Raw genomic sequence first — 116,723 nt, 5'->3', positions numbered from 1 at the left:
GAGAGAAAGGGGGGAGAAGCAGGAAGCATCAACTCCCATACGTGCCTTGACCAGGATTTTGAACAGGCGACCTCAGTGTTCCAGGTCAATGCTTTATCCACTGCACCATAACAGGTAAGGCTTCCAAGATTTTATTTGATTTTTAGAGAGATGAGAAAAAAAAGGAAGGAAGGAGGATCAGTAAGCATCAACTCATAGTTGCTTCTTGTATGTGCCTTGACTGTGCAAGTCTGGGGTCCCAAACTGGGACTTCAGCATTCCAAGTTGACACTTGATCCACTGCGCCACACAGGTCAGACAACGTTCTATTAAAACATTTTGAGGGCAAATGGGAGCTCATTTTATAATTATTTTTAAATGATACATACACATTTATACACTTTTGCATTTATGATTTAAAACAAAAAATAACTTAAAACTCTCAATCTGATTTATTAAATATGTATCTGCACTTGTAGATGTAGAATTTATAGATTCATGGCTGTCTCCTATGTTGAATCACAACATACTCTGATTTGACTGGCAACTGATTCGATGGATTCTCATAATTTGAAAAAAATAGTTGGATATAGGAAAATTTTTATTTCATTGGAAGTGGACCTCAGAAAGCAAATTTCTGATGTAAAATGAAATGAGATGTAATTAACTTCGAGAACAGTAACTGTTATATGCCAGGCTGTACCTGAAATTGTAAATAAGTCTAACCATACTCGGTCTATGCCTTGACTTTTATAAGCTAACTGGGTACACTGTTATACCATCTTTTCAATTCTTTCAACACGATAAGGAAATTTACTATATCCTGTAAGGAGTGGGCAGGACCACATTCAGAAACCTGAGACAGGTTTTTTATGTAATGTACGGCTGTTATTTATGTTTACTCAAAAGCCAACAAGAAACCCATATTGAACATGTCACTCAGAAATATGGACAATTAGTCTCTTTTACTCTATTTCCTGAAAAGTATGCTAATCTTTATTATATGTGGCTTAAGTGTCTGTTTGTCGCCTATAGCTTATTGGTTGCTTGCGTAACTGTACTAGCCAATGGGGTGAAGTTGCCACGGCATTCAAATAGTCCCGCCTTCTGGCATGCCACCTCACAAATTGAGGTTAAAGATTGGAGCAATTATTATGCCATTAAGAAATCTTAACACCAGAAGGGGTCTTTGCAATGGTACAAGACTAGAGGTTCTCCAATTGAAAAATAATGTCATAATAGCTAAGTCTTTGACTGGTTCCTCTAAAGGTGAAATATATGTCATTCCAAGAATTGATTTGGCTCCATCTCAAACAGGGTTGCCATTTCAATTGAGACGTAGACAATTTCCTGTAAAACTTGCCTTTGCTATGACCATCAATAAGTCTCAGGGCCAAACGCTTAAGCGTGTTGGCATTTTTTGACCTGAGCCTGCATTTGGACACGGTCAACTTTATGTTGCCTGTTCAAGAGTTCGTGAAAGAACGGACGTAAAATTAAAAATAATTGATGGTCTTCTGCAAGGCAAGCTTAAAAATGATGGAAAGATCTACACAAGAAATGTTGTGTACAAAGAGATCTTTGACATGTGAATTAACATTTTATTATTTAAATCATCTTTATTTATTGAGCTAGTGGTGGCTCTTAAGAAATGTACCGCCACTGGTTTCCTTCATTGCACTCTACTTTAAGCAATTAAGCAAGTAGAAGGGGGAAACCCCGTGGGGCAGTAAGCAAAGGGGCGTCCTCACTGCCTGCCCTGGGTAATTCAGTTTGAATTAGCATACACCTTTGCACAAATCATTTTAATTACAATTTATAATATCTAGAACAGCGGTCATTTCGTATGACCGCCGGGCTTTCTAGTTTCATATATGCAGAGTAATTAAACTGGTTGATTGCAAAGACATTAAAAAAACAGCATATGTAATACAGTTTAGTTATTACAGGAAGTACTAATACTATTTAAGCATTATTTGTAAGTATTAGGGCTGAGTCAAAAAAGGGAAAGTCATATAAACTTTCTATAAATTTCATGAATATATTTGCCTATATTTAAACATTTCTTATAAATATATACCACCATTCATTTAAAAACTTTCCCGAACATCAATGAACACATTTAATAGATGCTTATAGTTAAAAGATCATGAATTTATCCCTTCCCTCCTTTCCTGGTGGGGTAGAGAGGATTCAGTTAGATGATCAGGGCCTAGGATTCAATGGCATGGTCAGGACTGACACCACTGGGGTCAAGGATTCAGCAGGCCTCGTCCTTGTTGATAGGGTTTCAACTGGCACATCAGTAATCAGTGTGGTGAGGTCCAGTATAACAATAGTTAAGGAGTTACTTGGCATAATTGAGGCTAGGTGAGCCAGCACAGCAGCTGGTACTGTTGGGAAGTTGAAACATCAAGGAAGAGTAAGTAAATAATATACTTGGTATAATGGGAGCCAGGTTTCTCACTGTGAGAGAAAAGTTACAAATAGGTACAGTCTAGATTAAACCCTGAAGTACTGAACTAGAATTGAATGTATCAGTGTGAACTCAAGGTTTTCATATATAGGTAGATGCACTGGTGGGATTCAGTCAGTTCGCGCCTGTCCAGCAAAACCGATACCTAATTTTTTGAATTCGGCAAACTGGTTGTTAAAAATGGTACTTGTAATCACGGTTCTTTCTAAGGTGGGCACCTGGGCAGCTGTCCAATGTAGAAATCACAAATTTACCTTCCTTACTCTTTTTTTTTTTTTTTTTTTTTTTTTTTACAGAGTCAGAGAGAGAGTCAGACAGACAGGAACGGAGAGATGAGAAGCATCAATCATTAGTTTTTCATTGCGCGTTGCAACACTTTAATTGTTCATTGATTGCTTTCTCATATGTGCCTTGACCGTGGGCCTTCAGCAGACCAAGTAACCCCTTGCTCGAGTCAGCGACCTTGGGTCCAAGCTGGTGAGCCTTGCTCAAACCAGATGAGCCCGCGCTCAAGCTGGCGACCTCAGGGTCTCGAACCTGGGTCTTCCACATCCCAGTCCGACTCTCTATCCACTGCGCCACCACCCAGTCAGGCTCCTTCCTCTTTTTTAATGTTCATCTGTGCAACAGCGTACTCTAAGTGCTGTAGTCATGTTCATTCTGTCAACAGGTGAAAAAAAATGTGATGGAATTATGCTTAAAATATTTATTCATTTCATAACACTCATTATACCTTTTTATGAAATATTAATTTTGATCCCTTTGTATTTGTTATTTCAGTAAACAAACATATAACATAGAACAAAAATGCTAACAAACCAGGGGGTGACAGGCTTTCATTGGAAATATTTTAAATGATTATTGGTTTTTGTCAGATATTATTTAATATATTTTCATTAATATTTTAAAAGTTTCTTACAATATAGTTTTGTGTACCTCTTTTATTGTTATTTCAGTATTAAGTGCATGAAATAATAAACTACCTTTCAGTATATCTTTTTTATATACTTAAAACAGTCATTAGGGCAGAGAACTGTTTAAATTATTTGAATCCCACCACTGGATATATACCAAAATATATATGTATGCCAGTGTGTGTATACACACATGCATTTCTTTGATCTGTCCACCAACAGGGCTTAAAACCAATGACTTCCAGTAGCAACGAGCAGCCCTTGTTTTCCATATACTATTTTCCTTTTAAAGGAGACAGGACTCCTTGGAAAAATGGCTGGGGCAGGAAAAAGATAAACTTGGAATACCTTCATGTGTCAGAAAAGAAGAAGCTCAAAAAGTTAAACGGACACAGATGTGAGCTTGAAGAGATACCCATGGACCTGGCAATGGTTCAGTATCAAAATAAATGACAGTAATATAGTGTAACTTACTGAATAAAGTAGAAATCTATTGAGTCCATAGTCATATAAATGAATAAACAAAAGAACAAATGGAGGAAGGACTGCTCTTACAGTAGTATATCAATCAAAGCATTAGGAAACATTTGGCAACCAGAATAGTAATAATTGATTCAAACAAGAAGTGCTAATGGGCTCAAACTAACTGGTGAAAATTTGATAATAAACATGATAGATACTATCCTAACCAAATGATCAAAGTTAGCATTACCAGGAATGGGACAATTTGATGTGTGTGTGCTTCATGGTAGGATACAGTGAGAATACATCATTTCTATGGTATTTTTGATAAAAATGTATATTCTGAATCTAATCAAGAGGAAACATTAGATAAGCCTAAACCGAGGAATATTTTATAAAAGACCTGGCCCATACCCTTTAAAAGTGTCAAGATCATGAAAGACTATAAAGCTGTTCCAGATTGAAGGAGACAAGAGGACATCTAAATTCACTGTATGACTCTAGACTAGGATGCTGGTGCAAAGACAAACATTATCAGGATAATTAGCAAATTTGAATGCAGTTTTTGGGTTAGATGTCATATGCCAAAATTAAGCTCCTGTACTTTAATGGTCATACTATGATATGGTTATGTAGGAGTATTCTTATCTTAAAATTTCACTAAAGTATTTAAGGGTAATGGAGCAACATGCCTGCAACTTACTTTCAAATGGTTCAAAAATTATATTTGATGGGATTACATTGAAATAAATAAATATAAGGTAAATGAACATCTTTACTATTATGTGAATCTTCCAATCCATGTACATAGATCTTAAGTGCTTGTTGATATAGATTTGGGTTTTTTTAGAGACAGAGAGAGGGATAGATAGGGACAGAGAGGAATGGAGATGAGAAGCATCAATCATCAGTTTTTCGTTGCGACACCTTAGTTGTTCATTGATTGCTTTCTCATATGTGCCTTGACCGTGGGGCTACAGCAGACTGAGTAACCCCTTGCTCAAGCCAGCGACCTTGGGTCCAAGCTGGTGAGCTTTGCTCAAACCAGATGAGCCCATGCTAAAGCTTGCGACCTCAGGGTCTAGAATCTGGGTCCTCCGCATCCCAGTCTGATGCTCTATTTACTGTGCCACCGCCTGGTCAGGCTGTTGATATAGTCTAAACATTTCTCCATGAAGATTTTTATATATTTTGTCAGATTTAGTCTTATATCAAATGTTTATGCTATTGTTTAAGAGATTCAAAAACTTTCATGTTGTTAGTTGGTGATATACAGAAATACAACCAACTTTCCCGTATTTATCGTGAATGTAGCAGCTTTGCTAAATTATAGATTACTGTAACTGTAGTTACTGATTTGTCTACATTTATAATCATACCTACACATCAAAACAATTTCCTACCTCTAGGGAAAGAAAAACTCTAAAGAATTATGTTGACTATAACTCATCATAAAAATAAACTCTTGCCATTTAAAGAAATTTTTATACTTGTACAAATACTGTTAGTAAAACATTGGCCCTGGCCAGTTGGCTCAGTGGTAGAGCGCCTACCTGGCATGTGGACGTCCCAGGTTTGATTCCCCACCAGGGCACACAGGAGAAGCACCCATCTGCTTCTCTACCCATCCTCCTCTCGCTTTTTTCTCTCTCCTTCTCTCCTCCTGCAGCCATGGCTTGATTGGAGCACGTTGGCCCTGGGCGCTGAGCATGGCTCCATGGCCTCTGCCTCACACACTAAAAAATGGCCCTGGCTGCAATGGAGCAAGGGCCCCAGATGGGCAGAGCATCACCCCCTTGTGGGCTTGCCAGGTGGGTTGCGGTTGGGGTACATGTGGGAGCCTGTCTCTGTTTCCCCTCCTCTCACTAAATAAATTTTAAAAAGAAAAAAGAAAAAAACGTTACTTGGGGTAGTGTAACCACAGTACCGTCTTTATATTAAATCACTCAAGGAAGTGAGGTATGATTTGCTTCTGAGATCTCTAGGCAACAAGTCTCTTACAGGGATAGCTTCATCTCTGTATTAAAAGAAATACATTTTCTGAGGTGCACTCTAAGTAACTATAAATACTCATAAATTTTAATTAAGTTCTCAGCATGTGAAACAAGTCTATCTAGGAGTTACTATCAACCCTTCACAAACGACTTCTTGGAAACTGAACAATACACTTTCCATAAAGCTTGCTGGTGGTCTGGCAACTCTAAAGGGACTCCTGGTTGCCCTTTCCTCTGGCTCACATTTTCCCCTGTGCCATAAACAACTTCCTGATGAATGTGCCATGCTGCTATCAGGGCACCGTGTACACTGAGGGTACTCTGGAAATAGCAACATCTCAGGAGACACTTGTTTAATGCCCCAGGAAACTAAAAAGAATCTAGAGACTAACAGCTTAAGCGGGACAAGATGCAAACAGCTCTAAAGGCAAAAAAACAAACAAACCCAAAATGGAACTCTTGCTTATAAGGTTTAACAGTGTGACGGGAAAACAAAGAGGCAAGCTGATTATATATTCTTTCACTGGGTTTCCTTAATATAGTAAAAAAAACAACTGGAGTTTTAAAAGTACATTTTCTAAGCCCTGGCCAAGTAGCTTGTTGGTTGGAGCATCATCCCGATGTACCAAGGTTGTGAGTTCAATCCTTGGTCAGGGCACATATAGGAGTCAACCAATGAGTGCATGAATGAATGGGTAGAACAAATCCATGCTTCTCTCTCTAAATATTAAAAAAGTAAAAGTAGCCTGACCAGGTGATGGCACAGTGGATAAAGCATCAACCTGGGATGCTGAGGACCCAAGTTCGGAACCCCAAGGTTGTCCGCTTGAGTGTGGGCTCATAGACACAATCCCATGGTCACTGTCTTGAGCCCAAAGGTCACTGTCTTAAGCAAGGGGTCACTGACTTGGCTTGAGCCTTCCAGTCAAGGCAGGCATAAGAAGCAATCAATGAACAACTGAAGTGATGCAACTATGAGCTGATGCTTCTCATTTCTCTCCCTTCCTGTCTCTCTCTCAAAAAAGGGGAGGGGAGGAGTACATTTTTTAGAATGGTATAAGAATATTCTAGAGATTGAAGGTGGCCATGATTATAGAACAATGTGACTGTACTTAATGCCACCAAAAGGTGAATTTTCTGTTGTTAAACTTACTTGATACTGTTCCTTAGTAATTCCACAGCCATAAGAACACTAACCATCCAAATTTGACAGACCTGTGTTTGAGACTTGACCCCAACTGTTACACCTGTGGCACCTAGAGCACATCATTTAACTAAGCCTTAGTTTCCTTATCTACAACACAGAAATAATCAAATACTTTCCTACCCAGTATAAGCCACTGTAAACTTGAAATAATCTATGTAGAAATTTAAAAGTTCATTGCACAGTAACTATTGGATCTTATTTTCTTTTTAGGTTTTTGCAGGAATACAATTCTTTTATATTTTGTACAACGAGGACAAAAAAGCAAGGTCCAGCACAAAAGGGTTTGTTATATAAGGTCTACCGGAAAGTTCTGTCCGTTTCTATCACAAGTTTCGACACGTAAGCACATTTATTTGGCGCATGTGTGCCTATTTTTATCACTTAATGTATACATACTGACGTAGCAAATTAACTAAAACAAAGTTGATTCACGTTAGTCTTATGTGTGAAGCGATAGTGTACCCATGGCTACTGATAAAGTTCATTTACGCCACTGTAATTTTTACAAATTTCAACAAGGAAGAAATGCTAAAGAAGCATGTCTGTCGCATCCACCATATTCCCTGGACTTAGCACCCTCCGACTATCACTTGTTTTTGTCCTTAAAAAATTTTTTGAAGGGCAAAAAATTCAAAAATGAAGAAGATATCAAACAAGCACTGGTTCAATTTTTCGCATCAAAAGATAAAAACATTTTTCAAAAATGGGATATACAAATTGCCCTCACGCTGGCAAGAAATCATTAATAATAATGGCAATTATATTATTTAATAAAGTTTATTGACGGTAAAAAAAATTTGTATTTTGTTTTATTCCAAAAACGGACAGAACTTTCCGGTAGACCTTATATAAAACTATATAATGACTTCCTATAAAATGGATTCCACATTGTAATAAGTGAAGGAATATATGAACCCAAGTGTTGACCATTAAGCCAATGGTTAATAAACCTTAAAGTTTCACCACTTAAGAGGCAACAGTTTCAAAGAAGCCATAACAACTTGAAATAATTTAACAGGTTAATATATATTAACCTGTTACTTACACACACACACACACTCTCTCTCTCTCTCTCTCTCTCATACACACACATACACTTTATAAAGTATAATATGGTTATACAAAAGTATTTACTACAAATAGGATTCACACATACAAAAAGAGGCAATTTTATTTTCTTGTCCCTTTTATATCCTATTTTAGGCAAAATGACGAAACCCAGAAAATATCAGAACTGCACTAGTTCTAAAAATTGGGAATTGTATACATAAAATATATCCAATTATCTATACCTCTTCTCAAATTCCAAACAGTGAAGCTTATTAAACTATACGTAGAATCAACTTCAATAAATCTTTGTACGATTCAGATGAAACATACATTGTCAATGGTTAAAAGTCCAGGTAGAAGAAGTACATAAAATTATTCATAAGTAAAAACATTTCACAAAAAAGAAATGTTTTTTTTTAAACCCAGACAATATCAAGAGGAAATGCATTAAATTTTAAAACATTTTTTGGACCATTATATAAAATACCAAAAGGTTCAGAACTGTTGAACAACAAAAGTTTATGCAGAACAAAGCCAAAAGGTAAAAAACTATTAAATGTATTAAAATCTAAAGCCAAATAAGACATAACTGCACTGTATAATTTAGAAACGGGTTTAAGTGCATTTTCTTTGTACAATTCAACCGACTTCCATTTGCAAATCTCACAATTAATTGAAATGCAATTAAATACAGATTTACAAGCCTTCTGGCTATTACCTAAATATTTAAAAGTTAATTGCCAATTGAAAAATAAAAGGTTATATACACACCGTAAAAGCACAATGGTCAAAGATGCACTATAAAATTGTGTTAAAAAAACAATCATACTAAACAAAGATCTTTCAGGCACTTGCATTCAGAAACATTCCTTTTATAAATAAGCACATAGTTTCATTTAAAAAAAAATAAAGCTGATTTTTCCAATTGCAGCTATTAGTTGAGAACTATATCATATATTAGGGATGCATTTAAATGGACCATTTTATGGGGAAAATAAACTAAACTTTAAAAATATGAGTCTACCTACTTATTCACAACTTCAAAAATACAGATAAGTCCAGTGAGACACAGATGTGGCCTTATCAAAACACATTCAACACAACCAACACAGGTAATACAATACAGTGACAAAAAAGGAAAATCAACAATTTGGCAATCCTATACAAAAGGGGCCCTGTCAAAAACCTTTTCACAAAACAAACAACTAAAAAAGAAAAGCTGAATTTTGACAACCCTACACGAACTGTGGGGTTTCATCTTCAAGGTCTTCAAATTGTTGCATTCGTTTAAGCCTTGGTCTCTGACACGCTAAATGCACTTCGGGCAAGTTGTGCTCCTCAGAGTTCTCTTTAGACTTACTGGTTGGCTGCACGGGACAAGCTGGTGCGTTTTCTGAGTCTGGAACTGATTTCAGCACGTGCCCCCCAGAAGTATGAGTGGTGCCAGGGGGCGTCGCTGGGGAGGATGCTGCCGGTCTCTCCTCACCCCCTCTCACACCACCAGCGGGAGCACGTGGTTTATAAAATGTTGTCCAGTGCTGGGGCTGCAGGGTCCTGGGCGCTCGGGCAGAAGCAGGAGGGCATGAGTCAGAGGACCGTCTCTCTGACACCTGTCTTGCTGACCTGACTGAGTCTGCGTATGGCTTGCTGGGCTGGGTGGCACTGTCTGCATGGTCCCCACCAGTCCTGATGCTCGTCACCACTCCTCCTTCCTGGAGTGCAATGGGCACAATCATTGCAGTCTTTGCATGAAGGTCATTTTGATCATACTGTTTCTCCCTGGTTTTCTGTAGAGTTTGCTGGTCAAAGCCATCAAATTTGCAACGAAGAGTAGGGGTGTCTTTTCTACTAACTCCTTCAAAGGTAGGATTCTTGCAAAACTTGTCTGAATTTACATTTCCCAAAATTCTGCCATTTCTCTCATGAGGAGGAGTTGCAAGAAGCAGTCTATCGACAGGCAAACTTAGAGGTCTAATCTTGGTCCTTGGAGTATACCTCTCAACAACACTGTTTGCTTCCCTGTCGGGTTTCAGAGGGACCAGCCTGGAGGTCCTGCAAACATCTTCCATCTTTTGTGATGCTGATTCAAGCTCTGGGTCAACAAGCAAACGCACTTTGTTGTCTGAAAAAGGAACAGATTTATTTAAAAGTCAAACTTCCTGGCACCTGGTTAACAAGAGAGTCTGAATGAGTTATAGTGGAACATGCTCTCAAAATAAGGGCCTTAGATATTCTTCCCAAGTTATTTTCGGTTTTTTATGCAGAGGAATTTAAAGGTGGATTCTGAATAAAAATGTGAGAATTTCATGTTTGCTTAAATCAATATAATAAATAGCTACAAAATTCACTGCTGGTTAAAAAATCCCAACATTTGCTGAAGTACTTTTTTTTATGTGCTATGCATGAACAAACAAGTAACTGCTGGGTCAAAGGAGTGTCATAATTTGAACAGGCAGACATGGGTAAATTCACCTCTGAAAAGCTACATCAATTTATAGGCCAGACAAATATGGGTGTGCCCTTGAACGCCAATGCTTTTGCCAACTCTCAAATCTGTTTCTCAGTTATACTCAATCCCCCAGTGTGAGCATATTATATGAAATGCCTTTCAGTCTGATCAATTAATCAAGGGACTGTAACAGTCACCCTATTTAATTAATGTTCAACAGTTTTACTTGAAGAAAAAATGTCCTTCACTCCATTTACTGTTTACCCCCAGCCTTGCTTTCTTCTCTTTCCTATCGTTTGGACCCATTGTCCATGTGTTCTTAAGCCTTTTTTGCTGCATCTCCCCTAAAGTATTTCAATTTCTGGAAAATTTAAGCCCCCTGCTCAGGCTCCTCTTTTGGGCAGTGGTCTGCTGACAGGAGCTCATCGAAATCACTGACCTTCCTTCTTACCTGAGGCTGCTGCCCTCTCTTCCCCGGGCTTCCAAAGCAACATTGCTGTTTCCCATCAGCACCCTTACAGATCACTCTGAGGGACTTGAGCCACTGTTGTCGGGCTGTAGAAACCCACCAAAGTATCTGAAATTCTAGGGAAAAACTCATAGCCTAATGGATAGGAATGCAGACTCTGAAGCCAGACGCTCAGCTCTACTGCTTACGTACTAGGCAAGGCAATCTCACTGTCCCTCAGTGTCTTCACCTGTCAGAGAGAATCATAACTGTATCTATGGTGACATGTGGCCTAATGACCTAATTACAAAATGCTTAGAATGATCCAGTACACAATAAAAATTCACAAGTTACATTTATTATAACTATTTTAATTGGGTGTCCTAGATCATGGAATAGTCAAATAAGCACATAGGTTCAAATACAAGCTGGACAATTTTTGAGGGGCAGGACCTTTGGCACGGTTTCACCTCTCTCACACTATTAGGCTGTGGTTGAATGGGGTTCATACTTTCTACTTTATAGCACTGTTATGAAGATCACATCAGATAACTGGACTCAAACAATAAGCACAGCACATAGCACAGAGTAGGCAGGTACTTAATGAATGTTACCTCCCCTACACTTCAGACCCAGTCAGGCTTCTCACTACTGTTTGATCAGACATAAAATTTAACACATATGGCTGAACTTTTAAAAATTGGGATTTATAGTAATGTATCAAATATAGTAATAAATGGAGACATTTCCACTAGCTTGATAGTTATCAATCACTGCAACTAAAATTATCATAAAATGAATAAAATAGCTGCAATCAAGGAAATAAAATATATCCACATATATGTGCTTAATGTGTTAAAGGCCAGGTGACAGGTAAAGCATTTGAAAAAAAATTAGGAATTTTAGGCATCTAAATTTTAAAAATGGAGTCTAGTTGACTTCTTATGAGCAGTTAGACCAATACACAACATAACAGAGATGCTGATGAACTATGATACGATTCAGCACATTTCTATCATGACTATAATTGATGGCAAAAAATTAAAAAAATAGAAAGTTCAGAAAGAGCACAAAACATCATGAAATCCAAGATAGTTTTTTAAAGAAAGACTATTATGAAGAATGATATACATTTAAATGTGAGGTACACTAAAAGACAATAACAGCTAAGCAAGATCCACTGACTTAAAGCAACTTTTTTCTCTGACTGACCTCTCAACCCCACTCACCTTGGCTTTTAATCATGGCTTACTGACATAGTTTTAAGGCAGCCAATACGTATTTTACATAGCCACTCACCAATGAGACATGCATCACATTTTTCTAATGTATTCTGTCTTTGTTCTGATTCCTCAAATGATACAGTTGGTTCAAGAATCTTGCTTTCACTGTCTGCAGTACGGATATCCTGTTGATGGGAGAAAAATTTTAAACTTGAAGAAGCAAAACACATCTCACAATAAACAGTTCAAAGATTTTTGACTTAACATAAACATTACAAATTTCCCACACAATTCTATAAAGGTCAAAACTCACTTCCTTTGAGGAGAAAAACAGTGACTTCATGTAATGTTCTGGGTCTCTCTCTTCTGGTGATAACAGAGGCTTCAGGAGACAGCCTTGATCTGCCTGAGGTGCAACACCACCTGTACTACAGACAACTATATCTTGTGGCTGAAGGGACCCGTCAAAGATCTTCTGGGAATAGGTAATGAGGAATTCTACCAACCGCGCCTGATTTGAGTATTCAGCGAGAGAGGAGATGGTTATTGGAGCAGTTGTGGGCCTTGGCCTGATGAGACTTGGTCCAAATATCACCCCCAAGTTTTTGGAGTTCATCTTGTTTTCTTCAGCGTGATCGACAACCCTGCAGAGTAGAACACATAAAGCAGTATGAGATCTGCCTGTTAAATTTCCTGGATAGTAGTAAACTACGGATAGGGAAGGGTGTAGGAAAAACGGGCTGCAGCTGGTTCCACTTTCTACAGACCTCTCTGCTTTACAGTCACTCTCATCACCTTTTATTTCTATAACTATGCAAGAAAATCTAAAGTGCAATAAAGGCCTCCCCTCCAAACCATGTTCCATATTGCTGCCAGAAAGACCTAACAGGCAAATCTGAGCATGCCAAATTCCTCGTTCAAAGTACTTCAGGGGTACAGAGGAAGACATTTGACTCATCTTCCAGGTATGGAAGATTCTCCTTACCAGGCTCTGCCTAGCTCACTGCTGCCACTGCTTATTTTATCCTAGCTAGCCTAATCAAACACTTCCCAAATGCAGAATGATCTCTTATCTCTGTGTCTGTTACCCTCTTCCAGGAATGCTCCTCTGCACATTCTCTGCCACCAAACCACTTCCAGTCTGGCTCATGGCTGCTTTCTCTGGTTCAGGACTCCCATGCCCGGGCCCCTTCCTCCCCATACTGTGTGCAGCTCCAGTACAACATGAAGGATGCTGCACTGCACTTTTCTGCCTCCCAAGATGACAAGCACAACAGATGACAGCAGCCTTATGTTTTCATTCTTGTGTCCCCAGCAGAGCCTGGCACATAGGTGGCATCTGAGGGAAAGACAGCTGCATACGTGAATACATTCATTATCTCCCTTTCCCTGACATGTATTAGAAATGAAGTGTTCATTTAAATAAAAAATAGTACAATATAAATGCACTTAATAGTATTGAACTGTACACTTAAAAATGATTAAGATGCGCCTGACCAGGCGGTGGCGCAGTGGATAGAGCATTGGGCTGGGATGTGGAGGACCCAGGTTCAAGACCCCGAGGTCGCCAGCTTGATTGCGGGCTCATCTGGTTTGAGCAAAAGCTCACCAGCTTGAGCCCAAGGTCACTGGCTCAAGCAAGGGGTTACTCGGTCTGCTGAAGGCCCACGGTCAAGGCACATATGAGAAAGCAATCAATGAACAACTAACATGTTGCAACGAAAAACTAATGATTGATGCTTCTCATCTCTCTCCGTTCCTGTCTGTCTATCCCTGTCTATCCCTCACTCTGACTCTCTGTCGCTGTAAAAAAAAAAAATAAATGATTAAGATGGTACATGTGCATTATGTGCATTTTACCACAATTAAAAAAAAACACTAATTAATTATCCATCCATTAATGGACACTTTTCTTATGCAAAGTTCTTACCGCTTAAGATGTACTATAAGGTAATGAAGACTGTTAAAATTTGATGGTGGCAATTGTCTTAGAAGGTCCTTGCTTTTTAGAAGAATTCTGTTTATTTCTATACATGTAGTTGACCATTTTTTGTCCTCAAGATTGTCCTTTTTTGTCTCTTGTTCTTCATTTACATGTTGGATCTCTTTTGCAAGGTCTATAAATTCCTTGTACAATCGGAATAAAATAAATGGTTCTGGGAGCTAAAGAAATAAAATTACATTAGAATGTCATTCAGTGCTTTCCCCCACTGTTAATAATCTACTGAACAGCTACTGAATGTTTTAACATGTCCCTTTAGATGAACAAGACTTCAGGTCAATATGTACATTTAGAAATTCACATATAATTGCTACAGATGTAATCTATAAAGTAAATCTGACACAATCACCATAAATCATATCTTTATTAAAAATGAGTTAACTAATAATCAGTAAAACTCTAAATTACTGCCTCAAAGCATTATCTTCAACTGTTTTATTGAAACAAACCCAGGATGATACACAAAATAAGTCAAGTTAATTAGAAAAAGCTTATACTCTGAGTTTTACTGTTATGCGGAAACAGAGAAAATGCCATAGGGTCTTTGTGTTTTACTTAAATCAGACTGAGGATCAGTTTAAGATAGTATGACTTACAAGAAAGAAACTGTCAACACATTATTTAATTTTTAAATACAAATTGAATTGCCATAAGTAGGTCAACAGAAGTAGTTCCTCTCTCAAACTATCAAAGGGGATATGCCACCTTGATCTGTCTACTGACATAACATTTCAATATTTCTACTGCTCAGTGATGAAAAATGCTCCATGTATTTCTGCTTAGCTGATGTCCTATACTATCTGTGGTGAGGAAGGGCTTTGAGATTCATTTCTAATTCCACCACTGTGGGATCTGAAGACTAGGTAACTTTACCTCTTGGAGTTTCAGGTTTCCCACAGGGTATATGAATAAAATGAAGGCTACTCTCTAATACTGTAATTTGAGTATGGCTTCCCACACTAAAGTCTTGGTCCCATAGTATTCCTAAGACAGAATGAAGGCTGATAGTATTGGACCCCATTCATTCTCTTTCCCTGATTGGCTGGAAGAAATAAAGTATGATTGAGAGTTATAGTCATTCAAAAGTAACATGCTTCCATTTCTCTGAGAATCCTGTAAAATGTGATTACACAGATATCAATAGTTTCCTGGGCTAACATGGCAGATATCAATAGTTTCCTGGGCCAACATTTGTACCTAGTTTCTTTTCCTCTACAACCTCACTGAAATACAGTTGAGCCCACAGAACTGAGTGAGAGAACAGTAATGAATGGAGCCAAAAGCAACATTTCACAAGCTGAAGAGCCAATGAACAAGTGCTGACTTAGCAGGCCTGAGAAAACTGCAATCCCAAACTGATCCACCATGGTCCACCATGGTTTACCGGAGACTCAGGGACTGTCAGCATGAGACTTTCTAATTCTGAAGGAGCATTAGATCTCTAGATCCTTATGTCCACAAAACTCTGGAGGGTTCTCTGGATAGGTAATGCCAAATATAAGAAACAGGTGAGCAACTATCTAAAATTAGGATTTGGTGACTGCATGCACGCTAAATGCAGAGATCCTGAGCCTTCTTACCCTAATGGGCTCCCAAAGTCTGGCACCACACCTCTAGGCAGTAAACGACCCTTCTCTGGGGGTTCAGACCAGCCCAAGAATAAAGACCTAGAGATGCACCAAGTGTTTCCCAGACAGCCCACCTAGATCACACACTGCAGTAAAGCTCAAAATCTTCAAAGCCTTCATGTATTCAAGAGCTTTCAAAGACATTTCAATTTAAGCTTAAACAGACAACCATGAAAACAAAATAGGTTTAAAAAAAAACAATTTGAAGGTCTAAAACTATACTGTCTAAATCAGGGGTCCCCAAACTTTTTACACAGGGGGCCAGTTCACTGTCCCTCAGACCGTTGGAGGGCCGGACTATAAAAAAACTATGAACACGTCAGCCTAGCGTGCGGAGGACCCGGGTTCGATTCCCGGCCAGGGCACACAGGAGAAGCGCCTATTTGTTTCTCCACCCCTCCGCCGCACTTTCCTCTCTGTCTCTCTCTTCCCCTCCCGCAGCCAAGGCTCCATTGGAGCAAAGATGGCCCGGGCGCTGGGGATGGCTCTGTGGCCTCTGCCCCAGGCGCTAGAGTGGCTCTGGTCGCAACATGGCGACGCCCAGGATGGGCAGAGCATCGCCCCCTGGTGGGCAGAGCGTCGCCCCTGGTGGGCGTGCCGGGTGGATCCTGGTCGGGCGCATGCGGGAGTCTGTCTGACTGTCTCTCCCTGTTTCCAGCTTCAGAAAAAAAAAAAAAAAAAAAAAAAAACTATGAACAAATCCCTATGCACACTGCACATATCTTATTTTAAAGTAGAAAAACAAAATGGGAACAAATACAATATTTAAAATAAAGTACAAGTAAATTTAAATAAACAAACTGACCAGTATTTCAATGGGAACTATGCTCCTCTCACTGACCACCAATGAAAGAGGTGCCCCTTCCAGAAGTGCGGCGGGGGCCAGATAAATGGCCTCAGGGGGCCGCATGCGGCCCGCGGGCCGTAGTTTGGGGACCTCTGGTCTAAATGGTGGCCACTAGCCACATAGGGCTACTGAGCACTGGAAATATGGCTGGTCCAAATTGACATGTGTTTTAAATAAAAAATACACACCAGATTTTAAAGACCCTGTAATATAACAAAATAAAATATTTCATTAATAATTTTTAAATATTGATTAGATGCATAGATATTTTATTTTCAATGTTAAATAAAATCTTAAAATTAACTTCATCCATTTTTTCTTTGTATGTGACTACAACAAAATTTAATAATTTAATATTATATATGGGGCCCACATTATATTTCTATTGGATAGGGCCAAAGGCTGAACAGAGAAAAGAACCCTTCTTTTTAAAAGCTATGACTATTCTCAGGAGGGTAAGTAACTATACTGCATTAATTAAATAAGACTGTTGTAAAAAGAAACAGATAACCAGAGCTCTTAGAAATTAAAACATGACCTTCGAAATGAAACAGTTTGCAATAAGGGTAAAAGAAAAGCTTAGGAACAGCCCTGGCAGAGTAGCTCAGTTGGTAAGAGTTTGATATGCCAAAGTTGCGGGTTTGATCCCTGGTCACATCACATAAAAGAATCAGCCAATAAATGCATAAATAAGTGGAATAACAAATTGACATTTCTCTCTCTAAAATCAACAAATTAAAATATTAAAAATAAATAAATAAAAGTTCCATGAACTAAAGGACAAGTAACCAGAATGACAAAGCTCATGGAATACCTAATATAGCATATCATCGTAAAATTTTCAGAGAGGAAAAGATTTGAAAAGCTTTCAGAAAGAAAAAATAGGCCAAATACAAAGAATCAGGAATGAGAATGATCTGAGGCTTCAAAGAGAACAAGAAAAATGCTTTCAAAATTCTGAAGAAAAATAACTTCCAGCCTAGAATACTACATTCTTCTACACCATCCACCCTCTTCCATTCCCATCAAGAAAATAGATTCGGGTTTGATTCTCAGTCAGAACATACAAGGGAAGTGACCATCTGCTTCTCTCCCAGGCTCTCTCCTCCTTCTCTCCATCTTCCCCTCCTATAGCTAGTGGCTCAACTGGTTCCAGCATTGGCCCTGGAACTGAGGATAGCTCTGTTGGTCTGAGTGTCAGTCTCAGGCACTAAAAATAAGTCAGTTGATTTAAGCATTGGCCCAAGACAGGGTTGCCAGGTGGATCCCAGTCAGGATGCATGCAGGAGTCTGTCTCACTATCTCCCTTCCTCTCACTTAAAAAATAACAAATAAAAAACAAACAAAAAATCACTTTACCTGTCGAAGATATAATTTCAAGACGTCACAGATGTCATGAGAACTAAATTCTGAAATGTCTACCAAGTGCATTCCATTTTCCAAAGCTTGACACAACTTGTCAGTTTTTATTTTGTTTCCACATACACGATAAATTCCCTTAAGGGAAAAATATTGCAAAATTCTTCTTTAGTACAAATGGCTAAATGTGGACATCTAAATATAGTTAATATGTTTACCTAAATTTTTACTAATATTTTAGGGGAAAACTTGGGTCAAGTAAGATAATATTTTCCAAATAAATCTGAAAATCAATTACCTATTAAAAATTGAGAGCACTGTTTTCCTTTAAAGCCTCCTTATCATTATAACAAATCACATAGGCATTTATGTTTAAAAACTTTAGTTGTAAGAGCTATTACATACTTGTAGACACAAGGCTCGACTTTCAATTTCTGAGGCACATATTTTGAGTATAAAAGGGATGCCATCTGGTTCCTTTTTTGCAACTTGTGTGAATTCTGCTCCAAATAAGTGTATTTTCCCCAGAAGTTTTTGATGACCACAAATAATGACTAAATTCTCCAAACACTTTCGGTGACAAACAAGGAGACACTAAGAAAATGAAAATTTGAAACTGGTTAACTCATCTTAAAACTCTTCACAACTGGACAAACTATAGGCACAGTGGCTACACAACAAGATGAATTTAAAAGATGTTACTTATATTGATTTGAAATACACTTAATAGCAAAATGAAATATAAAATCCTAGACGGTACAATGTGGTTCAATTATTTGCAAAGGATTCTAATCAGTAAAATTAATAACAAAAAAGTATAAAACAAAAAGTGTTAAGGGGCTAATGTAATTTCAGAATCTTACCTCTTCACATTCAACACCTTGGAATACTATAATGCTTTCACAATCCCTACATTTCGTGGGGGATCTCAGTTTGCGAAACTTGTGAGTAAGAGCGGCCTTTGACATCAATGTTTTCTTGCATGTTCCAAGTGTATTGGGTCCTTGCAGTAGAAAGAGTATACAAGAATTGTAAGATAACAGAAAATTTTCCCCAAAGAATAGTATATTTTGAAAAATCTTTAGACTATACAAACATTCATACATTACAAAAAGCTATTATTTTGAGTCTGTAACATCAAAATAAGGATATAATTTAGAAATCTCTTATAAGGCACAGATTTATCCAATATTTTAGCAATGAGTAAAAATCACTACTAAACCAGTAAGATACTGTATTTCCCCATGTATAAGACACATCTTAATTTTGGGCTCGAAATTCAAAAAAAAAAATTACATAAAGTTATTGAACTCAAGCTTTATTCATCATAAAATTCATACAATTCCTCATCACTGTCAAAACTCCCATCCATTAGCTTGTCCTCATCGGTGTCTGATGATGAATCACTGTCTTCAACAATGAGCACAAAAATAAGCGGAAAATGCAAGTAAGAAAAAAAATCTACAACCACTGTAAAAGATGCACCTAGTTTTTAGACTCCAAATTTCTTGAAAAAGGGTGCGTCTACATACATGGAAATATGGTACTTCAAAACTAGCACACCATAATGTTTTTAGAATTAAAAAGTTTACACTGATATGCCTTTTATTGAGCAGGGATAGGGGTTACATAGGTGGCATTACCTTCTTAGAAAATGCCCCTTTTTGAAAGCTTCAAAGAAAACTAGCTATATGAGGTTACTGTATCAGCATTATCCACATTAAGGATAAAGCTATTCTTAAATTATTATAGATATTACTAGCTAGTAATATATGAATATTATTATACTCATATTTTTATATGAATTATGTGATATATTGAGGTCATAGATATTATATTATATAGAGGTCAAATGTTCTATGTTATTTTATGAAATGATGTCAAAACAGGTATCTGGAGGTTTCCAATATAAACTAATTTATATAAGTCTAATTCAAGTAATGAAGGTAACAGATTTCTCTTTTATATCCTCCAACATCCACAGCTTTCCTTGTCCTCAAGAAGTATACTTCCTTTTCTTGCCTAGCTTCTTGCTCTGTTTCTTTTGAAAAAGCTTTTTCAGAATTTCTCATGAATGGGAACCCTTTTAACAGCTAAGTCACTATATTAGGCTTATAAAAAAAATCAAAGTATCTAGCTTATTTTAGCACCCTGCTAATACATTTTAGATCTAGTAGTTTTGCTGCTTGTATTTGTAAACATTTGATTAACATATTATCAACCCATAATTGTACATAATTTGCCAGGATATATGTATTTGATACATTTAAGTCATTATAACGCCTTTTAATACATAGCAAAGTAATTCTTTAAATTACTGCCTACTATTTTCCTAATATCATACAGTGCTATTAATTCAGCTGGTTTAGTGAGAGCTTGATTTAGTGACATGCAGAGAGTGCACTACCAGCTTCTGAAGGAGAAGGTGGCTCTCTCTCGTCTAGATCATCTGCAGAAGACATGGTCCCACTGGACGGAGTTCGTGGAAGTTTTCGATGAAAGTCTCCTATAAGGATATTATGAATACAATTACTTGACTGTGATCTACAGAATTTTATAAATGCGTAATGCCAATATCTTTTGAATAACACAGTCATCCTATTTTATTACCTACAATGTAAAAAAACTGCTTCATTCTCAAACTTTGGATACAGAGAATTCTGACACATTCCTGGGAACATAGGAAAACTAAACCAAAATTGACTTTTCCAGATAAATGTAAAATTAAGGATCATATATCCCAATGACACCTCAACTGTCAGTTTCTGATAGTTTGTGTTAGAGACTTTAAGTTCTACAAGATGGAGTATTTTCTATTCATGTCTTGTATCTAATACCTGACAGTGGCTGACACAAGAGCAAAGTTGTCGTTAAATGCCTGTTGAGTTAAGCTACAAATAAATGTATACAATACAACCTAAAGCTTTGTAAAATACACAAAAATCTTTACGTTTAGCAATATAATAGTAACATCACATTTATGTTACCAGTAAGATAAGAGACTGGGAACCAGAACAATGATTCCTGAGAGGGAGCCAAGAGCATAAAATACAAGCTATGTCATCAAAGGACACAGCAATGTATACAGTATCAAAGCATGCTCACAAGCAGCCCAACTAGGCAGTGAGGTTTATTTGCTCCCACTAATATTAGAAAGAGGGTAATAGTTAAGAATTCACTTAACTCATTGCATTAACTATCTATGGTTGAGTTAGAAAGGGCTTTAAAAATCATTTAGACAACAACCTCTCTTCCAAAAGACTCCTCTGAACAATATGCTTAAAAGGTAGTCACCTAGTTTTTTCTTTGTGTGTCCAATGACTGAGAAATCATCAGGTCTCATGTCCCATATTTAGAACTATTCTAATTGTAAAACAGCTTCCTTATATTATTGAGCAGAAACCTGTCTCTCTATAAATCCTAGTCTTAGGTCATCCTTCTCCTTAAAGGAGCAAGCAAAAGTGCTCTGCCTTTACACCTCCAATATTTAAGGTCAACTGTCATGTCCCTCAATTTCTTCTTTCCCAGGCTAGGTATCCTCAGGTCTTTATACATTTAGCATATGATCAGTTTCCACATTTTTGTCTAATTTACATGAAGTTTTATAAGATCCCAAGTAATTTTAGGTTTTCTCTAGAACAGGTCTTAACTTCTAGGGATTGCTAAAACCATACTGTTTTTATAAAGCTAATTACAAATACTTAGTTAAATATTTAAGACACTCTCCAGAGTGCCCCTTAAACAGAGTTAGTTTTAAAGGAGGACCCAAAGTAAACCTACAAATACCAGTGCTGCATGGAAATTATTTCTAACTTAAATTCAAGAGATTCACTTACATGAATAAAATGTCTATAGTATGTAGAACACTAAAAAATAATGCCTTGGACCTCATGGTTAAATCCTATACCATTTTCTTTCCCAGTGCTTAGATCCTAGGAGGAAGATATGTTGCCAGGAAGAAAAAAACTGGAGAGTCTTTGGTAGAGAAGTGGAGAAGAAAAAATGTCAAAGTGAAAATCTCCTGGGTTCAAGTGCCACTTTCTACTAGTTGTATTATCTATGACATGTTATCCTCTTTGGAGCCACGATGGGAGCATTCAAAATACCTCTTCTGCCTTCTAAGGAACATGAGATTATCAAAGTACCTTAAAGTAGTACAGTTGTAAAAAAAAATAGTAACAATAGCTAACCACAGACACAAGATTTAGTGTTAACTATAGAGTTCTCATCATAGCCATTAACTATGAAATAATCCAAAAGATAGCTATGTTCATGGAATAAAATACTATGCAAAGTATAAAATAAAGATGGCTATTTGCATCAATATGAACCTCAAAATTTAAAAAAAGCATGAAAGTGGTCACAAAAAGATAACATGACTTCATCTGTATTATCATTCTGAAGAGGCAAGCTCAACTACATGGAGGTACTAAAACTCAAAATAGCTATAGAATGATTAATGAACTTCAGGATAATCGCTTATTCTGGTGGAATATGGCAATGTTATCAAGGAGGTGTACACAGGGACCTAATATACTGATAATGTTCTATTTCTTAAGCTGGGTGGTGACTATAGGATGGTTTATTACTTTTAACTATACACATATATGTACATATTGCTCTCTATAACTCATTATAAAAATAAGGTAGTTATAAAATATTCCCCAAAGGAATATTTTAATCTTTCATTGAAATTTCACTGCTAGACTTAAATACTTACATACCTGGACTTATAGACTCTGAATCCAGAGATCTAGACTCACTGCTTCCCCCTGTGCTCTCAGAGTCACTGAACATCCCAGTAGTCCATGACCTTATAAAAGAAGGACCTTTTAAGAAAAGAATAGTTAAACTTTGCTGCAGATGGACCATAGGGCAAAATACTGACATTATATAAAATGAGACAAATTAGGTTTTCTTTAGCCGTAATCAATAATTAATTTCAAAACAATCACAGTGCTTAAAACTGAATAAGACTTCATAAAGTTACACGTAAAGGTTTGCTTTTTAAATTCTAGGGCTGCAAACTCACTTAATCACATTTAAACAATTTGATCTCTCATAAAATTTGTGCCATTTTTAACTTGGAAAACTACCTGTTATATCTGCGCTGTTAGAGCACCTGTCCTCTTCAATCTTGTTAGAACTGTCAGGAAGACGCACAACGTCCTCCAAAGAGTCTGCAGGTCCATATTCAGCAGTGTGAGAACTATTGGTTAATTGTTTAGTAACATTCCTAAAAAAACCCAAATAAAATTCATCACTGAGAAGAATGACTAAAAAGCCTATTTTATTCTATTTTCATAAAAATGTTAAATTAATGAATGTAATTTAACTAAATATTAGAAACAAACCATATTATATGGTTCAACTTCCTAAGAAGTATGAATAAAACTTAATCATCTGTAATCATTACAGCTGAAATTATATAAAAAAAGAGTAGCAAAAGTAATTCATGTCATGGTTAAACCTTTCCAATATAATCTTTAGGAAGATGTAGGTTAAATCTGTGTACTAGACATTCAAAATATGTATGACCATGATCTGCCATTCTCAAAAAGTTTCTAACCCTAAAAGAACCAAGCTTTGGGTCAGATGGAAAGCTTTTTTACTCTTAAGTGAGTTACATCTTTAATAATATTTAAAAATTCAGAAAAAAATTAGTTAACTCTGTCAATGTTAAAAAAGACACCACTTTATATAACAGACAGGAACTTAGCAATAAATATTTTATCTCTTGAAAAAATTTCAACTATACATTAATTCTCACCCATCAACTTTTTCTTCTTCAGTTGAATTTGTGGCCTTGACAAACTCACTATACTCTTGGCCTGGGTCATAGAGTTTGGCACTATCACAGAGAGACTGTAAAGTGTTTGCGAGGGAGGCAAGCTGTAGTTGTTGCATCTGGAAGAGGTTAACTGTTACCTATGATCAGAGAGAGACAAAAAGCAAAACAATTTATGATATACAGAATGCTATATAAATATACATTTATTTCAAGTAACAGCACCAGAAAAAGGCAATATAATGAAGCATACAATAGCGAATATCATCAGCAAACATACTATGTTGCCTGACTTTTGCAAGGTTTATATCAGAAAGAAGTTTTAATCAAACATCTAGGAGCAATTGTTTCTAGCAAAACTGGCTTTAAACTGAAAAGTTCAAAATTACAACTCCAGCCTGACCTGTGGTGGTGCAGTGGATAAAGTGTCAACCTGGAAACACTGAGGTTGCCGGTTCAAAACCCTGGGTTTGCCTGGTTAAGGCACATATGGGAGTTGATGCTTTCTGCTCCTCCCCCCTTCTCTCTTTCTTTCTCTCACTCTCTCCCCCCTCTCTATAATGAATAAATAAAATCTTAAAAAAAAATTACAACTTCATGTACTTACTGGTTCAAGGTTGTGGGAAATGCACGTATTTTTGAGGATCCCTAGCTCTGTATATTAATGGTCTGGCCTCAATCGTTTAAGCACTTATGTGAAAAATGTGGGGGGAAAATCCCAAAGCACTATTATTTTGATTTTCATTTTTCAATCCTATAAAAGTAGAAATGCTTTTATGTATAATGTAGCCTCAATTTTTATAATTAGGTATTATCTTGAACCTATTCTATTCAAAATACATTGTTCTACTGAGTTTCTACAAATGTCTAAATACATGGTACTATCACTACTTATATGTAGTAACAACAATACACGGGAGAAGCGCCCATTTGCTTCTCCTCCCCTCCGCCGTGCTTTCCTCTCTGTCTCTCTCTTCCCCTCCCGCAGCCAAGGCTCCATTGGAGCAAAGATGGCCCGGGCGCTGGGAATGGCTCTGTGGCCTCTGCCTCAAGCGCTAGGGTGGCTCTGGTCGCAACATGGCGACGCCCAGGATGGGCAGAGCATCGCCCCCTGGTGGGCGTGCCGGGTGGATCCCGGTCGGGTGCATGCGGGAGTCTGTCTGACTGTCTCTCCCTGTTTCCAGCTTCAGAAAAATGAAAAAAAACAACAAAAACAAAAAACAAAAAAACAACAATAATATATAGTAGCTGACACGAGCTTATCGTATGCCAGATCCATTCTGAGAACTTTACGTGTATTAACCAACTTAATGGTCATAAAAACCTAAGCACTGGATATAACACACAGATGAAATCCCAGTCTTAACAGAGTGTAAGTTCTCAGACTAGCATCAAAGAGAGAGCAAATTAAGTAAATAAGATCACTTCAGGTACTGAAAACTGCTAATATATTAAGATTGTCAAGTTATGGAATATGACCAGATATGTGTTTATGGAAGGGTACTTTTGGCATGGTAGGTTAGTTAGTGCAGGCCTTTCTGGGGAAAGAGCATTTGAGACCTGATACAAGAAAGAAGAAACGCAAAATGTCAAGGAGTGGACCAATCCAGACAAAAGACCCTTGGGCAAAATAAGTTGGAAGGAAAGAGCTTGCCACAATTGAGAAACAGAGGAAAGATCAATATGACTGAAGCTCACGAAAGAGGTAGAACCAGAAAGGGAAGCAGTCATAAACCACACTAAAGAACATGGATTTAAATACAATGGAAAGGCAGTGGAGGGTTTTAAAGTGTTAAGAACTAGAACATGATCTGACATATTTTTTTAAAATAAGTTTATTCAATATATTCCTAAATATAAGAACATAAAAGAATGTATTTTCTGTTCATCTTACTGAGAATGCTTAATGCTATATACTTTCAACAGTCTTTCTTGATGTCATTTGTAGCTTATACTGTAGAAGGAGCTTCATGTAGTCTATAGTTTTTTGGGGTTTTTTTACAGAGACAGAGAAAGCGAGTCAAAGAGAGGGATAGACAGGGACAGACAGACAGGAATGGAGAGATGAGAAGCATCAATCATTAGTTTTTCGTTGTGCATTGCAACACCTTAGTTGTTCATTGATTGCTTTCTCATATGTGCCTTGACCGCGGGCCTTCGGCAGACAGAGTGACCCCTTACTCGAGCCAGCAACCTTGGGTCCAAGCTGGTGAGCTTTGCTCAATCCAGATGAGCCCGCGCTCAAGCTGGTGACCTTGGAGTCTCAAACCTGGGTCCTCGGCATCCCAGTCCGACTCTCTATCTACTGCGCCACCGCTTGGTCAGGCAGTCTATACTTTTTAAATGCACTCTGTCTCCTGTGTGGGGAATGTGAATGAATGCCAAATTCCAGTGGCTTAATGCTATTCAAAGACTGTCATGTTTCTTCATTGCTCTGGATATACCAAATAATATGTTGAACTTATGACTAGCCTCTATGTCTTTTCCAATGTAGACAGGCATTCATCAAGGATGACTAAGGCCCATCACAAATAGTATTTGAAAAGTTTACCTAACAGAATAGCTTAATTATGCCCTTTTTCAAGGAACAAAGGAAACTCAAACTGCAGATGGTAAAACTTAGTTCAGCAACTAGCTATTACCAGGTAACCCTCCAGTTATTGGTAAACTGAACTTACCTCTTGATCCTAAAGGTAACCGTACATTTCTAACACTTTTCAAATAAATTTTAAATCTACTTAAGAACTCCAATAATTTAAAAAGCCAAATGAATAGACTGGTATAACCAATCCATCTGCTGAATGTCTCTGGGTGTTTATTAATAAAAGACAATAATATATAGAGGTAGTCCAATCTTAAATCTCTTCCCCTAAATTATCAGCCTTTGCCACATGTAACAGAAATGCTAGGCACCCATGGGGTAGAGGTCCTGCAGGACTTATTGGGCATCTTAACTGTGGTGGCTCACAGGTACCTAAAAAATCATCATGCCTCTAGACCTTATTGTCCCTCAATGTGATGAGTGACAAATTTAGTACTTTTTTCCTATGTCTCCAATGTGTAGCAGCGTCCTATATAAAGGGGAAATGACCAAATAAACAGTAGTAGAAAGTGTTATTAGTCAAGGTTATACTGTAATTCTGCATGTTTACTGGTATTGCTCACTCAGGCACACAGGACTTCTAATTCTATGCCAGATTTTGCCGTCTACATCTAATTTTTGGTTACTCCATGGGCACATGGATTAGTGCAAATTTTTCTGAAAGATGGTGAAATATAATTTTCCGTCATTTCAAATCAATGGGAAAAGTGTCCCCCATATAAATGAGCAATAACCTAAATATTAATTTTTGTCCAATATAATTTTATATCCTGTACTTTTTTAAAAAAGATAAAAATTTTTTGAACACTTTAAAAAAATAAAACATTCTTGTTCTAATTTTTCTCATTCTTCAAAGACATTGATTTAATTCTCTAGTGACTGACTTCATCATTTCTCCCTTCTCTCACTTAGAAATGCAATTATGATCTATTTCCCACATACTTCAATACTTCACAATTTAAGTCAATTTTGAATATTCAAACATAATCCTTAACACTCATGATATAACTATTTTGCTGGTATGTGAATCTGATCTGTGTATATTCCTTAAGATAGTGAAGAACCTGATTGTCTATCATGTTTATATCTCAATTTTGTTTTCTCTGCGATATATATGCAATAATATATCCTAGAGTGAAAATACGTATTTTTAAAAACAATTTGGGGGGTGGTATTGAAAAGTAACACAACAAAAATCCCAAATTCTTTGATGGAGAAGAAAACATAAATCTGAGAAAGTCAAGGTTCTTACCTAGAAAATATCTCTAGTCAAGAACTGATGTTGGATTTGCTATCTGCTTGGATCTGAATGTGAATAATGCTATTCAGAGCAAGTAAAACTGATTGATTAAATTGGTTTAAAAGAACTCTAGCATGTAAGAAATTTTACTCACAGATATACATATAGAACCTCTATATAAACTGTCCCTCTACATTACATATAGTAGTGTTTTTCATGAGTTTCGGAACTGGTTCAAGTTTGGGGAACTTTAAGGTCTACTTCATACACTGATATATGCGTTCCAATTTCTCAGATATGTTAGTTCTCTACATTTCTTTTATATAACTAGTAGGCATTAATAAACACAGGTGTGTTATATATTTATAAAATTAGGCATCCTTGTTTATACAATATCAAATTAATGGAAATCATAATTGTTGGATCACCAAGTAACATCAGTTTTTAAGAGGAATGTAGACAAACAAGATTGCAGCTCATGAGAGAACGTAAAACCATGTTATATAAGAAAACTAATCAAACTGGAGAATGTTTAATCTGGAAAAAATCCAGAGAAGGAAGATAATTTTTAAGTATTTAAAGTGTTGTCTTGTGGAAGAGAGATTATATTATTAATATATTGGTACAGTTTGACTTGAAAGGTCCACAAAGAAACAGATTTTTAAAAATGTTTTGTTTTTTATTTATTCATTTTAGAGAGAGAGACAGAGAGAGAGAGAGAGAAAGGGGAGAGGAGCAGGAAGTATCAATTCCCACATGTGCCTTAACCAGACAAGTGCAGGGTTTCAAACCGGCAATCTCAGCGTTCCAGGTCAACGCTTTATCCACTGCACCACCACAGGTCAGGCAAGAAACAGATTTTTTAAAACTCAATATAAACATCATATTAATTCTGGAGTTCTTCAAACCCAGATTAAATAATCATTTAGCAAGACAGCATAATATTTAAGAGCACAGGCTCTAAAGGCATTCAACCAGGTTCTTAGAGCCTTACCATTTATACGTTGGGTGACCTTGATTAAGTACTTATAACTTCCCCAAACAAGTGCTTTAAAAAGTTAATATGTAAATGAATAATATGGGAATCTTGTTCAAAAGACAGATTCTGATTCCATAAGGGATATGTACTATATCCTAATACAACCATTAAAAAAAGCTATATAAACAAATATAGTAAAAAATTCAACAGATAAATTAAAATGTAGATAGGCTTTCACCAGGGAATACCACTAAACATTTGAAGAAATAACATCAATTGTACACAATCTCTTCCAGAAAATAGGATGGGAGAAAATGCTTTCCAACTCAAATTATGAAGCCAGGATTACCCTGATACCAATATATAAAGGAGCAATGCATCCTGAGAGGCTGATGTCAAGAATGCAAGGCTAAATAAACATTAACACATCAATATAATCCATCATATTAACAGACGAAAGAAGAAAAACTACAATATCACATCAATCAAATGATACAAAAAAAAAATCACTTGACAAAATCCAACAACTTCATGATAAAACTCTCAGCAAGCCAGAAAAGGAGGAAATTCCTTAACCTGATAAAAGATATATTCAAAACACCTACAGCCACCATTATATATTATATTTAATAATGATCCTCCTAAGATCAAAAATAAGGCAAGGCTGTCTTTTCTCACCACTCTTATTCAAAAATAAACTGGACGTCATAGTCAGTGCAAACAGAGAAAGAAAAGGAATACAGGTTGGAAAAGAAGAAATAAAACTGTCTCTATTTGCAGATAACATAATTTTCTATGTAGAAAACCCCAATGACTGTATAAACAGCTCCTAGAACTAGTAAGTGAGTTTAACAAGACTGTAAGATATAAGATCGGCATACAAAATTAATTGCATTTACAAATACTATTAAACTGGAATGTGTAAATTATGTGTCTATATATTTCTATCTCTATGAGTCAATCACATTTACAATAACCCCCCAAAATAAACATATAACTTACACAGATTTGAATCTAACAAAACATGTAAAAGACTTACATGTTGAAAACTACAAAGTACTAATTTAAGAAAATCAAGTATCTAAATATATAGGGAGACATACTATGCTCACGAATTAGATCTAAGATTTAATACAATCCCAATCAAAATATTAGCAAGATTTTTTTTGTAGATACAAACAAGCTGATTCTAACATTTTTATGTGAAGTCAAAGGATCTTAATTACTCAAAACAACTCAGAAACAGAATAAAGGTTGAAGACTCACACTACCTGATTTTAATACTTGGTAGAAAACAACATTAATCAACACAGGATTTTGGCAAAAGGAGAGACGCACACTTTCATGAAACCAAAATAGAGACTACAGATATAAGACCTGAAAAATGTGGTCAACTGATTTTTGAAAAGATGCAAAGATAATTCAATGAAGATAACACCATGTTTTTAATAAATGGTATTAGAATAAGCAGACACCTGTGTTAATCATTTTCTTAATTTTTTGTATTTTATGTTTTGACATTTTAAAAAGCTTACAGATTAGGGAGAAACTGTTCCTCCCAGGGCTAGCAAATTTTTAGCTGGGGAGCATGTCTTTCACATGCAATTCTAACCACCTCGTTATCTAACTCGCATTCACCAAGCCAATATTTTCCCCTGCCATATAGCATCCCAGGGCTTGATACCAAACAACTAGAGACCATCCATATACCCTAAACCCCACTGGAATTATTAAAAATAGCCTATCCTATATTGCTTATCCCTGCGCTACCTAGCCTTTTCCTTGGAATACCCAATGAAGGCTCTATACTTGGTTCTCCTCACTCCTATTCTGCTTGACCAACCTGGTATTTTTCCTATGGACCTGTGTGGCATAGCATGTCCTTATTTTTTGGGAAATGTAAATAAGTAACTCTTCAAGTCAGCATTTAGTCCTCTTCATAAATTAAAACCTGGTGGGTATCATCTTAATACAACATTCATATGCAAAAAAACAAACTTCAACTTAAACTTCATGCCTTATACAAAAATTAAGTCAAAATGGATCATACAGCAATGTCAGACTATAAAGCTTTTGGTAGAAAACATTGAAGTCTTTGTGACATTGGATTAGGTTAAATCCTTTTGGATTAATACCAAAGCATGACCCATAAAAGAAGAAATTGATGTTGTAGTCCATCAAAATTAAAACCTTTTGCTCTAGGACAGTAGTAGTCAACCTGATTCCTACCGCCCACTAGTGGGCGTTCCAGCTTTCATGGTGGGCGGTAGCGGAGCAACCAAAGTATAAATAAAAAGACAGATTTAACTATAGTAAGTTGTTTTATACAGATTTATTCTGCCAAATTTAGCGAAAATCCGACATAAAGTACTTGGTAAGTAATTATTATTATATGCTTTAACTTGCTGTGACTCTGCTTTATAAATTTTATAAAGTAAAGTTACTCCCATACTTTATAAATCACTATTACTGTGGAACTGATGGGTGGTTAGAAAATTTTACTACTAACAGAGATACAAAAATGGGCGGTAGGTATAAAAAGGTCGACTACCCCTGCTCTAGGATGAGAGGATGGGATCAGAGAAGGAAAAGAGATGAGTGAAATTATATATACATAACACAGCGTTATAGAGAGGACAGCAAATCCTGAAGGGAAGGGGGGAGGACATTGGGGAGAGTGGGGCAAGGGGGATGTTGAGGGGAACACGGGGGTGGGGAGGATGTATTCAATGGGACACTTGAATCTATGTAAACACAATAAATTAAAATCAATTAAAAAAAACCCTTTTGCTCTATAAAAGATACTGCCAAAGGAATAAAGAGAAGCTTCAGACTATAAGACAATATATTTAAGTTCAACAATAAGAAAACAACTCAATTTTTTAAAACAGGTAGAATACAAATTGCATATAAGCCCTTGAAAAGATCATTAGTCATAAGGGAAACACAAGTTACAACCACTACACACTTATTAGAATGCTAAAATATAAAAACAACTGACAAGCATTGAAATGGATACAGAAAAATCAGAACTCTTCTATGTTGCTAGTTTGAATGAAAAATATTATGGCCACCCTGGAAACCAGTTTGGTAATTTCTTATAAAGTTAAACAGATATTTACTCCTAGGTATTTATCCTAGAAATATGAAAACTTATGTTCACACAAAAACCTGTAAGCAAATACTCATAGTGGCTCTATTCATAATCACTAAAAACTGGCAACAATGCAAATGTCCACCTGGTGAATGGATAAACATTCATGTAATGGAATACTACTCAGCAATAAAGAAAAATGAACTTTTGATACATGCATAACATTGATGAATCTCAAAGGCATTATGCTGAGTAGAAGCCAATCTCCAAAGGTTACACACTAATGATTCCATTTATATGAAACTCTGGAAAAGACCGAACTACAAAGATGGAGAACACATGGGGTGGGTGGAGAGTAAGACTACAAGGGGCAGCATGCGGAAAGTTTTTAAAGTAATGCAACTATTCTGAATCCTGATTGTTATGGTGGTGGTAGTTACACAAATTCATACATATGTTAATAACAAGTTCAAAGAGGCAAATGAAAACACTTGAGGTCAGGATTGTTTTGTCTTCAAATAAATCACTGGGCTCAATTTTAATATTTAATTTACTCAAATTTTGAAGAATAATTCTCATAGTGCTGACAGCGGTGAAATCCATTTTGTCAAGCAAGCCAAACAGAGAGTGACACAGGCAATTTCAAAGCCTCAGACATCCATTTTAATCAAACAAATCATCTATTCATGGGGTGGGGGTGAGGGGAACCAGATTAAAAAAATGTAACTCAAACCATATACCACTATTAAGAACTGAAAGTCAACTTTCAAGCTCTAAATGTTTTATTAACCACAGAAATTAAATCCCATTAGAATCATGGGATTTAATTTAATGACACATTAAGTATCTCTCCCTTCTACAGATAAATACATTTTCCCTGTTGACTTCAAAGTACTGAAGAAATTACTTACAGCTTTAAGGGTAAGATCACACTGGAAAACAAGTTTCCGGAGTTGTGCTAAAATTTCTCTTTTGGTATTTTCTAGATCATTTCGTCTTTCTTCAACATTTGTCACACAAACTTTGTAGAATTCGTTTGCTTCTTCTACCTTCAGGAATAACACAGAAAATTACACTAATCCTTAGAAAATATATATATATATATTTTTTTTTTTTTTCCCCCCTGAAGCTGGAAACGGGGAGGCAGTCAGACAGACTCCCGCATGCACCCGACCGGGATCCACCTGGCACGCCCACCAGGGGGCGATGCTCTGCCCACCAGGGGGCAATGCTCTGCCCCTCTGGGGCATCGCTCTGTCGAGACCAGAGCCACTCTAGCGCCTGGGGCAGAGGCCAAGGAGCCATCCCCAGCGCCCGGGGCCATCTTTTTGCTCCAATGGAGCCTTGGCTGCAGGACGGGAAGAGAGAGACAGAGAGGAAGGGGGGGGGGTGGAGAAGCAGATGGGCGCTTCTCCTGTGTGCCCTGGCCGGGAATCGAACCCGGGACTCCTGCACGCCAGGCCGACGCTCTACCACTGAGTCAACCAGCCAGGGCCTAGAATCTATATTTTAAAACAAATAGTATTTAAGTAAAGCTCAATTTAAATAACTGAAAAGCCTTTATGTATAAAAATTCTGACATATTTCATGTTTCAAATGGAGTATTTCTAAAAATAAATAACATGTTCTGCTCAGTGATTCAAAGGCATTTAACTTTTAATAAATATCAAGTACAATTTACAATTAGTATATTGTTTGCCTATAAATGTCCACTTCTATTTAATAGCATTTTCTATTTACATTTACCATTTTCTATATGATCTTACAGAATTTATCAAATTATAGTTCATTAATAGAAAGCTTCATCCTGGCCTTAGTTATAGGAATTAGTATACATAAACACTCAGTTGCCTAATCAAGTCAAAATATTAAACTACTACTTTATCTAAGATATTTCTTTTACAAACCCCAAAATTCAAAAGATAAGCAGAAGTCTCTTAGCATCATGGTTCTCAAAGTGTGAGTCCCCACTGCAGCAGCAGCACCTGGAAACTCATTATAGATGCAAGTTGTCTGGGGCTAACCCTACATCTTTTGTAACAAGACTTCTAGGTGATCCTAATGCATGCTGAAGTTTAAATACCAAAGCTTTAGCAGATTATTGCTAATTCAACTTGCAAATAACAAAAAAAATCATTACCTTTTGAAGAGCCTCCTCTTCCAGTCTTCTCTTTTTTTCTAGCTGCTTGTTGAGATTTTTCACTCCACCACTTGAGCACTGATGTTCCTCTTCTGCACGGAACATGGAAGACTTTGCTTTTTCATAGTCATCTTGACGTTGTGTGCATAACAATTTTGCCTTTTTAAGAGCAGTCTCTGTTTCGAGCTACACAGAAAAAAAAGGAGTATTAAATACAGAATAAGAAAGAAACCCTAAGTTACAGGTTTCTTTAGCATATTCAGCAAAACAGTTGTTGATACAGCATTTTAGAAAAACTGTAATACTAACCATTTTATTTTGTTCCTGTTTCCAAAGTTCTTTCATTTCTTTCCTTTGTTTTTCCATTTCATTTTTCCTCCCAAGAAGAGGCTGTCAAGGGTATTTTTTAAAAAGAAAGAAAGCAAACTGTTTTCTAAAGGTATGCTGTTATTTTTTAAAATGTGTATTATACATATAAGTTTTTACCTGCACAAATTTGTTGGCTTGGAGAGCTGCAATTGTCTGCTGTAAAAGGTGACTGCTCTCTATATCATTAAGAAGAGCACTGGTAAATAGAGACTGCAGTGGCATAAACTCCTAGAATTTAAAATTAAAAAGTAAATCTTCCAATAGAAATAGCACTAGACAGAATTCCAGACCTACCTCCCCTACAATTACTCTTCTTCAAAAAGAGAAATTTTAAATTTAGCCCCTCCCTTTTTTAAAGAAAAACATCTAGTCATAAATATGACTATGGGAAAAATATTGAAAAAATAATTATTAGAATTATAGGTAACAAGATGAACATTTGTATGAAATTGTGAATTTCTTAGTTTCTTTTTTCATAATGGGTATCCAGGACAATTTAAAAGGATTTTATATCTGTTAATAAAAAGTTTAGCATTTAAGTTCTTTCCTATATTAACTATAGCATTTTATGATTTTGCAGGGCACTACCAGGAGCTCATCTGAATACTCCATTGGTATACAACCCTAATAGTTCACTGAACACCTACCTGTAGTCCAAAGTTAGTTCTAGTTGCCTCTGCCAACTTGACAATATTTCTAGTAGACTCCAATTCTGAAAAGGTCAGAGAGTGCCCAAAGATTTAAAAACTTACTTATCCCCTCACATTACAAAATTATTTATAATTCCTTAATTAAAAAGTGATCACAAATACTAGTCCACATCATGATATGATGCTGTGCTTCTTCCTCAGAAGTATTTGTCAAAATCAACTGGGAAACTTTTAAAACACTTGCTTAGACCTCACACCTCTCTATGAAATGGGACTTAGGCCTGTGTACTGCCCTTTCATAGGACTATTCAGGTGATTCTGAAGGGAGTTCTCTATTAAAAATAAATAATGTAGTAGAAAGAGCATAGGCTTTGGGTAAATTCTATATTCTTCCCATTACAGCTATGTGACCTTAGGCAAATCTGTGATTTAACCTTAAGCAAATCACCGATCTTGTTTGTCTCATTTGTAAAACAGGGGTAAATAATATTCTTGCTTACTTTCCAGGGATTTGGGAAGGTTAAATGAGGTGATGGGTGTAAAAGCATTTTGTCAACTACAAACACTAGGAAAATATTAGCTATTAAGATGTTCCTTATAGGTCTTCATTACCTCTGTTCATACATTTATGGTTGTTTTTATCTCCTTTTACCATATTATCTGATAGCATTTCTTTTTTACCCACTAAAATATGACTTCTTTAAAGGCAAACACAGAATTTGTCCTTGTGTCCCCAGATGTAATGGTTTCTCTACAGTAATTTTCAATCAGTGCATTTATTGTAAGAAGAGTCTTTCTTATTTCAAGAAGAGAGAATGGACAATGGTGTTTTTCACTACAATAAAACAGTAATTTTGGAATCATTATTACTTATAGTCAGTAGCACATGAATTGCAAACAATTTAGTTATTATAATCCAAAGTTAATCAGATGCCCCTAAGGGCTACTTACCCAAGTTAAGCTTTTTTTCAACCCATGACACTATGTTCTTGGTATATTTTGACCATGTTTTAGCGTATGACAAAGCCAGTTCTACAGAGTCCGAGTTCTTTAAGAGCATGCTATCTAGTTCTATAGGAGAAAAATTTCCTGAAAATAAAAATATCAAGGTAAATATATATTAAATATGACCATGTAACTCTAAACAATGAAACACTCAAATCCTAAGATGCTCTTCAATAAAAACCAGTTTAAAAACACAAGTAACAAATTTAAATTAAAGGGTCACAGTTTAAACTTAAAATGGTTTCAAATTAAAATGTATTTTTGAGCTTAACATGTATTTCTATTATTCACCAAGTTACAACCCCAATATAATTCTTTTATTTATTTATTTATTTATTTATTCATTTTTTTTAGAGAGGAGACAGAGAGACAGAGAGAGAGAGGAGAGAGAGGAGAGACAGAGAGAGAGAAGGGGGGGAGGAGCTGGAAGCATCAACTCCCATATGTGCCTTGACCAGGCAAGCCCAGGGTTTTGAACTGGCGACCTCAGCATTTCCAGGTCGACGCTTTATCCACTGCGCCACCACAGGTCAGGCCCCAATATAATTCTTGATCAGTTGCTCTCATCACATTACCTACTCTAGCAGATTTTTTCCCTTAAGTATTCTATGTAAAATTTTACATGTTTATGTTAAAATAAATATATTAGGTTACAAAGCAAGAAGAGATCAAAACATTTATTCAAAATAACTGCAAAAAGTTCAACAAAGGTGTAAAGTACCTTAAGCATTACCTTTTTCATGGGATGAGTCCACTGATTCCATAGAAACATTTTCAAAAGACTTACAACATGGAAGAAAACAAATTTAAAATTAGAGCAGAAGGTAACAGATCTTTGCTTCAGAATTTTTTCACTCTAATTTGTTACTGTGACATAATTCCTGTTAAAGAATTTCAAGTATTTAGAACTCAAAAGGGCCTGAGAACTCTGTTTGAGTGCCAGAATATTTTATAAGAATTATATAGCTTTTGACCACAGCAGTTCTCAAGGTCCAAGAATGAATAACCTCATTGTTTACTAGTAACAGTATTAGTTAACATTAATGAATCCATTCAAAAATTTAAATTATGCAGACCTTACAAATATTAGTCAAGAAGTTACAGAAGCAATCTAAATAGATTACTATCTAAATATAAGGCAAAGTCCTATCTTTTCCAGACACCTTTACCATTTTATTATTTGTTAAGCACTCTCTCTGAATGTCTACTGGAAAGTGAAGTGCAGAACTTTCTCTGGTGATGGAAATGTTCTACATTTGCACTGTTCAATAAGGTAGCTGCTACAGCTACATGTAGCTATTTGAGCATTTGAAAATAAGTACATTTTTTATTTTATTTCTTTAAAGAGCTACATGCGGCAAGAGGCTACCTTATTGGACAGTGCAGGAAAACATTATCTATCAAAATAATGAGGTCACAAACAAATTTGATCTACTGTATTTACTTGGCCAATATAGAGTATGCAGGGATTAAATGCAAAAGGGATCAGAGTCCATACACTTATTACCTGTATGACACTGGACTATGTATTTAATTTAAGCTCACTTAACTTTGGTTTGCCTGTCTGTGCAATGGAGATAAAAACACTACTTTCACAAGGCTATTTTAAGGACTGAGATGATAAAGGCTTTGCACAGCTGATAGTACATAATAAGCACTATTAAATAAATGGCAAATATTGTTTTAAGATATTATTGATTGATTTAGAGAGAGAGGAAAGAGAGAAAGAAAGGGATGGCGAGGAGGGGAAGAGAAAGAAGCATCAACTCGTAGTAGTTGCTCCTTTTATGTGCCTTGACAGGCAAGCCTGGGATGTCAAACGGGCGACTTCAGCATTCCAGGTCACCACTTTATCCACTGTGCTACCACAGTACAGGCTAAATAGCAACTATTATTTTTAAAGATATTTTTCAAAATTCTTCATAAAACAAAGTAATTTTATTTTATTATTATATCATCATGGATTTTATGTCAACTTCTAGGGTAAATTAAAAACATCAGAAAGGAAAACAAGGTACACACACACAGAAAAAAGAAAAAAGTATTTCCCTATTAAGAATTAGTATAATATAAACACAGTATAATATAACACAATAGAGACACAGGAACAGGATATGATTCATAACAAAAAGGTAAAATGTCCAGTGCTTTGTCATACAGACATAATTTTATCACATTTCTGAACTTATAACACATTTAAAAAAGATAACATTGAAGAAAAATCATGAATGATAGCAAAATATTCAAAGATCTTAAAATTCTTTATCATTCTGATATGGTTTATTACTACCCTCGTGGTTTCATCAATGGGTGACTTCAGAAATAGTCAAATTGTTTTTCTCAATACTGTAGTACTCACAACGTAAATGCATACAACATAATGCTCAATATTGTAGTACATACAACATAAATGCTCTAAGTAGTCACTTGTATTTGTATCATTTTAAGAATGACCTGAAACTTTTATATGTATTATTTTGAAATAATACAAGTTCGTGGCACATTTCCAAATATTTGTTGAAATCCTTTATGAATTTGATCATCCTTAACTGCAAAACAATCAACATATATTCCTAATGCATATGTTTAAATATCTTGCATTAGGTGAAAAAAATTTATTGAAATGAAAATACTACTACTATAAATCTTTAAAGCAATATTCTACATACATTTTTTTATGTTCTATAATTTCACAGCACCTTTTGCTCCAATTTGCAATCAAAAGGCCAATCTTCTGACACACTTATAGGGATGCTCTTAGGGAGACTTAAGACCTATAGGACTATTAATAAATGTTTCTTGATAACAAACTGTAGAATTTGTGAGATTAACACTTCTTTACTTCTTATGTTATTTTTCTAAGTTTCCCCCAGACTTTAAGATATGTAACAATATCAAGAAGAAAAAATGATTAAGAATTACTTACTAAAATTTTGGACCATATGACCTAGATTCATTACATTAGACACTAGAATGATCAGATATGTTCTTTTAAATGAGTTATATTCAAGAAATACAATTACATTTTTGCTCTAGAAATTGACCATAAATTATATTTAATATAAATTAATGTTTTTCTAGATAAACTAAAAAATTATAAAAGAGTAATGATGAAACTAAGATTAGAAAATTAGTGAAATATTAAGTTAAAAATACTAAAGTCTTTGCTTTCACACAAATTTGGCCTACCTTACTTTCCTGAGAAACAGGCAGTCGAAATAGTGAATCACTGTCTCCATCTCCCATGAAGAAGCGTGTCAGGCTACCCAATGAGGTTAAAAAAAAAAAAAAGAAATAAAAAGACAAGTCATTAACATTGCTCCGCCACAAAATTTACATCCAACTTGTCTTCCAGAATAAATATTTTCAGTAAGACCCTTAGAAATATGTAAATTATTAGGACTCTATTCACATAAACCATGCAATCACTTGCAAATAAATGCTGCTTTTAAACAGCTCTAAAGACACCTTTAAATACTGTATTAAAACAAGACAGTATATAGCTTTTCCAATGTGGTAGTATTTTATATTGGTTAATATTTTACTTAACATAGATTTTCTGAGTTATGTTGCATAACTCTCACTGAGATACCTAGGCCCAAGATTCATTAAATGACAGTCCTCTACTCACATATTTCCAAAGGTTAAGGCCAAGGTTTCAATGGAGGAAATCACTTCTCTGAAGAGGTCATTTTTGTTTTCTTCATTAACGTCTGTGAAGTTCACAGCTATAGGGAAAAGTTGGTTAAAATCAATGAGAAAGAAAATACTTTAAACTAGATTTATATAAAATCATTTAATCCCTTAAAACCCACAATTCTTGCCCTGGCCGGTTGGCTCAGCGGTAGAGCGTCGGCCTAGCGTGCGGAGGACCCGGGTTCGATTCCCGGCCAGGGCAAATAGGAGAAGCGCCCATTTGCTTCTCCACCCCTCCGCCGCGCTTTCCTCTCTGTCTCTCTCTTCCCCTCCCGCAGCCAAGGCTCCATTGGAGCAAAGATGGCCCGGGTGCTGGGGATGGCTCTGTGGCCTCTGCCTCAGGCGCTAGAGTGGCTCTGGTCGCAATATGGCGACACCCAGGATGGGCAGAGCATCGCCCCCTGGTGGGCAGAGCGTCGCCCCATGGTGGGCGTGCCGGGTGGATCCCGGTCGGGCGCATGCGGGAGTCTGTCTGACTGTCTCTCCCTGTTTCCAGCTTCAGAAAAATGAAAAAAAAAACCAAAAAACCCCACAATTCTTATAGAAATGAACAGTTTAATACACAAAACAAACATGATGTTCAAGTTCTTAATTTAAAAATTCATTTAAAAGAATCAGCTTACACAAAAGTAGCTGGCATTCCAAACTGCCACTCCATGCATTGTATAATTTGACAAATCTAAGAAATGACTCAATGTGAAATCAATCAGTCTTGGAGTCGCAGAGTCCATGTTACACCAGACCTGTCTCATTAAGAGTGCTCTGAGCTATTTTCTCTTGCATTATTGCTTCATGGCATTTTTTTTTCTGTGTGTGTGTGTGATGGAGATAGAGAGACAGTGAAAGGGACAGATGGGCAGACAGGAAGGGAGAGAGATGAGAAGCATCAATTCTTCATTGCAGCTCCTTAGTTGTTTATTGACTGCTTTCTCATATGTGCCTTGATGGGGGGGGGGCCTACAACAGAGCGAGTGACCCCTTGCTCAAGCCAGCAGCCCTAGGCTCCAGCCAGCAACCTTGAGTTTCAAGCCAGCGACCTTTGGGCTCAAGCCTCCGACCATGGGGTCATGTCCATGATCCCATGCTCAAGCCAGTGACCCCACACTTAAGCTGGTGAGCCCGTGCTCAAGCCAGATGAGCCCATACACAAGACTGCAAGCTCAGGGTTCTGAATCTGGGTCCTCTGCATCCCAGTCTGATACTGTATTCACTGTGCCACTGCCTGGTCAGGCGCTTTATGGCATTTTTTAAAAACAGCTAACCACACTGTGGCCTACTTAAGTCAACATGCAGTACCAATAATTGAAGTTATATATACACTTGACATAGTATAAAGCCTATATATATATACACATAGCATATCACATAAAAATACCTAATGTTTTAGAAATTTTAAATTTCATGCCTTATTTTCTACATGTCCTTGTGCTCTAAGGTCCATGTTAATTGATATACAGCTGTCTTTTGTTTATAACAGGGATTCTAACATTTTGCATTCTGTTAAAGCAAATTGTGAAACACAACTGAGAAAGTTTTCTTATAACTTCTGTGTGTTCCTTTGTTTAAAACCTAGATGGACTTTATCAGGTCAAAAATCTAAAGGTAGAATTAGCAATTTAAAAGAAGTAACCCATTCTAGTCAGCTTGAATTTAAAAAGCAAGTGGCTTCCCATATCCTACCTTCCCTAGGATCCTTGCCACCAAAGGGAAGGTGGAGTACCAAGTGGAAAGAAGGCCATCCTTTGCTTTATGAACAGAGTTGTTCTGAAGCCTGGCTGCACATTAGAATTATCTACGGAGTTTTAAAACCAAAGTCTGGGTCTCACCACCAAAGGTTCAGAATTCATAGGTCTGGGTGAAGCACATTTACTAAAAAGTTTCCCAGATGATTCTAATGTGTAACTAGGGTTGAAAAGGCTTGCTGGAAAGCAAAGATCCCTAAGCAGGGATGAATTAAACCATAAGCCTGCAAACCTCATAAAATTACAACGAAGATTTTATAGGTATAAGCCTTTGCAGATATGAAGGGTAAAGTCCATACCTTTCATCAGACTCTTCTAAGTATCTCTGATACAAGCAACAAGAAAAAACTTAAAAACCGCTATAACTAATTTTAAAAATACTTTTGGACTTATGGTCTGGCCAAGATGGAAAAACAGGCTAATACTTCTACCTGAAATGATTAAAAGAAACCTGTAACAAAATAAAAGAGACAACAGTTTCCAAGACACTGGCTATCAGGCAACAAAGAACAAGAACATGAAGGACAAAAGAAACAAATATGCTAAGCTCCACAACTGCCCAACTTATTGTCTAGTATCACACCAAGTAGATTTCTGAGCAATGGAAACTATCAGAGATAAAGAAGGTCATTTTATAACAATGAAGTCAATTTATCAAAAGAACACAATCTTACACATTTATGTACCTAAATATAAACTTCATAATGCCTGAAGCAAAAACTTATGGACAAATTCAGAGTAATAGCCAGAGATTTCAATAACTCTCCCAATAACTGATAGAAAACACAGATGGAAAATCAGTATGACTATGGAAGACTTTAACAATATTATCAGCCACCCTGACCAGATAGATAATTATAGAGCAGCCCACCCAATAACAACAACATACTTTCTTTTCAAGCGCACAGTGAATATTTACCATATTATTGGCCATAAAACACATCTAATGTGTTTAAAAGGATTCAATTCAGGCAAAATATCTATATGTTCTATGACTGGATGGAATTAGATTAGAAATAACAGAGTCCAACCTGACTGGTTATGGCACAGTGGATAGTGTTGACCTGGGACACTGAGGTCCCAGGTTCGAAACCCCAAGATTACTGGCTTTAGCAATGGTTCATTGCCTTGGCCGGAGCATCCCCTCCCCCAGTCAAAGCATGTATGAGAAGCACTAAAGCACAACTACAAGTTGATACTTCTCATCCCTCCTGTCTGTCTCTCTCTTGAAAAAAAAAAAAAAAGAGAAAAAGAAAAAAGAAATAGCAGAGTCCTGACCAGGTTGCTCAGTTGGTTGGAGCATCATCCTCATTAAGTCAAGGTTGCTGGTTCAATCCCCCATTAGGGCACATATAAGAATCAGCCAATGAATGCATGAATGAACAAACAACAAATCAAAGTTTCTCTCTCTCTAAAATCAATTAATAAATAAAAAATAAAAGAGGGCTTGGCCAGGTGTCTCAGTAGATAAAGCATTGTCCTGGCACACCAGGGTTGTGGGTTTAATCCCTAGTCAGGGCATATATGAGAAGCAATTAATGAGTGTACAACTAAATGGAACAACTGAATGGAACAGTGAGTTGATGCTTTTCTTTCTCCCTCTCTCTTCCTCCCCCCCCCCCAAATCAATGGAAAAATATTTAAAAAGAAAAAGAAAAAAAACTAGGAATAACAGAAAGATCTCTAGGAAATCCCCAAATACTAGAAAACTAAATAACACACTTCTAAATAACTCATGGATCAAGAAAAAGGGAAATTATAAAGTATTTTGCACAAAAAGAAAATGAAACAAAATTTACAAACTGGTGAAAGGAAGGCTACAGGGAGACACAGAGAGGAGATTATCAAGGGACAGGTGTTATCCGGATTGTGATGGGTTCACAAAAATATGCGTGTCAAAATTGATCAAACTGTACCCTTTAAATATGTGCAGTTTATTGTATGTCAATTTAACTTTAATAAAGCTGTTTCTAAAAATCTCACTGGAGACTTTATATGCCTTAACGGGGTGGGGGGCTCAAGCCGAGCCACTGACCACTCCCTCAAGCCAGTGACCATGGGATCATTTTGATGATGCCATGCTCAAGCCAGTGATGCCCTGCTCTAGCCAGCGACCCCTTGCTCAAGCCAGATGAGCCTGTGCTCAAGCCAGTGACTTCAGGGTTTTGAACCTGGGACCTCAGCATCTCAGGTCAACACATTATCCACTAAGCAAGCACCAGTCAGGACTATTAGACTTTAAAGGAAAAAAAATACTTTTTAACACTATCCAAAATTCTATAATTATTCTTTCTTTCCTATAAATAAACTTTTTTCATGGCATTAAACATGATTGAGAGATTAAAAAATAATTTTGAGTAGTGAAAAGACAATTATTTGAGCTACCTTCCTATTTTATCTTCATCCCCACCTGAATGAGGTTACAGCTACCTAACAAAAATTCCAATTACTGCCCTTGCCTCCACTTCAAAAATAGCCATGTATTTCTAATATTCTTTCTCTTTTTTGCTCCTCCTCAGTGTTCCAAAGAAGTCTTTGGCTCCTTCCAATAATAAACTTCCCCTTCTTGCCTGCATTCTCCAAAACCCTTTACCACTCATCACCCCTCAGAGCTCCACTTGATGTTTTTTTCCCTTATGCTACCAACATTCTCAAATCTTTCCAACATGAAAAAAATTCATTTTACTGTATTTCTTCTCAAAACTACTACCCAATCTAACATAATACTTCTTTACACGAAACCACTATAAATAGGTCATGGCTGAATTCACCAGGATTTGGCTTTTCATCAAGTTTAAAACTTGATGAAAACTTTTTCGGTAAAGGGTTAGATAACTATTTTAGATTTTCCTGACCATATGGTTTGTTGCAACTGTTCAACTCTGACTAAAAAGAACCAAACTTAAACAAATGAGATATGCAAACAAATAAGGGTGGCTGTGCTCTATCTAGTAAAGCAATTCACAGAAATGGCAGCAGGCCAGGGTTAGCCCACTGGTAGTATTTTGCTGCCTGGGTATGGGACAGGTTCTGAAGCCAGTCTGCCTAGATTAAATTCTAAATCTGTCTCTTACTTGGTTAAGTAATGTAACAGTTCTATGCCTCAGTTTTCTCATTTATAAAGTGGGAATAATAGTATTTTGAGAACTGTTGAGCAGATTGAATGAACTTTGAACAAATCCTGTTACACAAAAAAGCTCAATATCAGTTAATATTTTCACGTAATACCATTGAATAACACTGTCAACGATAACCCACTAGTCAAACTTGGAGGCCTTTTTTCCCCTAAATTTTCATCCTACTTGACTATTCTGCAACGCTCAATAATTCTACCATTTAATATGTATACAACCTTGGAAAAACCTGTTTCAGCTTCATTATCTGTGAAACGGAAGCTGATATAACAATAGTGTTGACCTTAAAAATTTGCTGTGAGGATTAATGGGATGACCCATGAAAAGAGTTTAACAGTTTCTGGCATACAATATGTACATCCTCAATAATGTCCACTATTATTACTACAAATTTAAAAAACTTCCTTCCATCGTGAAGTCTTCTGTGCTCTTAGAAGCAATGTGTTACAGTAATTTGAAGGAAGGCTTCAGACTTTCAGACTTAAGTTCAAAATTGACCTCTACCACATAGGAATGTCACTTTGGATACATTATATAATTTTAATTTCTTCATAAGCAAATGGCATATCATTAAATGGAACTGAAAAAATAACTGTAAAGCACCTGGATTACAATTATTGGTAATCAGTAAACTCAGTGTCCTCATGTTCTTTATCTATCTATAGACAATTAGTATTTCAGACAGTCATTCCCATTCAGCCTGCAACATTTCTATCCTGGCTTTCATCTCTATATATTATCCCCGCAGAAACTTGCTCACCCTCATACCTCTAAGGGAATGAATTCTTAAACTAACTGTCTAGTTTTAACCTCTGAGCTTCAGACCTATCTTTCCAATGGTCTGTTTGATATATTCCTTCCCCTACTTCCCAGTCTTTACCTACAGGTACTGCAATCCCAACATGTATTAGTAGTCAACCTGGTCCCTACCGCCCACTAGTGGGCGTTCCAGCTTTCATGGTGGGTGGTAGTGGAGCAACCAAAGTATAAATAAAAAGATAGATTTAACTATAGTAAGTTGTTTTATAAAGATTTATTCTGCCAAACTTAGTGAAAATCCGACATAAAGTACTTGGTAAGTAATTATTATTATATGCTTTAACTTGCTGTAACTCTGCTTTATAAATTTTATAAAGTAAAGTTACTTCCCTACTTTATAAATCACCATTACTGTGGAACCGGTGGGCAGTTAGAAAATTTTACTACTAACAGAGATACAAAAGTGGGCGGTAGGTATAAAAAGGTTGACTACCCCTGTATTTAAACTCTATCTTCCTTTCTACTCTGCACCTCAAACATACTCTTTTTCATACATTCTTTAGTTCATTAGCTTGAATTTCAAAATGCCTCAAATTGTTTATCCTCATTTCCATTCCCACTGCCACTGACTCAGTTCAAATGGCCATACTGTACCCCTAGCCTGGACTATTTAACAACCTGTTCATTGGTATCTCTGTTTCTACTCTCACCCTGATATCAGCCCTTCTTCCAAAATCTCATCAAAATTTTGCTCCACATTCAAATAATTTTCTCCCTTGGGTTAACTATTAAGTCTCAACAAGAAGCACTAAGAAACACTTAGTATGTCTTTAAGAAATCACATAAATAGCTTTCATACATACAACCCACTAGAATAGCAACTTTCAAACATTTTTGACCCCAATCTTCGGTAAGAAAAAATTTTACATTATGACTGAGTATACCATACACACATAATGGTTATCAGCTATAAAACAGCTAGAAAGCTTCTGAAAGATCAAGTCTTATTCAGTTAGTGTTGCATTCTGATTTTTCTTTTTCTATTCTCTTTCATATTTTAAAAATGCTGGTGACAGTCCTCTAACTTGATGTCATAAAACAGGTTTGAAGTTTGAAAGCCACTGAATTAAACAATATAATGGAGGAAAAATTTCAACACTTGCATATGAAAAAATGCTAAGGAGGGAAAAAGCTGTAAGATTTGCAAAACAAAAACTTTTGTTATTTCTGGAACAAAAAAGACAACTTGATTGACATGCATATTATATTCTCAAAAAGAAATGTTAAGTATATAAATTATCCTTAATTTAATTTATAAATTTAACTCAAATAACATTCAAAATGACAAGATACTTTCTGGGACTAGATAAGACAATTCAAGTACCTTTAAAAAAATTTTTTTGAACAATTCAAATATCTTGATGGAAAAATAAATCCTGAACAGAAATAGTAATGGAAAGAAGAGCCACCCTTACCAGATGCTAATACATATTATAAAACTACAATAAAGGCAGTGTGATATTGGCACATGACAAAACAAATCAATACGACACAAAAAGGAACAGAATTAGATATAAATATGTGACAATTTAGTATATTTATGATAAAGATGGCATAACAGATCAGTGGGAAGATGAATTATTTCATAAATTAGCTAGATATGTAGATATTTATCAAAGACTTATTTAATAAATGACACTGTAAAAACATTAGAAGAAAAAACACTGGAGAATGCTATTATAATCTCAGAGCAGAGAAGTTCTTCCTAATTCCTAAAACTGAAAAACTGTAGACGAGATTAATAAATTTAAATGTAAAAGTAAATAAAACAATACCCTACACAAATCAAAAGAGAAAAAACAAATTAAAGAAAATCTGAAACTTATATCAAAGATTAGGACTAATGTCATTTATACAGACTTTCTACAAATCAATACTAAAAAAAAAAAAGAATGGACAAAGGGTCAGTTCACATAAAAGGATGTACAAATGACTCTGAAACATAAATATACTTAACTGCATACAAAATGAGAAAAATGCAAATCAAATCTATACTGGGACACCAATTTTTACTATAATTGTATATACAAAGATTGGATAACAAAGCTTGATAATCAGCTCTACTGGTAAAGGTGCAGCCTTTTCAGTGCTGCTATCAGAAGAGCAAACCTCTACAGAGGGTATCTTGCAACACCCGAAATAGAAATGCACACACTCTCTGATCCAGTAACTACCCACTGAAGAATTTATATAGGTATTCATTGAAGCACTGTTTGTAACAGAAAAACACTGGGAACAACCCAAACATCTATCAGTAGAGAAGAGGTGAAATAATTATAGTACATTATATAATAAATTTCTATGCAACTTTGGAAAAATAAATAACAGCAAAAGAATAAGGAAACCCTTTATATACAGATAACTCAGAACAATGAACAAGGAGCAGAATGCTATCATTTGTGCAAAAAGGAGGAAAAAAAAGAACACATTGTATTTGTTTAGATATGGGTAATAAGATACACAAAAAACCAGTAACAGCTGTTGCTTTAGGGAAAGAAATGAGTGGCTAAGTGAGGAAGAAAACTTCACTGTTGAATACTTTACTATACCATTTCCATTATCAACTATGTAGATGAATTGCCTATTAGAAATTAATTTTTCAAAACAGAAAACATGAAACTTCTATAATTTTGGATGTTATTAAAGCTTACTTTTCTTTTTCATTTGCCAATTTTTAAATATAGGCCAAACGCAGATCATAAAAAACCTAAATGGCTTTAGGTTTATATTACAAATGAGATTTAATTTATATTACAAATGAGACCAAAATAATCATAGATACTAATGAAAATACAAATACATAGGTACATCATAAATTCTTGCACACTGAAGATGTCTTTATCTACTTCACAAATAGGCTGTATCTCTCTTGCCATATTCCAAATATTTTGTCGAGACTGAATTTCCTGCTTGGAAACAGGAGGAGACACAGGAAATACAGTGTGTCCATAAAGTCATGGTGCACTTTAGACCAGTCACAGGAAAGCAACAAAAGACATAGAAATGTGAAATCTGACCAAATAAAAGGAAAACCCTCCCAGTTTCTGTAGGATGATGTAGCAGCATGTGCGCACACGCAGATGATGATGTAACACCATGTATACAGCAGAGCAGCCCACAGCCATGCCAGTCGAGATGTGGATGGTACAGAGGAAAGTTCAGTGTGTTCAGTGGCTCGCTAAATTCGAATTCGTGACCAAAGTGCAACGTGAATATCGGCACCTTTATAATGAAGCGCCACCACGTAGGAATAACATTACTCGGTGGGATAAGCAGTTGAAGGAAACCGGCAGTTTGGTGGAGAAACCCCGTTCTGGTAGGCCATCAGTCAGTGACGAGTCTGTAGAGGCTATACGGGATAGCTACCTAAGGAGCCCTAAAGAATCTGTGCGTGAGCCCACATCAAACTTCACTGAATAGTATGAAACTGGGAGTTTTCCTTTTATTTGGTGCAGATTTCACATTTCTATCGTCTTTTGTTGCTTTCCTGTGACCGGTCAAAAGTGCACCATGATTTTATGGACACACTGTACAAATCACTACTAGAATGAATGAGGGAAAACTAAGGACTTTCTTTTATGGTTATTAAGAGGCAAATTTCACATTTAAAATAAAAAATAAGAGAAATCAAATTCTAATTCTCACTTATTCAAACCTGTAGTAGCACAAACAAGATTACACCTCTCTGATTCTAAGGTTATTCTTTATTTATATGTAATTTAAAAAAGGTTTTGTATATTTGCAAAATGCATTGACAGTTCAGACCTCCAAAGTAAGGTAAGTCAGTCATTTTCTAAATGTAATCAGGTGGTTAAGACAAGAATACTCTCCACATGGTTGAAACTTTGATATAACATACAATAATTTTTCTTTGTTTTCCTCATAAAATAGAAATAAAAATGTACCATATAGTTTTGAAAATATTAAAGTAGACACATTGCAAATATTATGCAAAACACATTGCTACATGTAAAGCCAGTAGCCATGGCCACAATCACAGCCGCCTGGCCCATGCAGGTTCACATTTGATTTGGACAGACAGTAATGAAACTACAGAGTCAAGAACTGGTGGGCCATTAGCTTTAATCCTAGCTTGCACCCAGAGGGCAAGAAATACACACAGTGGGAAAACACTTCCCTTTTCATTCTGGGCTCCCAAAGCCACTGACTTATCCGAGTTTCCTAGAATCAAAGGTTTCTACCTCACCAGCCTTATTCACCTCTGTTCCCCATCTCCCTCTCTCTGCACAAACTGGCTTCTCCTTCAGCACTTCACCATCTTGGCTGCTTCTCCTCTCCTCCATATGGCCTTTCTCTGCTCTCCTTTCTCTGCTCTCTCCTCTAATGCTAATCTCAGAAACCGAGAGAGAGCAAGCTCCCGGTCTGCCCCATTTTATAGTGTAGAAATTAAAATCTTTAATCCAATATACAAACAGGGAAGTCTCTGATACAAAGTCACTTAGGGTGGGAAAGGCTTAGTCTTAAAATTAAGCCTTAGGGTTTAACAAACCCTGCCTGCTTACAGCCTGTCCCCCACACCCAATGCAAACTATAAGTGAGCAAACCTATATATCATATTTACAAACTTATTTGACCAACACCACGGAATAGACACTCAAAAATGTTTTCTATCTCTCCCTTGTCTTTCCAGGGTTTGAAAACCAAATTATCATTAAATACAAAAATTAAATAAGCCCTGATTTGACCTTGATTTTTTTTAGGTCACTGAACAGTTTTCATTTGAGATATCGATATTTTTAGATGAGCTCAAGAATTAAGAGTGTATGTGCGCATATGTGTGTGTGGGGGGGAGAGTTGTTGGGGGTATATTTAAAAACAAACTTACACCAAAGAAAACATAATTTTTAATTTTATAGTTTCCAGTTTCATGGACTCCAACTGAACCAGAATAAGTTTCCCAACAAATGAATCTTTTAAATTTCACCTAGCACAAAAGTAAAATCCTAACAATCCCAAGGGTAAAGATAGACATAGCGGAAAATAATATTCAAATGATTGCTTTACCTCAAAAAAAAAAAAAAAAAGTTCAAGGCAGCAGAAAGGCCACTTTCTTCAAGTCTGTTTCTGGAAGGTGGACACCAACTATGCACAGGCACACTCCTTCCCCAGGACATCCTGACTGCACACAATAGCTACTGACAACAATTGAATGAACTGTGGTTGCTATTTCCAAGCATGGAAATTTTACTATCTATAGACACAAATTTCCCTATCTAAGTTAAGTTAAGGCATTTATAAACAATCTATTTAAAAACAAATTTGGTTACTAAGCAAAAATTTAAAAGTCAAAACAGAAGTTATCTACTTTTTCCATTTAAATCCATCTATTTTTCTTCAGTGTTTGAAAAACAGAAAAGAGAACCACATTAACATGATTAATCTGTGTCAAAAGTACAGGAGGCAGTTCTTAAGTATATGAACTATGTTTCATTGAAGATTTATTTTTGTTCTTCCTGTCTCATCCCTTGACACTTGCTTTTTGCTCTCTGTAGATATGAGTGTGTTCACCAATTTTATCATGTTCTTCAGCATCCAGAGTTCTTGTACAAGTGCCCTATATCAGTGGTCCCCAAACCCCAGGCTGCAGACCAGTACCGGTCCGTGGGCCATTTGGTACCAGTCCGCAGAGAAAGAATAAATAACTTACATTATTTCCATTTTATTTATATTTAAGTCTGAACGATGTTTAAAAATAAAACATGACCAGATTCCCTGTTACATCCGTCTAAGACTCACTCTTTGACGCTTGTCTCGGTCACGTGATACATTTATCCGTCCCACCCTAAAGGCCGGTTGGTGAAAATATTTTCTGACATTAAACCAGTCTGTGGCCCAAAAATGGTTGGGGACCACTGCCCTATATCACAGTCCCCAAGACAGCCCTCTAACCCAGTTAATGCCTGCTTGGCCTTTAGACGCAGGATAGGTAATTCTCCACAATGAAGCCTTCCTTGCTTTTCCTTTCCTTACTCAACCCATGGGAAGTCACTTTTTATAGTTACAGTACTTAAATCCATGTTACCTATCAGTGACATTTAACGCTGATGATCACTTCTTAGAACCTTACACTTTTAAATTTCATGACATCTTTCCCCAGATTATCTCCTACTTCTTAGGTGTTCCTCTATCTTCTCTCTGCCTCTGGGATCTCATACTCAGTCCCCTCTACCATCAATAAATCAACAAACAACAAGTGCTGGCGAGGGTGTGGAGAAAAGGGAATCCTTGTCCACTGTCGGTAGGAAGCAGATTGGTGCAGCCACTATGGAAAGTAGTATGGAATTATTTCAAAAAATTAAAAATGAAACGGCTTTTTGATCCAGTGATTCCTCTTGTAGGAAGATATCCTAAGAATCCTGAAACACAAATTTAAAAGAATATATGCACCCCTATGTTCACTGCAGTGTTATTGACAATAGCCAAGTTCTGGAAACAGCCCAAGTGCCCACCAGGAGATGAGTAAATAAAAACACTGTGGTACATTTACAAGATGGAATACTATGCAGCCATAAAAAGGGAAATCTTCCCTTTTGCAACAGCATGGATGAACCTGGAGAGCATTATGCTAAGTGAAATAAGCCAGTCAGAGAAAGATCAGAACCATATGATTTCACTCCTATGTAGAATCTAATGAATAAAATGAACTAACAAGCAAAATGGAAACAGACCTCTACACAGAAAGCACGCTGACAGCTGTTGGAGGGGGGGTAAGGGTGGTTGAGGAATAGAGCAAAAAAGGACAAAAAAGAAAATTCATGGACATGGACAACAGTCTAGTAATTTCCAGGGAAGCAGAATTAGAGCGTATAGGAAGGATGAATGGTGATGAACAAAGACCTGACTTGGGGGTAGGAGTGAACACACAATATGGTGTACCAGATGTGTAGAATAGGGAGGTGAAACCATAACATATAATTATGTTAACCAGTGTCATCCATCCTAATAAATTCAATTAAAAAAAAAAGAACATAGACTCTTTCAAAAAACTAAAACATTTTAAACATCAGTTGTTCAGTTATCAGTTAGTATTATTGGTGTTTTCTGCCAAATACAGTTTTAATTTTTAAAAGGAAGAGTTTTAGGTATAACAATGGGAATATTAAATATTAAAGTATGCATAGCCCCTATTATATATACATCATATGATACGAAATGGTCCTACAGTGATTATGAATAAAAACTTATCAGTGGGACCATTTTTGCCCTCACCCACCTACTTTTATTATGTTTTTCTTACCTTTCACTTTTGCAGTAAGCATTTCTGCAGCCTTTTGAAGATCAACAGAATTGAGGTTCTGATGTTTATTCATTATAGACTTTAAAACACGGAGAAGTTCATCCAGACGTATATGAATGACTTCTTTAAAACAGTCTTAAAAAGGAAAAAGGAAAATTTAAACATTTGATTCTTAAACCAAGTTTCAATATCTAAATTATGAAAAATCATTCTGAAGCACATTTCAGGTAAAAGCATTGGATCCACAATTTTTGCAACATATATGTTCACTTCTATTCTCACCACTGCAATTATATACAATTCAAATATACAGCCTTCAAAAACCTTTTAATTCATTAAGGATTTCAAGGCTTGTACAGTTATGGTCAATTTATCACTATTTTTCAGTTTTCTCTGTCTAAATATGCTCTACAGATTTCCTGTGAGGAAACTTTATAAGGTTAAGTTTTTCCTGTCTTAGTATTTTTATTCTAATATACATTTTAATACATATGGTAACAGAGTTGAAGCCCTACAATAACTGATATATTAACCACTAAGAGCATATAATTTATCATTCAAACCAGAATACTCTAGCCACTGAAAACAGGTGAACTACTTACTCATAATCATGACAGCACTTATAGGCATAGGCAAATAATCTTCAAAGTTTCAAAGACAACCACCTTAAATACAATACTCCGAGAGGTAATTTTCCTTTCTGTGATCTTACAGAACACTAGGTGTTTTATAACATTTATTAAGTGCTTATGTGCTAGGTACTTTTAAAAGTACTGTACTTAAGTATTATTATTTCAATTTAGCTTTCACATTGATCCTAATAGGCAGATAATTTAAAAATCTCTATTGCACAAATGAGAAATTTGAGGCACACCTAAGTTCACCATGTTACTAAACTGTGGAACCAGAATTTAAACCACAGAGCTCTTAATTACACCCTTTCCCTACTGAAATAACTTTAAAAACACTTTTAAATAATGTCATTTTAAAATTATACAGTTAATTTTTTCAGAAATGTTAAACGATAATCACTAGAAAGAAAAACTGAAATCCTACCATCCTCTCCATCAAACATTCCATTCATTAACAGCATTCTCAAAAAAGAGAAACATATAGGATGAGAAGAGTAGGCAAGGCTGGGAGCTGCGAACATCAGGGCAAAGATTATTCCAAGCAGTACAAAAAATAGTTCAGGTAGTGATAGAAGCAGAGAGAACAGAGTGCCTTTAGGAGAAAATCTGACTAATTCAACCAACAAATTCTGATAGAAAAAAAAATACAAGGGACCAGATGCTGGCCTAAGTAGCCTTGAAAATGAATAGAGTAAGTCTAGAGGCAAAGAAAGCGCACATAAAGCCTGACCTGTGGTGGTGCAGTGAATAAAGCGTCAACCTGGCATGCGGAGGTGGTTTGGAACCCCAGGTTTGCCCAGTCAAGGCACATATGACAAACAACTATAAGTTGATGCTTCCTACTCCTCCTTCCCCTCTTCTCTCTTTCTCTCTCTCTCTCCTCTCTAAAATAAATAATATCTTTTAAAAAGAAAAGAGAAGAAAATACACATACACACTGTAGTCTAGTTGATTAAGTTGTATTTTCAGTGAGGGTTCAGTTTAATAATTATGACACTGCCATATATGTACACTGGAGTGGAAATCTGCAATTAAGCAGGGGGAGGAGGCTATAACAACACATGTGGTGATGGATTAGTGAATACTCCAGTAGGAATTCATGTTTAGCCTAATACTGTACAGATGTAGAAGGCTACATAGAAATACTTATAGAATTGTGTTAGTATATAGGTTAGCATACACACATACATTTCTTTGCTATGTCAGCTGAGAGGGCCTAAAAGAAATGACAGTCCAGTAACAACAAATACACTTAGCATCCTCATCTTCATTTCTAATACAATTCTCCAATATAAAAACAAACAAATAATAATAAAAACCAAATGACAAAACCAGGCCTCCTTAGAGAAATGGTTTATTCTAGGACTGGGGCAGGAAATATATAAGGTAAGTGATGAGCATCTTGTAGTGCCAGAAAATAAGAGCTTAAAAGAAACAAACCCTTACACTGAAGAGGTATGCCAAGAGTACTCAGGGCTAACTGAAAGAGCTCCCAATGGCCAAAGGCAGAACAATTTGACCAACAAGTAAAGTAGTACTAGATTATAACCCAAAGTATAAAGGAAGTATTCCTGAGGCCATACTGATACAAATAAATGATTGAATAAAGAAATGAAATAGAAGAAACAATCCTTGCATAAAAATATTCCAAATAAATTACATATTTTGTCCTCAACAAGGTGAAGCATGTGCATAGCAACCTCTTTCCAAAGAGTACCATATGGAAAGGGGAACAAAAAGAGTAATTTTACATGGAGAAACTTAATTGCTACTATTTAAAACAAGTGATCAAGTAATTATGGTCATCATTAACAACGGCAAATCATGTTCATAGTTAAGTACTCCTGATAATGTGATAAAAATGGCACTGTACATCTGTTATCCTCCTCCCAAAATCCCATAACCTCAATCTAATTATGAGAAAAATATCAGGCATATTCTAATCAAGGTGCAGCCTGCGAAATAGTCCCAGCCAATACTCCTTAAACTGTTGAGGTCATCAAAAATTAGGAAAGTTTGGCCCTGGCCGGTTGGCTCAGTGGTAGAGCGTCGGCCTGGCGTGCAGAAGTCCCGGGTTCGATTCCTGACCAGGGCACACAGAAGAGGCGCCCATCTGCTTCTCCACCCCTCCCCTTCTCCTTCCTCTCTGTCTCTCTCTTCCCCTCTCACAGCCAAGGCTCCACTGGAGCAAAGATGGCCCGGGCGCTGGGGATGGCTCCATGGCCTCTGCCTCAGGCGCTAGAGTGGCTCTGGTCGCAACAGAGCGACGCCTCAGATGGGCAGAGCATCGCCCCCTGGTGGGCGTGCCGGGTGGATCCCGGTTGGGCGCATGTGGGAGTCTATCTGCCTCCCCGTTTCCAGCTTCAGGGGCAAAAAAAAAAATGAGGAAAGTTTGAGAAACTATCACAACCAAGGAGAGACTCAGGAGACATAACAAATAAATAATGATAGGGTCCTGGACGAGACATTAGGGACAATTTATAAAAGTCTGAGTAAACTATAAACTTTCATTAATGATGTATCATTATCATCAAATATTGGTTCATTAACAGATGTACCATACTAATGTAAGATGTTAATAAATAGGGGACACTGGGTGTAACAGTATATGGGAGCTCTCTGTACTGTCTTTTCAATTTTTCTATAAACTAAAATTATTCTAAAAATAGTCTATTCAAAAAAAACTAGGAATGGGCAAAAGATTTTAGGAATATTAAATAAAATTATTTTCAAAAATATATATATTACTTTCATAATTAAAAATTTATTTATAGATTTTTAATTCCTAGGGAAATGTGAGTATGCAACTAACTACATAATAAAATTATCAATTATCTTAAGTAATATCTATTTGGTCTGTTTTATAATTGTGCATGTTAGTTCAGTTGGTTTTCTTAGTTGAGAAAATATAGCTTGGTGGTTGGTTAAAAGCATAGACTCCAGAACCAGACTGCCTGAATTGGAACTCCAACCACATGGCTGAGAGATCGTGGGCGAGTTACTTAGCCTCTCTGTGCCTCAGTTTCCTCACCTGAAAGAAGATAATGGCTGCCATTTCTAGAGTTGACTAGACTAAATGAGTTCAAATCCATAAAGTAGTCAGAACAGTGAGTGGAACATAACCCTCCATAAATCCTTGCAGCTATTCTTATTAGTTATGCAGCACCACAAAGAGGTTAATGACACAGGTAGATCTGAAACTGAATATAGTAGCTCTGAAATAAAAGGAACTTCTAGAAAATAGTAAAATTTGACTAGTTCTTAAGAAATAACAATTATATTTTCCCCTTGTTTTGTACTACAAGATCTATTCTTTGTTTGGCCTATACCTAAATAAAGCTAGTTTATGGTAATACTTCTGCCTACTTATCAAAACCAAAGCTGAGTGATTATCTAGTATCATAAAGTTGACTGTACTCCTTCTGAAGCCTGTGTTAATCTTAAAAGAGAAAAAAAAAAAGCCAGTCATTTCTATCCCCTACTCTGATGTTTCAAAATAAAATCCACAAATGTTGATATACTTCAGAGAATATGTATTTTGAGGTCTCACGCCCAAGGAGCTTGCCTTTTGAATGTCAGTAACAATCATCAATATTCAAAATTAGTGTTGGGTATTAAGCAAGAACTACAAAATACTAATGGCAGTAAATGGCTAAATAAACTAAAGTAATAAATTCTGGTCTTCTCAGAGTCAAGGAAATTAAAGTGTGTTAAAGTGAATATATTTCAAGATTATTGAATGTTTTTCAATTTTCTTAATTTTAACTTCTAACACAGTAAAAAGTAAAAGCTACAGCCCACATAAACAAAAACTCTTTGGGATCCTCAATAACTTTTAGCATTGTAAGGTGTAAGGCCAGTGGCTATTGCTGTCTTGGCCATGCAGGTTCACATTGAATTCAGGCAGATGGCTAAGGAATAATGGAGCCAGAAAACAGTGGGCCATTTGGTTTATTAAAGTCTTATAAGGGTGGACAAGCAAACAGGCAGGGAAGACTGCTTATCTATCAGGGCTTCCAAAGCCCCAACTCCTTCTCCAGTTCCACAAGCTGGACTTCTTCTCTCTCTGTAAGCACTCTCCAGCCAAAACTGTTGGGGGAGGCAGGAGTGGGGGGTGGGGGGGGTGAAACCCCTTCCCCAGCAAATAAGAGCAAACAATGGGCCCTCCCTAGCAGGAAGGCAATATGCAATTTGCAATCTGCTGCCCTGAGGGCAAGCACCCACAGCCTTCCATAGACTATACACACCTGGTGCTGCCCCAATACAAGCAGAACAAACCTAAAAAAACCCAAAACACTTGTTTACCCAATTTAAGGAGTCCTCAGATTGCATGCAATGGGTTTTCTTAAAAAATCACTGCAAAACATTCCAATAACTATCAACATAAATGTTTTACCAACTTGAAGTCCTTTTTGCCTACAAGGAAGTCCTTATAAACACATATTGAAGTTGCTCCAAATCAAAATACAGAAAAGCAGTTATTTAGTAAGAAATTTCAGAAATTTAAGTTAACATCAAATTACCCTGTAAATAATTTCAATTTCCTGTGATTGGACGCACTTCTGAAGTTTATAAATCAATGAAAGTGAACATGACAACTGAGGAAAATGTTAATTACAAAGATTCATAAACTTTCCTATATTTTTTAGGATAACTGTCAACTACTAGCACATTACTATATCCTGATAATACTTCAGCTGGGACTTTATAAATTATAGCAAGCCCTTAATTTACATTTTATAAATGCTAAAAAAATGTTCAATTCTTACCAAATGTTCTTTTCCCTTATAAAATAATAAAGTTACCTCAAATTCTTTTTATAAGGCAAAAGGCCTATTAAACTGAATGTAACTTTTAAAAAAGTTTTAAGGAGTTTAAGTAGCTCCCTTACCAACACTAAATATTCTGTCTCCCCCACCCCCCAAACAGTAGCAGATGAGGCAGTAACTTCTTTCCCGGCACAGAAGAAAGGTTGTGGCTAATTGGTAGGGTTGAAAACAAACAGACTTCGGTCAAGACACCTGGGTGCCAATGCTTGATCTGCCACACTTTCTTGAAATGACCCTATACAAAACTCTTAGCTTCTCTGATCTCAGATTAATAATGATCAGTAAACAGAATTAATGAGAACATCTGTCCTACCTACCTCAAAAAATTGCTGTGAATATCAAATAAATTAGCAGAAACAAAATGGTTTATAGTCTTAATATAAAGTTACTATTAAATCTATAAACCATCCAAACTAAATACATTTGAAAACAGATTTGTCTCGCACAGAATTACATTCAATAACAAACATACTTATAGCACAGTCCTACAATAATCTGGCTAATGAAAATGAGACATTAAAGTTAAATTTCATTTTCATTTTGTATATAAAATCTAAATTAGTAAATTACTTGAAAATAAAATTATAATTAAAGATACACTTAATAAAAATATTTCTATACCTATACAGTTAAATTATAGTATGGTACTTAATGTAGTCATGGAAATATAATTTTTAAATTTTATAATGGCCACATTGTAAATGTAATGAAATTGAATTTATACTACACAGAGGTATTATATATGTAAATATCATAATGTTCAAACAAAATCTTAACACTAGCTATCAGAACAGTACAACTACTATACCCCAATATTTGATTATCTACCATCCCAGTAATATGGTATTCTAAAAACTAATTTGTTTCACTCATTTGTGCCATTTATTTTCTGCCTCATTCAGCTTATCAAGTGAAAACAGATTAGCCAGCTCCACTTTTTGGTTCTCATGCATTAACACAATACCGCAGTGTTTATATTGCAAACACTTCATGGAAATACTTAAGTAAATAAATGAAAAAAATCCCTGGTGTTTTCCTTAATTTAAAAAAAAAAACTGACAATTTTCAAAATCAGTCCTGTTAATTCAGCTGAACCTTGCTGGGAAAGCAATGAAAACAACAAGGAGGAAAAATGTTTCAGAAATTTTATCATTAGGAAACTCCCCCACCTTTTTTTCTTTCTTTCCTTATTTTTTTTTTTGTTTGTTTGTTTTGCTGTAATGATTTCTGAATTTAGAGGATAAAAATGAAGCCTGAACAACAGCTTTCTTTATCTAGACACTTGGGGATTGTTAAAATAATAGCTGACATTTAAAACGCTTATTTGAAGAGCTTTACATTTATTAAATCATTTAATCTTCACAACAACCCCATAATGTAGATACTATTAACTCCTTTGGCAGATGTAGAAATTGAAGCACAGAGAAGTAACTTGCCCAAGGGCAAAATGATGATTTCACGCAGGCAGTCTAGCTCTAGAATTTATGCTCTTAATCACTATATCATAGCAGTATGGTTAAATAAATATAGTTAACGACAGTATCTACAATCTGTGATTTAACAGGCTTTAACCTATTAATATGCCAGTTATTTTTTAAAGTGATGTTAAATTAGGTAAATCATTCTGGGCAAGTAGAGAAGAGGAAAGTAATCTCCTAAGAGCTGGCACATGTGTAATGAATGAGTTACCTGTATTTCATACTTCATTCCTCAAAGATTCAATCCATATTTTCTAGGCACTAAAGCAATGGGGTTCTCAAACTTTTTGAAGTCGGGGCACATTTAAAATCCTACAAATAATTGTAGGTGCACTATATACAAATTATAATAATTAAATCAAATATTAAAGAAAAAAAATACAAAGTCCAAGCATGCTTTTATGGTAATTAAATGAAATAAATACAACAAAATTAAATTTATTCTGACATTAAGACATTTTTATGTTACACTTTTTATTATGCTTTTTAGAATTCATAAAAAAGGGGGTTAAAAAATTTAAAAAATGACAAAAAGATTATTTTTTATATAGATACACATCCTTAGTAAGATTTAATAAATTCGGCAGGTCCCAGTGCAAATGTGTTAAGTTTTTTCATTCTTGTGTTTATGAGAAACATGAGCCTGATGTGTCCTAGCGATTTCTTCAATGTTTGGGCATGTATTTGAAAGGCAAAGTCTCATTTCCTTATCAATACATTGAAGAATTCCTCTCTTTTTACTCTTAATTGTGTTGAGTACAGAAAACCCCCACCATACATATCATCTTAACTTTATACCAAACAAAGGATAGAAGAAACTTGCCTCCAGTCTTTCCGGGGAACATGGGGGGTAGTGTAAACGATCCAGCACCACAGTTTAACAGCCTTTTGTAAACTAATCAGGCAAAAGAGGTGGGGGGGGGGCAGACTGTCAGCTTACAGCCAATTCCCCACACCTGTGTCCCCCAAAAATCTAAACTCCAAAAACTCTGTTGGTTTTTCGATCCCCAACAGGCACATATTTCTCTGGAATACCATAGGGCTCACCTGGAAATCTTCTAGGGTACATCTGGAAATCTAGGGTGCACCAGTGTGCCCTGGCACACACTTTGAGAACCACTGCACTAGTATAACCTATTAACATTCACATTAACCAATCCTAAGTGATATCCATTAGAATCACTTCTAGCCTGACTGTTGGTAGTGGCGCAGATGAGGCATCGACCTGGGACCCTGAGATCCCAAGTTCAAAACCCTGAAGCTGCCAGCTCGAGCACCAGCTCATTAAGTGTGGAATTATCAACAAGATCTCACGGTCGCTGGCTTTAGCTCAGTGGGGTCACTGGCTTGAGCCCAGGTTTGTTGGCTTGAGCAGGGCGTCACTAGCTCGGCTTGAGACCCCTGGTCAAGGCCGTATGAGAAACAATCAACAAACAACTAAAAAGTGACACAACTATGAGCTGAACTTCTCATCTCTCTCCTTTCCTGTTTGTCTCTCTCTCCCTTAAAAAAAATCACTTCTAGAGGGGTTTACTTCTAAAAGAACAAAAGCAGAAGGCACGCCTGAGACTAGCAATAATGTTTCTAATATTTCACAAAATCCCTGGCATACTATAGGGACTAAAAAATTAAGTAATAGTCATCAATAGTCAAATTAACACTGAAATCTGTCTGAAACAAATGTACACAGTCTCCTGCATATTCACCCAGAAAAGAAAGGGTCAGGCCCTGGCCGGTTGGCTCAGTGGTAGAGCGTCGGCCTGGCATGCGGAAGTCCCGGGTTTGATTCCCGGCAGGGCACACAGGAGAGGCGCCCATCTGCTTCTCCACCCCTCCCCCTCTTCTTCCTCTCTGTCTCTCTCTTCCCCTCCCGCAGCCGAGGCTCCACTGGAGCAAAAGATGGCCCGGGCGCTGGGGATGGCTCCTTGGCCTCTGCCCCAGGCGCTAGAGTGGCTCTGGTCGCAACAGAGCATCGCCCCCTGGTGGGTGTGCCGGGTGGATCCCGGTCCGGCGCATGCGAGAGTCTGTCTGACTGCCTCCCCGTTTCCAGCTTCAGAAAAATACAAAAAAAATAAATAAAGGGTCAATCTGTATTGATAAGACTTCAATTAAGTCTTGGAAAATTTATGCAGAACTTCCCTCTCACACAGAACATATTACTTAATGACATTAAACTTGTTATTTAAGTCCTTTTGTTCAATAAAGCTTTCCTTAGTAAGTTATCCCTCTCTTCTAACTATAGTTCTGTCAAATTTAGGACCTAGAATTCATTAGAAGCTGTCACTTATGAGAGGATCAGTTATGTTTTTACAAAATAAAAGCAATAATGCTCTTAAATTAGAAAGCACTTTTAAAAGTTAGAGAACTAGGCCCTGGCTGGTTGGCTCAGTGGTAGAGAGTAGGCCCAGTGTGTGGATGTCCCAGGTTTGATTCCTGGTCAGGGCACACAGGAGAAGTGTCCACCTGCTTTTCTACCCCTCCCCTCCCCCTCTTTTTGTTTCCCTCCCACAGCGGTGGCTCAACTGGTTTGAGCTCAGGGGCCCCAGGCACTGAGAATGGCTCCATGAAGCATCTGCCTCAGGTGCCAAGAATAGCTCAATTGAGCATGGCCCTAGGCGAGGATTGACAAGAGGATCCTGGTTAGGGAGCATGCAGGAGTCTGTCTCACTATCATCCCTACTCTCACTTGGAAAAGAAGGGAAAAAAAAAAAGAGAACTAGCCTGACCACTGGTAGCACAGTGTATAAAGTGTTGACCTGGGACACTGAGGTTCCAGGGTCAAAACCCCAAGGAACCCAGCTGGAGCACAGAGTCGCTGGCCCAAGCAAGGGGTCACTGGCTTGGCTGGAATCCCCACCAAGTTAAGGCACAAATCAGAAGCAATAAATGAACAACTAAAGTGATCCAACTACAAGTTGCTGCTTCTCATCTCTCTCCTTTCCTGTCTGTCTCTATCTCTCTCTAAAAATAAATAAATAGGCCCTGGCCGGTTGGCTCAGTGGTAGAGCGTCGGCCTGGCGTGCAGGAGTGCCCGGTTCGATTCCCAGCCAGGGCACACAGAAGAAGCACCCATCTGCTTCTCCACCCCTCCCCCTCTCCTTCCCCTCTCTCTCTCTCTCTCTCTCTCTTCCCCTCCCGCAGCCGAGGCTCCATTGGAGCAAAGTTGGCCTGGGCACTGAGGATGGCTCTGTGGCCTCTGCCTCAGGCGCTAGAAAGGCTCTGGTCGCAACAGAGCAACGCCCCAGATGGGCAGAGCATCGCCCCCTGGTAGGCATGCTGGGTGGATCCTGGTCAGGCGCATGCAGGAATCTGTCTGACTGCCTCCCTGTTTCCAACTTCATAAGAAAAAAAAAAAAAAAAATATATATATATATATAAATATATAAATAGTTTTAAAAAAGAGTAAAAGTTAGAAAACTACTTTATCTGAACCTGATGATAGACATCATTGTTGCACAGTAAACTTTTTTTAAAATACATTTTAAAAAATAGTGTCATATAATCAATATACAAGAAATATTAAAATAACTAACCTTTGAATATATTTTATAATTGGCAATGGAGACTTGAGTCTCCACTGAGTACTAGAAAAATTAAGTACTCTGTATTGTTCTTTCTAGCCCAATTAAAAAAACCTTGCACTTTTCAAATTACCAAATTTTGAGCTTCGAGCATGTTTCACTTGGGAATGGGCAATCTTGTCACAAAGACAGACTGTAAGATTACTGTATAAACTACAAGATTTGTAAATGAGTTGTTTGAAATTCAGAACACATTACTCCTCAGGGGGCAACCATAAACCTGAACTGGTACTTACACTGCAAATACATTAATCTGCAGTATTATATGTATTTAAACACAGAGAATGCGTGTATAATTCAGTGCCTTCAGCATTTTAATATAAGATGCAAAATCTGCCCCGTAATTATCCATAATGTGCCATTAGAACACTGGATAGAGATCAAAACTTCAAATTCCACATCTGCTACTTGCATGGAATTACAGGGTAACCTCCTCCTGAAAATAGGTACTGGACAGAGAGAATTAACAAACTCTAGTACTTATCCTATCAAAGCAAGTGTTTTCACAGGCCTCTGACCTCCCACATTAAGGTCTCCATTTTCATTTGTAAATAAAAACAGTCCAGACAAACTGCAGACATGCTCAACTCTTTCAAGGGACATAGGCTCTGGAAAAGACCTATTTTCTCTAACCATTTCCCAAACAACTACTGCAATATGAGCTTTACATTCTCAGAAAATTTTCATAAATATCACACTTAATATAGTAACCAGAAAACTAACATTCCAAAGATTCTACAGAATGGCAGGAGATGGATGTCCTCTAAAAGTATTATGTACTTTAAAAACAAATACTTAGCTGTCCTCCTCAGCTCTGAACTGTCAATAGTCACCACTGTAGAATCTCCAACTCCAACCAAATTTTGAATCACAGGATTATAAAAATGATAGCACCTGGTGCAAGTACCTCATTCTTAACAGATTAAATGACTTAAGTCATATTCTAGAATCAGTAGCAGACCTAGGCGTAGAACCTAAATATCATGTGATTCTCTTTCCAGAGCTCTTTCTATCATCTCTTATTTACCAATTTAACTAAACTGTATAACCTGGCTGGAAACTGATCTGCTTATTCAAATCAAAGGGCATGAAAGCTACAAACTAAAGGCAATTTAGGGAAGGGGAATCCAAATAGACCCCAAGAGTTCCTATTTTTATGTAAATTTTTTTCAAACTTGCTCCCATAACAATTTTCTAGGTTTCCATTTAAAGCTATAGAATTCAAAAATAACTTATAGTTCAAGAATTCATCTCAATTTCTCACAATTGATAAAGACCAAATGTCTGTACCAGCACTGTCCAAAAGAAATTTCTGCCAACAATGGAAATTTCTATAACTTTACTGTTCAAAATGCCACTAGCCACATGTGGCTAAAAAGCCCTTACAATGTGGCTATTGCAACTGAGAAGCTGAATTTCTCATTTTAATTAAATTTAGGCCCTGGCCTGTTGGTTCAGTGGTAGAGTATCAGCCTGTGGATGTCCTGGGTTCGATTACCAGTCAGGGCACACAAAAGAATCGATCATCTGCTTCTGACCCACCCCTTCTCTTTCTCTCTTTCCCTCCTGGGGCTCAACTGGTTCTAGTGCAGAGCTCCAGGCTCTGTGGAGCCTCTGACTCGAGTGCTAAAAATTGCTTGGTTGCGAGCACTGGCCCCAGACAGGGGTTGCTGGGTGGATTCCGGTCAGGGCGCATGTGGAAGTCTGTCTACCTCCCCTGCTCTCACTTGGGGAAAAAAAAAACAAAACCCAAAAATGTAAATAGCTGTATGTCCAGAGCCTACCATATTAGATAATGCAGATCTAGATAATCCCAGTGAAAAGAGAATTGGCTAATGAAATAATGAAAACTGAGCAGTGTTTTTACAGAGTACTGGCCCCATGAAGCATGTGAGACAGAGTGGAAAGAAAGAACACACCATATTGCATTCATGACCTTTGGGTTCCAAAGGAAACCACTGTTTACCAACACTAAGCAGTTGATGAAATCACACCATCTGTGTTATACATACAACTCATCTGTGAAATGGGGCTAAGAGTGCCTGCCTTTGTGGGGACTGTGTAACTTCATATTGTTTAAAATGTAAAAGTACTCTGTCTGAAGAACGTCAAGTCTAGCCTCAACAACACGATTGAATACCTGAAACAACAGTCAAGTGATCTGCACATCAGTTCCTCATGACAGGTAAAATATACAAAGAAAATAGCATTCAAATCACACAAAAAGGTGATCTAATTGTATACTTACATTCTATGTTCTTGAAAGCTAAAAGTTAGTACAAACATTCCCGTACATCCTCATGCCTCCTGACCGTCCAGAGTGCAATCGTAACAAAAATTTTTATTTTAAAAATGTGTAAGGCAACAATTAAAAAAAGGCAAAGGTTATGTTCTTATTTCCATAAATCGGTTATCAAACAAACATGATTTTAAGTTAAAAAAAACTGTAACTGGAACTAATTTCATTTTTTGAAAGAAAAACCTCACTCCCAGGGGCCTGCTAGCATGAAAAAAACTTACTACTCAAAGGGTTAACAGCAAACTGTTAAGAATTAAAAGACAAAATAATGGCAAGACCACTAACAAGGCTCCTTCACTGCAAAAGAGAAACAGTGCAGTAACTGTTTGCTGTCTGGCCACAATTTACAACTATGGTGGTACTAAAAAATAGCAGAAGTCCAGGGATATTTCTCAACACCCAGGAGGTGGGTCCAACTAAAGGACAGGCTATGTCTAGTCTAAAGAAACATATGTAACAATATCACCTTCAACAGTTATAGAATTTTAAACTTTTTACCTGTTTTCCTGAAAAGTATATTTCATGAATCTTATAATAATTCTATTAAGCAAACAAGAAATAGTCTGATACTCTTAACAAGCTGTAAATCATGATCAATATTAAAAGAAAGCATATTATTATGTAACATTTTATCATTTATAATGAGGTTAATTTACGTTTATACATACTCCCTTGTTTAAAGAAAACAAAAAAAGTAGTTTTATCGACTCTGATAAACTAAATAGTATATTTCTAGATTTTGTTAACAACAATTCAAAGACAGAAAACCAAATTCTTCTTAAATCCAAGATTTACTCTGAGGTGACATATATACATACATCCTTTTAACTCTAATTAAAGAACCAAGCATTAAAATCAAGCTAAAGGTAAATAAAAAAAATTCTCTGAACTCTGCCTATTATGAAAGTTGGTTATCCAAAAGACGATTTTTACATTTTTTATTAATTTACCAGCCATAAATGGCAAGATTTTTTATTATTAGCAATATGATCAAGTATTTAAAATTTTGAAGTACTAGTTTTCTTATTAGAAAGATAATATCCTTACAGTTTTTTAATATTAAATTACCATGAAAAATATATTTCCATACACATACTTTCATCTCAAGGGGTAGACTCCTTAGGCTATCTTATACATATTACCATTTTTCTTTTTTTTTCCACTTAGGATCAGCTTTCAATCCTCTTTCTTCCTAATTTCTCAACTGCCTACTCACAAATAAAAGTCATATAAAAATATATATGCATATACTTATATAGTCTCAAAAGAATGGCTCATGTAATTGTTGTTTTAAGGAAAATTCAAACACTAAAATTTTGAGGCTACATTTCAAGTCCAGTATTTTGGGCATTTCAATCTGAAAAATTAGAGTTAGGATAGAATAAACTCTTAAAAGCAGTATTTAAAACAAGATATGGCTTTAGTTTGTTTATCAAAAAATGAATATTAAACTTACATACACAGAAAATATTTATTGGAATCTTTAGAAATGTCTATGAAACACCTGGAGGTCACATGTAGGTAATACCAGGTATCTTCATTTTCCACATCCAGACAAACCATTTATGAATACAGAAATGAAGTGCTACTCATCAGAAAAATAAAAAAGCTGTATTTTTATTATCACTGCCATCAAATTAGCATATAAAAGATGCCATAAAAGTTGAAAGACTTAGGTACTCAGAGCAAGTCAGGGAGTATAGATGTGTATAACTACTTATCTCTGAAGAATCAAATCTTTTGCTCCACTACCCATATCTAACAAGACAGAGAATAAATTTTGTAATTATCCCTTAGCTGACGAAGCACACTAAAGAACAGCAAAACAGAATTGTTTGATTTTTTTTTAAAAATGTTCTCAAATGCAATCATTTTTAGATTAGGTTTTAGGAACAATATAGAAAACCAACAATGTAAACTATAAACATAAGTCTGCTTATTAAAGACCAATCAATGCACTGTTAACCATTAAGAAGTATAAAATTCCAATGATCTAAAATATCCCTATGTCAAATGGGCCTAACTGCTAAGAACCAAAGACCTATTTTTGCTTTTTGTATTTTTTCCTCACACTTACTGAAGTTCCTATAATGTACTGCACTGGATCTGATTATAAAATAGATTATATAAAATATAATAGATTATATAAAATAAAATAGATTATGAAATGTTTGTAAACAACAAACTTTTGGGGGGAGGCATAAAATAACTACAGAAGGATATCCTTTTTCTACCACTGTGTATATACTTATCTGTAACTAGGTTGGCATTTAAAAACTTTACAAACTATCCAGTAAGAGTGCTAAGAGAAAATAGTTGACAAACCTGAAAAAATAGCTTCTTTCAAATATAATAGCATATGGGAGAACTTCCTGGTATCATTCACCAACTCCTTGATGTAATCCGGATCAAAAACAGAGTTGGAACTTAAAGACTTGAGCCCCATTTCAGAAGTTGTAACATCAGTAGAGAGCTGGCCTGATGACAAAACACGTTTTTTCTTTGTCTTTTTCTGTTTGTGAGCAATCATCCTTTCATTTAAGTCAGAAAAACTGAAATCCTTAAAGGGGTGAGAAAAAAGAGAAAAACAAATACTACATCAACCAGGGGAACATTCTACTAGTTTTTCATAAATAGACCATAGCCCACCTCAGTATTTTATTAAAATCGACTACCACATGAAACGCTGTACTGTACTACTACTAACAGTATCAGCTTCCATTTACTACATACCAGTAACCTTAATACTTTATGATATGCAAACTACTATTCTCTTCATTTTACAAGTTAATAAACTTGATGTTTGGAGGTTAATTTGTCTAAGCTCTTAGCTGATAAATGATGAACTGGTACTTAAACTCAGATTTGCCTTGTCACCAAAATCCATGTTCTTAACTCTGAGGGTAATTTTTGTAATCTGTAAAAGTTTTCCTGAACTGTCACTTAGTGGAAGGAATTCTCCCTCATTACATCACTTTCAAAAATAAAGATGAAATATGAGCTTTGAAAAAAGAAAGACTAGTTTTTAAAATCCCTCTCCATCACTTACGGTGTGTGGCCTGACAAGCTGGTAATCATCTCTCTACTTTGGTGTGCTCATTTATAAAATGGGAATAACATCCTAACAACACCTACCTCTTGAGATTATTGTAAGCATTAAAAGTTAATGGTATAGAAGTGTCCACCTAACATATACATGTTCAGTTATATTTAGTTCTCAGTAATAAAGCATACACACATGTGTACATGAACACACATATGATGAACAGATAAAATCTAGGTTATCAAGTTTCAGCAAGAATATTTCTTTGTTGAAAACAAGTTCTCAGGGTGTCCACTAATCTGACACACCCACAATGGTTAAACAAATAAATGTATGATTATCAGGGCACATTTTTTGGTAATTTCAGGATCGTATAGTAAAAACACAACCTGGAATGAGAACAATTTAGGTTTGAATCCTGGCTCCTTACTTTTTTAAACGTGTGACCTGTACAATTTGCTTACAGGCTGTGTATGAGGATTAAAGGGAACCAAAAATTAACAGACTTCATTATGTTAAAATGCCCAATTCTGGCACATAGTTGAAACTCAAGAAAATCTTTGTTCACATTTATATTTTACCTTTTCAGAAGATAAAGTCCTAATGTTGTTTGCATCTCTTGAAATCAAAAAAGAAATGATTTATGGAATTAAATTAGCTCAAGCATCATCATTAAAATATTTTTCAAATATTCTGCCTTGAATATTTGGATCCTTTCAAAATGGTAAAATTACTAAGACCTTCTTAAAATTCACAGTAGAAAGTTTTATGTAATCTTCATTTCCAGGTCACATGTAAGATATATTATTGTATCATTTATTCCTTCCTATATCTCACCTAACTCTATATACATTTTTTCTTCCTAATCTACTGCTCTTTAGTTAATTCATTTCTATGTTTACTACCACTCTAGGTGATTTACTATCATTTATTTGTCTGAGCTACTGTTACTATTTTCCTAATGATCTCTCCAAATCATTCTTGTCCCACTCAAAAGTACTGAGTCCACTTTTCAAAACATGAATCCCATCGTGTCATTTCTCTACTCAAAACTCTTCCAAAGGACAAGAAAGAAGCTATCATGTACTACAAGACCTGAGATCTGGCTCCTATCTACCTCTGCAATATCCTCTTTAGTCAAGATTCCTAGTCAATACTCTCAACACTCCTGCCACACACACCTACTTCTCATTCTTCCAACATTGTTTACTGTGACCCACAGTAGGAAATAATTTCATATTATGGGCCAGTGTGTGTATTAAGTATGTTATGTTTATGTGTGGTGTTATGTGTAGGAATGCATAAAACACAAAACAGACTCCAGCCAAGGAGCCAGGTGCTATACTCAGATAATTTATATCCTATCCCATTTCACTTTTAAAAATGCTGGCTGCAACCCACCAAATTGATTTATACTCAATGGGTCCATGACCCTAACTTGAAAAACATTGACTGTTCAACTAAGGGTCCTATCTCTACACAGTTCCTATTGGCCTGGACTACTACTTTCCCTTTGTTTATTCATTCTAATCTCAGCTCAAAGATCACTTCCTCAAAGAAAACTTCCTGGACCACCTCTGTCCCCATAACCAGCACCAACCTAGAGCAGAATCTCCTATTAGACGCTTTATAGCAGTGGTCCCCAACCCCCAGGCCGCGGACCGGTACCGGTCCACAGAGAAAGAATAAATAACTTACATTATTTCCATTTTATTTATATTTAAGTCTGAACGATGTTTTATTTTTTAAAAAATGACCAGATTCCCTCTGTTACATCCGTCTAAGACTCACTCTTGACACTTGTCTCGTAAGTTCGACAATTATATATTAAAATTATTCAATAATTTAAAAATACCACAATTTTTATGCCGGTCGCATAATTTTATTTTGTGCATTTATCCGTCCCACCCTAAAGGCCGGTCCGTGAAAATATTTTCTAACATTAAACTGGTCCATGGCCCAAAAAAGGTTGGGGACCACTGCTTTATAGTATCTTATACTTTTCATGAACTTTATATGATGTCTTCCAATCTAGATGATCATTTCAAAGAAATGAAGACCACATTTGTTTGCTAATCATTTGTTTTCTGTTCACAGCACAGTACGTAGCATATTAGGGATGAATTACTCACAAATATTCAAAGAATGAATAATGAGCTTATAAATTTTATAAAGTTTTAATTAATTTTTATAGAAACAAAAATGATTAACTCCAGATTGTTCGAGTGTTTTGAATGGAAAATATCAATGGTTTTTAAAAATCTATCTCTAAAACAGTCTTTCAAAACAATACAAAAAAATGAGATTGAGTAAAGGCAAGATTACTTAAAACTGAAATCAAAGTTGGATTTCTATTACTGTTTCTCTGCCTCTGATTATTAAAGGTGTCTGAACATTTCTCTAATAGGTTTTAAAGTTCCTTTATTGAATAGTCGTATTAATTTCTAATAATTTGAGAACGTAATTTTTACATTTAAACTAGTTTAAACCTAACATTAATCCTTAAATGTGTATATAACTTCTAAAATGAATGTAGCATGGCCCTGGCCAGGAGACTCAGTGGATAATGTCCTCCTGGCACACTGAGGTCACAGGTTCAATCCCTGGTCAGGGACAAATGAGCACACAACTAAATGAACAACTAAATGGAACGAGTTGATACTTCTCTCTCTCAAAACAAAGAAAAAAATTTTTTTTAATAAATAAAACAATCACAGCACCACTTTTAAAGCACTATTATTATGCCTAAGTCTCCCCAACAAAAACAAAAAACCCCAAAACACTCTAGTGTCTTATTTTGGCACTCTCTTACAAATTACTAATTGAGAAAAGACTATTAACCTAACTTACCACTTTTGCAGCTTACTTAATGAAGTCATTCTCATTAATTTTAGCTGCTTTTAGTTTAATGACTTACAGAATTAATTGGTCATTGTCACTGGTGAAAAGGTAGTTATAAAAATTAAGGACATATCACAAGTTACAAATAAAACAATTCACCTATCTCAACAAAATAATTCACTTTAACAAGTGTCATATTAGTAACCCAAAGTTCTAAAGTGTTTCAAAACTGCTTAAACATTTTTAGTCAAAACTTAAAAAATCTGTAAACAAACAAGCAAACAAAAAACAGAACAAGAAACAGTGAAGAAAGTAAGAACTTAAAAGGTTTATACTTTAATTCTAGTCAGCATTATGGTAATGTACTAATTTTGTTATATACACTTTACTAATTTTCATATTTCAAACTTAAAAATGGTACAGGTGAAAAAAATTAAATAACAAAGTTTTTCAAACTTATATAAAACTGAACTACGATAAGGAGAAAGTCTGGAGAATATACACTTTCCAGGATCATTCATACTACTTTCCCATGTCCCAAGATGAACATACTCTCCTTGGTGTAACATACAATGTAGTTAGCAACCGACTGTAACTGGCAATTTAATTAAATGAGGTAATAATATGGAAAGTACTTAGCACAGAGCCTGGCTCCTCAAGAGGACTCAATAACTGTTAGTCACTATCACAAGTAGTGCTTTATTGTGGGAGATTCTTTTTTAACAGAAGTAATGAACAACATGTGGCTTCAGTACAATGTATCTATAGACTGTGAGCAAAAAAATAGGACTAGGGACAATTCCAGAAACTTAATTGACTTCATGGAAACCTACTAAACCACTTCCAAGTGAAGTCTGAGCTGTGCAAATACTGTTGAACAAAATATTTGTGAAACTCTCCTAATTCTCATGCATCGCTTTCAACTTCAACAAATGTGTTTGATCCACTTCTCAAAAAATTTTGTAGAAAACAGAAAATTACTGGGCAAAACTACTTTCTCTGTTATGTTCTAACTTCTAAGTCATGTGTGCATTAGAAATGTGAACACTAACTTCCAGTACCCTGGAATATGGCTCTTCCAAGGCTTCAGTAGCCTGTGCTAATGCCCCATGCCCGTGTACCTTCCCAGCCAAATGTATTACCAAAGAAATATTTTCATTTTAGGCAGTGGATTAATTCAAGTACAAAACTGCCCCAAATATCTGTTACTCTTTCTATCTCAGGAAAAAAACCTGCCAGTTATTTCAGAAATCTGCTAGTTCAGCACAATTTGGTAAAAATCTACTTTAAAATGGCAAATAAATCAGAAAAATTCATTCTGGAGGTCTTTAAGGTCTTTGATTATATTTTCAAAAAACTTTACAGAAATAGAGAATAGGGGCATGCCAAAAATTTTAATAATAATATGCAAACAATTGTAATTTCTAAAGAAAGGCATGCAATGCACATACACTTCATTCCTGTGCAGTTAGAACCCAGCACATTTAAAAAAGAGAAAGCTACACAACCTCCCACGCCTCCAGAATGTCTAGCATTCCTGGCAGGCAGGGCTCTCCCTTGACCAGCTAACCAATGCCAAAGAGCATGTTCTCCATCCGAGGTTTTAAAAACATAATGGGAGAACGGAGCAAAAGGGGTGGTGAAAATTGATTGTGATGGATGAGATACCTTCACGAAGACAGCAGGAGAAAGTGGAAGGGTCACTCAGCTCCCTCCCTCCTTTAGCAGCTAACAGCCCTGTCCTCCGAAAAGGTACCAGGCCAATTCTTCTTGAGAAAGAGAGTTTAAAAAAAGACTAACATGAGGCTCCTCAGTCACTAGGTCTCCAGCTTGAAAGGTCTCATATTTGAGACAAACAAAATACCGTCAAGACTCCACACATCCACAATGGAATTGAGTAGAACCACTGAGACAGAACGAAACACCATTCCGAAGACAGACAAGGAAAACAATGCACCACGGAAACCCTAAATATCCCAGGAGTGAGACCCAGTGGAAGTGAGGGCTGTCAGGGCAGGTGGGAGCCGGACGGGTCAGAAGCGACCAGACTGTAACGGTCACAAGCACAGACTCCCAAGAAAAACCCGCCCGGCTTTAAATCCGCACTCTGCCAGTTACTAGTCTGTGTATTCCGGCAGGTTTTAGCCTGTTTCCCCGTGAGAGACACGAGTGAAGTAATCTCGGACCTGTCATGAGGATTAAAGAAGTTAAAAGTACAACGCTCTTCAAACACGACGGAGACGGTAAGACCTGCTGTGTTTACTTTTATTACCGGCGTCATCATCCTCTCCGGGTCACCGCTTGCGCCCTTCTGGACCCCCCAAGAGCCCTTGTCCGGGCCGACTTCTCTCCGAAGAACCCGAGGACCCAGGCCCAGCCTCCAGCACAGAACGCGGCCACTCCGCCCGCGCCACCGCGTGGGCCGCCCGGACCCTTGACCGCAGTTCGCGGGCGGCTGCCGCGGGTGACGCCAGCCCCGGGACGCGGCCGCCGCCCCACACTCACCGTGGCGCTCCATCCCGCGTTCCGGACGTGGACGTCCGCTCAGCACTCACGGCCGCCGTCGCCGCCGTCGCCGCGGGCTGGAACTCGTCGCACCCATCTCCCACGATCCGCGGACGCCCGGCCAACTAGCCGCCTCGACCGCGCTGACCGCCGCCGCCCCGCCCCCTGGCCTCGCTCCTCCCTCCCGGACTCGCCCCGCCCCTCAGAGCCAGCCGATTGGCCCGCGCGCCCAGGGGGCGGGGCTGGGCGCCTAGCTCTCCCGCTCAGGGCGGGGACTGTCAGCTGCACCCAGGCCCGCAGACTGTAGCCAATTTCTCAGGATCTGTGAGGCTTGCGGCACACTGGGCGGAGCCAACCTTCGGAACAAGTCACCTGATGACTATATCTGGCTAATGGGAGTTTCTCAAGAAGAGCAATCCACATTTTTTATAAGGTACACATTTGGACCATGTTGTTTCTCCCTCTCCAAATCCTTTAAGAAAACAAAAACAGGACCCCACACAGGTAAAGTGTAACACAGGCCTGGGGGCTCAACTCCTTTTCAGAAAAATGAACTACCACAAAACCAGCCAACTACTCTGACCTCTGTAGAGGGGAATACTATCCACTTAGAGCAGCGATTTTCAATCCTTTTCATCTTATGGCACGCTTAAACTAATTACTGAAATTCTGTGGCACACCAAAACATAATTTTTTTTCCCTTATAACAAAATATAGGATAATTTTGGTTCGTTCACACTATATGACTTGTTGGCTGTTGTCATTTTTTTTAATTTGACAATCTAAAAGAGGTCAGTGCCCCTGACTAAATAGGTAGTGCATGTTTTAAAAATTATTGCAGCACACCGGTTGAAAATCGCTGGCTCAGAGCAATATTCTTCTTCAACTGTGCTCTCAAACTTGCTCGGAAAAGAAAAATGTCTTTGAAACATGAAATAATTAAAGAAAGCAGTAGGGACTAAAAGCACATAAGCGCCCATATCATACTATTCACTGGAACAAGCGGTATCATTAATCTCTCAGTGCTGGAACATTCAGAAAGAACTGATGAAGAAACAGGGCACATGGGGAGGGAGGGTGACTGGATGATGGTGGAGGCAGATAGAAAAATGATCACACATGGGAGAAAGCGGAAAAAGATACAAAGTGTGAGGAGAAGTCTGAAAGAAAATGAGGCTGCATTGGGAGAGGCAACACCAAGGAAGGCAGAAACAACTGAAGGCAGAAAGAAAATAAGAATGAGAAATAAGAGAAGGAAAGACTACCTAACTTAGAGACACTTGAAAAAGGAAGTGAGCATGACAGAGCCACGAGTGAAGTAGTGAGAGAAGGAGAGAATACTCATTGACAAAAGAAAAGAGAGCCTGACCAGGCAGCAGCGCAGTGGATAGAGCGTCAGACTGGGGTGCGGAAGACCCAGGTTCGAGACCCCGAGGTCATCTTGAGCGCGGGCTCATCTGGTTTGAGCAAAAGCTCACCAGCTTGGGCACATGTGAGAAAGCAATCAATGAACAACTAAGGTGTCACAACGAAAAACTGATGATTGATGCTTCTCATCTCTCTCCGTTCCTGTCTGTCCCTATCTATCCCTCTGACTCTCTCTCTCTGTCTCTGTAAAAACAAACAAACAACAACAACAAAAACAGACAAAGAGAAGAGGAACATTTCTCAGATCTTTGAACTCTCACAGGGAAAACAATGCTGGGGAAATAAAGCAAATTTGGGCCCTTCAAATGCTACTTGAGAAAGAGAAATATGAAAATGCTCAGCTCCTTGGTTACTTAGCTCCACATTGAATTTCTTAGACTCAACTTACACAAATTTACCCCTTCAAACCCCAAACACAACAGTACCAAGGACATGCCACAGATACTCAGGAAACCTCAAAAGCAAACTGTCCTTCTAATTACACTTAAAAAGAAAAATGCACCATGGACTCTCACCATGGAAACTGATAATGCCCTGAACTCAAACTATTAAGAGGAGACATTAGGAGATCCCAGGCCAAAGGGGGAGTGGAGCTGGGGGACAGTGCAACCCTGATTAAATCATAAATAAGGTTTTTGAGAAGAAATACATTAAAGTCACTCAACCTGAAACACCCCTTTATATCTATTTTAAAATATATTGTTTTGTGCTATCTTATCCACTATGATTTTGTTCCTTATTAAAGTGGATCTGGCAGTGTCATTGACAATGCTTTGAACAAGGTCCTGACAGAAAGAAAGGGTATGTGGGGTAGAGGTGGTGGTGTGATGAGACAGAAAGGAGCACGGAGGAAGAAGGGAGAGAAAAACCAGTGAAACAGAGATGTGAGAAGGCCAGAAACAATTGTGGAGAGGCAAGTAAAACAGAGGAAAGAAGACCAAGAAAATGCACAGTCAAGTGGAGGCAGAGAAAGAGAAAATAAGATGGAAACAGAACAAGAAAGGTAAGAGAGACAAAGAGAAATGATAGCGAGTGACTGCCCACTAACAGAAAGGGAAGAGGGACACTTCTCACACTCCAATAATTCTAGGGAAGTGAAGACACTTAGGCCTCTGCATTGTTACCTGAAAAAGATAAATGAGAACCCCAAGCTCCTTGATTACCTGGCCTCTACTGCAGACCTGATTTTTAAAAACTCACCCATTAAGCCTTAAACCAACTGTAAAAGCACTAGAAATACTGGAGATACCTAACATCCAAGTGTTCTCGATTGGAGGAGAATGATGCAACACAGACACTCACCATTGAAACCACTGCTGACTAAACTGGAGGACACCACCAATGGGGAGGGAGGAAAAGATTCTGAAGGCCAAGGAGGACAATGTGGCAGGGCAACTCTCAGGGAGTTTAATGGAGAAAAGTCTGCCCCTCCGAACTGCTGTGGCTTGATTTCAAAACCCTTCCACCAGATCTACAGCTAAACCATCTCAAAACAGACAACTATTGTGCATAGGACCTAACGCAGAGTGGATCTTCAATGAACACTAGATGGTTAAATTATAGGTAAAGTTATCTGAGGAAAACTTTGCCAAGTTTCTCAATCCCAATCTTCCTCTTAAATCTTTTTAAAAATATGTTTTCTGCTATCTCCTCTAATCTTCTTCCTTAGTAAGGAGGATAATAACATTTGGAAACATTTGAAAAAATAGTAATTCACATTTAAATTAATAGTGTTATTTTATTAATCCCCCACTTGCATTTTGTTTAAAGTAATGTTATATCACACACAAAAGTTTCAAGTATGAAAAGTATCTTATTGCAACAATACCTTTTTGCAAGTCCTAAATTCTGGGTTTATAAATAAACAGTAAATGTTAAAAAAAAGTAAAATCATCTGTACATCTATTATAGGATTTCAACATCTTAAAATATTGTTCAACAAGTTGCAGGAAAAACATTTACTGAAGAAACATATAATTGAAAAGAAACTACTTGTGTTTTTACCATTTTACATTATTATTGTCACTAGTATTTTTTCCTTCTCAAACAGAAATTCACATCCTCTATAATATTGCTTTTGAGTCAGCCATTCTGTGAATAACTAACATATTGTTAAACTCTTTTTCATGTGTTCTCTGCTGTGTTAACACAGTATTGTTATTTTTGCTAGACAGCTGTCATCATGTTCCTGAAGTTGATTCTGTAGTTTAGGTAGCCTACTTTTCGTAACAGAACATGGGTCTAAAAACATCTTACAATGTCTGGAGACATTTTTGGTTGTCGCAACTGGGAAGAGGTTGTACTGACATCTAGTGGATATACGCCAGGGATGCTGCTAAATATCCTACAGGTACAGGAGAGCACCCCCCCTACCCCCCTCCCTATTCTTACCAAATAATTACCTGGTCAAAAATGGACATTAGTGTCAAGGTTGAAAAAACCTTGCTCTAGATTCAATTCCTATTCTACAAGCAATACAGAGGACAGAAGAACATGTTAAATTACAGTGCAGGATGCATTCAGCAAAATCTAGATCAGCTTTTTTTTTTCTTTTTTTTTTTTTTTACAGAGACAGAAGGAGAGTCAGAGAAAGGGATAGATAGACAGGAACAGAGAGAGATGAGAAGCATCAATCATCAGTTTTTCATTGCAACACCTTAGTTGTTCATTGATTGCTTTCTCATGTGTGCCTTCAGCAGACCGAGTAAACCCCTTGCTCAAGCCAGCGACCTTGGGTCCAAGCTGGTGAGCTTTGCTCAAACCAGATGAGCCCGTGCTCAAGCTGGTGACCTCGGGGTCTCAAACCTGGGTCCTCCTCATCCCAGTCCGACGCTCTATCCACTGCGCCACTGCCCAGTCAGGCTAGACTCAACTATTTTATAGAGCAAACAACACAATATACTAAACAAATTTCAAGGAAAAGATGTCAAAAAACCTATAGATTTTAAAAGTCTTAAAATTTTAGGTGTGTCAAATGCAAGAATAAATGAGATCAGACTTGCACTTCTATACTGTCTGCAGAAACTGTCCTACAGATAGCATAAAGCTGTGATCCTTGAGAGAACAATCACAAACAAATGAAGTTAACTCTACAATCACCCCAACTTTGTGCCTGGAGGCACATTCTAGAACATGACACAGGAAGGGGGAAGCCAAGCAAAGCATTGTACTCTTACTGAGTTAAGAAAACAGGGATCACAGTTCAGGGAGGGTGGGAGTGGGGGGCAGCTGGAATCTGTAGGACAAGAGTAACAGAGAGGAAGGAAGACTTCAGAAATTTGCATAGGCAATTCCTTAATTCTCTTGCTGAATATAAAGCTGCACATATGTAAGGTGAAACTCCATAAGGATGGGCAAAGAATTTCAGGGAACTGTAGCAGGACACTTCCGATAGTTCCCACAGGGTTGGGAGACCTAAGTTTTCATCAGCCAGGGTAGAGAAAGACCTGCCGACTCAAGGAGAGATCCCAGAACGTGAGTTAGTAATACATCCAATGCAGTCCTAATAAAAATAGCATTCTAAACTCACCCAAATGAAACTTCAAAATACGCTCATTTTGGGCCCTGGCCGGTTGGCTCAGCGGTAGAGCGTCGGCCTGGCGTGCGGGGGACCCGGGTTCGATTCCCGGCCAGGGCACATAGGAGACGCGCCCATTTGCTTCTCCACCCCCCCCCCTTCCTCTCTGTCTCTCTCTTCCCCTCCCGCAGCCAAGAGCAGAGATGGCCCAGGCGCTGAGGATGGCTCCTTGGCCTCTGCCCCAGGCGCTAGAGTGGCTCTGGTCGCGGCAGAGCGACCCCCCGGAGGGGCAGAGCGTCTCCCCTGGTGGGCGTGCCGGGTGGATCCCGGTCGGGCGCATGCAGGAGTCTGTCTGACTGTCTCTCCCCGTTTCCAGCTTCAGAAAAATACAAAAAAAAAAAAAACAACCGCTCATTTTGTGAATTTCTTTAAAAAATTTTAATTTAAAATAAAAGTAATAACAATGTGTTGAGACATTGAAGATGTATACAGAAATGAAATGTATGACGACAGTACAAAGAGAGGAGGCTAAATGAAAGTATACAACAAGGTCCTTACATTACATGTGAAATAGCTTATTATTTGAAGGTATAGTATAATAAGTAGAAATATATATATTAAAATCTTCAGAGGTACCAATAGTGGACATAAGTGGAATGTCAAAAAACTAATCAATCCAAAAGCAGAAAAAGAAACAAAAAACAGATGAGACTAATTAAAAACAAAGAGCAAGATGATAGACTTAAATCCAGTCATATCAATAATTACATTAAATATGCTCTATACACACCTATGAAAAGGCAGAAAGTGTCCAACTGGATAAAAAAAGACCCAACTATATACTGACTGAAAGAAACAGACTTGAAATAAAAGAAAAGGATAGAATGAAAATAAAACAACAGAAGATATACCATGCAAAAATAATCATAAAAATGTAGAAATAGTTCTATTATATCAGAGAAGGAGTTTTACTAAGGAAAAGAGTAACATTTCATAATGATAAATGTCAATTCATTATAAAGACATAATCCTAAAAGTATATGCACCTAAAGATAGAGCTCCAGAACATATTAGGCAAAACCAACAAAAGTGTCACGAAAAACAGATAAATCCAATGATAAGATTTCAACAATCTTTTCTCATTAACTTATAGAACAGATAACAGAAAATCTATAAGGACCTAGAAGATTTAAACATTATCACCCAATTTGACCTGATAGGCATTTATAAAAATTTCTATCCAGCAACAGCAATGCACATTCTTTTCAAACATACATAAAATAGTTACTATGATGTATATATGATGGACCATATATGGGATCATACAATAAGTCTTAATAAATTTAAAAGAATTGAAATCATACAATGTTATGTTTTCTGACCCAAACAAAATTAAATTTGAAATAAACAACAATAAAATAATTGAGAAATCCCTAAATAATCCATGTATCAAGTTTCCACAGGAAAATTTGAAAATATTTTGAACCAAATAAAAATGCATTTCAAAATGTGTAAGTTACATAGTAAAAGCAGTGGTTAGGGAAATATACAGCTTTAGATGCTTTGTTAAAAAGAACGATCTAAAATCAGACCCTGACCAGTTAGCTCAGTCAGTAAGAGCACTCTCTCAAAATTCCAAGGTTGAAAGTTCAATCCCCAGTGGGGACACATACAGGAAGCAACTAGCAAATGTACAACTGTGGTATTTTTTGCTCCATAAGATGTACTTTTTTTCCCCAAAAGTGGAGTGGGAAATGCCCATGAGTCTTATGGAGCAAATGTTCCTTTTTTTTTTTTTTTTTTAGCTGCTGCAGGCTCCCAGACAACTAGAAGAGTATTTGAACATTAAAGTCTCTTCTCATGTGTTAATAACAGTGCTAATGGTTGTTAATACTGTTGCTGAGTTTACATTGTTGAAATATTATTGTAGTATATTTTATTAAATATTTTAGCATACCATTTGGTTCAGAATATTTTTTTTCTTATTTTCCTCCTTAAAACCCTAGGTGCGTCTTATGGAGTGAAAAATACGGTAAGTGGAACAACAGATGAATGCTTCCCTCTTTCTCTGTCTCTCTCTCTCCCTTCCCTCTGTATCTCAAAGGCAAAGGGTAGAGAAATGGTGGCAGAAAGAGACTTTGCTTGAGGTTGGGAGGGGGCATGATGTGTTGTATAGATGGTGTTATATTGAGGTGTACACTTGAAACCCATATGGTTTGGTGAACCATGTCAACCCAATAATTAAAAAATAAGTTTAAAAAAAGAATTTCAGTTGAGATGATGGCAAAGTTCTGGAGATGGATAGTGGTGATACTTACACAACATTATGAATGTACTTAATGCCCCCCCAACTTTATACTTAAAAAGTGGTTGAAATGGTAAATCTTTTATGTATGTATTACTACAGTAAAAAATAAATAAAAGGGAGGATCTAAAAATCAATGATCTAAGGTAGCACTTTAATAAGATAGAGAAAAAAAAGAAGCTTGAAAAACAAACACAAAATAAGTAAAATGAAGGAAGCAATGGTAAGAGTAGAGATCAATGATACAGTTAACAGAGAAAAATCAATGACACTAAAGGCTGGTTCTTTTAAAAGGTCACTTAAAGAGATGGATATCTAGCTAGATTGATTAATAGTAAGGAGAGAAAACAAATTACTAATATCATGAATGAAAAAAAAGGACATCAGTAAAGACCCTACAGATATTAAGAGTAATGAGGCAATGGTACCAATAACTTTACCAATAAATTCAACAACTCAGATAAAATGGAAAAATTTCTTGAATAACACAAAAGACCAAACCTGGAAATCAAAAATCTGAATAGCCTTATATATACTTAAAAAATTGAAAATGTCACAAAGAAAAATTGCAGACCCAGATGGCCTAAATGATAAAATCTACTGAATCAGATAAAATAATCCTACAAAAACTCTCCAAATAGAGGAGACAGGCAAAGGGTAGGGAAATGGGGGTGGAACTCATTTTCTGAGGTCAACATTACCCTTATACTGAAACTAGACAAAGGCATTACCAGAAAACATACCAAATTCCTTAACACAGTATTAGCAAGTCAAATCCAACAACATATAAAAAGGATATATACATATAATCAAGAAGAGTTTGTGACAGGAATGCAGCTTAGTATATTAGTCAATGGAAAGAAGAAAGAAAAGTGATCATCTCAATAGATGCAGAAAAAGCCTCTGACAAGATTCTGCATCCATTCATGATTAAAGCAGTCAGCAATGTAGAAATAGAAAATAATTTCTTCAAATTAAAGAAATTATTTTGGTAGAAGCCTGATAAAAGGCTTCTACCAAAAGTCTACAGCTAACATCATAGTTAATGAGATGAAAGACAATACTTTCCCTTTAACATCAGGACCAATATTGTTACTGAAGGTCTCCAACAGTCTAACAAAAGAAGAAAAATAATAAAACACATTCAGACAAAATGAAAAAAGTTAACACTTTATTTCAAATTGATATAGAGATGGGGTTGTACTGACATCCAAAGACATATAAATGAATGGAGGTCACAGAATACAAAGCCACTGTAGAATGATCAATTTTATTTCTATACTAACAAAAACCAATTGGACAATACAATTATAGAAACTAATAACATTTTACTTTAATATAAAAAAACAAATGTTTTTAGAAATAAATTTAACCATATACAAAATCCTAAATTTAGAACTACAAAACACTAGTAAAAGTTAAAGAACTTAATAAATCAACAAGTATACCAGGGGTCCCCAAACTATGGCCCGCGGGCCACATGCGGCCCCCTGAGGCCATTTATCCGGCCCCCACCACACTTCCGGAAGGGGCACCTCTTTCATTGGTGGTCAGTGAGAGAAGCATAGTTCCCATTGAAATACTGGTCAGTTTGTTGATTTAAATTTACTTGTTCTTTATTTTAAATGTTATATTTGTTCCCATTTTGTTTTTTTACTTTAAAATAAGATATGTGCAGTGTGCATAGGGATTTGTTCATAGTTTTTTTTATAGTCCGGCCCTCCAATGGTCTGAGGGACAGTGAACTGGCCCCCTGTGTAAAAAGTTTGGGGACCCCTGAAGTATACCATGTTCATGGATTAGAAGATTCATAATGTTAAGACTTTAATTTCCCTCAACTTCATCTGTAGTTTCAAGCAATCCCAAATCAATTCCTCCTAAAATTTTTTTAGAAATTCACAGGCTGAGTCTAAATGTTCATGCATATGTAAAAGATATGAAACAGCCAAAACAATTTTGAAAAAGAACAATATTGTAATACCTATACTGCCTGATTTCAAAATTTAGTATAAAGCTACAGTAGTCAAGACTGTGGTATCGGTAGAAAGAGAGCCACAGATCAACAGAATAGGATAGAGTCTAAAAACAGACCCACATATAAACAATGGATTGATTTTCAAGGCATGCCAAAGTAATTCAGTGGAAGATAGGTAGACAAATGGAGCTAAATAACTTGATATACATTTGAGAAAAAAATGATCTTTAATTTATTTCACAGCATACCCTAAAATTAACTCAACATGTACCACAGACCTAAAGACAGAACTTAAAACTATCAATTTTAAATTCAGGAGTCAGAGGCTGCAGCTGCCTATTTTTATAAATAAAAGTTTTGTGGGACACAGCCATACCCAATCTTTTGTTAATAACTGCTTTTGAGATATGGCAGTAGAGCTGAGTAATTGAGTTTCAATAGCTTGTAAGCCTAAAGTATTTGCAATCTAGTCCATTTTTATTTTATTTATTTATTTATTTATTTTGTATTTTTCTGAAACTGGAAATGGGGAGGCAGTCAGACAGACTCCCGCATGCGCCCGACCGGGATCCACCCGGCACGCCCATCAGGGGGCGATGCTCTGCCCATCCGGGGCGCGCTCTGTCGAGACCAGAGCCACTCTAGCGCCTGGGGCAGAGGCCACAGAGCCATCCCCAGCGCCCCCCGGGCCATCTTTTGCTCCCGATGGAGCCTCGGCTGCAGGAGGGGAAGAGAGAGACAGAGAGGAAGGAGAGGGGGAGGGGTGGAGAAGCAGATGGGCGCCTCTCCTGTGTGCCCTGGCTGGGAATCGAACCCGGGACTTCCGCACGCCAGGCTGACGCTCTACCACTGAGCCAACCAGCCAGGGCCAATCTAGTCCATTTTTAAAAAGTTTGAAGAACCTCTTCTAAAAGAAAACATGGGGAAAAAATTTAGGGAACAATTTTTCAGACACAAAAAGCAAGAACCATTAAGAAAACATTGGTAAACTGAACTTCATCAAAATTTAAAACTTCTCTGAGAAAGACAACTGTTAATAAATGAAATACAATCCACAAATTGAAAGAAAGTATCTGACAAAGGATTTATATCCTAAATTATATCAAGAACTCTTGGCCCTGGCTGGTAGCTCAGTGGATAGAGCACTGGCTTGGCACATGGACATCCCGGGTTCAACTCCCAGTCAGGGCACACAGGAGAAGTGACCATCTGCTTCTCGCCCCTGCTGCCTCTGCCCCTTTTCTTCCTCTTTCCCTCCTGTAGCTCCATTGGCTCAGGTGTGACCCTGGCACTGAGGATAGCTCCATTAGAGCACATCAGCCTCAGGTGTTAAAAATAGCTCAGTACTTGAGCATCATCCCTAGATGGCATTGCCAAGTGGATCCTGGTCAGGACGCATGAGGAAGTCTGCCTCACTATCTCCCCTCCTCTCACCTAAAATAAATAAATAAATAAATAAATAAAACAAAAATAAAGAACAAAAAAAACTTACTACTCAATAGTAAGAAAACAAACAAGCCAATAAGTTAATGAATAAAAGATATAAACAGACACTTCACAAAAGAAGACAACTGGGTAATAAGCGTATGAAATAATTCTCAATATCATTAGGATCAGGAAAAGGCAAATTTAAACCACAATAAAGTGCCACAAAATATCTCATACAATTCTTCATTTTAGCTAGACTGAAATACCAAATTTGGGGCAGGATGCAAAGGAACTAAAATTCTCACACATTACTGCTACGCTAGGTACACAACCACTTTGAAAAACTGTCAGTTTCTTATACAGTTGAACATACATTTATCATACAACCTATCACTCTACTCTTTTGAAATGAATACATACATTCATCCAAAAACTTGTATACAAATATACATCTTTTTTTTATGATAGTCAAAAACTTGGAAACAACCTAAATGTCCAGCAACACATAAATGGATAAACAAATTGTGATACAGTCTTATAATGGAATACTACTTAATAAATATCCATGATATAATAAAACCATAGATGTATCTCAAACACATTATACTAAACAAAAGAAACCAGGTACAAAATAATATATACTGAATGATTTCATTAACATTAAATTCTAGAAAAGATGAAACATAACCTTTAATAACAAAAATCATCAATAGTTGTCTCGGGACAGGGATTATAGTGGTGGGTGGAGGAGTTCCAAATAAGGGAACTTTGTGGAGTGATGGAAATGTTCTTTATCTTTACTATGGTGGTGATTATATGGGTGTATACATTTGTCAAAACTCACTCTAAGTATATAAAAATCTGTTATCATGCTGGTGCCCAGTGAATATTAGATAAACTATAAGTAAAATTTATAGGAGGTTCTTTCTGAATAGCACCTCAAAATTAACTTCCCTCCTTAATACTTTAAAAAATATTTTCCATCTCTTTCCTAAGAAAGGAAGATCATGGTATTTGAAAACTTTCTCAGTGACAAATATGAGAACATTTTTTAAGAAAAAGAAAAATTCTTGCCTACCAGGTAATGGTGCAGTGGATAGAGCATCAACCTGGGATACTGAGGTCCTAGGTTTGAAACCCCAAGGTCTCCAGCTTGAGCACAGGTTCATCTGTCTTGAGTACAGGCTCACCTGCTTGAATGTGGGATAGTGAACATGATCCCAAGGTCACTGGCTTGAGCCAAAAGGTCTCTGGCTTGAGCCCAAGGTCATTGGCTTGAGCAAGGGGGTCTATGGCTCGGCTGAAGCTCCCACCCCATCCCTTGATGCTTCTCATCTCGCTCCTTTCCTGTCTCTCCCTTGCAAAAAAAAAAAAAAAAAAAAAATCTTATCTCAGGAGTCAGTCTCATCAAATGGTTCTTTTATTAGAGCAATAATAAAGACAAAGCAGAAAGGGAAAAATCCTCATCATAACAAAACGTGTTCCTAACCTTCCGTTTAAACCACCTTGCTTCATTACACATGAATGTGTCTTTATTTTCTTTATGTGTTGTGGCTCATCGTCATATGGAGATGAGGTAGGAAATTACAAAGAAGCACACAAAATAGGCTTCAAAGCAGAATCATGGAAGCTGATCAGTGACATCCTGATATATGTTAGACATAACCAGCAATTCTGGCCAAAAGAGACCTTCTGCTGTCTGTGCTTATTAAAATCATTCTCTTAACTTCAGTCTCATATGAAATATGATCTCTTTTAAGAAGCCTTTTTATTCTCTCTACTGAAAATAAATCATCCCTCTACTTTCCCATAGGACATTCAACATACATTTCTTGGATAACCCAAGATTTTACGTCTTGGGCCCTATTTATTTAGAATTGTTTACTTCTACTCAAAGACCGGAAGCTTCTATTGGACCCTAACATAGAATGGGATCACACCAAATTGAGTGAATGCTGAAACTACTCACCAACAAATCCTTCCATGGTGCCTTCTGCGCATGAGCTTTGTTCAACATACTACTGACCCCCTGGAACCAACAGCAGTGGTTGCAGAAGTCCAAGTTCCTTGGTTAGGGGCCTTTGCAGCTAGTGAAGGCACTGATAATTTAGGTGAATGTTCTGTTAGAGGTAGGCAGAGCAGGAATGACCAGCCACCACAGATTTCCTTAACAGTGCTTTCTTCATTTCAGCCAAAGTTCTATTTCCTGGCAATTTAGGGACTAAAACATTTTCTAACCAGGCCTATCACTTTTGTTCAAGGTCACTCTTAAACTCTTCTCAGAATCAGGAGACTAAAGCTATTTGTACCATAAAAGTTAATGAAGCTTAAGAGTCTGAGTTTCTCCCTTGCACAGTTCCTACAATCTGGAAGCATTTCTAAGTATGCATTTCTGGTAAACTGTCTAAAGAACTCTGAAGAAAGAGATCTAAATCTCCAGGACTCTCTGTAGTAATTTGTTATGATTTCTTTATTCATTCTAAATATTCACTGTTATCTCTAATTTAAAATTCTTTTTCATGAAGAGGAAACCCCCTTCCCCAAACTTTAAAGGAGGGGAAGTTAATTCTCAGAAAAGAAGAGGAAACATAAAGGTTAATACTGAACCAAACGCTCCCTATTTAAGCTCTACCGGGCGAGGTCTTGGAACTTCCACAAAATAGTACCTCCTAACTCTTCCAAAAGATTCGCGGTGAGAAGATAGGACAAGGATCCAGATACTCAATTTGGACGGGGTGAGAGTGGTGGTAGAGAAACCTCGCTTTTGTCTCTAATGAAGGGTGGTCGTCAAAAAGCGAGAGACCCTGGACACGTCAGAGGGGCTCAAAGGCAAGGGGGGACCCTGGCTACTCTTCCGGCCAAAGAAAAGCCGTTCCTGAGCAGAAGGTTTCGATCATATGATCCTGTGGAAACAAACTCACAGGGACACTCTCCCCTTCTGGTAGCAGCTGCAATTCTCCGCCACTCAATTTCTCTTTTGCAAAACACAGCCTTGGGCCAAGGCTGGAAAACGACAAATACAGGCGGGGGTCCAAGGTGGTGAGGGGTGGTGGGGGTTGGTTAAGGAACAGCTACAGGAAGAAGAGAGAGGGGGTGGGTAGGAGGGGAAGATTATAGAGAGAGTGACAGGGACAAACTAGAAGGGGGCATTCGGATAGAAGGGGAAGGAGAGTGTTTTTCCACCTTTAGAGACCCCCCCTCCCGCACGGCCCCGCTAAAGACAAACAGCCTGAGCCTAGGTGAGGTGAAATGTGATAAGAAAAGGTAAATATGAAACAAGAGATGTCTGTTATTTTATCTAAGCCTTTGCATGTGTCGGACGGAAATGTCAGAAAACGCCAACAAACTTCCCAAAAAGATCCCAAGAGAGGAGGCAAATGTGGAGATTCAGTACAGGAAACCAGTGGGGGAAAAGGGAAAGGAGCCCCTGCATTCCGAATAGAGGCGGACGAGGGCGTGTGGCCAGAAAAGGGAGAGGGGCTGTAGGAAGCTCGGGGAAACCGGGATGGCATGGAAGTCCGCCCGCGAGTCTCTCCCTGCGGCCCGGGCGGCGCCGCCCAACTAGAGATACCCATCCCGGGTCGGCGGTGTCTGCGAGGCGACCGCTCGCGCCCTCTCGACTTCTCCGCTCTTGCCGCTCCCGGCGCACCCATTGCTCGGGTTGAACCCCTCCCCGAAGGACCAGGAGCCCGGAGGACCCCGGCCCCCAGCGCAGACTGCAGCCGACATCCTCTGGAGCTCAGGGCCACCGCGCGGGCGGCCTGGACCTTGGACCGCACTCGCGGGCGGCCGCCACGGGTGACCCCAGCCCGGAGCAGCAGCCGCCGCGGCCAAAGCGAGCGCCACCGCCCCACACTCACCGTGGCGCTCCATCCCGCATCCCGGACGCGGACGCCCGCCCAACCTCACGGCCGTCGCCGCCGCCGCCGAGGGCTGAAGCTCGCAGACCCCATCCCCCCAAGACCCGCGGACGCCCGGGCACGCCGCCACCACCCCTGCTGCTACCGCCACGACCGCGCTAGCCACCGCCGCCGCCGCCCCGCCCCCTCCCCTGGCTTCGCTCCTCCCGACCGGCCCCGCCCCGCCCCTTGAGCACATCCCATTGGCCCGCGCTCCTGGGGGCGGGCCAGGAGCCCAGCAGCAGGTGGGGCGGCTTCTGGCACTAGCGTGCAGGGAGCCGGCTGTCAACTGTACCCTAGCCAGTCAACTGTCCCCATTGCTGGACTTTTTTTGCCAGCCTGGCTTGCTGCAGGACAGGAGAGAGAAACTCCTGCATTTCCCAGCAGGGAACAGGTCCTCTGTCCTTGTTGTTTAAGTGGAGATTTCTCCGGTGGACACTTTGAATTCCTTCTAGTCAGGAATCTGGTCTTCAGTTTGTTTTGTCTGCCTTCTTACCATACCCTTAATGAACAAAAATATATATTGTGCTTAACTTTAAAACTGCCCCACTCTTTTCTGTCTTATACTGATTGTCATTTTTAGAAACTAAATTACTCAGCTATTATATGCAGTATCTGACTCATAGAAGTTGCTCAATAAATACTAGTTGAATGCATGTACCCCTCACTGTGCTACTTGCTTCATGCCATTAAATGCTCCCTGAGTAATAGAATTCATCAACACTGTAAGGGAAATGAACAACCAAAATTAAAGCATTTATCTAAAGGTTAGATCACACATCATATGTGGAAAAAAAGTATAGCAATTCTCTTGAATAGAGTATATATTGTAACACAATCACTCTACTAAGAATACCCTTTTTGTCATCTACGCAGAAACATAGCAGGTACTCCATAAGCGTCAGCTGAGTAAATGGGTAATACTATGGGAAGGGCATTTGGAAAAGTACGTCTATATAAATCTCCCCTTAACATTTTTCTCAAAATATATTGAAATCTGCCATAGTCTTCTATTTTTAGTTGGGAAGAATATGATATCTGAAAACAGAGAAAGATAACAGTTCATTTTTGCTAAATAAATACAACTATTAACTGAGCAAAAAAATGAATATAAAAAATCTGATATCTGGAACATCTGGCTCATGTGTTTGATAAAGAAAAGAAGGAATAAAGGGCAACATCACCACCAAATTCTATTAACAGTGTCCCAGGAAATGCCCTTATATGCCAACTTGTTTTTTTATATATAAATGTTTTTGGTTAAAGTAGTTCAGGATTATGGCTTTGAAGGACAAAGAATGACAGATAAATAAACAAACAAAAATCAGAGCCATAATGAATGTTGGATTAATAATTAAAGATATGTAACACATAGTGTGGTGTTGTTATTTTATAAGTACAGAACTTACTAAGAACATAAAACCACTCTGCCTATTGAAATATTCTTCATTTTTTCTGTGATAGAATATCACCTCTGCTGAAGCCTTTCTGTTATTACTGAAAATCATTCATCCCATTTGACATTATATGGTACATGGAATCCTATGCTTGTGGCATTTGTGGTTCTCATGCAGTATTTTATTGGTAGTGTTTATTTATACTAGTTAGTCATGAAGGTCTGCAGTATTATGTGACAGGTCTCTATCTGGCATAGAGGGGACTAAGTATATTTCTGGAATTATGTTGAGGGAATGGCCAGTGAGCCAGCAATGAAAATCTTCCCAAGATGTTTTGTTTTGTTTTACCATAAGGTCTGCTCAACTCATTGTAACTAGTGAAACCAAGTACAATGGCTGCAAAATCACTTGTCTAAAGCAAATTCTATTCCAGGTACCCTGTGCCCTGAGGTGAAGGAAGATGCTGTGGAGGCTGGAGAAGGGAGCCCAACCCCACAGGAGAGTACAACAGATGGGTGCTCTTCCTTTCCAGGGAAAACTGCCTCTTTCTCTTTCAAGGCTGGGCAGTGGGAGCCCCTTCTCTAGCAAACAATAGCAAAAACTGGCCTCTTCCAATGGTGGCAGGCAATTGCAATCTACAATCTGCCACTCTGATGACAAGCACCTGCAGCCTTACATAGACTATACACATGACATGTGGTGCTGCCCCGTGCTCATGCACCAAACAAGCAAAGTACAAGCAAGCAAGCCTAACACACTTATTTGCCCAACAAAATCCATTTTCAGACTCCCCTCAACCATGATTTAGTGCCTTGGAAAGGAGTTGGAATAATGGACACAGGTAAGGGTGGCCCAAAGGCAGTTAGGTTCCCCATCATTGTAGCTGTCCTTGACCCTCGCTGCTGGAGCATTTTGAAAGAATTTTGGAGAGCCGATAGGCCACACTGAGTACAAAGGCAGCAGATTCCAAAGTGGACAAAACTCACCAAGCAGGTTATTAATCTTGATTTCATGATGGTTGTAATTAAGAAACAAGGAATCAATTCAGACTGCACACTGGAAATGAATGTGAAAGACATTGCAAACATCCAAGAATTCTGTGTTGTCATGAGGAGACAGGAAACTGAGTAAGACTGAAAAAAAAAAACTTCAAGTGAGTGTATGTATATGATATCATACTCATATCTAGATTAACATACTAAATTTCAAACCCCAAGGGTGTGTGGTGTGTGTGTGTGTGTGTGTGTGTGTGTGTGTGTGTGTGTGTGTGTGATTTTAAGCTCTCTGCAAGACATTTGATAACATAACCTCTGTGCTTGGTCACTATGTCCATGACCCTACTTAATATTTTAACAATATGTGTAAGGAAACTCTCCCAGTAAATTGTTGGATGCAAAATAACACTATTGGCCTAAAAATTGAATTATTGAAATTGTTGTGAATAAAGAGCTGAAAATGATGATGATGATAATGATAAAAACAGCCTTCTATGGTTTACTCTGTGCTAGACACTGTCTCAATTATTCTTTATATTCAGTGAGCCATTTAGTCCTCATAACAACTCTGTGAGGTGTTATTATCATCCCCATTTTACAAATAAAAAACTAAGGCACAGAACAAAAGTTGAATAAAGAGTTTCTGTTGGATTTAATGAAAATCGGTGTTAGGATGAAAATTAATTTGATGGTACTCTTCTTAGAAAAACATACTGAAGAATCACTTCTCTTATTTCTCCTCTGCCTCTCTGGCCTTCTTATTGTTCCCCACATACCTTAGGGCCTCTCTTGTCTCAGGGGTTATACTTTTGCCTATCTGTGTGATTTCTTTGCTCCCTTCCAGTCTCTCCTCATATGTTCCATACCATTGACACGTTTCCTGGCCATTCGGTAGATGACAGCATTTTCCCCCTTTGCTTCTCCCCCTCTTCCTCACCCTGCTTTAAACGTTGCCATCTCACTTACTTTTTTATTGGTCTGGTATAGTTACTGGTTTATTTGTGTATGTTTTATTTCCCCACACTAATGTGGGAATGTTAGTTAGCTCCTTGATGGGAGGGACTCCGCCTATTCTGTTCACCATTGTATTCCCAGACCCTGGAGAAGTACTTGGAAGCGCTCAATCAACAAAAGATTTAAAGAAAATAACAGTACATATGCCTAAATACTTGCGTTATCTTTTTAAAAGATTAGATAGTTAATGTTTTTAAAGTTTTAATTAAATTTAAAAAACCATATTGCTTTGTTTGACAAAAGTTTTACAACAGCTGCTTATAACCAACATAATAATACATGCCAAGTTTAATTACTTCACCCAATCTTTATCTGAAAGAAGCATAAATAACTCTCAATCTTAAATTATTTTCTTCTTTTCTAAAGTTGAGGGATAAACATTTTCTGCTATTGTTTTTCTTTTGCTTATTCTACCAAATGTTAACTAGATAAGAAAGAAAAATCAGCCAATTTTATTTTATTTTATTCAATGGATGACATTATACTTTGGGGTACATCTTGTCATTTAGTCTTCGCAAAAAATCTTATGAGATGGGAAGATGAGATCTGTTTTTTCCCAAGAAAATGCATAACTTTCAGAGCTAAAGAATTGTTAGAGCTCATCTACTCCATTCTTTCTTATTTTCTAAGGAAAGCCTAGGCCAGCTTTTCTAGAAATTAGTTAGTCATTGGCCTAATTAGACTGGAAGCAAGGCCAGAGGTCTTTCCACATTGATTGATTAAGGTCTTCAAATGTTTGTAAGTCTATGAAATTATATCAGCCCACTTATCTGAACCATTCTTCTTTTAATGTGTAAATAAATATTTAAGCTATACTAACATCTTTAAATATGAAATATGTACTACACATTTACTTTATTATTATTATTATTATTTTGAAGGTCTGACTTGTTAAGTTACTAAAAAATAATGGCCCTAAAAATTGAGAAGCTTCTTTGCTCTTGAAGTAGAAAGTTGTCCTGAGGCATTCTGGAACACATGCCCAGAGTCCAGCCTTTCTGTTAGGGAAAAAGCTGGCTGGCTTTAGGAAGGAATAGGGCCCAATGGAAACATTGCTAATCTCTTTCTTTATCTCCCCACTGAACAAATATTGCTGAACCCTAAGAAACAATTCTACCACTAGGGACTTTAATGAGTGTTTATCTTTCTAACTGCATATTTATATAGGGGTGGCTGCCTGTGGCATGCTTGCCAGAGGACTGGGAAGTGACTGCTTGTAAAAGTTGAAAAATATTTAGTTTTACAAACCTGTCTCAGCAAAGTTTCCTCTTAAATTCATTCAAGAGGATGTTACATTCCAGGGGATTAGAAGAAATACTATCCAATCATCGAGATACTTGGATTTACTCTGAAATTATTTCAATAACTAACAATGTGGAGCTTAAACTAGGAAAAATAAAATGCAGAAAAAATGGTATTATGAGTTAATAATTTTATAAATTAGTGCTCCAAAATATCTATAAACTTTTGCTTCAAAGACCTTGAAAACTATTGATTATCACTGATGGATTGGCATCCTCTGCCATGGATGTATTTGGAATCCTTATTATGCTTGATGACATACTCAGTTTAGGATGTTCATCAGTGTAATTAATTTCATCTGGGAGCTACATGGTACTAGACTATATGAGGTCACAAGCATAACTATATATCCTACCAGCCAAAAGACTGTTGAAATACCTCTTATGTAACATCACTGAAACCATCAGCTTAGTATATGCAGGGTGGAGAACAGATAGACTGGCAAGTGAGGCATCAAGACAGTAGTTGCCTTGCTTAAAAGTTAGCCTGAGTTGGGCTGCAAAATGAAACTGCTTTAGATCTTTTCTGCAACTAGATAAAGACAATACTCTTAGTTGGAACGAACAACATCAAGCCAGCTTCTAATGACTTCCTTCTGATTAATGACTAAGAACCAAGAGAGGAAAGAAAAAAAAAAAAAAAGAGTTTCATGCTGGAAAAATGACTAAATGATAAAACAAGCTTACCAAGAAACCTGAATTTAAGGAAATGAGTAGACTGGTAGATAAGAGGTCTTGATATAGATCTTGGAGTTACTGAGGGACTGAAAAAAGTAGAAGCTTAAAATATGGGTCAAGGAACAGTGGATTCTAGAAGGATTCTTTGAAGATCTTTCACAGAGAAGTGGTATCTTAATTTACACTAGCTTTTCTTGAACATCAACAAGTCTCTGAAATAGAGCTGCCAGTGCCAATAGCAATGTTATATTTGTGAATCAGTATCTGACGTGGTCTGGAAACTGAAGGGGCTATGTGGTTTTGGTAGTGGGGGCACAGAGGGATGAGGGGGAAGGAAGAAAAGATAAAGGAGATAAGATCATAGAGAATTTTGGGGGGGAACAAAGTAGATCACTTATTTATCAGACAAGGTGTTATGAACTGAATTGTGACCCCCTCGAAATTAATGTGCCTTAGCCCTTACTACCTTAGAATGTGACTGTATTTGGAGATAGAGTCTTAAAGAGGTACTTAAGTTAAAATGAGTTCATTAATGTGGGCCTAATCCAAAGTGACTGGTGTCCTTATAAGAATAGAAGATTAGGACACATACACAGATTGTGTGAAGACACAGGGAGAACACAGCCATCTATCTACAAGCCAAGGGAACCCTCAGAAGAAACCAACCATTCCCACACTTTGATCTGAGATTTTTAGCTTCCAGAATACTAAATGATTTTGAGGAAATTAATTTCTGTGAAGCCACTCAGTCTATGGTATTTTGTTATGACAGCAAACTGACACATAACATCAGTTAAGTTCTAGGCATAAAATAATAATACCATTAATGGGTTCTAGTTGGACCCAAGACCCTTTTCTTTGCTCACTCCATAGAAATACTAATTAAATTACTAATTAAATTCAATTCTGGCTGAAAGTTGCCATTATCCAACTCTTTAAGTGGGGCATTTCTTCTTAATAATAGTCACAAGTCTCAGTGAGTCAATATCACTCCTACTCGGGGGTGTGGGCCAGGAAGCAGCATCATATCCATTTGTAATATTGTCATTAAAATCAGAAAGCAGGGTGTTTACAAGACTGGAGTCGTGTAAGTGTTTCCAATGGGAGGAGGCTCATTGGTTTCTGCTCAGAGTAGAAAGGATACTATGGTCTCTTCATTTGTATCCAACAGAAGCAGAGTTAGCTTGGCATCTTTAAAGATCCTATTGCTGCCACTGCAATTAGTTTTGTTTGCTAGTTAATAATAATTTCATCACAGTTCTTGGTTCATAGTAAAAGCTCAATAAGCATTAATTTACTTTTCCATTATTTTTGGTTCTGTAGCTCCATCACATACATATATTTCAATTTATCTTCAAAACAAGTCTGTGAAATATAAATTATTGTTATCATTGGTATTCAGACTTCTGATAAGAAAGCTACATCTCAATGAGGGTAAGCTATTTACCCAAAGTTGCACAATAAGTTAATAGCAGAGATTGAACTCAAAGCAAGGTCACCTGTCTCTTCAAGCAAGACTCTTTCTGATACACTCACTGGCTCTAAATAGTCCTATTCCACACTGTAAGTTTTAAATAATCCACTTTGGTCAAAGAATGGCATTTATATATTCATTAAATATTCAGGGTAACAAAGAGTTTAAATATTTATTTTACAGATGGTATCTATCCTACAGATACTCCATGAATAAACATTTGTATGTACAAATGGGCAGAAGAGGAGAATATTCCCCAAACTGTCTCAGTAAGTTATTTCTCCCACTGGCAGCCTTGGTTCAACATTTCTAAAGAGGGAGTGCTTAAAAAAAAAAAAAAGAGCACATAGAAGATACTTTCTTTCACATCTTCTATGGTGTGTTTATTTTGTAATATATATAATAAATTTTATTTTGGGTCTGTATATGTATATGAGATGTATATGTGTATAAGGTGAGGAAGCAATACGTTGTTTATTTCTGCTAGACTTACAAGCAAACTTTTGGAATGCAATCTATTCATTGGATGGGGACTCCTTGAAAATTCAGAATTTTCAAAGAATTTGGTTATGGACTTGTCAAACTAATCATTTTATGATTCAGATGACTATTCAGGAATCTTACAATGTCTCTAAACAACATTGTGAAACGTGACACAGCCCAATGATATATGTCCTATAGATGCAAAGAAGAATTCATTAATAAGAGACTAGATGATGACAAAGTGCTAATGACATTATATAATGTTGCTATGCTATTGGAAATTCCATCAGAATCCCTGATAACACCTGAATGAAGAGAGCATATGTACTGATTGGCAGCTCACCCTCCATTCTTTCCTTCTTTAGAGAAGGAAGATGAAGCCCAGGTCAGAGATGTTGGCTCCTGGAGATGGAGAGCCAGTTATCAGGTGTGATACACAAAGATGTTAAAGTAGAGGTTGAAAACAAAACTCTAAAGGTAAGGGCAAACAGATAGCGAGACCCCTGGCAGGAGGAACTTGTTCATACTTAGCTCCAGACCACTGAGGCAGGGTGACCAATGTAACTCAGGCAGCTTCAGTTAATACCTGTTCAGGCATAGTTATTAACACAGCCTCCTCTCACTTTCAGAAGTGTGCCAATTTGTGAAATACAGTATAAGGAGCACTTTAGTCAGAGGAACATTTAGGCATAGTATTGCCTATTTTTCTGATTTTTTTAAGCCAGAAATTTGGGTTTTAAAAAAACATTATTGGATTTTTAAATGTAGCCAATAAATCCCAATTTTTTAAAAATTTTGTCCACATCAAGAAAATCTCACAAGGAACAGAATTTGGCCTGAGAGTTGCCAGTTTGCAACTTCCAGGCTGTAACCTCTAGCTTAGATGACAGTGCTGTTTGGTTTGCCTCTCTTACGTAGCTGGTGACAGAAGGTCTTAGATTGCCTCCCACTGGGGAGAGCCTTCTAGCTCTAGAAAGTTTCAGTAGAAATCAATGCAGGGTCCAGAATATGAAAGGCCTGATACAACCGCTTAAGTGGGTTGTTCTTCTAAGCCTTGCTAATGATTATTAACTACCATTTCCCATGTACTAAATGCATTACATAGATTATCTCATTTCTTCTTCACAGTAGTTCTGTGATGAAGTTATTACTATCTCCATTGTTCTAATGAGGAAACTGAGCCTTAAAGAGATTAGTCAGTTTGAACAAGGTCACTCAGCAAGTAAGTGGTGAAACCAGTATTCGAACTCATGTCAAACTTGACTTCAAGCCCATGCTTTTATCCTCTGTGTCTGCTGCTTCCCAAGGTAGAGAAATCAAACTTTCTCTTTCCAGTGGGGCATTTTTTTTTTTTTACTTGAGTGAATTCTTTTTGACCTTTTGTCAATATGGAATATCCAGGCGTCCCCAAACTACGTCCCGCAGGCCGCAGTGCGGCCCCCTGAGGCCATTTATTCAGCCCCCACTGCACTTCTGGAAGGGGCACCTCTTTCATTGGTGGTCAGTGAGAGGACCACTGTATTTGGCAGCCCTCCAATGGTCTGAGGGACAGTGAACTGGCCCCCTGTGTAAAAAGTTTGGAGACCCCTGGCTGGGTCATTTTCTTGCCTTTATTCAAGGCATTAGACCAGAGGCCCAGCCCAAATCTTTAGGAAGGGGGTGCTTCATGGGATTAAAAGCCAAAGTCTTGGCCCTGGCTGGTTGGCTCAGTGGTAGAGCGTGGGCCTGGCGTGCAGAAGTCCCGGGTTCAATTCCCGACCAGGGCACACAGGAGAGACGCCCATCTGCTTCTCCACCCCTCCCCCTCTCCTTCCTCTCTGTCTCTCTCTTCCCCTCCTGCAGCCGAGGCTCCATTGGAGCAAAGTTGGCCCGGGCGCTGGGGATGGCTCCTTGGCTTCTGCCCCAGGCACTGGAGTAGCTCTAGTCGCAACAGAGTGACGCCCCAGATGGGCAGAGCATCGCCCCTGGTGGGCGTGCCGGGTGGATCCCCGTCGGGCGCATGCGGGAATGAGTCTGACTGCCTCCTCGTTTCCAGCTTCAGAAAAATACAAAAAAAAAAAGCCAAAGTCTTAATTAGTCATAAGCAGTGTTTATTTACCACGTGTCCCTTACATCCAGATCCCTGAGACTCTGTAGTGGTGCGAGGCAGCTAGTCAAACACTTAAGGTTTCATAACTTCAGTCATCTCTGTATCCTGTACCCATTTTAGAAATGCAAGTGACAGATAGACCTCATCTAATGAAGCCTAAAAAAAACAGAGGATTTTCTATCTACTATTAATTTGAATAAAGATTGGGAAATGTTTAACCTATTGTACTGGGTTGACTAATGTCCCCCTCCCCCATCCCCGAATTCATATCTGTTTGGAGCTTCAAAATGTGACCTTATTTGGAAATAGGGTTTTTGCAAATGTAATTAGTTAAAATAAGGTTATACTGGATTTGGGTGGGCCTTAACTTGGTGACTGAAATCCTTATAAGAGAGAAAGAGACCCAGAGACCTACACACGGGGGGAGGGGGAGGGGTGTAAGATGGCCAGATAAAGATAAATAGAAATTAGAGCAGTGCAGCCATGAGCCAAGTAACACCAAAAATTGCTGGCAACCAGCAAGAGCTGGGAAGAAGCAACAAGTATTCTTCTCTAGAACCTTCAGAGGGAGCATGATCCTGTCAATACCTTGATTTTGGGTGTTTAGCCTCCAGAACTGTGAGAGAATAAATTTTTCTTAAACCATCCCAAATTGTAGCAACAACCATGGGAGACCAATACAGATTACAGAAAAAAAGTATTTAAATACTGTAATGCCTTTTTAGGATAGACTGTTGAGATCTGTGTCGTATGTTTAAATTCAGAGTTACTGAGTCAAAAGTTCAGGAAGTATTTTCTGACCCATTGCTAGCTAATGAATAAACTTTTCTAAGAGGAAAAGTTTTCTCCCTGTATAATGTAAAAACATCTGTGGAATTTCTACAGAGGACCAGAGACATCCAGCATGTTGGTTCAATATGACTTAGTCCTGAGCTAACCCTGAACAAGACTTACTGTGATAGGAAGTCCATCGACTAACCTACCAGCACCTGTTACACTGTCCCAAGCCTGAAATCTGATCTGAATAGGTGAGCCATAAGCATGCAAATGTGCATTTTGTGGTAGTCTTTTCCTATGTGTGCCATGTCTATCTGACTGCTATCTGACTCAGTTTCCCTTCTGAGACTAGGATTCTGACAATCTCACCAGCTTTTATTTCTTTAAGGGCAGATTTCTGTCTTACTCTAACCTATGGCTGGGATCTACTTCAAATTAGATGAACTCTCTGCATTGGGGAGGATTCTCTTATACCCTTAATTCCTGGAATGCCCATTGCCCCTTCTAAGGACAGCTGGCCACAGCTCCTCCATCCTGGCCTTATCTGGCTCAACCACATTTGGATGTCTCATTCAAGGGTGGACCATCTGTACGCCTATTAGTGTGTTCTGTGAAGTAATCTAGTAGGTGAGCTCTACCTCTTGAGGAAGGAGATAAGCAACAGCACCAATAAGACCTTCTGTGGTGGAGAGTTTAAATAAGAGGCATTTGGAGAGCCCCTGCTATTGGTAATAGAAACAGACGTCGGAAAGACACACAGAGGAAAAAACATACACAGAAAGCAGAAATAATGAGGTGGCAGGTACCATTCATGGGCAGAAGCCATAAGACAAAAAGAAGAATGCAGGAAGTTGGTAGTAAGTAGCAGGAACAATAAAAACAATGACCAAGAAGAGCTGCGTCATTATAAAAATGACATGAGAGTCAGGTTGATGGGTACCCAGGAACCCTCAGGATAATCCAAGATGCACTATCTTTTAAAGCAGTTTCTAGTTCTTAAACGATGTTCTGCTTTCTGTGAGGTACAGCTGTGGAGCTATTAAGAGTGTTCTCTGAATTCCTTACAACCCATATCCCTACAACACCATCTTCTTATTCTTCCCACCCCTGCCATTAACCAAGCTAAATGTGTCTCTTTTTTGAAATATTAAAAAGCCAGGCCATGAAACCACCAACTGCCACTGTTGAATTCCATCAGATTAGAATTCTTGTATACCATCCTGGTGATCTGAGCACCCAGTCTGCTGTTAGACAAGACATTGACACTTGGACTGCTCATAACTATACATTTGGCTAGTCCTTCTTACCCCCAGCTCTGCTGCTTCCCCCTTCCCAGTGCACTTGCTGCAGAAGCTAGTGCGTGCCTTAGAAATCAAGGCATATGAGTTATGATAACACTGATCTCATTGAATAATGAAGTAATAAACATTTGTGTTTGTTTCAACAAGATTAGGTCTCATTTGGCTTTATTGTGTTATGCAAATAGGTTGAGTATAGCTACATCTCAACAATTAGAGATTTCAATAATTTAGAAGTAAAAAGTTTAGGGGTATTGTGTGTCTGGTCTATTTTTAATGAGAAACAGAAGTGCTCTAAACGTGGTAGTAGCCTTGCAAACAATGTGCACATGTGTAATTTTGAGGCCAATTATGAAGTGTCACATAAAGTGGCAGAAAACCTCAATGTAATAAACTTCACTACCTCCTCTGATTCCTTTTGGGTGTATACAATATGCTGATGTTTTCTGTTGATAATAATACAGGCTCATTTTTTTTAAATGGTGAAAATTATTAAATAACCTATAATATCACTATAGAAGTTTTGGGGGTATTTTCATTTTTTGTTTTTTTTATTGTTGTTGTTGTTTGTTTGCTTTTTTGAGAGAGAGGCAGGAAGAGAGAGAGAGAGAGGAACATTGTGCTGTTTCTGCATGTACCCTGACCGGGGAATTGAACGGGCAACCTCTGAGTTCTGTGCTCTGAGTATACTCCAACCAACCAAGCTATCTGGCCAGAGCTTAATTTTTATTGATTTTTTTAGAAAGACAGAGAGAGGAAAGGAGAAAGTGGAGAGGGGAAAGGGAAGCATTTGTTGTCCCACTCAGTTGTACATTTCTTGGTTGCTTCCTGTGTGTGCCTGACCAAGGATCAAACCCACAAACTTGTTTCAGGATGACATTCTTTTTTTTAATTTAAACAATTAAATTTAATGTGGTGACATTGGTCAACCAGAGTACATAGATTTAGAGAAGATATCTCCACATCATTTGGACAGATTATGCTGTATACCCATCACCCAAAGTCAAATCATCCTACAAGGACGACGTTCTTAATTGACTGACCTAACCGCCCAGGACCGAAGATTATAATTGTTAATGTCATAGTATTCCTCTTTTCAATGATTTTCTTGTGTGTAGATAGATATAATTTTTTTTCACGAAATTACTCTATATACACTACTTTCTACTTCTGAGGGGGGTATTGATCTAGGGCAGTGGTTCTCAACCTTTCTAATGCCGTGACCCCGCAATACAGTTCCTCATGTTGCGGTGACCCCAAACCAAAAAATAATTTTGATGGCTACTTCATAACTGTAATTTTACTACAGTTATGATTCGGAATGTAAATACCTGATATGCATTATGTATTTTCTGATGGCTTTAGGAGACCCCACCAGGGTCGCGACCCACAGGTTGAGAACCGCTGATCTAGGGAGTTAGAGAGAGAGAGAATGAGAATGAGAGAGAGAAACATCTATTTATTGCTCTGCTTATTTATGCATTCACTGATTGTTTCTCATATGTGCCCTGACTGAAAATCAAACCCACAACCTTGATGTATCAGGATGATGCTCTAACCAGCTGAGATACCCAGCAGGGCCTCTACTTCTGGTTGTTTTGTTTTTATTTGATTTTTTTTATTCCACTTAGTATTTTACAGCATAAAGATTTTCCCATGCCATGTAGAATTCCTCAACAGCATGATTTATAATAGTTCATTTTATGGAAGTTCCTTACTTTAGCCAGCTCATTTCTCTACTATTGAGTGTATTGCTTCTAGTTTTCCTTGGGTATGAATATGATGGTGAACTTCCTTGTACATAAAGCTGAGTTCGCACCAATCCTTATTTCCTTAGATTATATCACTAGAAGTAGAATTTTTTTTATCAAAGGCTGGGCATATTTTGATAGATATTTCTACATATTGCCAACTTGATCTCCAGAAAGAATACACCTATTCACAATCTTGATAGTGGCATGTTAGAATGGCCATCTCACTACAACAGCCCTTGATTTTTTTCTCCCATGAATTAGAATTAGTCCCATTGAGCCTCAGCTGTTCTTGCTGGTTTCCATGAGTCTTTCTTTCCCCGCTCCCATTAATTTGAGAGAGCAAGAGAGAGGAAAGGGGAGAGAAAGAGAGAGAGAAGCATTAACTTGTTGTTCCACTTAATTGTGCACTCATTGGTTGCCTTCAATATGTGCCCTGAGGGGGGGTGTCATACCAGTGACCTCAGGGCATTGGAACGACACTTCAACCACTGAGCCACCTGGCCAGGACCTGAGTCTTTCTTTATTAGCTTCTCTACTGATCCTCATCTCATCTCCACTGTTTGTAATTGGTATGCAAACCTGTAAAGTTTGTGATTGGGAAGAACATAAATAGCTCTTGCCCTACTAGTCAATGTAGGTCTGGAAATGGTACTAGTCAATGTAGGTCTGGTGTTTGTTCTTGGGCTGAAATAAGACCCAGATGTTTCAGTGTCCTTGGGCAATGGTTCTCTCTGAATGCCCTTGGGTGCCCCTTAATGGCTCCTTCCACTTGGTTCTTTTGGGCTTTTGAGTTCACTCAGGGGAATCCCACCCTGAACTCCACCATCAAGTATCTGCTTCCCCTGCAGCACACTTTCTCGCCCCATTACTACAACTGGCTCTTGCTCTTCTCCATTTCCTACTGGATAAACTTTCCTAGAAGATTTAACCTTATATCTCACAATCCTCCATCCAAAAAATCTTCCATCCTACCCCATGCCTGGTGTCTGCCAGAGGCCACCGAAGCCTGCCACTGAGCTGTTCTCCTATGTTGGTCATCCCTTTGACCTTGCCAGTTATGAAATGAGGCAGTATTTTCTAAACCTTCTCTTGTCCTGGTCTTGGTCTCTTATTGCCAGGCTCTCCTCTGGGTTGCCACCTCTGCCTTAGCTCTGCCGCTGTCTCTGGCAAGTCCCTCTCACTTTGGCTCAGGGCTTCTCTGTTCCCAGCATGCCCTGGCCCGTGTGCTACAAGTCCAGTGAGATACTGACACTTCAAGGCCTTGCTTCAGGATATTAAGGGAGTGTACTAAATGTGCACTAAATGGTTGTGGCAGTTTGCCAGTTTCATCTTAATAAACCCTATTCCACTCCCTAGACTTATCTCATCCCTGCCCAACTCCCATTTGGTCTTTCCTGCATCCCAATTGCTTTAAGCTCCAACCAAAGTACCAACACCTTGGTTGATCTTCCCTCTGACCTCTGACACACTATGAGGTACCCCCATTCCCCACTTGGCTCTCCCTTCCTGCCTTGGCACTGCAGGCCTGGTCTGGCTTCCCTGTGAGCTGAATTCTTAAATGGCCCTGGCAGGGGTGACCTGTCCTTCCAGAGGGCCCTGCCTCTTCTCTGGCTCTGGCCTTGCTCCAGAAGCTGTGTGGATAGGACATTTTAAAGCTCCCCCCACAATTTCAGTTTTCTCCTGAGAAGCTAAGGCCGAATATTTGAACATTGGTAGCTCAGGCTCAGGCACCCCTTTCCAGTAAACCCCTTCCATGAAAATGCCTTAGAAAGGAATGTGGAAAACAGGGGCAGCCTCTCAGATCTGAAGAAACTCAGAAACAAATGATCAATTGTTGCTTAGAATGCCCCGATCACCCCTCTACAGGGTGTTATCACCCGATTCCACCAATTTATTGGGAGCTACCATGCTGCTTTCATCAAACAATTTAGATCTCCCTTCGTTGTTCCTGCTGCCTGCTCCCCAAGCTCCCGTGGCTTTTCCTTAGATGCTGACTGTGCGGCCCCTTGTCTCAAGGGTGGGGGAGGCTGGTCACCCTAGTGAGTTCTACAGGAACAGGGGCTATTTCACCAGAGATAACGGGGACACCAACATCAAGAGGGTGAGAAGATGTCTCTTGGTTGGTGAAACTAAAGTCTAAAAACTCCAGAGGAAATCCTGGTACCCCACTAGCAGCTGTTACCGACTTGGCACAGAACCAGGAATGTGGAGTAGGGAGATTGGGAAGAAACATTGCTCTTGTTTCTAGCCTATTTTATGAGCCAGCAGGAAGGCACATGGGGGTATTCTTTCTGGTCAAGCTGCTTTTGATTAAAAGAAACTGAAACCTGCTTAGAGTTCAAGCAATTGGAATAAGAGAAAGGGCTGGCCCTTCCAAGGTGAAGCTAGCAGGGCAGTAGGGAATTACAAGCAAATTGGCTGACATGTCTAGGGCAGTGGGTCAGCTAGGCTCAAAAGCCAGGCACTAAATGGACATTGCTACTGTCACTAGACTCCTTCTGTGACATGCTCATTCTTGGACCACAAAGATTGGGAACTCCTGAAGCCCGTGCTGCTCTAGAAACTACTCTCAAATAAGTCAATAGTCTCTTACCTCCAAAATATGTTAGGAAATTATCAGAGCTTTGAATGGGCGCCTGAATCTCCCTTCCTGATAGAGAAGGGCTAACTTTCCCTGAATATTGTGTTTAGTGTACCAACCTAAGAGCTAACATTATCTCTTTGCCTCATATCTTTTTTCCCTCCACTCTTCTCTTCTCGCTAATTTCATGCACTGGGCCCTTTAGTGTTGTGGCCTTTGCTTCTTTTCATCTGCATAGTGATGGGGCTCAGGAAGCAGAACAGACAGAGGCCAAGAGGACCAGCTGATTTCCATAGCTCTGGCTCTAAAGAGGGCTCTTTGGGTTCAGTGGAGTATCTGCCAGCCAATCCTTACTAAATTCACGATAACTTATCTCTCAGTATTATTTGCCTTCCCAGAACTGGAGTTTCCCATTCTAAGCTTTCTGAGTCAAACTTCTTGTTCTGGAGACACAAATACAAGTAAATTATTTGTGACCACCAATCAGTAGTTCCTGGAGGAAGTACACTCATTGCTATTTAAGCTTTATAGTATTAGGCATCATATGTATGAGAAAACCAAAGCTCAGAGGTGGAGTGACTTGACCAAGATCACATGAGTTAATGGTAAAGTCAGGGTAAGAATTCAGATCTTCTGTTCTCAGTTCAGGTATCTTTCTATACCCTATCATGCATTCCTCAGGGCTTTGTTCATGTTTGGTTTATGAAACACTGTATCTTGAGTCAAAATTACTTCTGCAGTTTAGTAATAGGCCAGTTGCCTATTCAGCATTTTCTTTCTGACTTTCTGCAATAGAACCTGAAAATAATATGGGCTGCTAAAATATAGAACTGGGATTATTTTAGATCTTCAACAGTTCTGTTAGTAATCCCAAATCCTAGAAAGTGCTTGTTGGTGTGTTTTCACTTAAGATGCAATTGTACAGCTTTGGTTTCCAAAAGCTATAGTGTCACAGGGCTTGAATGTGGGTTTCAGCCTTATTTTCCTTGAGTAACCCTTTTTAGAGTTCTAGGACCAGATAAAAGTACACTGTAATTATCAAAATTTATTTATATTTCTCCTCTGCTCTTGTGAAGATTTTTTTTTTTAAGTGAGAGGAGGGGAGATAGTGAGACAGACTCCTGCATGCACCCTGACTAGGATACACCTGGCAACCCCTATCTGAGGCTGATGCTCAAAACAACTGAGCTATCCTCAGCACCTGGGGCCAACACTCAAACCAATCGAGCCACTGGCTGCAAGAGGGTAAGAAACAGAGAAGGGGAGAAAGAGGGAGGAGAAGCAGATGGTCACTTCTCATGTGTGCCCTGACCAGGGATCAAACCCTGTATGTCCTTATGCCGGGCCGATTTTCTATCCAGTGAACCAACCAGCCAGGCCAAAGATTTAACTCACGTTTTATCTCCCATTACAGGCATGAATTTAATAGCAAAATGTAGTGGAAAGGCAAAAGAATTAAAAGAGTGAGGTGGTTGGCCTTGATATCAAACAAATCTGGGATCATATCCAGAACTGACCACTTGCTAACTGTGTGACCTTAAGTAAATAGCACAACCTCTCCAAGACTCAGTTTTCTCACTCATGAGTATTATTTAAAATGATTATATGAAATAATCCATGAAAAAGACAACCCTAGGCATGACCAATAGCAAATGCCCACCCCCAATAATGATTTATTATTATTGCATTTTTTTTGCTTTGAACTACCTCAGTCTTCACTATATAATAGGAGACCTTAAACACTCAAGCTACTAGGTGAAATAATTGCATTTCTTTGGCAATTCTAATATTTTTTCTGTTACATTTTTTTCTCTTTTTCTAGCTGTCAATTATTTTTACACTGTATAAGCTTCAGTTAAACATAGACTACTTTTGACCAACAGAAAAGAATAATGAGTGAATTTTATTAATTATAGTTGTCAAATACCATTGACCTTTAAAATTAACTATGTCTGCCTTCATTCAACTATCATTTGAATATAATATAACCATTGAAACTCTCAGTTTAATTAAAACATTTGTATTATATGACAGACCTATAGATAATATACGATATGTTAATTTCAAAGATATACACTTTACTAATTCCCTCCCCTTCTTTAAGTTTTTATTCAAATCTCACCTTATTAATGGATTGACTCTGATCAGCCCATTTAACTCTGCAAGCTTTCACCTTCCCTAATCCTGCCACTCCCCTCAACACATACAAATACATACTGACCCATTTCTGAACTACTTTATCTTGCTCAACTTTCTTCCCCCATAGGACTTATCACCATCTAACATACTATGTAATTTTATTATGTTTATTTTTTTCATGTTTCCCATAGACATGGATTCTCTCTCTCTTTCTTCTTAATATATTCCAAGTGCCTAGAATAATGCCCAAGACATAGTATATGTGCAGTAAATATTGTATGTATTAGTTGAATATTTGTTAAATGAATACACTGGCATATTTAATTAAAGTAAGTCTACTTAAACTGCCAAATTATTTTCCTAGGAGAAATACCTGTATAGACAGATCCCTGAGCCATTAATGTCTATCTGTCCATTTGTATTTTCCTGCTAAGCCAAACTAGACTTTAATAATAACTCTTTATAAATATATGCATGTATATATGTACACACATATTTACTTATATAATATGAATATAAATGCAAATACATATGCATATGTAAGGTTAGATCTTTTATAGTGCAATAACTTTTTTTTTTTTTAGCAAGAGAGAGAATCAGACAGGGACAGACAGACAAGAAGGGAAAGAGATGAGAAGCATTAACTCGTTGTTGCAGCACTGTAGTTGTTCATTGATTGCTTTCTCATACGTGCCTTGACCAGGGGACTCAAGCTGAGCCAGTGTCTGCTTGCTCAAGCCAGCGACCTTGGGCTCACAGCGACTTTGGGCTTTAAGCCAGTGACCTTTGGGCTCAAGCCAATAACCATAGGGTCATGTCTATGACCCCACGCTCAAGCCAGCGACACCGCACTCAATCTGGTGAGCCTGTGCTCAAGCCAGTGACCTTGGGTCCTCAGCATCCCAGGTCGATGCTTTATCCACTGCACCACCACCTGGTCAGGCTATAGTGTGATAACTTTTAAGTCTGTCAGCAAAGTATAATCTTTTCTCCCTTTTTCCTATTCTGAGGCAATATTTATTTCTGAAGACACAGAAACATTTCATCACATATCCCGCAGAGGGCAATGAATGCCTGGGAGTGAAAGTCCTGGAAAAATTCTTTTTCAAAACTCCCAGCGTTAAGTCCTGTTCTGACCTAGATCCAGTTAGATGCTGTATCATTTGTTCTGTTGGTACTGGAATGCAGAGCATCACTGGTGTGCTGCAAGAATGTTTAAAGCGTGCAATACCTGACTATTTAGTAGGGGATACTGAACTCTTTTCTCTTATATTGTCAAATAAAAAATGACAACCAACACACCAATAGCTTTCCAGTGTGGATAAATCAAAATTATACCCATTTCTTTTTGTCAAGTTGGCAAAAAATGTAATATATTTTTTGGTGTGTCACAGAATTTTAATAATTAGTTTATGTGTGCCACGAGATGGAAGAAAGTTGCAAAGAAGCTCAGAAGGAATCTGTTTTTATCTAAAATTAAATCTGTTATTTGCTGCTTAGCCTTGGCAGGCTAAGTTGATTCATTTATTCATGAGCATTGTTTGATTTTCCACTCTTTGTTAGGCACTGTGCCTGGTTGTATATGAGGAAAGGAAGAAGTTTCTTCTTTAAGAAATCTAATCTAGAGGAAGTAATAGACAAGTTAAATGGCAATTATAATACTGTGCAAGTGCCTCTTTACAGCTGACAACAGGATACTAAAGGAGCACAAGAGGTTAGTATATACTTATTGTCTCTAAATAATCCAGACCATTGCCAAGTTTACCCTTAGACAGTTAGATTTTCAAGATTGGATCAGCCCTTTAGTCTGCTCTGAGATGACAACTGCTCACGTCCAGGAATAGAAGGAGCAAAATTTATTATTATTATTATTATTACTATAGCTATTTTACTTTTAACGATAATGGTGATGGTGAGGAAGAGGCAGTTTACAGAACAAGAAAAACAATGTTTCTCATAATTAAAACAATTCAAATTAAAATAATAATGCAATTGAGTTATTCAATCATTGTGTACCTACCATGTGCCAAGCACTGTTGAAGGTGCTGGAGATATAGCAGAGACTGAAACCTACAAAATTATGGCTCTTCAATAGCTTTTATTCTAATTGGGGAGACATAAAACAGACACATGAATAAATAATAGAAGGCGCATGAGCATATAGTTAAGGTCCTGGCTGAAGTCCAGTTTATAGTGGGTCCACTGGGCTCATGAATCCAAATTGTGGTCATTTCCCTTGTCCTCAAGTATAAAATTGAGATCGACAAACATGGAAGTTGGAATTGGAGAAAGTCAAGGGGATTAACAACAAACTACAGTTTTACTCCAGGGCTATGTTAACTATCCCACTTGTCATAATATAGTCTGAGAAAGAGAGCTAGACTTCCTCAGAACATTATTACATTGATAACATCATACTGATCAGGTGGAAAACAAAACAAAAAAGCCAAGAGGTAATTAGAGACCTTGGTAAGATACATACACTTCAGAGGGTGGGAAATAAGCCCCACAGAGATTCAGGAATGTGCCACGTTAATAAAGTTTTCAGGGTCTGTCTGTCCAGGGGTGTGCTGTGTTACGCTCCAAGGTAACAAATTACTGCACCTGACATTACTTCCTCTGCTACAAAGAAGGGAGCACCATGTCTGATAAGCCTTTGAGATTGTGGAAGCAAAAAATTCTTTACCTAGGGATAGTGTGTCAGTCCATATACCAGTGTCAGGAGAAAAGATCTCTACAGCAGGTTTGAAACAAGCAGCCCGGCTTGGGCTGTGAGTTCCAGCAGACATATGCTGGTCAAGTTGTTAGTGGTAAGACAGTGGAGTCTATGGTGGGTCCCAGAGGGAGAATCACAACACCAGCCCCTGGAGTTCTGAGCATGGTTGTGGCACCTGCAGCTGAACATGATGCACCTTTTTTTTTTTTTTTTTTTTTGTATTTTTCTGAAGCTGGAAACGGGGAGAGACAGTCAGACAGACTCCCGCATGCGCCCGACCGGGATACACCGGGCACGCCCACCAGGGGGCGACGCTCTGCCCACCAGGGGGCGATGCTCTGCCCCTCCGGGGCGTCGCTCTGTTGCGACCAGAGTCATTCTAGTGCCTGGGGCAGAGGCCAAGGAGCCATCCCCAGCGCCCAGGCCATCTTTGCTCCAATGGAGCCTCGCTGTGGGAGGGGAAGAAAGAGACAGAGAGGAAGGAGAGGGGGAGGGGTGGAGAAGCAAATGGGCGCTTCTCCTGTGTGCCCTGGCCGGGAATCGAACCCAGGACTTCTGCACGCCAGGCCGATGCTCTACCACTGAGCCAACCAGCCAGGGCGATGCACCTTTTAAGAACTAACTCTTGACGTGTTACTGAGCCCTGGTAGACATGAAATGCTTGATCATGACTGGGCACCAAGTACCCAGAACTGCCCACTTATGAGTTGCATTATTTTAAGCCAACAAAGTCATAAAGTAAGACAGATCCAGCAGTAGTCCACTAAAAGTTGGAACTGGTTCATTCAGGATTGAGCCCAGACAGTACCGGAAGGGCACAAGTAAACTTCGGGAGCAGATAGTTCAGACTCCTGTGTCACCCACCACAGTGACATCGGCATCTCTTTCTCAACTTGCACCTACTTATTACATATTATGGGGGGTGTCCCTGTGTAACCAACTTAAACAGAAGAAAAATACTTGAGCTTGAATTATGAAAGTGTTGGCTTCGCATCTGGGAGCAAGCCAAAAATGGACAGCAGCTACATTACAGCCACCTTCAGGGATGGACTTAAAAGGGAGTGAAGAAAGAAAACATTCCTAATGGGCAGAGCTGAGGGCAGCACACCTGAATGTCTACTTTGTGAAGAAGTAGCCCAAGGTAAGAATGTGTATTTGTTATATATTGTGGCATTAGAAACCACCTTAAAACTTAACAGCAACAGCACGAGGCAGCAAATATCTCACAGTATCTGTGGGTCAGAAATCTGGGTGTGGTTTAGCTAGATCTTCTGGCTCAGGGTGTCTCACAAGGCTACAACCCAAATGTGAGGCAAGCTGAAGTCATCTCCAGGCTTGACTGAGGGAGTGTCTGCGACCAAGCTCTTTCATATGGTTGTTCATAAGATTCAGCTTCTCACAGGGTGTTAGCATGAGGGCCTCACTCAGTTCCTAACCACACAGGTTTCTGTATAACTCACAACATGGCAGCTGGCTTCCATGAGAGTAAGTAAGAGAGTAAGAGAGGGCAAGCCAGATAGAAAGTAGTCTTTTTTGTAATTAATCTCAAAGTGACATCCCATTACTTTTGTTGTACTCTATTGGTTAGTAGTAAGTCACTAGGTCCAGCTCATACTCAATGGGAGGGGATTACATAAAGGCATGGATAGTGATACGTAGAGACCATTAAGAGCCCATCGTAGAATTTGCCTTCCACAACCGATTCCTTGGAAATGGCCAGTGCCCATGGCCCATTAGAGCATAAGAATGGCCTAATGAAGGTATAGTTGAAGTGCTAACATGTTGGCAATACCCTACAAGATGGAGTGCCATCCTTTAGGACACAGAACCTTTTTTTAAAAAAATATTTTATTGATTGATTTTAGAGAGACAGAGGAAGAGAGAGAGGAGCATTCATTTTTTGTTCTACTTAGTTGTGCTTTTATTGGTTGCTTTTCATATGTGCCCTGACCAGGGATTGAACCCATAACCTTGACATTTTGGGATGATACTCTAACCAATTGAGAAGACTAGCCAGAACCCAGGTCATAGAACCTTTTAAAGACCTTTCTCTGAGACTATACCCTCTCTAAGAAGAGTATAAAAGGTGGAAACAAGAGTCCATCTCACCTAACATTATTCCCAATGACTCATTCTGGTACTTCTAGGCTTTTCAGGGTTGGAAGTCCTGGTCCCCAAAAGAAGTGCCCTCTTGCCAGGGGACAGAGCAGGGAGTCTCATTGAATTATAAGCTATAGCCCCCACCTGAATACTTCGAAACCCATGTGTCCAGAGACAAGCAGACAGAAAGTAAAATCAGGAATAATTGACCCTGATTAGCAAGAGAGATACTTTTACATAATAGGGACATGCTGACCTCAGGTTATCTACTTGGCCACCTCTTGGTAATCTGTTACCTAACTAACTGTGAACAGGCACACATCGCAACCCTGGTACTAGCAGGATATGAACAGCATGAGATGTTTGGGGATGAGAGTTTGGGTTTAACTAGCAAGAGAGCCATTCATACTTGTTAAAGTAAAGGTTGAGGATAAGGGGAATTCAGAATGGATAGTAGAGGAGAGAGAGGGTGAGTGCCAGATTTGACTCTAACTGTAGAGATAGGACTAGAGTTTGTCCTACTACCTCCTTTTTCTAAGTTCTCCCCAGGAAGAGGGAATTATGGGAACCACAGAAGAGCTGCTCTTTGACCTTGTGTGGAGAAGCAGATCAGTGAGATGCAGGGGGTAGACTGTGGTAACCATGGAAGTGTGTTTCACAGATCTCCTTCCAAGAAGCGTAGTGCATCCTTCAGCTGCTGCACCTTTAGATACATACCAGCTTCCACTCAGAGTCCACAGTCTCCCCAGCCTGGTCTCAGCCAATGACAGAGATGGGGCTTACTAGAGCTGGGTCATTTCTGAACAACATGAGACACCTACAATAGACAGTCTTAGCTCTGGGGCTCTCCCCTGGCCTGGCCAAGAGTTCACAGAACTCGTGCTACAGTTTGAGGTTTCTTCTACCCAATTCTCCTTCCCTTTCTCTCCTTTCACTTATGTTAGCCTTGCATTGCAATTTATGTCTCTTCCTGCCCACTCCCAATCTCATGCCCTTTTTATGGGCTTTGCCCCTAGTAAATCTCAGGTGAGTCTAATTCTTTCTTAATGACTGCTTCTTAAAAACCTGAACCTACACAAGAGCAAACTGAGCTTATTATTTAGAGTGCAGGATAAAATTCCAAAAGAAATTTCTTAAAATCTAGATCAGTTCTAATCCAATATGTGAATATCCCAACTATTCAAATCCACACTGAAGTCCAATTTTGAGAGCACAGGTTTGTACATTGGCAAACACTGTAAATTCCCATGCTATGGGCAACTAGACCCAGTGCCCCAGCAGGTAACTCTTCAGATGGATAGATGAGTCCTGCAGTCAAGGTAGGAGTTGCCTATGGATGTAAATTTCTGTAGGACACAGTCTTGGTTAATGCCAAGACTTTGGAAATCTTGACGACTAAAGGAAAAACTGAAATTTCATTTAAGCTTCATGATCAGAAAGAGAAATTAATAAATGGGATTTTGGATGAGTCAGAGAGCTGTCCTCCTTTGCATGGACTACAATCTACTCTGCAGGACATCTGTGTGATTAAAAGACTTAAGTAATTTATTTTAATAAGAGTGGTCAGCAGGCTTCCCAGAAATGAGGGTTACAAGCTAAGTAAAAGATATTTTTGGAGATTCTTGGCTTGGTCTCTTAGTTATCATTCAGACCTTTCTTGATTAAAAAAATTTTTTTTTTAATATTTAGTGCTCCACTCACATCTCTGCATTTTTTTTTATAAATAAATTTTTATTTTAATGGGGTGACATCAATAAATCAGGGTACATATATTCAAAGAAAACATTTTCAGGTTATCTTGTCATTTAGTTCTGTTGCATACCCATCACCCAAAGAGAGATCGTCCTCCATCACCCTCTATCCAGTTTTCTTTGTACCCCTCCCCCTCCCCCTCCCCCTCTCCCTCCTTCCCTCCCCCCACCCCCGTAACCACCCACTCCTGTCCATGTCTCTTAGTCTCGTTTTTATGTCCCACCAATGTATGGAATCCTGCATTTCTTGTCTTTTTCTGATTCACTTATTTCACTCCGCATAATGTTATCAAGATTCCACCATTCTGCTGTAAGTGATCTGATGTCATCATTTCTTCTAGCTGAATAGTATACCATGGTGTATATGTGCCCCATCTTCTTTATCCAGTCTTCTATTTTTTTTTACAGTGATTAAAAGCCTTTAGGCAAACTCTTGGTCAATACAGCAAGAATCCATAAAAGAGTAGTGTCCTTAACATGTTCTCCAAGTCCAAGTTGGCCCCATCACCATGCCAAATTCCTGAAAAATGCAACCCAACCACAGTTCAGTCTGTTAGGAGCTGTCACAGGAAGCAGGAGTCCAGGAAAAGTCCACATCCAGGAAAAGTCCTCATGGCACTGGAATTGTTGTTACCATTCTATACTTTTCAGCTCAGGTCCAAGTCCCAATGACTGCTGCTTCTAGCTGGTAATGATTCAGGTAGACTGGAAAAGCCATTTGCAACATGCGTGGATATGGAGCTTCTGTTCTCCTCTGCCTGGAGAGATGAGACCAGGTTACTTTTCCCTGGAGCTCTGCGACTGTGGCATGGTAAAGAGAACCTTGGGATACACTAAGCTGGGTGGCAAAGGTAGATTCATAATAGAAGTTGGCAAAAGGGGGAAAGAGAGCTCTAAATTAGGAGTAGGTCCCAGCCTGAAATATGAGTGGGGCATTGAGGTAGGAGAGATAAAGGAAACACTATATATTAAACAAAGCAGCAGAAAATAGGACTATCAACACCCACAACAGAGATCTTTGAGGGAAGAATAAAAAACCTGACTATTCAGGCAAAACATAGTTAAATGGCCCTTGTGCAAATGAGATCAGTTTACCTGCTTCTTGGAAGAAATACCCTAGTCTCGTCCACAGTGTCGTAGATGGGGCCTATGGCCCTAGGCACCTTCAGCCTTCAGTGGCAAACCCCAGCATTCTGGGCAAGGTTAGGTCATAGGTGGCTGGAGCAGGGCTGGAAGAGACTGAACCCTCCCTTAGAGGAGCGAGGGGGAAGCCTACCTTCCAGTGTCCCTGTTTCCTCACAGCAGAGGCATGTAAGTCTGGCAGGCTTTAGCTCAATGACCTTCCTTTCCACTATTGAAGCAGGACCCAGATGGCATCCTATTAGACCCCTTTGGGGCATTGGAGCCTTTATCCTAAAAGCTGGTAGTTCCCCTGATCTCTATTGGGCTTTTTCTGCCTCTAGGTATCTTAAAAGGCATGCTCAGAAGATCTCGCTAAGGGGTTTGAGGATCCCCATCCGCCTATGTAAATCTTTTCCATATATCTGGAGCTATTTGGAAAAAGACAAAACAGTGTTATTAGCTGGATCTAATAAAGAAGGTAGTAGTTTGCAGGCAAAAAAGATTTGGTGTCTCCTGTTCATCAGCATTCAAAAGAAATGTAAATTTTTTTTTTTTAAGTAAGAAGCATGATGTGGTCCCATCTCTGCATTTTTTAAAAGAAATTTAATAGAACTGCTGTGGGTGTTTGGTTTTAGATGCCATGGAGTAATATGTAAGACAGATCCCAGATTAGGGGATAAACGTATGTGAAATCAAAGCCCACTCTGTCTATTATGATTATGTTTGAAGCTTGTGCAAAACAAACATCTCATATCAAAGCATGTTTATTGAAGACCCAAGAATTTTGCCTTGGATTTTTTTCTATAGAGTTAAAGAGTATTTTAGTCTTTGTTCTAAGGAGCCGAACAGTTTATCATCAAAAAAGGGTTGAACCCAAAGTTCTTTCAAATGGCAGTGCCTCCTTTAAAGCTAGAGAATGTTCTGACTCTATTAATTAAAAAAAAAGAAGAAGAAGAAAAAGATGAAGAATAACAGGAAAAGGACAAGAAGGAAGAAGGAATATAGGCAAGTTTTTAAAAGTTCTAAAACTAACAGCTAATAGTTACTAAAGACCTAGTACATGCCAGTTTATAAGGCTTTTCTCACTTATTCCACACAAGAACCCTATAAGAGAGAATGCCGTAATTCTCCCCACTATCCAGATGAGAGAACAAGATTCAGAGTGGCTCAGCACTGTGTTCAATGTCACCCACGCAGGTCTACATGGTTCTAGGGCAGGAGTGGGAAACACTTCTGTAAAGGGCCAGATTATGAGTATTTTTGGCTTTGTGGGCTGTGCCATCTGTCTTTCTGCTGCAACTGCTCAGCTCTGCCATTTTATCATGAAAGCAGCCATAAATAATAACAAATGAAGAGGTGTGACTGTGTTCCAGTGAGACTTTATTTACAAAAACAGGTCATCCGGATTTGGCAGGTGGGCCTCACCTTCGTGAATGCTGTTTTTGATTCTCAGGTGGGACAATGTTTTAAACAATGAAACACATAGGTTGCTTTTCAAAATGAATGTATTTTATTTATTTATTTATTTATTTATTTATTTATTTATTTATTTATATTTTTCTGAAGCTGGAAACGGGGAGAGACAGACTCCCGCATGCCCCCGACCGGGATCCACCCGGCACGCCCACCAGGGGCAACGCTCTGCCCACCAGGGGGCGATGCTCTGCCCCTCCAGGGTGTCGCTCTTTTGCGACCAGAGCCACTCTAGCGCCTGGGGCAGAGGCCAAGGAGCCATCCCCAGCGACCGGGCCATCTTTGCTCCAATGGAGCCTCGGCTGCGGAAGGGGAAGAGAGAGACAGAGAGGAAGGAGAGGGGGAGGGGTGGAGAAGCAAATGGGTGCTTCTCCTGTGTGCCTGGCCGGGAATCGAACCTGGGACTTCTGCACTCCAGGCCGATGCTCTACCACTGAGCCAACCAGCAGGGCCAATGAATGTATTTTAAATCCTGCAGAAAAAAATTCTCACCATGATGGAATTATCTAATATACAAACTCATTCATTCTGCAAATACTGAATGCCTATTGTTGGATGTCGGTAATACACTGATACCTTATAGGGAAAGTGATATATAATGAAAACACATACCTTAGATCAGGGGTCTCAAACTCAACTCAGCATGTGGGCCGCAGAGCAAGATCACAGCCGTTTGGCGGGCCGCACTAGGTCTACAAAAGGCAACTGTTACGCAACACTTTTCTCACTGCAGTTGAAAACAAAAAAAAATCAGTACAACAAGCACAATCGTACATGCAGTTTACTCAGTGTCACAAAACGACCAGAAACTGTAGTTCGCATCACAACTGCTGTTAACTAAGCTAATATCTAGCTAGGATGCTAGAGAAATGAAAAATACAAGTAGGCCCCTAGGCTTACTTAATTTTATCCAAAATATTTTGAACTTCGTGGATTAGTCTGCGGGCTGCACAAAATTGTTCGGCGGGCCGCATGCGGCCCGTGGGCCGCGAGTTTGAGACCCCTGCCTTAGATGGAGTTTACAGTGGAAAAAAAGACACATGTAAGTAGACAGTTATTGATTTAATATACTGTGACATGTGCCACATGATAGAGACATTGTTCAGGGTCCCAAGGGAACTAGTGGAAGGATAACTAGTCTAGCCTGAGGCGTCAGGGAGATTCTGGCAGAATGGGCCAGTGATCCAGTGACAACTCTGTGCTCCTGCCACTGAGCTCTGTTCTCCACAAGCAAATGCTGTTTCCATCACAACAGCTGGAGCATGGC

At 38.1% G+C, this 116,723-nt stretch overlaps 1 protein-coding gene across 3 annotated transcripts; it reads right to left on the bottom strand.

Moving 5' to 3' along the window:
- Positions 1–8,185: 8,185 nt before the first annotated feature.
- ARHGAP29 (Rho GTPase activating protein 29) lies at positions 8,186–88,447 on the bottom strand. 3 transcript variants are annotated; one of them, XM_066376739.1, is made up of 23 exons: positions 88,276–88,447; positions 67,699–67,933; positions 52,555–52,689; positions 39,537–39,633; positions 39,095–39,167; positions 36,639–36,687; positions 35,852–35,989; positions 34,898–34,962; positions 34,368–34,478; positions 34,191–34,271; positions 33,882–34,067; positions 32,653–32,790; positions 23,809–23,966; positions 23,135–23,274; positions 22,763–22,867; positions 20,446–20,544; positions 18,902–19,041; positions 18,444–18,632; positions 18,039–18,176; positions 14,133–14,365; positions 12,516–12,846; positions 12,279–12,387; positions 8,186–10,204 (listed from the first exon to the last, which is right to left on the bottom strand). In XM_066376739.1, exons 2-23 carry the CDS (start codon positions 67,901–67,903, stop codon positions 9,318–9,320), a joined length of 3,807 nt encoding a protein of 1,268 aa, XP_066232836.1. In that variant the 5' UTR covers positions 67,904–67,933; positions 88,276–88,447; the 3' UTR covers positions 8,186–9,317. The 3 variants fall into 3 exon arrangements, with proteins under 3 accessions (XP_066232836.1, XP_066232837.1, XP_066232838.1); XM_066376740.1 differs by lacking the exon at positions 88,276–88,447 and adding an exon at positions 73,763–73,906; XM_066376741.1 differs by lacking the exon at positions 67,699–67,933.
- Between the last annotated feature and the right edge of the window lie 28,276 nt (positions 88,448–116,723).

The sequence above is a fragment of the Saccopteryx leptura genome, chromosome 3, assembly GCF_036850995.1.
Source record: "Saccopteryx leptura isolate mSacLep1 chromosome 3, mSacLep1_pri_phased_curated, whole genome shotgun sequence".
Classification (NCBI taxonomy): domain Eukaryota; kingdom Metazoa; phylum Chordata; class Mammalia; order Chiroptera; family Emballonuridae; genus Saccopteryx; species Saccopteryx leptura.
The sequence above is the reverse complement of the archived record's forward strand: the minus strand, read 5'-3'. Positions and strand labels throughout refer to the sequence as shown.

Excerpts from the sequence above, each read along its gene's own strand:
- ARHGAP29 (XM_066376739.1), bottom strand. The coding sequence starts at position 67,903 with ATGATTGCTCACAAACAGAAAAAGACAAAGAAAAAACGTGTTTTGTCA. Across the intron at positions 23,275-23,808 it reads GAAGAAGAAAAAGTTGATGG|GAATGTTACTAAACAATTAA; the intron begins GTGAGAATTAAT and ends GGGTTTTTTTAG. Across the intron at positions 12,388-12,515 it reads TGTTTTTCTCCTCAAAGGAA|GATATCCGTACTGCAGACAG; the intron begins GTGAGTTTTGAC and ends TCCCATCAACAG.